Source organism: Pseudophryne corroboree, chromosome 8 (genome assembly GCF_028390025.1).
Source record: "Pseudophryne corroboree isolate aPseCor3 chromosome 8, aPseCor3.hap2, whole genome shotgun sequence".
Taxonomy (NCBI): domain Eukaryota; kingdom Metazoa; phylum Chordata; class Amphibia; order Anura; family Myobatrachidae; genus Pseudophryne; species Pseudophryne corroboree.
Genome location: NC_086451.1, coordinates 166,906,704 through 167,047,790, shown reverse-complemented (window position 1 = coordinate 167,047,790; position 141,087 = coordinate 166,906,704). Strand labels below are relative to the sequence as shown.

At 46.6% G+C, this 141,087-nt stretch overlaps 39 non-coding genes and 6 pseudogenes across 39 annotated transcripts; 29 read left to right on the top strand and 16 right to left on the bottom strand.

Moving 5' to 3' along the window:
• The first annotated feature begins 24,689 nt into the window (after positions 1-24,689).
• On the top strand, positions 24,690-24,852 carry LOC134952372 (U1 spliceosomal RNA). The gene has a single exon (XR_010184912.1). It is a non-coding gene; the product is annotated as a U1 spliceosomal RNA (small nuclear RNA).
• Positions 24,853-54,925: 30,073 nt separating this feature from the next.
• LOC134953771 (U5 spliceosomal RNA) lies at positions 54,926-55,037 on the top strand. The gene has a single exon (XR_010185771.1). It is a non-coding gene; the product is annotated as a U5 spliceosomal RNA (small nuclear RNA).
• Positions 55,038-55,491: 454 nt separating this feature from the next.
• Positions 55,492-55,607, top strand: LOC134953801 (U5 spliceosomal RNA). Its single transcript, XR_010185790.1, has one exon. It is a non-coding gene; the product is annotated as a U5 spliceosomal RNA (small nuclear RNA).
• Positions 55,608-57,284: 1,677 nt separating this feature from the next.
• Positions 57,285-57,399, top strand: LOC134953720 (U5 spliceosomal RNA). Its single transcript, XR_010185730.1, has one exon. It is a non-coding gene; the product is annotated as a U5 spliceosomal RNA (small nuclear RNA).
• A 23,514-nt stretch (positions 57,400-80,913) lies between these two features.
• LOC134950694 (U1 spliceosomal RNA) lies at positions 80,914-81,077 on the top strand. Its single transcript, XR_010183569.1, has one exon. It is a non-coding gene; the product is annotated as a U1 spliceosomal RNA (small nuclear RNA).
• Positions 81,078-81,229: 152 nt separating this feature from the next.
• Positions 81,230-81,392, top strand: LOC134952636 (U1 spliceosomal RNA). The gene has a single exon (XR_010185119.1). It is a non-coding gene; the product is annotated as a U1 spliceosomal RNA (small nuclear RNA).
• Positions 81,393-82,062: 670 nt separating this feature from the next.
• LOC134950512 (U1 spliceosomal RNA) lies at positions 82,063-82,226 on the top strand. Its single transcript, XR_010183418.1, has one exon. It is a non-coding gene; the product is annotated as a U1 spliceosomal RNA (small nuclear RNA).
• Positions 82,227-82,378: 152 nt separating this feature from the next.
• Positions 82,379-82,541, top strand: LOC134952411 (U1 spliceosomal RNA). The gene has a single exon (XR_010184938.1). It is a non-coding gene; the product is annotated as a U1 spliceosomal RNA (small nuclear RNA).
• A 670-nt stretch (positions 82,542-83,211) lies between these two features.
• On the top strand, positions 83,212-83,375 carry LOC134950795 (U1 spliceosomal RNA). Its single transcript, XR_010183652.1, has one exon. It is a non-coding gene; the product is annotated as a U1 spliceosomal RNA (small nuclear RNA).
• Positions 83,376-83,527: 152 nt separating this feature from the next.
• Positions 83,528-83,669, top strand: LOC134953149 (U1 spliceosomal RNA; annotated as a pseudogene).
• Positions 83,670-84,361: 692 nt separating this feature from the next.
• Positions 84,362-84,525, top strand: LOC134951470 (U1 spliceosomal RNA). Its single transcript, XR_010184204.1, has one exon. It is a non-coding gene; the product is annotated as a U1 spliceosomal RNA (small nuclear RNA).
• Positions 84,526-84,677: 152 nt separating this feature from the next.
• Positions 84,678-84,840, top strand: LOC134953204 (U1 spliceosomal RNA). The gene has a single exon (XR_010185484.1). It is a non-coding gene; the product is annotated as a U1 spliceosomal RNA (small nuclear RNA).
• Positions 84,841-85,511: 671 nt separating this feature from the next.
• LOC134951249 (U1 spliceosomal RNA) lies at positions 85,512-85,675 on the top strand. The gene has a single exon (XR_010184025.1). It is a non-coding gene; the product is annotated as a U1 spliceosomal RNA (small nuclear RNA).
• A 152-nt stretch (positions 85,676-85,827) lies between these two features.
• LOC134953616 (U1 spliceosomal RNA) lies at positions 85,828-85,990 on the top strand. The gene has a single exon (XR_010185685.1). It is a non-coding gene; the product is annotated as a U1 spliceosomal RNA (small nuclear RNA).
• A 2,612-nt stretch (positions 85,991-88,602) lies between these two features.
• Positions 88,603-88,766, top strand: LOC134950281 (U1 spliceosomal RNA). The gene has a single exon (XR_010183226.1). It is a non-coding gene; the product is annotated as a U1 spliceosomal RNA (small nuclear RNA).
• Positions 88,767-88,918: 152 nt separating this feature from the next.
• On the top strand, positions 88,919-89,081 carry LOC134952879 (U1 spliceosomal RNA). Its single transcript, XR_010185261.1, has one exon. It is a non-coding gene; the product is annotated as a U1 spliceosomal RNA (small nuclear RNA).
• A 661-nt stretch (positions 89,082-89,742) lies between these two features.
• On the top strand, positions 89,743-89,906 carry LOC134950982 (U1 spliceosomal RNA). The gene has a single exon (XR_010183804.1). It is a non-coding gene; the product is annotated as a U1 spliceosomal RNA (small nuclear RNA).
• A 152-nt stretch (positions 89,907-90,058) lies between these two features.
• Positions 90,059-90,200, top strand: LOC134952799 (U1 spliceosomal RNA; annotated as a pseudogene).
• A 2,332-nt stretch (positions 90,201-92,532) lies between these two features.
• On the top strand, positions 92,533-92,696 carry LOC134951632 (U1 spliceosomal RNA). Its single transcript, XR_010184336.1, has one exon. It is a non-coding gene; the product is annotated as a U1 spliceosomal RNA (small nuclear RNA).
• Positions 92,697-92,848: 152 nt separating this feature from the next.
• On the top strand, positions 92,849-93,011 carry LOC134953361 (U1 spliceosomal RNA). Its single transcript, XR_010185538.1, has one exon. It is a non-coding gene; the product is annotated as a U1 spliceosomal RNA (small nuclear RNA).
• Positions 93,012-93,682: 671 nt separating this feature from the next.
• On the top strand, positions 93,683-93,846 carry LOC134951248 (U1 spliceosomal RNA). Its single transcript, XR_010184024.1, has one exon. It is a non-coding gene; the product is annotated as a U1 spliceosomal RNA (small nuclear RNA).
• A 152-nt stretch (positions 93,847-93,998) lies between these two features.
• LOC134953302 (U1 spliceosomal RNA) lies at positions 93,999-94,140 on the top strand (annotated as a pseudogene).
• A 695-nt stretch (positions 94,141-94,835) lies between these two features.
• On the top strand, positions 94,836-94,999 carry LOC134951371 (U1 spliceosomal RNA). The gene has a single exon (XR_010184124.1). It is a non-coding gene; the product is annotated as a U1 spliceosomal RNA (small nuclear RNA).
• Positions 95,000-95,151: 152 nt separating this feature from the next.
• On the top strand, positions 95,152-95,314 carry LOC134953360 (U1 spliceosomal RNA). The gene has a single exon (XR_010185537.1). It is a non-coding gene; the product is annotated as a U1 spliceosomal RNA (small nuclear RNA).
• A 671-nt stretch (positions 95,315-95,985) lies between these two features.
• Positions 95,986-96,149, top strand: LOC134951247 (U1 spliceosomal RNA). Its single transcript, XR_010184023.1, has one exon. It is a non-coding gene; the product is annotated as a U1 spliceosomal RNA (small nuclear RNA).
• A 152-nt stretch (positions 96,150-96,301) lies between these two features.
• Positions 96,302-96,443, top strand: LOC134953300 (U1 spliceosomal RNA; annotated as a pseudogene).
• Positions 96,444-97,138: 695 nt separating this feature from the next.
• LOC134951370 (U1 spliceosomal RNA) lies at positions 97,139-97,302 on the top strand. The gene has a single exon (XR_010184123.1). It is a non-coding gene; the product is annotated as a U1 spliceosomal RNA (small nuclear RNA).
• Positions 97,303-97,454: 152 nt separating this feature from the next.
• On the top strand, positions 97,455-97,617 carry LOC134952016 (U1 spliceosomal RNA). The gene has a single exon (XR_010184641.1). It is a non-coding gene; the product is annotated as a U1 spliceosomal RNA (small nuclear RNA).
• Positions 97,618-98,287: 670 nt separating this feature from the next.
• Positions 98,288-98,451, top strand: LOC134950733 (U1 spliceosomal RNA). Its single transcript, XR_010183601.1, has one exon. It is a non-coding gene; the product is annotated as a U1 spliceosomal RNA (small nuclear RNA).
• Positions 98,452-100,526: 2,075 nt separating this feature from the next.
• LOC134952015 (U1 spliceosomal RNA) lies at positions 100,527-100,689 on the bottom strand. The gene has a single exon (XR_010184640.1). It is a non-coding gene; the product is annotated as a U1 spliceosomal RNA (small nuclear RNA).
• A 152-nt stretch (positions 100,690-100,841) lies between these two features.
• Positions 100,842-101,005, bottom strand: LOC134951562 (U1 spliceosomal RNA). The gene has a single exon (XR_010184280.1). It is a non-coding gene; the product is annotated as a U1 spliceosomal RNA (small nuclear RNA).
• A 695-nt stretch (positions 101,006-101,700) lies between these two features.
• LOC134953469 (U1 spliceosomal RNA) lies at positions 101,701-101,842 on the bottom strand (annotated as a pseudogene).
• A 152-nt stretch (positions 101,843-101,994) lies between these two features.
• Positions 101,995-102,158, bottom strand: LOC134951593 (U1 spliceosomal RNA). Its single transcript, XR_010184305.1, has one exon. It is a non-coding gene; the product is annotated as a U1 spliceosomal RNA (small nuclear RNA).
• Positions 102,159-102,853: 695 nt separating this feature from the next.
• Positions 102,854-102,995, bottom strand: LOC134952384 (U1 spliceosomal RNA; annotated as a pseudogene).
• Positions 102,996-103,147: 152 nt separating this feature from the next.
• On the bottom strand, positions 103,148-103,311 carry LOC134950631 (U1 spliceosomal RNA). The gene has a single exon (XR_010183517.1). It is a non-coding gene; the product is annotated as a U1 spliceosomal RNA (small nuclear RNA).
• A 661-nt stretch (positions 103,312-103,972) lies between these two features.
• Positions 103,973-104,135, bottom strand: LOC134952878 (U1 spliceosomal RNA). The gene has a single exon (XR_010185260.1). It is a non-coding gene; the product is annotated as a U1 spliceosomal RNA (small nuclear RNA).
• Positions 104,136-104,287: 152 nt separating this feature from the next.
• On the bottom strand, positions 104,288-104,451 carry LOC134950326 (U1 spliceosomal RNA). Its single transcript, XR_010183264.1, has one exon. It is a non-coding gene; the product is annotated as a U1 spliceosomal RNA (small nuclear RNA).
• Positions 104,452-107,071: 2,620 nt separating this feature from the next.
• Positions 107,072-107,234, bottom strand: LOC134953254 (U1 spliceosomal RNA). The gene has a single exon (XR_010185521.1). It is a non-coding gene; the product is annotated as a U1 spliceosomal RNA (small nuclear RNA).
• A 152-nt stretch (positions 107,235-107,386) lies between these two features.
• On the bottom strand, positions 107,387-107,550 carry LOC134951724 (U1 spliceosomal RNA). The gene has a single exon (XR_010184411.1). It is a non-coding gene; the product is annotated as a U1 spliceosomal RNA (small nuclear RNA).
• Positions 107,551-108,221: 671 nt separating this feature from the next.
• On the bottom strand, positions 108,222-108,384 carry LOC134953014 (U1 spliceosomal RNA). Its single transcript, XR_010185362.1, has one exon. It is a non-coding gene; the product is annotated as a U1 spliceosomal RNA (small nuclear RNA).
• A 152-nt stretch (positions 108,385-108,536) lies between these two features.
• Positions 108,537-108,700, bottom strand: LOC134951149 (U1 spliceosomal RNA). The gene has a single exon (XR_010183942.1). It is a non-coding gene; the product is annotated as a U1 spliceosomal RNA (small nuclear RNA).
• Positions 108,701-109,371: 671 nt separating this feature from the next.
• LOC134953443 (U1 spliceosomal RNA) lies at positions 109,372-109,534 on the bottom strand. The gene has a single exon (XR_010185582.1). It is a non-coding gene; the product is annotated as a U1 spliceosomal RNA (small nuclear RNA).
• A 152-nt stretch (positions 109,535-109,686) lies between these two features.
• On the bottom strand, positions 109,687-109,850 carry LOC134951874 (U1 spliceosomal RNA). Its single transcript, XR_010184532.1, has one exon. It is a non-coding gene; the product is annotated as a U1 spliceosomal RNA (small nuclear RNA).
• Positions 109,851-110,524: 674 nt separating this feature from the next.
• Positions 110,525-110,687, bottom strand: LOC134952662 (U1 spliceosomal RNA). The gene has a single exon (XR_010185138.1). It is a non-coding gene; the product is annotated as a U1 spliceosomal RNA (small nuclear RNA).
• Positions 110,688-110,839: 152 nt separating this feature from the next.
• Positions 110,840-111,003, bottom strand: LOC134950510 (U1 spliceosomal RNA). The gene has a single exon (XR_010183417.1). It is a non-coding gene; the product is annotated as a U1 spliceosomal RNA (small nuclear RNA).
• Between the last annotated feature and the right edge of the window lie 30,084 nt (positions 111,004-141,087).

Genomic DNA, 141,087 nt, shown 5'->3' with positions numbered 1-141,087 from the left:
AGTGATTTTATAAAAAACAGCTAGGAAGCACAATTTAGCAATGGGTTGCAGAGAAAAAAAATATGCTGGCAGAAAAATCCAATTGAGTGAATGAACAGCTCTTCATTTTCTGCCTTTATTTTTATGCTAACAAATTTGTTCTCTGAAAAGTGTCCACAAAGCCAAGTCTCTGATTAACACCTTTGTAGGGATGGTTTTTCACCTATAACTAAATTAAACTTGCTTCATTGTAAAGGCAGCAAGATGCATCCTCATTTCAATGTCTACTGAAATAATACAGGTTGACACCAGGAAACATTAACGCCACTGCATCCTTGCTGCTTTCTCATGTGGAAGTCTGTTTAATGTGAAAACAAGGTGATATCTAATTAGCACACAGGTAAGGAATTAAGAAAATCTTTATTTAAGGGTGAAGATGTTTCTCACAAAATCGTTGCCCCAATGCATCATTGAAATTCAAGCTGGAAAGATGATTTTAATATATCACTTGTACATTTTGTATTGCTCTTCTGGTGACAATGTAGTTTGTTTTTGTCAATTACCATTTTAATAATAGTGTAAAGAAAATTAAGTGGATTTTTTAAAGAAAACAATACTGTCAATATACTATTAAAACAAATTAAAATGGTAAAAGTTATTGTACTTTAAGTAAAAATAAAAGAGCAAAAATATCAATCCCAGTTTTGGATTACTTTAATTAACAAAAAAAAAATGCATATAGCAAAGGATAGTTTCAATCTGCCTACCTCTGGGTTATGGGCCCAGCATGCTTCCATTGCAGTACTCTGCTGCACATGTAAGTGCAAGAAATCCTGAAGCACTCACTCATCATGGGAAAGTACCAATGTGTTTCTTCGTTGGTTGATGGAAGAAACATCTTACAAAAACTCTCCAGATTATTGACTTTTTAAAGTTTTTCTAGGAAACGTTTTAGATGAATGCTTATTAGCCTTTGTCAGTATGTACTTTTGCAAAGTGTCTCTGTGGCGCACTCAGTTAGTGTGTACGGCTATTAACCAAAATGTTGGTGGTTCAATCCCACCCAGGGACGTAATTGACCTTGTTATCAGGTTTTGGTGATCTTTAAGTAGACAAGTCAAAATTTCAAACCCCCTGTTATGGTGTAGGGTACCTGGCCTTCTCTGATGTAATCAGAGTTAGATTTGATTCAGTGATTTTATAAAAACAGCTAGGAAGCACAATTTAGCAGTGGGTTGCAGAGAAAAAGAAATATGCTGGCAAAAAAATCCAATTGAGTGATTAAACAGCTCTTCATTTTCTGGCTTTATTTTTATGCTAACAAATTTGTTCTCTGAAAATGTCCACAAAGCCAAGTCTCTGATTAACACCTTTGTAGGGATGGTTTTTCACCTATTACTAAATTAAACTTGCTTCATTGGAAAGGCAGCAAGAAACACTAGACTAATTGGAGGTGCTCCCTAAAGCAAATTACAATGTTAGGATTAGGGGGTTCGGAAAGTCCTCTAGTGTATACTGTCACGATCCGGGTATCTGGACGCCATTACTTACCTTTCAGATTCCTCCTAAGGCTGGCTCAGCGCTCCAGGACCGGATCCCATCTGTTATTCTGATGTCCACATTCCTGCCTCCTCTCCTGTCACTCTGAGACGCTGTCACAGCGGCGCCATGTTACATCTTGAATGGCATCTCCCGCGGCCTCCGCCGCCGTCCCTGAGTTTCTGCATGCAGGATGTCAGAGTGGCGCTTATGTCAGCCGCGGCCTCTGCTGTTGCCCACGTAGTTCAAATGTGCACTCATCAGTCTGGTGTCTCCTGTTTACTGTGGCCGGCGCCGCCATTGCTGTTAAAGTTCCCACATGGATTATCAAACCAATCTTCCCTCCAAGTGTCTGCATGGGCGCAGCCATGTTGGATTCTGTCACCTGTACATTTCCACCAATCCGCTGTTTCCATTGTAATCTGCATAATTGCCTAGCCAATCCCTCCCTGTGCATTGGAGATGATAGGGAGAGGACGTGCAGCGTTTTCTCAGTTTCTGTGTTCAGTGTGCTGCAAATATCTGTGCTCAGTGTGCTTGCAAATATCTGTGCTCAGTGTGCTGAAAATATCTACGTTCTCTGCCTGAAAAATGCTCCATATCTGTGCTGCATTCTAGTATATAGTAGGAGGACAGTGCAGAATTTTGTCGACCAGTGACCACCAGTATTATATAGCAGTACACTGCTCTACCTACCTCTGTGTCGTCAAGTATACTATCCATCCATACCTGTGGTGCATTTTAGTTGTGCGCAGTATATATAGTAGGAGGACAGGGCAGAATTTTGCTGACCACCAGTATATAATATATAGCAGTACGGTACAGTAGGCCCCTGCTCTACCTACCTCTGTTTCGTCAAGTATACTATCCATCCATACCTGTGGTGTATTTTAGTAGTTGTGCGCACTATATATAGTAGGAGGACAGTGCAGAATTTTGCTGACCACCAGACTTCTACTTAAGTCCAATGGTGTAGGATGTGCAAAGCCGTTTGGCTGTGCATTTATTGATCTAAGCATGCATTTTTATCAAAGCGTGATAAAATTGACACATAACAGCAGCGTTCAATCAGCGTTCATTTATCTTCAGCTGATATCGATTGTGAATTGACGTTTCTTCTCTTCTTGTCACCTACAGGTAATTACAATTGACTACAACCACCAATCTATTCTGCTGCACTATATCTATATATGCAAAGCGTATTCTGCTGGGTAATTACAATTGACTACAACCACCAATATATTCTGCTGCACTATATCTATATATGCAAAGCTAATTCTGCTGGGTAATTACAATTGATTACAACCACCAATATATTCTGCTGCACTATATCTATATATGCAAAGCTAATTCTGCTGGGTAATGCAAATTGAAACATTATTGCATAGTATGTGATTTTAAAGTACTTTTTTTTAAAGTTTTGAATGATATAGACCCAGTTTAATTTTTGTGGAATGCCTGGTTGTAGCTTTTAAGGTAATTTATTGCCTGGCATTTGAGGGGGTGGGGTGTGGTTACAGATTTCAATTATTGGTTTCACTTGTAATAGTCTTCTACTTAAGTCCAATGGTGTAGGCTGTGCAAAGCCATTTGGCTGTGCATTTATTGATCTAAGCGTGCATTTTTATAAAAGCGTGATAAAATTGACACATAACAGCAGTGTTCAATTAGCGTTCAATCGAAGTGAAAAAGAAGGAAAACAGAAGCACACCAATCTAACAAAACAAAGAAAACTGAAGAACTAATAACAAATGTGAGTCACTTACTCCTCAGATCACTCACCTCCTGATTGTTGCATCTGATTACATAGCACAGAACTACCTTACTTGGACATTTCATAAACCATCCATTTCACCTACAAATGCCTGTATCTGTATTATTGTAATTTTGTTTTTTAAGCACAGCTGCACCAATGCAATTTTACCTGCAAACACTTAAAACATCTAACATAATTACCATTGCTTCTTAAACCTCTCACAATCCTTTCATTTCTTACACTCCAAATACATTTCTGCACCCACTTTATCTACACTTTTGACTCATTTCATACTAAATCTACACCCCTTGAGCCTACACTGCTTTTCTCACCTGCATTTCTACAATTCTTCTGCTCGGATTCCCTTACAGTCTCCTCTCCTACTTCCACTTTCCCTCAACCTATTTACCTACTTAACACTATGTCAATGCTTTCTTATACTCCCCACATCACTCAGTGTCTACCTAATAATGTATCTTTATCCTTCCCCCCTAGTCTCCTCCACCTCCTCCTCTGTCTCCCCTCCATCCCTCTGTTTCCTTCCCCCACCTTTCCTGTTACCCCACTTTCATTCACCTCTGCCCCATGGTCCTGCTACCCCACAACTCAGCCCTGCTCCCTCTTTCCCTTCCCTGTCACCTCCCCACACCCCCATCCACATCACACTGACCTCCCTCCCTGCCCACCTCCTGCTGTTTCCCCTCCTAGCTCAGGCACTTGTACCATCACTACTCTCTCATCCCTGCCCTCAAAGTTAATCCCACCTCATCGCTACAGCAACCCTGAAAATCTAATTCACATCTCTCCCACAAACTCATACCCCCTATCCTGTGCCCTCTGGAATGCCAGATCTGTTTGTAACAAACTGGTCCCCACTCATGACTTTTTCATTTCCAACTCCCTACACCTACTAGCCATTACTGAAACTTGGATTACGCCCTCTGACACTACTTCTGCTGCTGCTCTCTCTGCTGGGGGCCTTACATTCACACACACCCCCCGACCTGGGGGTCGCCATGGGGGTGGTGTTGGGGTCCTTTTACCTTCTAGTTACTCCTACCAACTCATACCACCAGAACCATCCCTTATATTCTCTACATATGAGGTCCACTCCATATGCCTCTTCCAACCAGTCCATCTTAGAGTAGCTGTCATTTACCGCCCCCCTGGCACTGCTTCCAAATTCATCGACAACTTTGCTTCCTGGCTTCCTCACTTCCTCTCTTCTGACATTCCCACCATTATCCTAGGTGATTTCAACATCCCTATTGACATCCCCACACAATCCCCTGCCTCTAAACTCCTTAACCTCACCTCTTCACTTGGTCTCTCCCAGTGGACCTCCTCACCCTCCCATGTGAATGGGAGCTCACTGGATCTGGTCTTCACTCACCGCTGTGATATTTCTGATTTTTCCAACTCCCCATTTCCCCTCTCTGACCACCACCTGCTCTCCTTCAACCTATCTCTCTCGACTTCCCCATCTCTACCTCCTAAGGCTACCATCACTAAGCGTAACATTGAAGCTATTGACACCACATTCCTTTCCTCCCTGTTTGACTCACTTCTCTCTCCTATTCACTCTCTCTCTCATGCCCTGAACAAGCCACTTCCACATACAATGCTTCCCTTACTTCTGCTCTTGACTCTGTTGCTCCACCAACCACTATTCACCCTCGCAAATTAACACCTCAACCCTGGCACACCAAATGCACCAGATATCTGCAAAAATGCTCACGTACTGCTGAGCGACACTGGAGGAAATCACGCTCTAAGGCAGACTTCCTCCATTTCAAACTTTTGCTCTCATCCTTCAGTGCTGCCCTTTCTCTTGCTAAACAGTCATACTTCAAGAACCTCATCTCCTCCCAGTCTTCCAACCCCCGGCGCCTCTTTGCCACTCTCAACTCACTCCTCTGCCCACCTCCACCTCGTCTCCCTTCCTCACTCTCTGCTCTTGACTTTGCCACTTACTTCACATCCAAAATTAACTCCATACGTCAGGACATCACATCACACCAGACTATCAGTAACCAGCCTTCTCCCATCCCTTACCAACCCTCCCCATCCCTCGCACCAACTCAGTCATCTTTCTCCCATGCATCTGGAGAGGAAGTCATGGCCCTCATTCGTTCCTGTCCCCTCACCACCTCCCCACTTGACCCTATCCCCTCCCGCCTCCTCTGCCACATCTCTTCTTCTGCTTGTTCCCATCTTTCCCACCTTCTCAATCTCTCCCTCTCATCAGGCACTGTCCCCTCTGCCTTCAAGCACGCTCTCATCTCTCCTATTCTTAAAAAACCTACCCTTCATCCAAACACTCTCTCCAACTACCGACCCATCTCTCTTCTCCCTTTTGCCTCCAAACTCCTTGAGCGTATTGTCTACAACCGCCTTACTTCTTTTCTTTCCTCACACTCACTGCTTGACCCATTCCAGTCTAGCTTCCGTCCTCTCCACTCCACTGAAACTGCCCTTACAAAAGTATGCAATGACCTCCATGCTGCTAAATCTAAGGGACACTACTCTCTACTTATTCTACTTGATCTCTCTGCTGCTTTTGACACTGTGGACCATCCTCTCCTACTGCAAATCCTTCACTCCATTGGTCTGCGTAACACTGCCCTCTCTTGGTTGTCGTCCTACCTTTCTGACCGTTCATTCTCTGTCTCCTCTCATGACTCCACCTCCCCCTCACTTCCACTAACTGTAGGGGTACCCCAAGGTTCTGTCCTTGGTCCTCTTCTCTCTCTATACGTCCTCAGTAGGTAAGCTCATTAGTTCTTTTGGTTTCCAATATCATCTCTATGCTGATGACACTCAAATCTATCTTTCCTCTCCAGACCTCTCCCCTACTCTCCTCACTCGTATCTCCAACTGTCTCTCTGCTATCACTTCCTGGATGTCCCAGCGCTTTCTTAAACTTAACATGTCTAAGACCGAGCTGATCATCTTCCCTCCCTCCCGCATAACCTCACCTCCTACAATCTCATTATCTATTGATGGCACTACTATCTCCTCTACCCCACAAGTGCGCTGTCTTGGAGTAATCCTTGACTCCTCCCTCTCCTTCAAACCACACATTCAGCACCTCTCACAAACCTGCCGTTTTCATCTAAAAAATATTTCCAGGATCAGACCCTTTCTGACCCAGGATGCTACTAAGACTCTTATCCACTCACTGGTCATCTCCAGACTGGACTACTGTAATCTCCTCCTGACTGGCATTCCTGACAAATACCTCTCTCCACTCCAATCTATCCTCAATGCTGCTGCCTGGCTCATTTTCCTCACCAAATGCACTATGTCCACCTCTCCTCTCTTACTGGTCCTTCACTGGCTCCCCTTCCCTTTCAGAATCCATTTCAAGCTTCTCACACTTGCTTACAAAGCCCTCACCCACTCCTCTCCCATCTACATCTCTGATCTTATCTCGCTTTACACTCCCACCCGTCCTCTTCGCTCTGCTAATGCACGCCGACTCTCCTGCCTACAGATTACTTCCTCCCACTCCTACCTCCAAGATTTTTCACGTGCTGCACCACTTCTCTGGAATTCCCTACCTCTCCCCCTCAGACTCTCCACCTCTCTACAAAACTTCAAATGGGCTCTCAAGACCCACTTCTTCACCAAACCCAGCCAAATCTCATCCTAAACCTCTGTTCCACGCTCTCTATGTACACCATCTGTCTCACCCCTGTCTGTCTACCCCTCCCCTTTAGAATGTAAGCTCTCACGAGCAGGGTCCTCTTCCCTCATGTGCTTACTCTTTTCTTACTTTAATAATCTTCAGCTGCACCAAATCCAGCAGTCTTCTGCCACCTGATACTTATTCCAGTGTCATCTGCTGATGTAGCTATGTTTATTTACCCTGTACTTGTCCTATATTGTCATCAACTGTAAGTTGCTGTTTTCCTGTTTGATTATTTGTTTATGTACTCTGTAATTGGGTGCTGCGGAACCCTTGTGGCGCCATATAAATAAAGGATAATAATAATAATAATAATAAATAATATAATATATAGCAGTACGGTACAGTAGGCCACTGCTCTACCTACCTCTGTGTCGTCAAGTATACTATCCATCCATACCTGTGGTGCATTTTAGAAAAAAACATATCTCGGCAGAGCAATCTATAAATCCATCATTTTTCAGACAGCAACAGTGGGTATTGTAATAGTCACCCAATCCATCACTTTTATAGGGTTACATGCATTCACATGCTACAGCCTGTCTCAATAATTTTACTGTCACGGTGTGTGTGTTTGTGTTTTAATTTGGGTATTTTTTGTTGTTGTAGAACTACAGGTACCAGCGAGCCCGTTATTTCCCCGCCTGCTGGTACTTGAGGTTCTCCAAGTACCAGCAAGTGCGGGAGGCTTGCTGGGCCTTGTAGTTCCACAACAAAAAAACAATATTCTTTTTTTACACATATGGCTATCAGCCCGGCACCCACCACCCAGGGGTGCTGGGGACAGCTTCGGGCTTCACCCCTGCCCCTTGGGTGCCTCGAGGGGAGGAACCTCTTGATTTAAGGGGTCCCCACTCCTCCAGGGAACCCCAGCCAGGGGTGACTAGTTGGAGGGGTAATGCCAGGGCCGCAGGGACCTACATAAAAGTGTCCCCCGGCTGTGGCATTATCTCTCTGGCTAGTGGAGCCCGGTGCTGGTTTTAAAAATATGGGGGACCCCTACATCTTTTGTCCCACGTATTTTTGGAACCAGGACCCGTCTAAGAGCCCGGTGCTGGTTGTCTAAATACGGGGAACCTCTGTCCAATTTTCCCCCCAGTATTTAAATAACCAGGACCGGCTCAAAGAGGCTGGTTATACTAAGGAGGGGGGACCTCACACATTTTTTTTTAACCCATTCAGACCCTTCTCCTTTAAGTTAATGGAAGCCCTGGACAACAAAATTGCATTCATGTCCTCCTCCCTCACCCTTCCCAGTCCCAAACACTCATTTTTTTTTCTTTAAAAATTTATAATATATCACAAGAACAATGAGCAGGCGGGCATTGGCGGCATCGGACTGAGATAGAAATTAGTGGTGGAGGGCTGGGTCAGTTGATTGTGGGAGAGTTTGTAAGCCATTGGCGGTGGCAGTGGGTATCGGCTCAGAGGCAGTAGCGGGCATTGGCTAAGGGTCATCGGCAGGATTCGGCGGACATTATGGCTGTAGTGCCTCACTAGCCACTGACCTCACCGCACGCCACTGTGGGACAGATGTAACATGCAGAGAGAGGTAGATTTTGGGAGAAGGAATGTCCTAGCATAACTGTTAATTGCAGTGTAATACTGTAATTCAACTGTGCAGCATTTGTGGCTAAATGTCAAAGAAGCCAGTATTTACCCTGCATGCAAAACAATAAATGTATTTGCACATACCTCCCAACTAACCCAATTTTTGCAGGACAGTCACTTTTTTTGGGAATGTCCAGCTAACCCAAACAACCCCCCCCCCCCAGTGTCCCATAGTCATGAGGAAGGGGGGGGGGGGTGGTGGAAGGCTCCCTGTAGCTTGTTGCTCTGCAAATATGCACATTGTGTGTAATTCAGACCTGATTGCTAGGGTGTGTTTTTGCATCCCTGTGATCAGGTAGTTGCCGCCTACAGCGGAAGGGAAAATTTGCTGTGCAGGTGTGTGATCACATGTGCACAAGAGCTGCACAGCTCAGCACTTACTCAGCCATTGAGGTGACGTCACAAATCCTCCCACAAAACGCCGGGTCCCTCCAGTGTTTTTCCGGACACTCCCTAGAAACATTCACCCACACAAACACCCTCTTCTTGTCAATCTTCTTGTGATCTCCGGACCGTCGCACCTACGCATTGTGGCGCATACGCATGTGCAGTGAAGACCTGATTGCCCGCTGGGTGAAAATAAATTGAAGCGATCTGGTCTGAATAAGCCCCAATGTCTATTCACGGGAGACAGAGGGGCTGGGGCATGGTCAGCAGCTCACAGAGCACCTATAATGACAAAAATGGGAGACATGGCTCATGATCGCGATATACCTGCGAAGGTACGCCCTCTACTGATTGACAGGCAGAGGCATTCGCATTTTCTGTGGGGCACCCGGAGAAAATGTAGGCACATGCACAGGATGGACCCTGCGTATATGCCCCCATCCTCTTCATAGTTTTTGCGGTTGGAACGAGCAGTGTGAAAACACCAATCGATGGGGGTAATTCCAAGTTGATCGCAGCAGGAATTTTGTTAGCAGTTGGGCAAAACCATGTGTACTGCAGGGGAGGCAGATATAACATGTGCAGAAAGAGTTAGATTTGGGTGAGTTAATTTGTTTCTGTGCAGGGTAAATACTGACTGCTTTATTTTTACACTGCAAATCAGATTGCAGATTGAACACACCACACCCAAATCTAACTCTGGTGGTCATTCCGAGTTGTTCGCTCGGTAATTTTCTTCGCATCGCAGCGATTTTCCGATTATTGCGCATGCGCAATGTTCGCACTGCGACTGCGCCAAGTAAATTTGCTATACAGTTAGGAATTTTACTCACGGCATTACAAGGTTTTTTCTTCGTTCTGGTGATCGGAGTGTGATTGACAGGAAGTGGGTGTTTCTGGGCGGAAACTGGTCATTTTATGGGCGTGTGGGAAAAACGCTACCGTTTCTGGGAAAAACGCGGGAGTGGCTGGAGAAACGGAGGAGTGTCTGGGCGAACGCTGGGTGTGTTTGTGACGTCAAACCAGGAACGACAAGCACTGAACTGATCGCACTGGCAGAGTAAGTCTCGAGCTACTCAGAAACTGCACAGAGATGTCTTTTCGCAATATTGCGAATCTTTCGTTCGCAATTTTAAGATGCTAAGATTCACTCCCAGTAGGCGGCGGCTTAGCGTGTGCAATGATGCTAAAAGCAGCTTGCGAGCGATCAACTCGGAATGAGGGCCTCTCTCTGCACATGTTAAATCTGCCTTCCCTGCAGTGCACATGGGGGGTAATTCTGAGTTGATCGCAGCAGGATTTTTGTTAGCAGTTGGGCAAAACCATGTGCACTGCATTTACGAACAGATAATTTTTTATATAAATTTTAAAATGTTAGTAAATGTGTGTGTTTTTTTCAACCTGGAAGCCCAACATCGATTAAGATCGATCTTGTTAGGCGCCGAGGGTCCGCCCGTCAGTGCGGCCCGGCGCCTAGCAACTAGGGACGCCGCAGGCAGACAGCCGCCGGCTCCCTAGCAACGCTAGACGCCGGGCGCACGGAGCCGCTCAGACCCTAGCAACGGGGACGCCACGCTCGGACCGCGTTCCCCGTTGCTGGGTCTTAATTAATCAGTTCAAGTGTATCCTGGCCGTACAGCATGCAGCTGCACGGCATGATTATGTGATTACCCTGTCTGGATCTTGATTGGAGGGCTCCCAAATGTAAGCACTCTCAGGACTTCTCACAGACGCCGGTGATAGCTTCCTGTTTGCTGTGTCAGTTACAGAGAGTTTCCAGTCCTGCTCAATCCGGTTGTTCCTGTCCTCAGTGGTCCTGTACTCGGAAGTTGTCATCTATTCCTGGAGTCCGACCGAGCACCTTTAACATCCTGTGGTGTTCGTGAGTCGTGGCGTAGCCGTGTGTTGCGGCTTGACCGCTTACTGTTTATTATTTAGTTTCATTGTGTTCCGGAGCTTTTGCGGAGGATTCCGCTCCCACAAATCCACTCTGGTATCCAGCGGTGCTGGATAGGAGTAACGGATCAGTGGATCTTTGGTTGTCCTTTTCCCTGGCGGTTTGTCCGCACATACTTTTGGTTTAAGTTAGTTAGCTTGTAGCCCCTGGCCTGGTTGCTTAGTCAGAGGGCCCCTTGTTATCACCCTGTCTCGGATTTCCCTTTGTCTCCCATTAAGACCTGAGGGGGCATCGAAGTTGGGCAGACATAATCCGCCCTTCAAACGCGGCTGCCATGGGCTCAAGCAACCATAGTCTCGCAGGGGATTTCTGATAACACGGGCGAGACAACGGAGTTAGGGCGCCAGGGGTTACTAGGCTTTCCTGCTCCCGTAACCAGCATATCTTTCCAGTACTCAGACCTCTGCCATAAGATCTCCTCTGGTCTGGAGTACGGGAATCATAACATTATCACCGGCCAGACTAAAATTTAAAATTAAACAGGATTTAATTTTTTCCCTTATTCAGTTGGAAGATTTGTCGGCCTCATGAATCCCACCGGTGTTGGGCCAAATCCTGGCCAGCTTCTAGTTAGCCAGATTCAAGAACTTACTCAGATGGTTCAGGATCTGTCCCTTCGGGTGAGGTCACAGGAAGATCTGTTACGGACTTCCCCGAGGGTCATTCCTGAACCAAAAATGCATTTGCCTGACCGTTTTTCTGGGGATAGAAAGCAGTTTTTTAATTTTAAAGAGTCTTGTAAACTTTATTTTCGTTTAAGACCAGTCTCTTCAGGTACGGAATCTCAGCGGGTTGGAATTATTATTTCCTTACTTCAGGGGGATCCTCAGACCTGGGCTTTTGGTTTAAGAACAGACGATCCGGCTTTATTGTCTGTAGACGCCTTTCTGGGGTCTTTAGGGCTATTGTATGACGACCCTGATAGAGAGGCATCCGCCGAGAGTCAGTTGCGTGCTCTCAGACAGGGTAGGAATCCCGCAGAGATTTATTGTACGGAGTTTCGCCGTTGGTCAAACGACTGTGGATGGAATGACCCAGCCCTGCGCAGTCAGTTTCGCCTCGGCTTATCCGAGTCTATAAAAGACAGTCTCCTTCAGTATCCCGCTCCTGAGACTCTCGATAAACTCATGGAGCTCTCTATTAAGATTGATCGTCGTCTCAGAGAGCGGAGGGCTGAAAAAGGAGCATCTGTCGGGTCTACTCCTTGTGTTTTTTCCATTCCTGTGGACATAGAGGAGCCCATGCAGATAGGCCTCTCCAAACTGTCTCCTGAAGAAAGAACCAGAAGGCAAAATTCTGGTCTTTGTTTATACTGTGGAGGTAAGGGACATTTTGCCCGTAGTTGTCCGAACAAGTCGGGAAACGCCTCGACCAAGTGATTTGTGAGGGGGTTCACTTTGGTCTGCAGCTTATCTCCTCAAATAATTCACTGTTAGTCCCAGCTAAAGTTTCCTTTGGCAGCCTCTGTTCCTCGGTCTCGGCTTTTGTGGACAGTGGAGCTGCAGGGAACTTTATGGATTTAACATGGGCCAAGGCCTTAGGTATTCCTCAGTTAGCCTTGGGTAGGTGTATCACCATGCATGGTTTAGATGGGAGTCCCTTGTCCAATGGGGTTATTTCTCTCTGTACACCTCCTGTTCTACTTTCGGTAGGAGCTCTGCATTCTGAAAAAATTGAGTTTTTCCTTACCCATTGCCCAGCAGTTCCAGTGGTTCTGGGTCACCCTTGGCTGGCCTTTCATAATCCCATCATTGATTGGCAGTCGGGGGAGATCTCACAATGGGGTACCATCTGTAATAAGGAATGTATTACGTTTCCCATCAGAATAGCTGCTGTCATTCCCGCACCCATTCCTGTGGAATACCAGGATTTTGTTGATGTATTTTCCAAGGGCAATGCGGACATTCTGCCTCCCCATAGGCCTTATGATTGTGCTATTGAGCTAATTCCTGGTGCCACTTTGCCTAAGGGAAGGTTATATGCATTGTCCGGACCTGAAACTGTTGCCATGAATGAGTATGTTAAAGAAAGCCTAGGGAAAGGATTTATCAGGCCATCTAAATCCCCTTTAAGTGCAGGCTTCTTCTTCGTGGAGAAGAAGGATGGATCACTCAGACCTTGCATTGACTTTAGAGCCTTGAATAAGATCTCAGTAAAAAATACTTACCCTTTGCCGCTGATTTCTGTCCTCTTTGATCAGCTACGTTCGGCTGTGATTTTTTCTAAGATTGACCTGAGAGGAGCATATAACCTCATCCGGATCAAGTCAGGGGATGAGTGGAAAACGGCATTCAGTACTCAGTCGGGTCACTATGAGTATCTGGTTATGCCATTCGGCCTGTCTAACGCTCCGGCAGTTTTCCAGGATCTCATTAACGATGTGCTCCGTGAATTTCTTGGAAGATTCGTTGTAGTCTACTTAGACGATATTTTGATATATTCTGACTCTATAGAACAACATGTTACCCAGGTGCGTCAGGTTCTAAAAAAATTACGTGAAAATCACCTATATGCCAAGCTGGAGAAGTGTGAATTTCATGTCACGGAGGTATCCTTTTTAGGGTACATCATTTCCCCTCGGGGATTCTGTATGGAACCAAAGAAGCTCCAAGCCATCCTTAGTTGGGCGCAACCCACCAACTTAAAAGCAATTCAGCGCTTTTTAGGGTTTGCGAATTACTATAGAAGATTTATTCACTCTTTCTCCGACCTAGTTGCTCCCATTGTGGCACTGACTAAGAAGGGAGCAGATCCTACCAACTGGTCACGTGAAGCGGACTTATCTTTTCAGGCCTTGAAACAAGCCTTTGTCTCAGCCCCAGTCATCAGACATCCCAACCCAGAATTGCCTTTCATTGTTGAGGTTGATGCCTCGGAGGTTGGAGTAGGGGCTATCCTATCTCAGAAGGATCCGGATTCTCTAGAATTACATCCTTGTGCCTTTATGTCCAGGAAATTCTCATCTGCTGAATCCAACTACGATGTTGGTAACCGGGAATTACTGGCTATTAAATGGGCTTTCGAGGAGTGGAGGCATTGGCTTGAAGGAGCCACTCATACCATTTCAGTTTTGACTGATCACAAAAATCTTCAATACATTGAATCAGCTAAACGGCTGAATGCCCGGCAAGCTCGTTGGGCTTTATTTTTTACTCGTTTCAAGTTCATTATCACCTTCAGGCCAGGTTCCAAGAATACCAAGGCAGATGCCCTGTCACGCAGTTTTCTTCCAGTTCAAGACAACAGTCCTGTTACTCCCATACTTCCGTCTTCAGTCATTCGGGCAGGCCTCACACAAGATTTATTTACCCAGTTAAAGCAGCTTCAACATCAAGCTCCTGGAAATACTCCTGCTGGTCGTCTTTATGTCCCCGAGTTTTTGAGAGCAACTGTTTTGACGGAGTTTCATGATAGCAAAGTTGCCGGGCATCCGGGGATCGCCAAAACTTTTGAATTAGTTTCCCGCTCGGTATGGTGGCCTGGTCTTTCTAAAGACATTAAGGAGTTTGTTTTTTCTTGTCAGGTCTGTGCACAGCATAAGGTTCCCCGTTCCTTGCCTATCGGTCAACTTATGCCCTTGAATGTTCCTCTTAGGCCATGGTCTCATATTTCCATGGATTTTGTGGTGGACCTCCCTCTGTCAGCCGGATGCCGAGTCATATGGGTGGTAGTGGACCGTTTTAGCAAAATGGCCCATTTCATTGCTCTTCCCCGATTGCCATCTGCCCAGGGATTGGCAGTCTTGTTCCTCCGCCATGTTTTCAGACTCCATGGGTTACCCACTGATATTGTCTCTGATCGGGGTCCACAATTCATTGCACAATTTTGGAAGTCTTTTTGTGCCTCATTAAAGATGAAATTATCTTTAACGTCTGGCTACCATCCCCAATCCAACGGGCAGACTGAGCGAGTTAATCAATCATTAAAACAATATTTGCGTTTGTACTCGGCCAAACTCCAAAATGACTGGTCTGAGTTTCTTCCGTTGGCGGAGTTTGCTTACAACAATGCCTGTCATTCCTCCACCAATGTGTCTCCATTTTTTACAGTTTTTGGTTTTCACCCCAGAGCTAATTCCTTTTTTCAACAATCCTCTGTCTCCTCACTGACCTTGACCTCTCATCTCAAACTCATTTGGAGAAAAGTGCACCTGGCTCTCAGAAAAGCGGCATTTCGGGAGAAAAAATTTTCTGACAGGCTCCGGCGGCCGTGCACTTTTAAAGTAGGAGATAGGGTATGGTTGTCGACTCGCAACATTAAACTTCGACAAACCTCAGCCAGATTGGGTCCTAAATTTATTGGACCATTTCATATTATCAAAATAGTCAATCCAGTTGCTTTCCGGTTACGTTTACCAAAAACTTTACGGATCGGAAATACCTTCCATTGCTCCTTGTTAAAACCATATGTTTCATCCAGTAGATTTCCTCGCAAGATCTCTCAGGGGAAATCACCAATAGATGTACAGGGTCAGCAGGAGTTCTTGGTGGAGAAGGTTCTCGATTCCAAGTTGTCCCGGGGTCGGCTTTATTTTTTGGTACATTGGAGAGGTTATGGTCCAGAAGAAAGGTCTTGGGTCCTGGATGAGGATCTCCATGCCCCGAGGCTCAAAAGGCATTTTTTCGAGAATTTCCGCAGAAACCTGGCCTTGGGGGTTCCTTGACCCCTCCTCAAGGGGGGGGTACTGTTAGGCGCCGAGGGTCCGCCCGTCAGTGCGGCCCGGCGCCTAGCAACTAGGGACGCCGCAGGCAGACAGCCGCCGGCTCCCTAGCAACGCTAGACGCCGGGCGCACGGAGCCGCTCAGACCCTAGCAACGGGGACGCCACGCTCGGACCGCGTTCCCCGTTGCTGGGTCTTAATTAATCAGTTCAAGTGTATCCTGGCCGTACAGCATGCAGCTGCACGGCATGATTATGTGATTACCCTGTCTGGATCTTGATTGGAGGGCTCCCAAATTTAAGCACTCTCAGGACTTCTCACAGACGCCGGTGATAGCTTCCTGTTTGCTGTGTCAGTTACAGAGAGTTTCCAGTCCTGCTCAATCCGGTTGTTCCTGTCCTCAGTGGTCCTGTACTCGGAAGTTGTCATCTATTCCTGGAGTCCGACCGAGCACCTTTAACATCCTGTGGTGTTCGTGAGTCGCGGCGTAGCCGTGTGTTGCGGCTTGACCGCTTACTGTTTATTATTTAGTTTCATTGTGTTCCGGAGCTTTTGCGGAGGATTCCGCTCCCACAAATCCACTCTGGTATCCAGCGGTGCTGGATAGGAGTAACGGATCAGTGGATCTTTGGTTGTCCTTTTCCCTGGCGGTTTGTCCGCACATACTTTTGGTTTAAGTTAGTTAGCTTGTAGCCCCTGGCCTGGTTGCTTAGTCAGAGGGCCCCTTGTTATCACCCTGTCTCGGATTTCCCTTTGTCTCCCATTAAGACCTGAGGGGGCATCGAAGTTGGGCAGACATAATCCGCCCTTCAAACGCGGCTGCCATGGGCTCAAGCAACCATAGTCTCGCAGGGGATTTCTGATAACACGGGCGAGACAACGGAGTTAGGGCGCCAGGGGTTACTAGGCTTTCCTGCTCCCGTAACCAGCATATCTTTCCAGTACTCAAACCTCTGCCATAAGATCTCCTCTGGTCTGGAGTACGGGAATTATAACAGATCTTAAATAGACCCCTGGGTTTTAAGGATAACCATGGTTGAGTCCAATGGTTAATTCACATTGACCGAAGTTCTAATTAAGTAGTGATGTGCACCGGAAATTTTTCGGGTTTTGTGTTTTGGTTTTGGGTTCGGTTCCGCGGCCGTGTTTTGGGTTCGGACGCGTTTTGGCAAAACCTCACCGAAATTTTTTTGTCGGATTCGGGTGTGTTTTGGATTCAGGTTTTTTTTTCAAAAAACCCTAAAAAACAGCTTAAATCATAGAATTTGGGGGTCATTTTGATCCCATAGTATTATTAACCTCAATAACCATAATTTCCACTCATTTTCAGTCTTTTTTGAACACCTCACAATATTATTTCTTTTGGTATTTGGTACCGGGGACACAGTACCTCAATCAAGTCTATAGTTGGCTCTGAAATCAGCATTAAACTGGATCCACACTTAGATTATCTGTCCAATTTTTTTTTCTAGTTGAAACAAAATTATGCTAATATGTGGCAGCAAATGACAATTGACCATTTGCTCCCAAACACTGGAAAACATCCAAAAATGGTCATTTAGATAAATTGGTTAAATCCATTTCATTTAGCTAATTTATCCAAACTACCTTTATTGTATCTTTGTGGGTGAATGATGTGTGGGTCAGTGTTGAGGGTGGTGGAGGAGATGGGTAATAGGCACAGCAGGGTGTGGACAGTCAAATAGTGTGCTTAGAGGTGCAGATAAATAGGGATATCTAATAATTCACCCACTATTCTATAGAATTATTAGATATCCCTATTTATCTGCATTACTCACCTAACACTCAGCATTTATCTACATGCTGATGCTATTCATAGCACTTAGCTTGCAAGTATTTTACCCATAAGGAGACACATTAGATGTTCCCTCTCTTTTCATTAAAGACGTCCCCAGCAACCATACTGTACTATACTATAACAGGAATAATTACTGTGGGGGATTATACCATTTGATCTGGAATAAAGGGAAAATATTGTGGAAAGAGTGCTGTAAGTGTATGATATGTAGAACTATTGTCAGGTTCTGACATTTGTCAAGTGAATTACTAATATACATTCAACTAATATTACATAGTGTCCAGTAATTCAGTATCAGACTAATTGATATAGTCAATTTGGATCAATAATAAAGACACAACACAGGTAGCGAACCTTGATATTAATAAATGTATTTCAATTTATTATATATGGTAATTACATTATACAAACTTATTGTACTTTATTTCGTGTTTAGACAATTTTAACGAATTTATTAAAAGTTAATTTTTAAATCATCATTTGTGCGCCAGCAAAAGAGACATTCTTTTCTCTTCTCCTTTCCTGCATAACATTACTTGTCTCTGGTTGCACCCCCAAACGTCCTACAATTAATATTTAATATAACTGATGGACATTTATTGGGGCGCATTGGAAAATTCAGGGCTATGCCGTGTAGATGATGGCCTAACAGGAGGCTTTAAAATTTTCTTTCTAGTGTCCTTCGTTTGGGAGAAAAATGCAAAGGTACAAGACAGCTTTTCCTTGCCAATATCTCTCTTTTGCAAAGAGCTGCGTATTGGAAAATTCAGGGCTATGCCGGGTAGATGATGGCCTAACAGGAGGCTTTAAAATTTTCTTTCTAGTGTCCTTCGTTTGGGAGAAAAATGCAAAGGTACAAGACAGCTTTTCCTTGCCAATATCTCTCTTTTGCAAAGAGCTGCGCATTGGAAAATTAAGGGCTATACCGTGTAGATGAAGCACTAACAGGAGGCTTTAAAATTTTCATTCTAGTGTCCTTCGTTTGGGAGAAAAATGCAAAGGTACAAGACAGCTTTTCCTTGCCAATATCTCTATTTTGCAAAGAGCTACGCATTGGAAAATTCAGGGCTATACCGTGTAGATGAAGCACTAACAGGAGGCTTTAAAATTTTCATTCTAGTGTCCTTCGTTTGGGAGAAAAATCCAATGGTACAAGACAGCTTTTCCTTGCCAATATCTCTCTTTTGCAAAGAGCTGCGCATTGGAAAATTCAGGGCTATGCCGTGTAGATGATGGCCTAACAGGAGGCTTTAAAATTTTCTTTCTAGTGTCCTTCGTTTGGGAGAAAAATGCAAAGGTACAAGACAGCTTTTCCTTGCCAATATCTCTCTTTTGCAAAGAGCTGCGCATTGGAAAATACAGGGCTATGCCGTGTAGATGATGGCCTAACAGGAGGCTTTAAAATTTTCTTTCTAGTGTCCTTCGTTTGGGAGAAAAATGCAAAGGTACAAGACAGCTTTTCCTTGCCAATATCTCTCTTTTGCAAAGAGCTGCGTATTGGAAAATTCAGGGCTATGCCGGGTAGATGATGGCCTAACAGGAGGCTTTAAAATTTTCTTTCTAGTGTCCTTCGTTTGGGAGAAAAATGCAAAGGTGCAAGACAGCTTTTCCTTGCAAATATCTCTCTTTTGCAAAGAGCTGCGCATTGGAAAATTCAGGGCTATACCGTGTAGATGAAGCCCTAACAGGAGGCTTTAAAATTTTCATTCTAGTGTCCTTCGTTTGGGAGAAAAATGCAAAGGTACAAGACAGCTTTTCCTTGCCAATATCTCTCTTTTGCAAAGAGCTGCGTATTGGAAAATTCAGGGCTATGCCGTGTAGATGATGGCCTAACAGGAGGCTTTAAAATTTTCTTTCTAGTGTCCTTCGTTTGGGAGAAAAATGCAAAGGTACAAGACAGCTTTTCCTTGCCAATATCTCTCTTTTGCAAAGAGCTGCGCATTGGAAAATTCAGGGCTATACCGTGTAGATGAAGCACTAACAGGAGGCTTTAAAATTTTCATTCTAGTGTCCTTCGTTTGGGAGAAAAATGCAAAGGTACAAGACAGCTTTTCCTTGCCAATATCTCTCTTTTGCAAAGAGCTGCGCATTGGAAAATTCAGGGCTATGCCGTGTAGATGATGGCCTAACAGGAGGCTTTAAAATTTTCTTTCTAGTGTCCTTCGTTTGGGAGAAAAATGCAAAAGTACAAGACAGATTTTCCTTGCCAATATCTCTCTTTTGCAAAGAGCTGCGCATTGGAAAATTCAGGGCTATACCGTGTAGATGAAGCCCTAACAGGAGGCTTTAAAATTTTCATTCTAGTGTCCTTCGTTTGGGAGAAAAATGCAAAGGTACAAGACAGCTTTTCCTTGCCAATATCTCTCTTTTGCAAAGAGCTGCGCATTGGAAAATTCAGGGCTATGCCGTGTAGATGATGGCCTAACAGGAGGCTTTAAAATTTTCTTTCTAGTGTCCTTCGTTTGGGAGAAAAATGCAAAGGTACAAGACAGCTTTTCCTTGCCAATATCTCTCTTTTGCAAAGAGCTGCGCATTGGAAAATTCAGGGCTATACCGTGTAGATGAAGCCCTAACAGGAGGCTTTAAAATTTTCATTCTAGTGTCCTTCGTTTGGGAGAAAAATGCAAAGGTACAAGACAGCTTTTCCTTGCCAATATCTCTCTTTTGCAAAGAGCTGCGCATTGGAAAATTCAGGGCTATGCCGTGTAGATGATGGCCTAACAGGAGGCTTTAAAATTTTCTTTCTAGTGTCCTTCGTTTGGGAGAAAAATGCAAAGGTACAAGACAGCTTTTCCTTGCCAATATCTCTCTTTTGCAAAGAGCTGCGCATTGGAAAATTCAGGGCTATGCCGTGTACCTGATGGCCTAACAGGAGGCTTTAAAATTTTCTTTCTAGTGTCCTTCGTTTGGGAGAAAAATGCAAAGGTACAAGACAGCTTTTCCTTGCCAATATCTCTCTTTTGCAAAGAGCTACGCATTGGAAAATTCAGGGCTATACCGTGTAGACGAAGCACTAACAGGAGGCTTTAAAATTTTCATTCTAGTGTCCTTCGTTTGGGAGAAAAATGCAAAGGTACAAGACAGCTTTTCCTTGCCAATATCTCTCTTTTGCAAAGAGCTACGCATTGGAAAATTCAGGGCTATACCGTGTAGATGAAGCACTAACAGGAGGCTTTAAAATTTTCATTCCAGTGTCCTTCGTTTGGGAGAAAAATCCAATGGTACAAGACAGCTTTTCCTTGCCAATATCTCTCTTTTGCAGAGAGCTGCGCATTGGAAAATTCAGGGCTATGCCGTGTAGATGATGGCCTAACAGGAGGCTTTAAAATTTTCTTTCTAGTGTCCTTCGTTTGGGAGAAAAATGCAAAGGTACAATACTGCTTTTCCTTGCCAATATCTCTCTTTTGCAGAGAGCTGCGCATTGGAAAATTCAGGGCTATGCCGTGTAGATGAAGCCCTAACAGGAGGCTTTAAAATTTTCTTTCTAGTGTCCTTCGTTTGGGAGAAAAATGCAAAGGTACAAGACAGCTTTTCCTTGCCAATATCTCTCTTTTGCAAAGAGCTGCGCATTGGAAAATTCAGGGCTATGCCGTGTAGATGATGGCCTAACAGGAGGCTTTAAAATTTTCTTTCTAGTGTCCTTCGTTTGGGAGAAAAATGCAAAGGTGCAAGACAGCTTTTCCTTGCCAATATCTCTCTTTTGCAAAGAGCTACGCATTGGAAAAATCAGGGCTATACCGTGTAGATGAAGCACTAACAGGAGGCTTTAAAATTTTCATTCTAGTGTCCTTAGTTTGGGAGAAAAATCCAATGGTACAAGACAGCTTTTCCTTGCCAATATCTCTCTTTTGCAGAGAGCTGCGCATTGGAAAATTCAGGGCTATGCCGTGTAGATGATGGCCTAACAGGAGACTTTAAAATTTTCTTTCTAGTGTCCTTCGTTTGGGAGAAAAATGCAAAGGTACAAGACAGCTTTTCCTTGCCAATATCTCTCTTTTGCAGAGAGCTGTGCATTGGAAAATTCAGGGCTATGCCGTGTAGATGATGGCCTAACAGGAGGCTTTAAAATTTTCTTTCTAGTGTCCTTCGTTTGGGAGAAAAATGCAAAGGTACAAGACAGCTTTTCCTTGCCAATATCTCTCTTTTGCAAAGAGCTACGCATTGGAAAATTCAGGGCTATGTCGTGTAGATGATGGCCTAACAGGAGGCTTTAAAATTTTCTTTCTAGTGTCCTTCGTTTGGGAGAAAAATGCAAAGGTACAAGACAGCTTTTCCTTGCCAATATCTCTCTTTTGCAAAGAGCTGCGTATTGGAAAATTCAGGGCTATGCCGTGTAGATGATGGCCTAACAGGAGGCTTTAAAATTTTCTTTCTAGTGTCCTTCGTTTGGGAGAAAAATGCAAAGGTACAAGACAGCTTTTCCCTGCCAATATCTCTCTTTTGCAAAGAGCTGCGCATTGGAAAATTCAGGGCTATACCGTGTAGATGAAGCACTAACAGGAGGCTTTAAAATTTTCATTCTAGTGTCCTTCGTTTGGGAGAAAAATGCAAAGGTACAAGACAGCTTTTCCTTGGCAATATCTCTCTTTTGCAAAGAGCTGCGCATTGGAAAATTCAGGGCTATGCCGTGTAGATGATGGCCTAACAGGAGGCTTTAAAATTTTCTTTCTAGTGTCCTTCGTTTGGGAGAAAAATGCAAAAGTACAAGACAGATTTTCCTTGCCAATATCTCTCTTTTGCAAAGAGCTGCGCATTGGAAAATTCAGGGCTATGCCGTGTAGATGATGGCCTAACAGGAGGCTTTAAAATTTTCTTTCTAGTGTCCTTCGTTTGGGAGAAAAATGCAAAGGTACAAGACAGCTTTTCCTTGCCAATATCTCTCTTTTGCAAAGAGCTGCGCATTGGAAAATTCAGGGCTATACCGTGTAGATGAAGCCCTAACAGGAGGCTTTAAAATTTTCATTCTAGTGTCCTTCGTTTGGGAGAAAAATGCAAAGGTACAAGACAGCTTTTCCTTGCCAATATCTCTCTTTTGCAAAGAGCTGCGCATTGGAAAATTCAGGGCTATGCCGTGTAGATGATGGCCTAACAGGAGGCTTTAAAATTTTCTTTCTAGTGTCCTTCGTTTGGGAGAAAAATGCAAAGGTACAAGACAGCTTTTCCTTGCCAATATCTCTCTTTTGCAAAGAGCTGCGCATTGGAAAATTCAGGGCTATGCCGTGTACATGATGGCCTAACAGGAGGCTTTAAAATTTTCTTTCTAGTGTCCTTTGTTTGGGAGAAAAATGCAAAGGTACAAGACAGCTTTTCCTTGCCAATATCTCTCTTTTGCAAAGAGCCACGCATTGGAAAATTCAGGGCTATACCGTGTAGATGAAGCACTAACAGGAGGCTTTAAAATTTTCATTCTAGTGTCCTTCGTTTGGGAGAAAAATGCAAAGGTACAAGACAGCTTTTCCTTGCCAATATCTCTCTTTTGCAAAGAGCTACGCATTGGAAAATTCAGGGCTATAACGTGTAGATGAAGCACTAACAGGAGGCTTTAAAATTTTCATTCCAGTGTCCTTCGTTTGGGAGAAAAATCCAATGGTACAAGACAGCTTTTCCTTGCCAATATCTCTCTTTTGCAGAGAGCTGCGCATTGGAAAATTCAGGGCTATGCCGTGTAGATGATGGCCTAACAGGAGGCTTTAAAATTTTCTTTCTAGTGTCCTTCGTTTGGGAGAAAAATGCAAAGGTACAATACTGCTTTTCCTTGCCAATATCTCTCTTTTGCAGAGAGCTGCGCATTGGAAAATTCAGGGCTATGCCGTGTAGATGAAGCCCTAACAGGAGGCTTTAAAATTTTCTTTCTAGTGTCCTTTGTTTGGGAGAAAAATGCAAAGGTACAAGACAGCTTTTCCTTGCCAATATCTCTCTTTTGCAAAGAGCTGCGCATTGGAAAATTCAGGGCTATGCCGTGTAGATGATGGCCTAACAGGAGGCTTTAAAATTTTCTTTCTAGTGTCCTTCGTTTGGGAGAAAAATGCAAAGGTGCAAGACAGCTTTTCCTTGCCAATATCTCTCTTTTGCAAAGAGCTACGCATTGGAAAAATCAGGGCTATACCGTGTAGATGAAGCACTAACAGGAGGCTTTAAAATTTTCATTCTAGTGTCCTTCGTTTGGGAGAAAAATCCAATGGTACAAGACAGCTTTTCCTTGCCAATATCTCTCTTTTGCAGAGAGCTGCGCATTGGAAAATTCAGGGCTATGCCGTGTAGATGATGGCCTAACAGGAGGCTTTAAAATTTTCTTTCTAGTGTCCTTCGTTTGGGAGAAAAATGCAAAGGTACAAGACAGCTTTTCCTTGCCAATATCTCTCTTTTGCAGAGAGCTGTGCATTGGAAAATTCAGGGCTATGCCGTGTAGATGATGGCCTAACAGGAGGCTTTAAAATTTTCTTTCTAGTGTCCTTCGTTTGGGAGAAAAATGCAAAGGTACAAGACAGCTTTTCCTTGCCAATATCTCTCTTTTGCAAAGAGCTGCGCATTGGAAAATTCAGGGCTATACCGTGTAGATGAAGCACTAACAGGAGGCTTTAAAATTTTCATTCTAGTGTCCTTCGTTTGGGAGAAAAATGCAAAGGTACAAGACAGCTTTTCCTTGCCAATATCTCTCTTTTGCAAAGAGCTGCGCATTGGAAAATTCAGGGCTATGCCGTGTAGATGATGGCCTAACAGGAGGCTTTAAAATTTTCTTTCTAGTGTCCTTCGTTTGGGAGAAAAATGCAAAGGTACAAGACAGCTTTTCCTTGCCAATATCTCTCTTTTGCAAAGAGCTACGCATTGGAAAATTCAGGGCTATGTCGTGTAGATGATGGCCTAACAGGAGGCTTTAAAATTTTCTTTCTAGTGTCCTTCGTTTGGGAGAAAAATGCAAAGGTACAAGACAGCTTTTCCTTGCCAAAATCTCTCTTTTGCAAAGAGCTGCGCAATGGAAAATTCAGGGCTATGCCGTGTAGATGATGGCCTAACAGGAAGCTTTAAAATTTTCTTTCTAGTGTCCTTCGTTTGGGAGAAAAATGCAAAGGTACAAGACAGCTTTTCCTTTGCAATATCTCTCTTTTGCAAAGAGCTGCGCATTGAAATATTCAGGGCTATACCGTGTAGATGAAGCACTAACAGGAGGCTTTAAAATTTTCATTCTAGTGTCCTTCGTTTCGAGAGTTTCCTTGTGCTGCCTCGGTTGGATCTCCTTCACTTGACAGGGGGGTGCCCGAGCAGCGACCCTCCCCAGCTCTATCCCAAATCTTACTTACCTGCCAGGTGAGATACTATGATCATGAAGCTGCTTCTCCCAGGGCAAGGCTCACCCATTGCACTCTGGGTGTGCTGCTCCTGCGATTTCCCCAAATGTGGGAAACTTGACTGCATAATTTGTGTTTCCCCTGGTCGGCTCTCGTATAATTCAGATCTCTTTGTCTCAGGTCTCTCTCCAGCCTAGTTTGCTGTCTGTTTCCACTTCTCTTTTCTTGAGCCGCTCCCTTCTATGCCCTTGCGCACTATCCTGACTTCTCCCGTCTGCTTAATTTGTGCCTTCCAACGCACAATGCGAACTACAGGTAGTGCTGCAGGGCCCACACCCTTTTACTTGCCTTACAGATCAGCTCTGGAGCTGTTACAGTGCCCAGCTGCTGCAAGAAATCAGCTTGAATGCTTCAGGGGCTGGGGCATAGCCAACATGAGCCCCACACCGAAGGAGGGTGGAGGTGTTTAATGCGAACTAGGGGTCATCCAAGCGCCGCAAAAGGCTGCCATGCCCTGCACGCCCCTTTTCTCTTTTCATATGCAGATGTAGGTCCCTGCGGCCCTGGCATTACCGCTCCAACTAGTCACCCCTGGCCGGGGTTCCCTGGAGGAGTGGGGACCCCTTAAATCAAGAGGTTCCTCCCCTCGAGGCACCCAAGGGCCAGAGGTGAAGCCCGAGGCTGTCCCCAGCACCCCTGGGTGGTGGGTGCCGGGCTGATAGCCATGTGTGTAAAAAAAGAATATTGTTTTTTGTTGTTGTAGAACTACAAGGCCCAGCAAGCCTCCCCCGCTTGCTGGTACTTGGAGAACCTCAAGTACCAGCAGGCAGGGAAATAACGGGCTTGCTGGTACCTGTAGTTCTACAACAACAAAAAATACCCAAATAAAAACACAAACACACACAGCGTGACAGTAAAATTATTGAGACAGGCTGTAGCATGTGGGTGCATGTAACCCTATAAAAGTGATGGATTGGGTGACTATTACAATACCCACTGTTGCTGTCTGAAAAATTATGGATTTATAGATTGCTCTGCCGAGACATGTTTTTTTCTAAAATGCACCACAGGTATGGATGGATAGTATACTTGACGACACAGAGGTAGGTAGAGCAGTGGCCTACTGTACCGTACTGCTATATATTATATTATTTATTATTATTATTATCCTTTATTTATATGGCGCCACAAGGGTTCCGCAGTGCCCAATTACAGAGTACATAAACAAATAATCAAACAGGAAAACAGCAACTTACAGTTGACGACAATATAGGACAAGTACAGGGTAAATAAACATAGCTACATCAGCAGATGACACTGGAATAAGTATCAGGTGGCAGAAGACTGCTGGATTTGGTGCAGCTGAAGATTATTAAAGTAAGAAAAGAGTAAGCACATGAGGGAAGAGGGCCCTGCTCGTGAGAGCTTACATTCTAAAAGGGAGGGGTAGACAGACAGGGGTGAGACAGATGGGGTACATAGAGAGCATGGAACAGAGGTTTAGGATGAGATTTGGCTGGGTTTGGTGAAGAAGTGGGTCTTGAGAGCCCGTTTGAAGTTTTGTAGAGAGGTGGAGAGTCTGAGGGGGAGAGGTAGGGAATTCCAGAGAAGTGGTGCAGCACGTGAAAAATCTTGGAGGTAGGAGTGGGAGGAAGTAATCCGTAGGCAGGAGTCGGTGTGCATTAGCAGAGCGAAGAGGACGGGTGGGAGTGTAAAGCGAGATAAGATCAGAGATGTAGATGGGAGAGGAGTGGGTGAGGGCTTTGTAAGCAAGTGTGAGAAGCTTGAAATGGATTCTGAAAGGGAAGGGGAGCCAGTGAAGGACTAGTAAGAGAGGAGAGGTGGACGTAGTGCGTTTGGTGAGGAAAATGAGCCGGGAAGCAGCATTGAGGATAGATTGGAGTGGAGAGAGGTATTTGTCAGGAATGCCAGTCAGGAAGAGATTACAGCAGTCCAGTCTGGAGATGACCAGTGAGTGGATAAGAGTCTTAGTAGCATCCTGGGTCAGAAAGGGTCTGATCCTGGAAATATTTTTTAGATGAAAACGGCAGGTTTGTGAGAGGTGCTGAATGTGTGGTTTGAAGGAGAGGGAGGAGTCAAGGATTACTCCAAGACAGCGCACTTGGGGGGTAGAGGAGATAGTAGTGCCATCAATAGATAATGAGATTGTAGGAGGTGAGGTTATGCGGGAGGGAGGGAAGATGATCAGCTCGGTCTTAGACATGTTAAGTTTAAGAAAGAGCTGGGACATCCAGGAAGAGATAGCAGAGAGACAGTTGGAGATACGAGTGAGGAGAGTAGGGGAGAGGTCTGGAGAGGAAAGATAGATTTGAGTGTCATCAGCATAGAGATGATATTGGAAACCAAAAGAACTAATGAGCTTACCTAGTGAGGACGTATAGAGAGAGAAGAGAAGAGGACCAAGGACAGAACCTTGGGGAACCCCTACAGTTAGTGGAAGTGAGGGGGAGGTGGAGTCATGAGAGGAGACAGAGAATGAACGGTCAGAAAGGTAGGACAACAACCAAGAGAGGGCTGTGTTACGCAGACCAATGGAGTGAAGGATTTGCAGTAGGAGAGGATGGTCCACAGTGTCAAAAGCAGCAGAGAGATCAAATAGAATAAGTAGAGAGTAGTGTCCCTTAGATTTAGCAGCATGGAGGTCATTGCATACTTTTGTAAGGGCAGTTTCAGTGGAGTGGAGAGGACGGAAGCCAGACTGGAATGGGTCAAGCAGTGAGTGTGAGGAAAGAAAGGAAGTAAGGCGGTTGTAGACAATACGCTCAAGGAGTTTGGAGGCAAAAGGGAGGAGAGAGATGGGTCGGTAGTTGGAGAGAGTGTTTGGATCAAGGGTAGGTTTTTTAAGAATAGGAGAGATGAGAGCGTGCTTGAAGGCAGAGGGGACAGTGCCTGATGAGAGGGAGAGATTGAGAAGGTGGGAAAGATGGGAAAAAGCAGAAGAAGAGAGGTGGCAAAGGAGGCGGGAGGGGATTGGGTCAAGTGGGGAGGTGGTGAGGGGACAGGAACGAATGAGGGCCATGACTTCCTCTCCAGATGCATGGGAGAAAGATGACAGAGTTGGTGCGAGGGATGGGGAGGGTTGGTAAGGGTTGGGAGAAGGCTGGTTACTGATAGTCTGGTGTGATGTGATGTCCTGACGTATGGAGTCAATTTTGGATGTGAAGTAAGTGGCAAAGTCAAGAGCAGAGAGTGAGGAAGGGAGACGAGGTGGAGGTGGGCAGAGGAGTGAGTTGAGAGTGGCAAAGAGGCGCCGGGGGTTGGAAGACTGGGAGGAGATGAGGTTCTTGAAGTATGACTGTTTAGCAAGAGAAAGGGCAGCACTGAAGGATGAGAGCCTAAGTTTGAAATGGAGGAAGTCTGCCTTAGAGCGTGATTTCCTCCAGTGTCGCTCAGCCGTACGTGAGCATTTTTGCAGATATCTGGTGCATTTGGTGTGCCAGGGTTGAGGTGTTAATTTGTGAGGGTGAATAGTGGTTGGTGGAGCAACAGAGTCAAGAGCAGAAGTAAGGGAAGCATTGTATGTGGAAGTGGCTTGTTCAGGGCATGAGAGAGAGAGAATAGGAGAGAGAAGTGAGTCAAACAGGGAGGAAAGGAATGTGGTGTCAATAGCTTCAATGTTACGCTTAGTGATGGTAGCCTTAGGAGGTAGAGATGGGGAAGTCGAGAGAGATAGGTTGAAGGAGAGCAGGTGGTGGTCAGAGAGGGGAAATGGGGAGTTGGAAAAATCAGAAATATCACAGCGGTGAGTGAAGACCAGATCCAGTGAGCTCCCATTCACATGGGAGGGTGAGGAGGTCCACTGGGAGAGACCAAGTGAAGAGGTGAGGTTAAGGAGTTTAGAGGCAGGGGATTGTGTGGGGATGTCAATAGGGATGTTGAAATCGCCAAGGATAATGGTGGGAATGTCAGAAGAGAGGAAGTGAGGAAGCCAGGAAGCAAAGTTGTCGATTAATTTGGAAGCAGTGCCAGGGGGGCGGTAAATGACAGCTTCTCTAAGATGGACTGGTTGGAAGAGGCATATGGCGTGGACCTCAAATGTAGAGAATATAAGGGATGGTTCTGGTGGTATGAGTTGGTAGGAGTTACTAGAAGGTAAAAGGACCCCAACACCACCCCCATGGCGACCCCCAGGTCGGGGTGTGTGTGTGAATGTAAGGCCCCCAGCAGAGAGAGCAGCAGCAGAAGTAGTGTCAGAGGGCGTAATCCAAGTTTCAGTAATGGCTAGTAGGTGTAGGGAGTTGGAAATGAAAAGGTCATGAGTGGGGACCAGTTTGTTATAAACAGATCTGGCATTCCAGAGGGCACAGGATAGGGGGTATGAGTTTGTGGGAGAGATGTGAATTAGATTTTCAGGGTTGCTGTAGCGATGAGGTGGGATTAACTTTGAGGGCAGGGATGATGAGAGAGTAGTGATGGTACGGGTGCCTGAGCTAGGAGGGGAAACTGCAGGAGGTGGGCAGGGAGGGAGGTCAGTGTGATGTGAATGGGGGTGTGGGGAGGTGACAGGGAAGGGAGAGAGGGAGCAGGGCTGAGTTGTGGGGTAGCAGGACCATGGGGCAGAGGTGAATGAAAGTGGGGTAACAGGAAAGGTGGGGGAAGGAAACAGAGGGATGGAGGGGAGACAGAGGAGGGGAGAGAGGAGGAGGTGGAGGAGACTAGGGGGGAAGGCTAAAGATACATTATTAGGTAGACACTGAGTGATGTGGGGAGTATAAGAAAACCTTGACATAGTGTTAAGTAGGTAAATAGGTTGAGGGAAAGTGGAAGTAGGAGAGGAGACTGTAAGGCAATCCGAGCAGAAGAATTGCAGAAATGCAGGTGAGAAAAGCAGTGTAGGCTCAAGGGGTGTAGATTTAGTATGAAATGAGTCAAAAGCGTAGATAAAGTGGGTGCAGAAAAGTATTTGGAGTGTAAGAAATGAAAGGATTGTGAGAGGTTTAAGAAGCAATGGTAATTATGTTAGATGTTTTAAGTGTTTGCAGGTAAAATTGCATTGGTGCAGCTGTGCTTAAAAAACAAAATTACAATAATACAGATACAGGCATTTGTAGGTGAAATGGGTGGTTTATGAAATGTCCAAGTAAGGTAGTTCTGTGCTATGTAATCAGATGCAACAATCAGGAGGTGAGTGATCTGAGGAGTAAGTGACTCACATTTGTTATTAGTTCTTCAGTTTTCTTTGTTTTGTTAGATTGGTGTGCTTCTGTTTTCCTTCTTTTTCACTTCGATTGAACGCTGATTGAACACTGCTGTTATGTGTCAATTTTATCACGCTTTGATAAAAATGCACGCTTAGATCAATAAATGCACAGCCAAATGGCTTTGCACAGCCTACACCATTGGACTTAAGTAGAAGACTATTACAAGTGAAACCAATAATTGAAATCTGTAACCACACCCCACCCCCTCAAATGCCAGGCAATAAATTACCTTAAAAACAACAACCAGGCATTCCACAAAGATTAAACTGGGTCTATATCATTCAAAACTTTAAAAAAGTACTTCAAAATCACATACTATGCAATAATGTTTCAATTTGCATTACCCAGCAGAATTAGCTTTGCATATATAGATATAGTGCAGCAGAATATATTGTTGTCTGTAGTCAATTGTAATTACCTGTAGGTGACAAGAAGAGAAGAAACGTCAATTCACAATCAATATCAGCTGAAGATAAATTAACGCTGATTGAACGCTGCTGTTATGTGTCAATTTTATCACGCTTTGATAAAAATGCACGCTTAGATCAATAAATGCACAGCCAAACGGCTTTGCACAGCCTACACCATTGGACTTAAGTAGAAGACTATTACAAGTGAAACCAATAATTGAAATCTGTAACCACACCCCACCCCCTCAAATGCCAGGCAATAAATTACCTTAAAAACAACAACCAGGCATTCCACAAAGATTAAACTGGGTCTATATCATTCAAAACTTTAAAAAAGTACTTCAAAATCACATACTATGCAATAATGTTTCAATTTGCATAACCCAGCAGAATTAGCTTTGCATATATAGATATAGTGCAGCAGAATATATTGGTGGTTGTAGTCAATTGTAATTACCTGTAGGTGACAAGAAGAGAAGAAACGTCAATTCACAATCAATATCAGCTGAAGATAAATTAACGCTGATTGAACGCTGCTGTTATGTGTCAATTTTATCACGCTTTGATAAAAATGCACGCTTAGATCAATAAATGCACAGCCAAACGGCTTTGCACAGCCTACACCATTGGACTTAAGTAGAAGACTATTACAAGTGAAACCAATAATTGAAATCTGTAACCACACCCCACCCCCTCAAATGCCAGGCAATAAATTACCTTAAAAACAACAACCAGGCATTCCACAAAGATTAAACTGGGTCTATATCATTCAAAACTTTAAAAAAGTACTTCAAAATCACATACTATGCAATAATGTTTCAATTTGCATTACCCAGCAGAATTAGCTTTGCATATATAGATATAGTGCAGTAGAATATATTGGTGGTTGTAGTCAATTGTAATTACCTGTAGGTGACAAGAAGAGAAGAAACGTCAATTCACAATCAATATCAGCTGAAGATAAATTAACGCTGATTGAACGCTGCTGTTATGTGTCAATTTTATCACGCTTTGATAAAAATGCACGCTTAGATCAATAAATGCACAGCCAAACGGCTTTGCACAGCCTACACCATTGGACTTAAGTAGAAGACTATTACAAGTGAAACCAATAATTGAAATCTGTAACCACACCCCACCCCCTCAAATGCCAGGCAATAAATTACCTTAAAAACAACAACCAGGCATTCCACAAAGATTAAACTGGGTCTATATCATTCAAAACTTTAAAAAAGTACTTCAAAATCACATACTATGCAATAATGTTTCAATTTGCATAACCCAGCAGAATTAGCTTTGCATATATAGATATATTGCAGCAGAATATATTGGTGGTTGTAGTCAATTGTAATTACCTGTAGGTGACAAGAAGAGAAGAAACGTCAATTCACAATCAATATCAGCTGAAGATAAATTAACGCTGATTGAACGCTGCTGTTATGTGTCAATTTTATCACGCTTTGATAAAAATGCACGCTTAGATCAATAAATGCACAGCCAAACGGCTTTGCACAGCCTACACCATTGGACTTAAGTAGAAGACTATTACAAGTGAAACCAATAATTGAAATCTGTAACCACACCCCACCCCCTCAAATGCCAGGCAATAAATTACCTTAAAAACAACAACCAGGCATTCCACAAAGATTAAACTGGGTCTATATCATTCAAAACTTTAAAAAAGTACTTCAAAATCACATACTATGCAATAATGTTTCAATTTGCATTACCCAGCAGAATTAGCTTTGCATATATAGATATAGGAGCAGCAGAATATATTGGTGGTTGTAGTCAATTGTAATTACTCAGCAGAATTAGCTTTGCATATATAGATATAGTGCAGCAGAATATATTGGTGGTTGTAGTCAATTGTAATTACCCAGCAGAATTAGCTTTGCAAATATAGATTTAGTGCAGCAGAATATATTGGTGGTTGTAGTCAGTTGTAATTACCCAGCAGAATTAGCTTTGCATATATATAGTGCAGCAGAATATATTGGTGGTTGTAGTCAATTGTAATTACCCAGCAGCAGCTCTACTGCACTCAACATCACCAGTGCTCACAATATATATAATGCTATATACTATGCCATAGTGGTGCTTACTATATAACAGCTCCTACTGCGTTCCCCCTGGCAATGAGCATGACACCCAGAGAGTGAAACCCCTGGCAATGAGCATGACACCCAGCACGTGAAACTCTTGGCATTGAGCAGTTTTTGTAAAAGTAATTAGAAGCTTTACTGTAGGGCATAGTGTATCACAGATATTGTGGTGAGTGACATAATATGTTCCAAAGGGCATTAATGTGTGGGGCTTAACATGGTGGAAATTACTGTACTTTTTTCCCTGTGGTGGCCGAGGTCTGTTGGTGCAGGGTCAAGAACTGGGGTGTAAGGTAGTCTTTGCCTGCAAGGCTACGCCCATTTTATGGAGACCATACCCATTTTTGCGAGGTCACGCCCCCCCATCCCGTCCGGAGCGCTCACGCAAATATAGTTTTTTTTATATATATATATATATGGGGGAGGGGCACAATTTTTAATGCCAATGGTGGCGGGGGGCACGCATTTGAAGCCAAATTGTTTAGAAACACCCCTGCAAGAAAATATCTGCAAATCCAATGTTACCATAAGTGTGGCATATACCTGCGCTTGCTCGCGGGGTGAGAACATCTCCCTAATTGAATTCAGCGATATGAATAGAGGTTGTGCAGCAGCCACAGAAAGGGTTAATCTCTGCAGCTTGTCACTAAATTACATTGTTGCAATTTTAGCTGGGAGCTGCAATAATTACTCTAATACATAACACAGCCAACACTTCTATATTCACACAATATACTGCATGGTGAATATAGAAGTGGTGCTTACTAAACAGCACCTCCTACTGCATTCCACATCACCGCTGGTCACACTCATATCAGGCCCATAATGCTGTATACTATGCCATAGTGGTGCTTACTATATAACACCAGGTGATGTGCAGTGGTCAAAACACACTAACTGGTCCCATGCTGTTGTTGAACTAAAGGCCTATACACACGATGAGATTCGGTCTATGCTAATAGGTTTAAAAAGGTTACATAAAAGCTACTTTATGTATTTATTCATTAAAGTTTTTAAGTTGTATTTTACAACCATACAATGATATGATATATAATGTATCGTATAATCATTACATAATGTTGATGGCATTGAATTGTCTCTGCCTTGACTAGTGGCAGCAGCTTCAGCACTAGGTGGAAGTGGATCTTGATCTTTCCCTATTTTACCCTCCACCTTTTTGTTCTCCGTTTTTTAATGTGTGGAATTATATGCCAGTAATATATCTGGAATTAGACGGTGGTAATGTCTGGAATTAGATACCACTAGATAGATACCAGATATCACTGTGACTGGAATGATGACATATGCACAGTGACAGGACACTACCACAGCACCCTACAGCAGCCATATGCGGCACAAGACACTGGAGTATTAGTAATGTACTGTAGTATACTGAGCACCACAAGACAATGAGCAGTGATACGGAGCACTGATGAGATTACTAGAACTGACACTGAGCAGCCAGATGCAGCACTGGACTATTAGTAATGTACTCTAGTATACTGAGCACCACAATGCAGCACAAGACAATGAGCAGTGATACTGAGCACTGATGAGGATACTACTGAGAACTGACACTGAGCAGGAGAGACACACTACAATTTCATCTTGCGCCTCTTTTTTTATTTATCTTTGCATCATATGCTGTTTGGGGCTATTTTTTTAAGTGCCATCCTGTCTGACACTGCAGTGCCACTCCTAGATGGGCCAGGTGTTTGTGCTGCCCACTTGGGTCGCTTAGCTTAGTCATCCAGGGACCTTGGTGCAAATTTTAGGACTAAAAATAATATTGGGAGGTGTGAGGTGTTCAGAATAGACTGGAAAGGAGTAGAAATTATGGTTATTGAGCTTAATACTATAGGATCAAAATTACCCCCAAATTCTATGATTTTAGCTGTTTGAGGTTTTAAAAAAAAATCACCCGAATCCAAAACCCGAAAGGGTGGTTTTGCCAAAACGCGTCCGTATCCAAAACACAACTGCGGATCCGAAACCAAAACCAAAACATGAAACACGAAAAATGCCCGCTGCACATCTCTAGTTAGGGGAGAAGCATGTAGCCTTGTAGACTATGTACAGCTATATCTAGAAAAATATACGATCTAATCTTTAACCAACCAATGCAAGAAAGTATTTAATGTGAAAATACGAAACACTAGACTAATTGGAGGTGCGCCCTAAAGCAAATTACAATGTTAGGATTAGGGGGTTCGGAAAGACCTCTAGTGTATACACTACTATATACATTTTAAGATAGGAAGGTACAAATTACATATTCACATTGCATCTATGGGCTGGATTCAAATGTCCCTTTCCTCCCTCAATCGTGCCCGTCAGCAGCTATTCTAATGTTGCTGCCAACGGGTGCGACATGTTTATTTCAGCTCGCTACCCCCAGGGGAAACAAGCTGAAATGTGAGCAAAGAGACCCATTTGGGCAACCAAACGGTGTCTTTTCACGATCGCGCCCATTACTTTATTCAGGTTTAGGTGCTTTGTGCACCTAAACCAGAGTGTAATGGGCGCAATAATTGAGGGCATTTGAATTTCCCTTATATGTGTGTGTGTGATATACACACAGACACACATACTGTATTTCTTTATATAATGGACACCTCAGTTTCTATTCATTCATGTCCTGCCCCCTACTCTGTCAGACCCCTTCCCCTCTACTTTTCTGACCCCAAACGCCACTCATTCTTGTTGAGTGCTGGTGGGCCCATTCAGAATTTTGCTATGGGGCCCACAAAGGTCTAGTTACGCCACTGGGCAGGGTTATAGAGGAGGCGGTGCAAGGCATCCTGGGAACAGTCAAAGCTTTAGCCTGTTGGTGCCTTGGATCAACATCCAACTCTACACCCCGATGTTAGTGTAGTGCCTTTTGGGGTTAAGGTTTTACAGAAAGTTACAGGTTTTTTTAATTTAGTAAAATATGCCCCATTTTAAAGATAGGGCATTTAAATTTGTTGCACCTGTGCAGTACATAGCAGCCTGCAGGGCATGTACAGTGGCTTCATTTGGGTGCACATACATTGCCGGCTCCTGGTCGCAAACTGAAATTATTGTGTGTAAGTGGAATTAGCGGTGTTTATGTCATACAGGGGGGTGGGGGAGGTTTGTGGTTGGCGGGGGGCACGCTGTGCGATTATTATCCTGCATCTATACATACATGCGCTAACACCTGGACATACACTGATGTACCCACACCTAATATCCATACATACACGCCCTGACACCTGGACATACACCAACATTCCCACACCTGCATCTATACATACACATGCTGACACCTGGACATACACCAACATTCAAGCACCTGCATCTATATATACACGCGCTGACAAATGGACATACACCGACGTACCCACACTTGCATCTATACATACATGCACTGACATCTGGACATACAAGCACCTGCATCTATACATACACGCGCTGACACCTGAACCTACACTGACGTTCCCACACCTGCATCTATACATACACATTCTGACACCTGGACATACACAGACGTACCCACACCTGCATCTATACATACACGCGTTGACACCTGGACGTACACTGACGTACACACACCTACATCTATATATGCATGGATGCAAATGTGGGTACGTCTGTATACGTCCAGTTGTTAGCATGTGTATGTATAGATGTTAGGTGTGGGTACATCAGTGTATGTCCAGGTGTCAGCACATGTATGTATAGATTCACATGTGGGTACGTTGGTGTACGTTTAGGGGTCAGCGTGTTTATGTATAGATGTTGGTGTGTGTATGTCAGTGTACGTACAGATATAGGTGTGTGTATGTATGTATGTATGTATGTATGTATATGTATAGAGGAAGGTGTGATACATACATATAACACATACATGATAGATACATACATATATCACACACACGATAGATAGATAGATAGATAGAACACATACATACAAGATAGATACATACATACATACATGATAGATACATATATACACACACATACGATAGATAGATAGATAGATAGATAGATAGATAGATAGATAGATAGATAGATAGATAGATAGATTATAAGGGCACGGTCGTGCCCTTATATTAAGGCTGAATCGAACAAACGGAATTCTCCCATAGGGAACTTCTGAGATGGGGGCATGGTATTTGAGGGGCTACACCTCAAAACTGATTGGACGTACTGAGCTGAAATTTGGCATGGGAGCGTAGAATCGTCACCCGGTGCTGCATGCCAAATTTCAGGGCAAAATAATAAAAAATGAGGAATTGGGAGTAACCTAAAGTTCCAACTGTCAGTTTTTTTCTGCTACTTCCTTGTTGGCTTATTGACACCGTTTTCCTATAGAGTGAATGAGGAGATTTTTGGGAAGGCATAACTCAGGGTAGAGGACAAAGAAAGACTAGGGGTTTGTTTTATTAGATAGAGTATGTCCCAGTGTAGTGCCTTTTGGGGTTGTGGTTTTTCAGAAAGTTATAGTTTTTTTTTTATTAAGTAAAATATGCCCCATTATAATGATAGGGCTTTTCAATTTGTTGCGGCTGCGCAGTGGCCGCCAGCAGGGGGTGTACAGTGGCAGCTTCACTTGGGTGTACTAACATGGACGACTTTTTCCTCGCCTCTGGTTTTTGTTGGTAAACTGGAGGGGAACGGCCTACACTTGGGTGATACAGTGGGGTAAGGGGGTGTTTTGGGGTTACTGGGGGCATAGTGTGATAATTATAGGCCCTGGCACGGCTCACGTTAGTTTTATTGTTCCGTGGTGTAGGAGCGGTGGCAGGGCCGGCTCCTACACCACGTGATCACAGCACAGTCAGCCAGGGGCGGGAAGTTCAAAAGTGCTTAGCACTGTGCAGTATTTATCCCGTCATTATAGACGCAGCCTAGCACTGCAGCTGCTGCTGCGGAACTTCCACTGGTGCAGGGGGTGCAATGCGCAGGGGCCCATGGTAATGAAGGGGCCCATATGTGTCAAACTTAATTATACTGACTTATCTTTATGAATGTATTGCTGGGCACGCACGGCTGTGGTCTGTAATAAAGGAGGAGGAGGAGGCGGTCTAGCTGGAGGAGGAAGAGGGAGCCCACTCCCCTCTCTTCACATCTCCTCCCATTCTCTTACCGTCCTCATCCCCTCTCACAGACAGGCTGCTATTGCCGGGTTCGACGTCATGATCTAGTGACCGGCCCCGGCGCGAAAATAAAGAGAGCAGAGAAGCTTTCCTGAGTCCATGTCCCCCGGTAAGCCTTATACATAGCACCCCAGATCACCTCCATCAGGCACCGGCCCTGGTCACCTCCATCACCCTCCGGCCCTGGTCACTTCCATCATCATACCTCCCAACTGTCCCGATTTTCGCGGGACAGTCCCGTTTTTTGGGGACTGTCCCGCTGTCCCACCCGCGGGCCGCAGTGTCCCGCGGTGGGGGGGGGGCAGTTGGGAGGCTCTGTCACCCGCTGCCCTGCTTAGCAGAGCAGCGGTGAATAGACGCTGTGCGCATGCGCACAGCGTCTATTAAGTGCAGACAGAGGGAGAGGGGGCATGCCAGCAGCTCACAGAGCGCTGGGCATGCCCCCTCAGTGACGAAAACGGGGGCGTGACTCGCGATCGCGGGTCCTCCCACGAAGCCACGCCCCCTTTTCGTAGGCCGCGCCCCCTTTTCGGAATCGCGCGCGGCCAGAAGGTTGACCAAGAGGAACGATGGTGCCCATGTGCTGTCCGGGAATGATGGTGCTGCGCCTGTCTGGCTAGGCAGGGGAGAGAAGGGTCATGCTGGGGGAAAAGATGGTGCAAAGCTGTCTGTGTTGAGGGGGGGAGGGGGGGGTGATGGTGTTGTCCTGTCTGCCTGTGGAAGGGGGGGTGATTGTGCTGTCTGTCTATGGGAAGAGGAAGTGTCTGTCTATGGGGGGGGGGTATGGGGGGGGGGGGAGGGGGCGTTGCTGGAGGAAAAGATTGTGCTACATTGTCTATCTAGGGGTGTGGAGGGTGATGGTGTTGTCCTCTCTGCCTCTTTTCATGTGTCTTACTCTCTCTTTCATGTGTCTTACTCTCTCTTTCATGTGTCTGGCTCTTTTTCTTCTCTGTATCTCACTTTTCATGTGCCTATCTCTCTTTTGATGTGTATGTGTGTCTCTCTCTTCATGTGTCTCTCCTTTCATGTCTCTTTCTTGATCTCTCACTCTCTTTTCATAGCGCCCTTTTCTTGTCTCTTTTCATGTCACTCTGTCTCTCTCTCCATGTCTTTCTCTCTCTCTTTTTCTCTGTATCTCTCTTTTTTCATGTGCCTATCTCTCTTTTCAAGTCTCTCTTCATGTGTGTCTCTTTTTCTCTGTATCTCTCTTTTCATGTCTCTCACTGTCTCTTCATCTCTCTCTTTTCATATCTCTCTTTTCATGACTCTTTACATGTCAATCTATGTCTCTCTCTCTCCATGTCTGTGTCTCTCTCTTTTCATGTCTCTCTCTCTTTTCATGTGTATCTCTCTCTTCATGTCTCTTTTCATGTGTCTCTCACTGTTTTCATATCTCTTTTCATGTGTCTCTCTTTTTCTCTGTATCTCTCTTTTCATGTGTCTCTCTCTTTTCATGTGTCTCTCTCCCTCTCTCTTTTCATGTCTCTCCATGTTTCTCCCTCTGTGTGTCTCTCTTTTCATATCTCTCTTCATGTCTCTCTCTCATGTCTATCACTTTCTTTCTCTTATGTCCATCTCTCTCTCTTCCTGTCTCTGTCTTTTCATGTGTCTCTCTCTTTTCATGTCTCTTTCTTGATATCTCACTCTCTCTCTCTTTTCATGACTCTTTTCTTGTCTCTTTTCATATCACTCTGTCTCTCCATGTCTGTTTCTCTCTCTCTTTTCATGTCTCTCTTTTTCTCTGTATCTCTTTTTTTTTCATGTCTCTCTCTCTCTCTCTTCATGTCTGTCTCTGTAAATATCCCATTTTCTCTGTCTCTATCCCTATGTCTGTCTCCTCATGTCTCTCTTCATTTTTCTGTCTAACACACACACCTTTCTCTCTCTCTCTCACACACACACACACACACACACACACACACACACACACACTGTACACATCTCTCACACATACGTACAGTATGTTTGTCTTTTCATGTCTCTTTTTCTCTGTCTCTCCATTTCTGTCTCTCTATCTCTCCATGTCTCTCTCTCCTTTTCTCTGTCTCTCTGTGTCTCTCTCCCTTTTTCTGTCTCTGTCTCTCCCTTTTGCTCTGTCTCCCCATGTCTCACTACATGTTTCTGTCTCTCTCAGACACATACATATCTCTCTCACACACATACATGTTTTTCTTTTCATGTCTTTCTCTCTTTGTTTCTATCCATGTCTGTCTGTTTCTCACTCTCTCTATTTCTCTGTCTCTCTTTTTCTCTATCTCTCCATGGGCGGGATGTACTAAGCGGAAAATGCGGTAAACTCCCTGTTTACCGCATTTTCCGGATGTACTAACCCCAGGCCGGCAGGACAGCGCCGCGGTGGGGTACGTCCATAGAAGCCTATGGGGCTTCTCTCCGCGGCGCTGTGTGAGGGATCTAATCGGATCCCTCCTAGCATGCCCTGCGGCAACCCCCGTCACCCTGCGCATGCACAGACTGACTTCTGGGGCCGAATCCCGGAAGTCAGGCTGCCGCTGCGCATCGCGGAGGACAGCTCTTATCGGAAGAGCTGTCCTCCGCAATGCTGAGTACATATGCGATCAGCATCATGGCGCAGGGCGGCGATGTACATTAGTACATCCCGCCCCATGTCTTTCTCATTTTTCTGTCTCACTCGCACACACATATAGATCGCTCTGTCTCTCTCTCTATCCATGTCTTTCTAATTTTTTTTGTCTCGCACACACATATACTGTATATCGCTCTCTCTCACACACACACACATATATATATATATATATCTCTCACACACATATGCATATCTCTCACACACGCATACATATCTCTCACACAGACATACATGTATGTATCTCTATGTCTAATCTCCATGTCTCTCCTTTTTTCTCTCTGTCTTACTCTCTCGCACACACATACCGAATCCCAGTGAACCCTTTAAACCCAATTTACCCCCTTGACTCCCTCCTATAAAGACTTCACCTCTGCCTCTCCCCGTCACCCTCTACCTGTTACCCACTCTCTCCCAGTCACCCACCGTCTCTTCCTTTCACCCACTCTGTCATCCTGAGCCTCACCCTGTCACACTCTAATTCACGTCACCTTCTAACTCTCCCTGTCACACTCTGCCTCTTCCTAGTCACCCACTGTTTTTCCCTGTAACCATTAAACCTCTCCCTGTCACCCTCTCCTTATCACCTGCTGCCTCTCCTGTCCCCCTATCCCCGTCACCAACTACCTCTCCTGTCACCCTCTGTCTCCCCGTCACCCACTGCCTCTACCTTTAACCCTCTCCTCTTCACCCACTACCTCTCCCTGTCATCTTCTACCCTTCACCCACTGCCTCTCCCTGTAGTCCTCTCACTCTCTCTCTCCACTACCAAGCAACATATTTTGAACTTGAGGAGAGGGGCCCAAAGCATATTTCTGCACCTGGGCCCACCACCCACAATTTCCGCCACCAGACTCTGGGTCCCCATCCTCCTCTTCCGCTACAGGTTCACAAGCAGCAAGAGCACTCCGATCCCCCCTCCAACCCGCCTCTCTGATCTCCCAATTCTCTGATTCTCCTCTCTATGTTCCAACCCCCCCCCCCCCGTCTCTCTCCATCTGCAGGAATAGGACCCGCCCCCTTCTTCATTCAGCCCGCCCCCTTCATCCCCTGTATCTTTCTTTCTGCCATTTGTGATCTCTCCCATCTGTAGGAATAGGCCCCACACCTTTTTTACTCAGCCCGCCCCCTTCTTCCCCTGTACCTTGCTCTCTCCCGAGTGTGCTCTCCGTCTCTCCCGTCTGCAGGAATAGGCCCCGACCCCTTCTTCATTACTTTCTTAGGAAAGGGAGGAGGAGCCGAGGAGGAAGGTGTACTCTGGGAGGCCGGGAGCTGCGGCGGTGTAGAGGGGCTGATGAAACACTTTGGCCACTCCCCCTCCAGCGGACCTTGGAAACAGCACCTTATAGGGGGAGAAGACCCGGACACCTGCATTCTACCACCCCTTCCCCCGCTGCTTCAATGAAGACAGCTCTGCCAGGCCAGTCACAGTGGCGTGGAGAAGAGAGGGGGGAGGCGCACTCACAGATCTAGCACACAGCGGCAGAGGTGTCTGGGTAAGAAAACAGTGGCATGTGATCAACGTCTGGATGTGCCCAGCACAAGGCTGACTGGCAATTACTTGCCACTCCCAGCACTGCTCAATTCCCTGCTCCGCACCTCTTCCCAACACCTCCCCCCTGTTATGTGTTGTGTACACTAGTGTGACCTGCTGGCACTCCAACTCCCATGTCGTGTCAGCTGTTTTACTTATCCTCCAGCTCACCAACCCCTCCCCCCCCCCACGTAATGGGCACCTATAGCCAGACTCCAAATTCCCCTCCCTGCTGTGTGTCCGGCCATCCCCCCCTCCCTGCTGTGTGTCCGGCTACACCCCCCCTCTCCTCCGTGCTGTGTGTCCGGCCAACACCCCCCCCCTCCCTCCCTGCTGTGTGTCCGGCCACCCCCCCCCCTCCCTGCTGTGTGTCCGGCCAACCCCCCCCCCTCCTCCCTGCTGTGTGTCTGGCCACCCCCCCCCTCCCTGCTGTGTGTCCGGCCACCCCCCCCCTCCCTGCTGTGTGTCCGGCTACCCTTCCTCCTCCCTGCTGTGTGACCGGCCAACCCCCCTCCCTCCTCCCTGCTGTGTGTCCGGCCAACCCCCCTCCCTCCTCCCTGCTGTGTGTCCGGCCACCCCCCCCCTCCCTGCTGTGTGTCCGTCTACCCTCCCTCCTCCCTGCTGTGTGTCCGGCCACCCTCCCTCCTCCCTGCTGTGTGTCCGGCCACCCTCCCTGCTGTGTGTCCGGCCAACCCCTCCCTCCTCCCTGCTATGTGTCCGGCCAACCCCCCCCCCTCCCTCCTCCCTGCTATGTGTCCGGCCAACCCCCCTCCCTCCTCCCTGCTGTGTGTCCGGCCACCCCCCCCCCTCGCTGCTGTGTGTCCGTCTATCCTCCCTCCTCCCTGCTGTGTCTCCGGCCACCCTCCCTCCTCCCTGCTGTGTCTCCGGGCACCCTTCCTCCTCCCTGCTGTGTGTCCGGCCTACCCCCCCCCCCTGCTGTTTGTCCGGCCACCCTCCCCTCCCCTGCTGTGTGTCCGGCCTACCCCCCCCCCTCCCTGCTGTGTGTCCGGCCTACCCCCCCCTCCCTGCTGTGTGTCCGGACTACCCCCCCTCCTCCCTGCTGTGTGTCCGGCCACCCTCCCCTCCCCTGCTGTGTGTCCGGCCTACTCCCCCCCCCTGCTGTGTGTCCAGCCCCCCCCCTCACCTGCTGTGTGTCCAGCCCCCCCCCCTCCTCACCTGCTGTGTGTCCGGCCTACCCCCCCTCCCCTCCCTGCTGTTTGTCCGGCCTACCCCCCCCCACATCTCATTCACCCACCGCCGCAGACTCCTCCCCCACACGGTTATTATAATAAGGCCACCCCCCCCCCCTCACCTGCTGTGTGTCCAGCTCCCCCCCTCACCTGCTGTGTGTCCAGCCACCCCCCCCCCTCACCTGCTGTGTGTCCGGCCTACCCCCCCCCCTCACCTGCTGTGTGTCCAGCCCCCCTCACCTGCTGTGTGTCCAGCCGCCTACCCCCCCCCCTCACCTGCTGTGTGTCCGGCCTTCCCCCCCCCCTCCCTGCTGTGTGTCCAGCCCCCCCCCCCCCCTCACCTGCTGTGTGTCCAGCCCCCCCCCCCTCACCTGCTGTGTGTCCGGCCTACCCCCCCCCCCCTCCCTGCTGTTTGTCCGGCCTACCCCCCCTCCCCTCCCCTGCTGTGTGTCCTGCCTACCCCCCCTCCCTGTTGTGTGTCCAGCCCCCCCCCCTCACCTGCTGTGTCCGGCCTACCCTCCCCTCCCCTGCTGTGTGTTCGGCAACCCCCCCCCCTCTTCCCGCTGTGTTCGAACACCCCCTACCCCCTCCCCTCCCTGCCGTGTGTCCGGTCACCCTCCCCTCTCTGCTGTGTGTCCAGCCACCCCCCCCTCTCTGCTGTGTGTCCGGCCACCCCCCCCAGACACGCAGCGCCTGACACACACAGACATGCAATGCCTGACACGCATACGCATATGCAGCGCCTGACACACACGCACACACACAGCACCTCACACACACACACACACACACAGCACCTGACACTCACACGGACCTGACACACACGCACTCACACGCAGTACCTGATACACGCACACGCATATGCAGCGCCTGACACACACGCAGCACCTGACACGCACACACACAGATGCAGTACCTAACATTCACACGGATCTGACACACACGCACACACTCACACGCAGCACCTGACACACACAGATACGCAGCGCCTGACACACACGCACAGGCAGCGCCTGACACACACGCACAGGCAGCGCCTGACACACACGCACAGGCAGCGCCTGACACACACGCACAGGCAGCACCTGACACACACGCACAGGCAGCGCCTGACACACAGGCAGCGCCTGACACACAGGCAGCGCCTGACACTGACACACAGGCAGCGCCTGACACACAGGCAGCGCCTGACACACAGGCAGCGCCTGACACACACGCACACACCTGACACACACGCACACACCTGACACTCACACGCACCTGACACACGCACTCACACACAGCACCTGACATACTCACATGCAGCACCTGACACACACACACACGCAGACATGCAGCACATGACACGCAGCGCCTGACACACACACAGACACGCAGCGCCTGACACACACGCAGCGCCTGACACACACGCAGATACGCAGCGCCTGACACACACGCAGATACGCAGCGCCTGACACACACGCAGACACGCAGCGCCTGACACACACGCAGACACGCAGCACCTGGCACACACGCAGCACCTGACACACGCAGCACCTGACACACACACGCAGACATGCAGCACATGACACACAAGCAGCGCCTGACACACACGCAGACACGCAGCGCCTGACAGACACGCAGCGCCTGACACACACGCAGACACGCAGCGCCTGACACACACGCAGACACGCAGCGCCTGACACACACGCAGCACCTGACACACACGCAGACACGCAGCGCCTGACACACACGCAGCACCTGACACACATGCAGACATGCAGCACCTGACACACGCAGCACCTGACACACACGCAGACACGCGGCACCTGACACACACGCAGCACCTGACACACACGCAGACACGCAGCACCTGACACACACGCAGACACGCAGCACCTGGCAGACACGCAGCACCTGACACACGCGCAGACACGCAGCACCTGACACACACGCAGACACGCAGCACCTGACACACACGCAGACACGCACACACACACAGCACCTGACACAGATATGCAGCGCCTGACACACACACGCAGACATACAGCGCCTGACACACACACACGCAGACATGCAGTGCCTGACACACACACGCAGACATGCAGCGCCTGACACACACACACGCAGACATGCAGCACCTGACACACCCACACACAGATATGCAGCACCTGACACACCCACACACACATACAGACAAGCAGCACCTGACACACACACACACACACACACGCAGCACCTGACACACATATATACATGTGGCATTTAACGCACACACGCACAGCACCTGACACACAATCATATACACTCAGAGCACCTAACACACACATACACTCGCAGCACCTCACACACACTCGTATACACACGCAGCACCTGCTACTTACACATATATACACATGCAGCACCTGCCACTCCCACATACATGAACAGCACCTAACACACACATATATACATGCAGCACCTGACACACATACACGCGCAGCACCTGACAGTCGCACACATACAGATGCGACAGCTGACACAAACACATACACGCTCAACACCTGACACCCACGTGGCAGCTGACGCATACAAATGCAGCACCTGAGATACACACATACACGTACAGCACCTGAGACACACACATACATGTACAGCACCTGAAACACACACACACATGTATGTACACGCGCGGCTCCAGGCACACACATACGTACGTACACACGCGGCACTTGACACACACACACACACACGTACACGCGCGGCACCTGACACACACGCACGCACGCACGCACGTACGTACGTACGTACGTACACGTGTGGCATCTGACACACACACACGTATGCACACGCGTGGCTCCTGACACACACGCGTGTTGCTCCTGACACACACACATGTACGTACACGCTCGGCTCCTGACACACACACGTATGTATGTATACGTGCTGCACCTGACACCTACACGTATGTACGTATACGCGTGGCTCCTGACACCCTCACGCATGTACACGTGCTGCTCCTGGCACACACACGCACACACACGTACACGCGTGGCACCTGACACATACACGCGTGTACGTACACACATGCACAGCACCTGACATACACACATGTAGGTACGCGCCACCTGACACACACACACGTACACGCACGACACCTGACACACACGTACATACTAGTGATGAGTGGGTTCGGTTCGTCGGAATCCGGACCCTCCGGACTTGACCCATTTTACATGGGTCCGAGGCAGGTTCGAACCTTCCCGCCTTGCTCGGCTAACCCGAGCGCGCCCGAACGTCATCATCCCGCTGATTCCCGCGAGATTCGGATGTCTGCATTCGTGGAAAGGGGTCCTATGTGTAAACATGGGACCCCTTTCAGTCCGTCTGGTCCGGGTGTTCGGTTTGTTGTTTTGCCAAGTACGTGGATTTAATCTGGAACCTGGATCAGGTGAGTATAATTATCTTTTATTTTCAGGTACCCGTGGATTCTACTTGGAGAAGAGGACCGACTGCTTCGTGTCAACATAGGTAAGTATGTGTGTGTCGGCAGGTGTAAAATAAAGTTATACTTTCACGGTGTCTGTGTCCTGTTTTTATTTGGGTATTTTTTTCCCAGTAGAACTACAGGTACCAGCGGGCCCGTTTTTCTCCCGCATGCTGGTACTTGTGGTTCTCAAAGTACCATCTTGCGGGGGAGGCTTGCTGGGACTTGTAGTGCTACTGGAAAAAACAATATTCTTTCAATTTTCTCAAGGCTATCAGCCTCCCATCCGCAGCCCTTGGATGGGGGGGACAGCTTCGGGCTTCACCCCTGGCCCTTGGGTGGCTGGGGGGGACCCCTTGATTGAAGGGGTCCCCACTCCCCCAGGGTACCCCGGCCAGGGGTGACTAGTTGGATATTTAATGGCACGGCCGCAGGGCACTGTATAAAAGTGACCCCCGGCTGTGGCATTATCTGTCCAGCTAGTGGAGCCCGATGCTGGTGTAAAAAATATGGGGGACCCTACTCTTTTTGTCCCCCGTATTTTTTGCACCAGCACCAGGCGCAGAGCCCGGTGCTGGTTTTAAAAATACGGGGGATCCCCTGTCCGTTTTTTCCCCGGATTTTTAGAACCAGGATCGGCTCGAAGAGCCCGAGGCTGGTTATGCTTTGGAGGGGGTACCCCACGCAAATTTTTTTTCCGGGTTTTTCACATTCCATTTAAAAATAACAAACAAATAATAATCTTTTAAAAAATATATAAATAATACTTGTGCCTCCAAAAAAGACAAACCAAGTACCTAATCCCTTCTAATATAAATAGATATGCTATTACCCCCCAAAAAACAGCAAAAAAAACATGTTTTAATTTTTTTTATTAGATTCCGCCTGCAAAATGTGGTGGATTGAAAATTACGAATTTACTGTTTAAAAGCACTGTTGTCGAATTTACAAACTTCAATTGAATATACTTTTGTCGAACTGCTGCATTTGTACCATTGCAGAAAAGTCGAATTTGTCAAATGTCGAATTTTAAAAAGTCGAATTTTGAGAGCCTGTAAGAATAGGCCCCTCCCCCTTCTTCACATCAGCCGTCCTCTTCTACCCCTGTACCTTGCTCTCTCCTGTCTGTGCTCTCTCCCGTCTGTAGGACTAGGCCCCGCCCCCTTCTTACCCTCCAGTGACTGCTCTCTCCTGACAAGTGGACCAGGCCTGCCCCCTACACGCTGCTGGTGTCTTCATTGTTACTTGGTCTGGAGCTCCGTTGGGGAGAGAACTCACGTGAGCTTATTAAGAATGAGGAACTGGGATGTTTTAATTTTATTGTGAGTAGTGTAGTGTGGTGATGTAGTATGTTGTATGGGGGGTATAGTGTAACTATGAAGTGCAGCATATGGGAGGGCTATAGCATAGTGATGTAGTGTGGCATATGGGGGGTGGTAGCGCATAGGCATGTGTACAGGGGGTGCCTGGTGCGCACAGGCACTCCCTAATGTCCAGCACCGCTGCACGCCACGCTTGCTGTAGCACAGTGATCGCTGAGTGTGTGATCAGTGGAGCCTAGCCTGCAGCTCATTTCTGTACCTCCCACCACCGCTGCTGGGAGGGCAGACGGGGAGCAGGTGTCACAAGGAGTGTGTGGGTAACTAATTCACAATACTTCCGCTCAACGTGGCACTGCTGGTCCTTCATCTCCCATGTCTCTTCACCAGGTGGCGGGCGGCCCAGAAATTAAGTGATGTGTTGTGCAGCAGTCAGTGTGAAGTGACTGTGAGTAACACTGGTGGTGCTGATGATGCTGCTGCAGAATCGGAAAGCAATTAATTCATAAATATAATGTACTCTATCAGTGTATTATACATACATAAACATGTACATACGTGTATTTGTGTATACATGTATATGCATGTATATACATGAGTGTGTGTGCATATATATATATATACAGCCAGTTCCCAGGAACAAGAGTCCTCCCCCGCTTCCGCTAAGTCCACAGCATGACGCTGGGGCTCCACTGGTGGAGCCAGGTGCGGTGGGGGCCCGTCTCAAGTGCTTCAGCGGTCAGTGGGCTTGCTCACAGGTGGATCCCTGGATTCTACAAGTAGTGTCTCAGGGATACAAGCTGGAATTCGAGACGTCTCCCCCTCGCCGTTTCCTAAAATCTGCCTTGCCAACATCTCCCTTGGACAGGGAGGCTGTGATAGAGGCAAATTCACAAGCTGTATTCGCAGCAGGTGATAGTCAAGGTACCCCTCCTTCAACAAGGAAAGGGTTACTATTCCACAATGTTTGTGGTACCGAAACCGGACGGTTCGGTGAGACCCATTTTAAATTTAAAATCTTTGAACACGTATATAAAACGGTTCAGGTTCAAGATGGAATCAGGACGGTTATCTCAAGCATGGAGGAAGGAGATTACATGGTATCACTGGACATCAAGGATGCTTACCTGCATGTCCCCATTTACACTCCTCACCAGGTGTACCTAAGATTTGTGGTACAGGACTGTCATTACCAATTCCAGGCGCTGCCGTTTGGTCTGTCCACGGCACTGAGGGTGTTTACCAAGTTAATGATGATACTCCTGCGAAAAAAGGAAGTTATAATTATCCCGTACTTGGACGATCTCCTGATAAAGGCGAGGTCCAAGAAACAGTTGTTGATCCGAGTAGCACTTGCTCTAGGCTGGTGCTACAACAGCACGGCTGGATCCTGAATATTCCAAAGTCGCAGCTGGTTCCTGCAACACGTCTATTGTTCCTGGGGATGGTTCTGGACACAGAACAGAAAAGGGTGTTTCTCCCGGAGGAGAAGGCCAAGGAGTTGTCATCGCTAGTCAGAGACCTCTTAAGACCAAAACAGGTGTCGGTGCACCACTGCACGCGAGTCCTGGGAAAGATGGTAGCTTCTTACGAAGCAATTCCGTTCGGAAGGTTCCATGCACGGATCTTTCAGTGGGATCTGTTGGACAAGTGGTCCGGATCGCATCTTCAGATGCATCAGAGGATAACCCTGTCTGCAAGGACCAGGGTGTCTCTACTGTGGTGGCTGCAGAGTGCTCATCTTCTAGAGGGCTGCAGATTCGGCATACAGGACTGGGTCCTGGTAACCACGGACGCCAGCCTTCGAAGCTGGGGAGCAGTCACACAGGGAAGAAATTTCAAGGGACTATGGTCAAGCCAGGAAATGTCCCTACACATAAATATTCTGGAACTAAGAGCCATTTACAATGCCCTAAGTCAGGCAAGACCCCTGCTTCAAAGTCAGCTAGTACTGATTCACCCAGACAACATCACGGCGGTCGCCCATGTAAACCGACAGGGCGGCACGAGAAGCAGGATGGCGATGGCAGAAGCCATGAAGATTCTCCGATGGGCGGAAAATCACGTGTTATTCCGGGAGTGGACAACTGGGAAGCAGACTTCCTCAGCAGACACGACCTCCACCCGGGAGAGTGGGGACTTCATCCAGAAGTCTTCCGGCTGATTACAAACCTCAACAAAAAGCTAGAAAACTATTGCGCCAGGTCAAGGGACCCTCAGGCGATATCGGTGGATGCTCTAGTGACACCGTGGGTGTACCGGTCGGTTTATGTGTTTCCTCCTCTTCCCCTCATACCAAGGGTGCTGAGGATAATAAGAAGGAGAAGAGTAAGAACTATACTCATTGTTCCGGATTGGCCAAGAAGAGCTTGGTACCCAGAACTTCAAGAAATGATCTCAGAGGACCCATGGCCTCTACTGCTCAGACAAGACCTGCTGCAGCAGGGGCCTTGTCTGTTCCAAGACTTACCGCGGCTGCGTTTGACGGCATGGCGGTTGAACACCGGATCCTGAAGGAAAAGGGCATTCCGGAGGAAGTCATTCCTACGCTGAACAAAGCCAGGAAGGACGTGACCGCAAAACATTATCACCGCATATGGCGAAAATATGTTGCTTGGTGTGAGGACAGGAAGGCCCCAATGGAGGAATTTCAACTGGGTTGATTCCTGCACTTCCTACAGTCAGGGGTGACTATGGGCCTCAAATTGGGGTCCATTAAGGTCCAGATTTCGGCTCTGTCGATTTTCTTCCAAAAAGAACTGGCTTCCCTGCCGGAAGTTCAGACTTTTTTTTAAAGGAGTGCTGCATATTCAGCCTCCTTTTGTGCCTCCAGTGGCACCTTTGGATCTCAACGTGGTGTTGGATTTCCTTAAATCACATTGGTTTGAGCCACTTTAAACCGTGGAGTTAAAATATCTCACGTGGAAAGTGGTCATGCTATTGGCCCTGGCTTCGGCCAGGCATGTGTCAGAGTTGGCGGCTTTGTCATGTAAAAGCCCTTATGTGATTTTCCATATGGATAGGGCGGAATTGAGGACTCGTCCCCAATTTCTGCCTAAGGTGGTTTCAGCGTTTCATTTGAACCAACTTATTGTGGTGCCTGCGGCTACTCGGAACTTGGAGGATTCCAAGTTGCTGGATGTAGTCAGGGCCCTGAAAATTTGTTTCCAGAATGGCTGGAGTCAGGAAAACTGACTCGCTGTTTATCCTCTACGCACCAAACAAGATGGGTGCTCCTGCTTCAAAGCAGACTATTGCTCGCTGGATATGTAGCACAATTCAGCTTGCACATTCTGCGGCGGGACTTCCGCATTCTAGAATAGTAAAAGCCCATTCCACGCGGAAGGTGGGCTCTTCTTGGGCGGCTGCCCGAGGGGTCTCTGCTTTACAACTTTGCCGAGCTGCTACTCGGTCGGGGTCAAACACATTTGCAAGATTTTACAAGTTTGATACCCTGACTGAGGAGGACCTGGAGTTCGCTCATTCGGTGCTGCAGAGTCATCCGCACTCTCCCGCCTGTTTGGGAGCTTTGATATAATCCCCATGGTCCTTACGGAGTCCCAGCATCCACTTAGGACGTCAGAGAAAATAAGATTTTACTCACCGGTAAATCTATTTCTCGTAGTCCGTAGTGGATGCTGGGCGCCCATCCCAAGTGCGGATTGTCTGCAATACTTGTACATAGTTATTGTTAACAATAGGGTTATTGTTGAGAGCCATCTGTGCAGAGGCTCCGTTGTTGTCATACTGTTAACTGGGTATAATATCACGAGTTGTACGGTGTGGCTGGTATGAGTCTTACCCGGGATTCAAAATCCTTCCTTAGTGTCAGCTCTTCCGGGCACAGTATCCTAACTGAGGTCTGGAGGAGGGTCATAGGGGGAGGAGCCAGTGCACACCAGGTAGTCCTAAAGCTCTCTTTAGTTGTGCCCAATCTCCTGCGGAGCCGCTATTCCCCATGGTCCTTACGGAGTCCCAGCATCCACTACGGACTACGAGAAATAGATTTATATATATATATATAATAAGATTTTACTTATTATATATATATATATATATATATATATATATATATGACTTGGGGTTTGTTTTATTAGATAGAGCATGTCCCTGTAAAGTGCCTTTTGGGGTTGTGGTTTTTCAGAAAGTTACAGGTTTTTTTTATTTAAGAGAAATATGCCCCATTATAGAGATCGGGCATTTCAATTTGTTGCGCCTGCGCAGTGGCCGCCAGCAGGGGGTGTACTAGAGTGCCTTCTCTTGAGAGCCGCAATATGGCCGCCTTCTCCCCGGTTATTCTGTAAATAGGAAAATAACCTCACAGGTTCACATAGGGCAGAGTTGCCACTACTAGTGCAGGGCTGTAACGTACAGTACTAAGGAAAAGCCATATACTAAAGCGGCACGGTGACCTCACCCCTCTCAGAGACACCAGGGCGCAGCACACTGTACGGGGTACACTGGTACACACACCTGTTAGCTCAGGGCAGCACTATAGGACCCTCCTGTAATGCTGTGCTGGTGGCGTGTAGTGATCAGGGCACTGGGAGACAGGCAGGCTGGTCTCCGTCTCTGCTGCCTATAGAACTTCCACCTCTGTTATATATCAGGGCTGCTCTCCTGTTGTTATGATTCCAATACTCTGGTCTGGGGATATCTTATAGCAAGGACCTGAGTACTGGAACGTAATGCTGGGAAAGGGAGTGGGAACGGGAATAGCCCCTGGCGCCCTATCTCCGTTGTCTCGCCCGTGCTGTCAGAAATCTCTTGCGAGACTATGGTTGCTTGGACCCATGGCAGCCGCGTTTGAAGGGCGGATTACGTCTGCCCAACTCCGATGGCCCCTCAGGTCTTAATGGGAGACAAAGAGAAATCCGAGACAGGGTGATAACAAGGGGCCCTCTACTAAACAACAAAGCCAGGGGCTCAAAACTAACTTTAAACTAGAGTATGTGCGGAAAACCGCCAGGGAAAAGGACAACTAAAATACCCACTTGTCCACTCTCCTACCCGACACCGGCGAGTTCCGGAGAGGACTGTGGGAGCGGAAACCTCCGCAAATGCACCAACACAAAATACAAAATAAAGCGGCCTAGGCCGCAGCACGCGGCAGAGCTGCCACTCACGAAAACCACACGAGATCCTCTAGCGACTGTTGCGGGTAAATGAGGACTGGAAGTCTCCTTGGGAAGAGATGACAACACCAAGATTCAGGAACTCTGAGGACAGGAATGACCGGACACAGCAGAACTGGAACAGACGTCAGCAAACCAAAGCAGCATGCAGGAAGCTATAACCGGCGTCTGTGTGAGGCACTGAGAAGGTATTTAGCAGGGAGTCCTCCAATCAGAAGTTCAGAGCCTGATTAGCACAATGCCGTGCAGCTGCCTTGCTGCACGACCAGAAGACAAGTGTGTGTGTAGTTCACTTGATTGACCCTGCAACGGGGAGCGCAGTCCGTCCGTGGCGTCCCCATTGCTAGGGTCCAGGCGGCTCAGCGCGCCCGGCGTCCTAGCGTTGCTAGGGAGCCGGCGGCTAGCACGCTCGGCGTTGCTAGGCGCCGGGCCGCGAGGACATCGCGGACCACGGCGCCTAACACCTGTGTGTTCTCTTCCTCTCCTACCTCACACTGGAACTGGCTGCCCAGAGAACGAGAGGGCAGCGGCTGACATCAGAGAGGGTGCAGCAATCTGTGTGGGCAGAGCCCCTCACAGCAAGGTGTCCTTATGCTGTGCCCCGTGTAATCACTGTGATCCATACAGACTCTCACCCTGGTATGCTCTCTATTTATTATTGATTTTTTTACACTGCGGCATGCTCAAGGGAAGGGAGCAGGCACCCCCCCCACCCCACCACCACTACTCCTCTGCCAGCATCACTGCCGAGCCGGTCAGTGTTCCGGCGGCAATGAGCAGTAGGCAGCCACCAGCAACAACAGTCAGAAAGCTGTTACTCCCGGCAGCAGTAGCGTCAAGCTGCAATTCAGCCAGCGGCACGATGATCCGGGAGACAGTGGCAGCACAGGGAAGCAGTACCCCCTCCAATCGCAGCACCAACCAGGAGACTGAGGCAGCAACCTGCCCCCAACAGCAGCACCACCCTGATGATATGTAAGATGCATTTTGGAGTCACAAGAAGGTGGCCGGAGTAGTGGCTGGCTGTGGTCACACCCCGGGGAAAAGTGATAGTGATTTCTTTATCATCCACTAGGGGTCACTGGAGTACTCTTAGGGATATGGACGGGCGTAGCCGAACAAAGGCACTGAATATTTAAATTTAGGACTCTCCCCCCTCCATATCCCCGAGTACCTCAGTGTACTCTCCCAGTGTTTTTTCGGTGCTCACAGCACGAACATCGGCTTGTGGGAATGCCACATGTCAGAAGATTTTATTAAATTTTTCATTTTACTTTTTATTTTTAATTTTTACACTTCCCTTCCCAGTTTCTGGAAAAACATGGGTCCGGGATGGTGCCGCTGCAAGGCAGCGCATGGCGTGTCGGTCCTCACAAAGAGCACCCTCACAGCCACAGGCGCTACAAGCAGCGCATGGCGTGTCGGTCCTCACAAAGAGCACCCTCACAGCCACAGGCAGCCACTGTCTCCTGCAAGCTGAACGGAGCTTACAGAAACCCCGTCACAGCCAGGATGAGACAAAGAGCTGGAAGGAAAATGGAGCTGGACGGAGCTTACAGGAGAAGCCCCGTCACAGCCAAGATAAGACAAACAGCTGCACCTGGAGATGAGACAGGAGCCAGGATCTGCTGGACGGAGCTTACAGAAAGAAGCCCCGTCACAGCCAGGATGAAAGCTTACATAAGTGGCGAGCAAGGTATGTTTGTCAGGGCGGTCAGCTCATGCTGCCGCCCTGTTGTGTGGGGAAATTCTTTACTGAGGCACCCGTCCACGTGCCGCCGCTAATTAGACCCCTGAGCGAGGCCAGCCGAGCCAGCCACACTACGCGCACAGCTCTGAGCGGCCGCACGTCATTCAGAGACGCCGGCCGCTCTTCCAGCGCTGACCGCCCACCGCAGCCCGCCGCTGATACACGGACACTGCTGAACGATGTAAGGCGCGCTCTTCCGGACGGCTCCCCGGCGCTATACACAGCGCTCCCCGGCTATCCCTGCACCCGCTCCCGTCCGCTGCAGGTAACAGGGGGTAGAAGCTAGCGCACAAGCAGCGCAGCTGCAGGGGGGGTGAGGGGGAGTAATGCCCATAGCAGCAGCACCAAAGGCTGCATGGGTTAAGAAATAGGCTGTTCAGTTTGGTTGTTTGTTTTTTTTAAACAATACTCTGGTTTCTCTTCAGAATGACTAAATCTTTCGCCTTTTACTAAAGATTTCCCTGGAGAGGAACAACCATGAGTTTCATGCAGCCATTTTTAACCATGTTTCCTGGTTTTCTGTTAAGGCTGCAATATAATACAAAAATCAGCAGGCAGTGTTTATATTACTGGAAGGCTAACTAAAAGCATGTATTGGGAATGCATGTATTTTACTGTATACTAAACCTGGGATATCACTGTATAATAGGCTATTAAATAGCACTGCAGCAGGTAAACTGTACTGTGATTTTCAGTGAAAGCATGGCATGAGGGCCATTTTAATCATTGCTGTTGTTCCAGCTTATAATTCCAGAACATTCCGACATACACCTCTACTCCACAAGGAGGCGCAGGGGTGTTAGTAGGAATTTTTGGTTCAGGTTTCACATAAGTTAGCCAGGTAATCTGTATTTCTACATAATTCTAGAACATTCCTACCCTACATCTCTAAGCCACCAGAGGCGCAGGGGAGTTAGTAGGAATTTGGTTCGGGTTTCATATGCCCATGTGAACTGCTTTTCACATAAAGAATACTTTGGTTTCTCTTCATATCGAATAAATCTTTTGTTTTTGGCTAAAGATTTCCGTAGAGAGAAACAAGCATGAGTTTCATATGAATATGCTGTTCAGCAATAACATTTATATATATATATATGACACATAATAACTTCATTAAGTCGTGCAAGTGTCTGTCTGTTGCCTATTATGGTGTCTGTCTACATAGCGAGTAAGGCTCTAGTACAGACTAAAAATAATTTTAAAAAGCCTAGGTTAACATTGGCAATTCAAATTAAAAGAGCGGTAACATCGGAGTCTCGGAATGACTCCGCCAGCTCTAACAAAAGACAGTCTTTCCAAAGGGCCAATTTCCCTTTGGGTACCAGAGTTTTTATTTCACTGGTCTTATAATTTAATGCACGATTCTATGTCAAATCTCACACCGATAACTACGAGTGAGAAGGGTACATTCGTCCAGCACTCAGATAGTGCGGGGTTTTGGACAACCATACATAATCGTTTCCAAAAGAACGCGATCCGCCATTGGTAGATGCGTTTCTGTCAAACATTATAAAAACCCAGGATACATTTGGGTCACTAGAATCTATGTATGAAACAATGACGATCACGGTTAAAAGAAGCTGCAGAGTATATCTGTAAAGCTTCTGCTAACGCCGGTTATTTTCATTGTCGCTAGTTAAGCGCGACAAGGCCAGAGCTTGTTTGCTCCTAAATTTGATATACTTGTAACGGCGTTTTATCCCTTTATGATATTCAGCCATTACCGCATACAGTATACTTGTAACGGCGTTTTACCCCTTTATAAGAAACAGTCACGCCTTGTAACGACAGGACGTTACAGTCAGCAAGCCAGTGGTTTGATCACCTCTTTTACAATTGTGGAAGCGCGTCTTTACATGTTACATTTGCGAGGTTTCATGACTTCAACTCATACATGTCTCAGCTATTTACAGCTTAAAGTACAAAACTGCCTCTGTCGAACGGTTTGGCAGGTGGCCATTTAGTTTTGCTGGTTTATAAACCAGGCAGTAGTACGCCAACAGAGTCAGAGTTACTTATTCCCCTCTGTTTGAGCAAAACCAAACTGCTCCGTCGCAATATCAATCAGCAAGTCATTTACTACACTTGGAAAATGGATTTTCTGCGGTTAGTATTTGCTTATTGGAGCCACAAAATTTGCATAATTGCATTTGATCTTCACAATGCGTATTTACCCAGTCCGGTTTGTTCATCACAGGTTCTAGCGTTTGCAAATCGCCACAACCATTAACCATTTCAGGTCTACCGTTGCTTATCGCTTCGGGTATTTACCAAAGTGATGTTGGGATGATAGCTCATCTCACATAAGAACTCTGTCTCAACAAAGTTCCTCTAACTTGCGCTACTAAGGTATACTGCGGTAGCAGATCAAGTTCGAAAACAATCGCATCTAATTCCGTCTAAACGATGTCAATTCCTAGGTAAGATTATAAATACGGTAAATCAAAGACTTTTACCTACTACACCAGCAAGAATAATGTACATCTAGTAATTAGTGCAAAACACGCACACTAGCGGTACATTGGTGTATTCACCTATTAAGAATAAAGATGTGTTTTCAATTTAGTTTGCCACCCTTCACTCGCGTTTCCCACAGAGGGACAAGGGTGCATATACTCTGGACGACAGTCGCAGAGGGTCAGGATTTGTAGTTAAAATCAGTGACAAAGGTTCTAAAACACGACAGATTGCTGTCGATAAATGTCCTAGAACTCCGTGCATTTTACAATGCAATACATGATTCACTTTCAGTCTGACCAGGGATATACTCTGGTTTCTCTTCAGAACGAATAAATCTTTCGCCTTTTACTAAAGATTTCCGTGGAGAGGAACAACCGTGAGTTTCATGTAATTTTTTGATGCCTGGCTCACGCTGGGCTTAAGCAGTCAAACAAGGCAACAGCAGTTGCATACACAACAACAGTGAGAACCAAGAAGCCGCATGGCAATGCGGCAGGTAACTCAAATCCTCAATGGCTCAGAACACCATTATGTGAAAATGTCAAGAGATCATTCCGTGAGTGGACATCTGTTAGACAGATGATCTCACCCGTCAGGATTTGGATCCTGAAAACTGGACATTAAATCCAGAGGTGTTTCATATGTGAGTCCACAGAAGGGGGTTACCCTCAAGTATACATGATGGCATCTCGCCACAATTACAAAAGCTCAGTATGTGTACAAAACACATCACAAGGGCAGTGGCGGTGGAGTCTCTCACATTCATGTGGTCATTCAGCATCGTGTATCTGGCTCCACCATTTTCCGCTGCTCTCTCCGTTGCCAAAACGGATCATAAGACAGTTCGTCACAGTCATACTGGTGGTATCTCATGGGTTTCGGAGAAGTTTGCTTCTCGATTTTCCAAGGAATACTTGCACACGATCTTGGGCCGCTCATAATACGTCCAACCTGTTACATCAGGGAACGGTCTTTTACCCATAGTTACCTATGTACCTATTACGTATGTACCGCAGCTGCGGTTGACGGGGTGAGGGTTCAGACCGCCATCTTAAGAAATGGAGCATTACAGTATCGGTTACACCAACCATGTTACAAGCTAGTAAGCCGCTTAAGGCAGCCCATTATTACAAAATTTCGTGTGCTTACATAGGTGGTAAACCTCGGAAATATCCGACATCATCCTTCAAGTTACCCGTATTCTGTTAAACGGGGTGGGATGGAAAACTGCGTTTACCTGCACTCTCAGTGCAGATATCTGTATGGTAAACTTATTTTCAAAGACGTTTGCCTCTATTGCGTCTGTACACATCTTTCTACAAGGTGTCATCAAAGTTCAGACTCTATTTATCCCACCTACAGCGCCAGGTGGCTTGAGGTTGGGTTCAGATTTCTTACAGTTTTCATATTTTGAACCCTTACAACAAATGGGGATTAAGTTTCTCACTTTGGAAAATATTTTTCTTCTAGCCTTGGCTTCGGCAAGGGTTTTGTTTTCATATTTGGGTGCCTTGTATTCCAAGCCACCGTATTTGAGTTTTCTCATGACAAAGCAGATTTTCGGACGAATTCCGCTTTCGTATCCTTCACATCAATATACCAATAGTGGTTCCTGTGTGGACAGCACATTCTAGAATTCTGAATGTGGTACACGCATTACGCGTTTATATATGTCCCGAACGTCTACAGTACGTGATATGAATACGTTGTTTGTTCTCTATGATACTGCCAACTGGGGTTAGCCAGTTTCTCAGCAGACATTATCCAGTTGGATAATAATAATGACTACAAGTCAGGCTTACTTTAAGGCTAAGTTACAATCGCCTACGTCAGTAATAGCTCATCCCACAGGTTCTGTGGGAATGTCAGACCCAGCGGGTCGTGGAGCGTCTACGACGCGGCTACATAGCCTTTAGTGCACCACGTTTGTGCACGTTTACACGTTATGAATGGTGGCGCCATCAGCATCTGGCTTTGGCCTGCCTACTGTTACAAGTATCAAACAGCTCTCCCGCCCACGAGGGAAGCTTTGGTACGTCCCAAGAGTACTCCAGTGACCCCTAGTGGATGATAAAGAAAATAGGATTTTGGTACTTACCAGGTAAATCCTTTTCTTTGAATCCATAGGGGGCACTGGACGCCCACCCAGAGCAGTTTTACCTGGGTTGTTTTAAGCTCAAGGGAGCTTAGGGTAAAAAGTTTTACTTGATTGATATTAAGCTCAGAGGAGCTTATGGTAACACATTTTCACCGATTGGTTCAAATTATAAAGTTCTATCGGTTATGGTGTCAACTGTTTAGTTGACAGTAAGGTTATGGGTCAACTTTGTTGTTGTCCGTTATGTTATAGGTATTCTCCATTGTCAACCTCTCTATATAGTTCCTGTTCGCTCAGTAAAAAACACTGAGAGAGTACACTGAGGTACTCGGGGATATGGAGGGGGGAGAGTCCTAAATTTAAATATTCAGTGCCTTTGTTCGGCTACGCCCGTCCATATCCCTAAGAGTACTCCAGTGCCCCCTATGGATTCAAAGAAAAGGATTTACCTGGTAAGTACCAAAATCCTATTTTCAGTGTTCCCTTGCGCGGGGATTTGATGTGTAGATGTATGGAGGCTATGTATGCATAGATGTGAGCGGCAGTGTGCGGATATATGAGAGCGGCAGTGTGCGGATGTATGAGAGCGGCAATGTACGGCTGTATAACTGCATCGGTGTGCGGCTGTATGAGTGTGATGGTGTGCGTCTGTAAGAGTGCGGCAGTGTGCGTCTGTAAGAGTGCGGAGTTGTACGGATGTATAAGAGCGGGGTTGTACGGATGTATGAGAGCGGCAGTGTATGGATATATGAGAGCAACAGTGTACAGTTGTGTATGAGAGTGGCGGTGTACGGATATATGAGAATGGCAGTGTATGGATGGCAGCGTCATAGGGAGGGATGTCGGAATGTTGTTATAGGGTTCCTAATACAAAATGGAATCCGTATAGTGGGTGGGGCTGGCACCATGGCACCACGTTGGGCTTGATGGGCAGGTAGTGCGGCAAGCACACCCAAATTGGCATATGACGTCGCCCGCAGTCCACACTGTTGTGAGGAGTCAGAGTTAATTTTGACTGTGTACTGCACTCACAGAGGACCTACCGCCCGTCCCCTCCTCGCATCTGAGCAGCAGGTCAGGCTCTTATTTTCTTTTTAATCAGGAGAGGCCAAGTGAACTGTGAGCAGGGGGGCAGAGCTACATGGAACCCAGAGGGGCTGCTGTGCTGTCAGAGAGGGAGAGGAAGAGAGAGATGAAGCTACTGCAGATCCCCAGCTGATTGTGAGGTGCCGGGTTGAAGGGTGATGTGATCACCCTTCTCCCTCGCTGCAGCTGGGGACCGCATCTAGGCTTCCTCCATCGAGGGCATGCGGCGCAGCAGTGGGCAGCGTGTAATGAGTTTGTCTGACTCATTATACTGCTGCCTGTTGTGGACACCTCCGTCTGTACGGACTGGTGTACATGCCCAGCACAGAGGTGACAGTGTTGGTGGAAGTGCTGCCCAGCTCTGACCCTGCAGGCCTCCCTGATCTGGCTTCGGCCGCTGCTGCTGCGGCCCCGAAACCCCTGCCGGTCCCCTCCATAGACTTCTGCCTGGCCAGCGATGAGGTACTAGGGGTAGCCCAGCTGCGGGAAGGGTATGTCTCTGGCTTTCTCTCCGGCAGGGGAAGGTGACAGCGGCGGAGGAAGTGCTGCCCACCTCAGACACTGCAGGCCTCCCCGATCCAGCTGCGACCACAGCTAATGCTGCCAGAACCCCCTGCTGGTCTCCTTTGTTGACTGCCGCATGGCCAGTGCTGAAGTACTGGGGGTAGGCCAGCTACGGGAAGAGTGTCTCTGCCTCGGACTCTCTCTCACTGGCAGGGGAAGGAAGGGCTGATTCTCTGGCACAACAGGGAGGGCTGGGCTGCAGGAACACAGCACTGGAAGAAACAGGAGGCCGAACTCATGACCAAAAAGTGAGCAGTGCAGTGATCAGCCCCCTGGTCTTTCCCTCTCTCTGGGTGCAGAGCTGTATTCTATAGAGAGAGCTGGGATGGGAAGAAGGGGAACGGCACTTGACATACACATACACGCGCAACACCTGACACACACACACACATACACGTGCGGCACCTGACACACACACGTAGCATCAGACACAATAAAATATACATGCAGCACCTGACACACACACGCGCAACACCTGACACACACACATATACACATGCGGCACCTGACACACACACGTAGCATCAGACACAATAAAATAAACATGCAGCACCTGACACATGCATGTACACGCAGCACCTGACACATACATATACACGCAGCACCTGACACATACATATACACGCAGCACCTGACACATACATATACACGCAGCACCTGACACATGCATATACACGCAGCACCTGACACATACATATACACGGAGCACCTGACACATACATATACACGCACACCATCAGACACACTAATATACACATGCAGCACCTGACACACACATAGACACGTGCAGCACCTGACGCACACACATGTACACGCGCAGCACCTAATGCACACTCATGTACACACGCAGCACCTGACGCACACTCATGTACATGCACAGCACCTAATACACACTCATGTACACGCGCAGCACCTGACGCACACTAATGTACACGCGCAGCACCTGACACAGACATACGTATTCATGCGCAGCACCAGACATACACTTGTACACACGCGGAGCACATGATACTCGCACACATATACACCCGCAACACCTGACACACACACACGTGCGGCAGCTGACACATACACACGCTTCATCAGACACACTCATATATACACGCAGCACCTGACACACACACACACACAGGACCTGACACACATACACAGGCAGCACCTGACACACACACATATACATGCGCAGCACCTGACACCACGCACTCACACGTACAAGCAATGCATTTCACGCCTACCTCCAGCCTCAGTTACATGCTGCTGCCGCCTACCCCCCTCCCTGCATCAGCTGCAAAATATTTTGACCAAAGTCTAAAGGCCCATACACATTAAACGATGTCGCTCTGTGAGCGACATTGTCTAATGTTTCCCCCTCCCGGGCCGGCGGCCGGCTGTACACACTGAGCGGTATGACCGCTCATATTGCTCAGTGACGTCACGCCCCCGCCAGCCCTGTATGAAGGTCGTGGACGACAGTCCACATCCTTCATGCATGCCCTACCGACAGCGACGATTGTTGCCGACCCGCGGGGCCGCGCATTGTTTCTTCGCTGGCGGCATATACACTTAACGATAAAACGAGCGATGTCGCTCAAGGAGGGGGAAAATGAGCGACGTCGCTCATTAAATCGTTAAGTGTGTACGGACCTTAAACAATTCGGTTTGGTAAATAAAATTATTTTGCACAGAACAGTGATGTTATACGAACATTTTCATTAAACATTTAAAAAATCAAATGTTTATTCTTACAGTGAAATTTTACATTTCTGAATAAAAAAAATAAATTTAAAAAAAGCGATGAAATTCCATAGACAAAAAACCTTACGGTTTCACATGTCCCATTAAGGCTTCTTAGACATGATCGAAATTTCAGAAACCTGTTGTAACTCTTCCACTCAAACTCCAAAAAGCAATGAAATTCCGATCATTAAGGCTGACGCCTTAATGGACGTGTTCCTTGCGCAATACAGATATGGTATGCCATCACAGCCTGTGGGTAAGTGCAGATTCAGCACTCTCACAGAGTGAGATTGCTGTCACTCACACAATGGTGGAGCTGCTAATTCACAGATTTGTGTGCTCATTGGAATACACACATGCAGTCTATGCAACTGAAGGTCTGTGCAGTTTTGTGGTGCTCCCATCCCACACAGTGCCCACAACCATCCCATTCAGTCACCACAACAATGCCACCTTGTTACAACATCCTTCTCACTCCATACATCCATCTCACTTAGTATACACATTTAGCTCCCTCAAACATCTTGGTTATTTGCTAAACTATAATACCCCATCTACGGACTATGCATCTACACTTACTTCCCCTATACACCCCCATGCTGCCCTGTCTTCCCCAATCCCTACTGCTGTGTTCTCCCATCTGTGCTAGTCTGTACCATCTTTCCCCACCTGTGCCTTGTCTGTACCACCGTTTCCTTTTCTCTGTGCTGCTCAGTGTTTCCTTCTTCAACGTCACTCTGCCTCCTCCAATACATAGCACACTGTCTTCTCTCCCATCTGCACCAGTTTTCTACCCATCCATGCCAGTGTTTTCAACCCATCTGCACCATTTCCCCCATCTACACCGCTCTGTCTCCCTTCCCATACTTGCTGCTTAATCTACCCCCTATCCACACCACTCTTACCCCATTCATGTAGCTGACATCCTGAAGGTAAATTTAGTGGATCCTGCGCTCTTGGCAGGGGGATAACCGCCACAGCCCACCCCCCAGTGGTCCGGAAACGCCTCCGTTGTGCAGACCATGCCCTGCCAATGGCATTCTAACGCTGTTTGCTCGCCCCCTTCCTTCCCCGCAACCACCTCTGCCTATCAATCAGGCAGGGTGATAGCATCTCACTGGGCTCCTGGGGTACGCACGCGCAGTGCGGCCATTGCACGTGCGCACCTCACAAACTAATTCAGACTGCAATCGCTGCTGCTGCGGTCTGAATTACCCCGTGTTTCTTTGTCCCCCCCATTAGTGCTGCTTAGTGTTCCCTCTATCCACACACTTCTGTTCCCCCATCCACACCGATTTCCTCCCTCCAATCAACAACACTCTTACCTCATCTGAGCAGCTTTGTCTTCCGCTCAGACCTTCAGTTGCATAGACTGCATGTGTGTATTCCAATGAGCACACAAATCTGTGAATTAGCAGCTCCACCATTGTGTGAGTGACAGCAATCTCACTCTGTGAGAGTGCTGAATCTGCACTTACCCACAGGCTGTGATGGCATACCATATCTGTATTGCGCAAGGAACACGTCCATTAAGGCGTCAGCCTTAATGATCGGAATTTCATTGCTTTTTGGAGTTTGAGTGGAAGAGTTACACAGGTTTCTGAAATTTCGATCATGTCTAAGAAGCCTTAATGGGACATGTGAAACCGTAAGGTTTTTTGTCTATGGAATATATATATATATATATATATATCACAAACATATATGATTCATACATATATCACACTCACATACATGATACATACATGAGAAAGACCTGGGAAGGTGATGAGGCCCGGGCCCCCTGCTGATGTTGCGTTGAGGAAGGCAGTGTTCCAGGGCGGATGCCAGTCGGGGAGAGCGCCGCGCAGCCCGGGAAAAATACTGCTGAGGAGCTACATCTGGAAGAGCCCCAGGGAGGGAGAGTGTCACATGCCCCATCCTGCGCGGCACACTCTGCAGGCCTGCACATGGGAAGGGAGGTCTCTGGCCACACATACTCACCCTGCTGCTGAAGCCCCGTTGCTGTCCCCATCAGCGCTCTCCAGCGGGGAGCGGGGCCAGGATGAACCTCAACCTGTGAGAACTATCTTCATGATCAAGAGATCTCATATGCAAGATAAGTATGTGTTGGGAAAGGGCTGGGGAGGGCGGCTGCTCGGGCACACCCTCGTCAAGTTAAGGAGATTTAACTGAGGAAGCACAAGGGAACTCTCGTCTGGGGACAACAACTGCAGGGAGACCACATCTTTTCTGATGAACATGGGAGGGCGGAAGGCTGCCTAATACTGAAGCACCCTCAGACATTAAACCATATGCAACAACTATTGCAAGCATTCCTGGGGGAAGGTCTGCAGCAGACGGATTTGCATTCAGTGATGTCATCCAAGCAGTGGGCCAAAGTTGGCTGGAACCCTCATCTGTATATGAAAAGAGAAAAGGGGCATGCGGGGCATGGCGGTCTTTTGCGGCGCTTGGATAACCCCAAGTTTGCATTAAACACCCCCACCCTCCTTCGGTGTGGGGCTCATGTTGGCCATGCCCAAGCCCCTGAAGCATTCAAGCTGATTTCTTGCAGCAGCTGGGCTCTACAAGACAAGTAAAAGGGTGTGGGCCCTGCAGCACCACCGGTAGTTTGCATACACACATATATAGGACAGCATCTCTTATATGCCCCAGGGTCAATAAAATAGTATCCTTGTCTAGGCTATCCATCCCCTCAGATAAGGCATTTGTCCATGCCGCTACAGCACTACACACCCAGGTCGACGCAATTGCCGGTCTGAGTAAGGTACCTGAATGTGTATAAATGGACTTCAGGGTAATCTCCTGTTTGCGGTCAGCACACTCTTTGAGGGTAGCCGTATCCTGGGACGGGAGGGCTACCTTCTTGGATAAGCGTGTTAATGCTTTGTCCACCCTAGGGGAGGATTCCCATCGTAACCTATCCGTTGATGGGAAAGGATACGCCATAAGATTCCTTTTGGAAATCTGCAGTCTTTTATCTGGAGATTTCCAAGCTTTTTTACATAACTCGTTTAGCTCGTGTTAGAGATGAGCGGGTTCGGTTTCTTTGAATCCGAACCCGCACGAACTTCACTTTTATTTTCACGGGTCCGAGCGACTCGGATCTTCCCGCCTTGCTCGGTTAACCCGAGCGCGCCCGAACGTCATCATGACGCTGTCGGATTCTCGCGAGACTCGGATTCTATATAAGGAGCCGCGCGTCGCCGCCATTTTCACACGTGCATTGAGATTGATAGGGAGAGGACGTGGCTGGCGTCCTCTCCATTAGAATAGATTAGAAGAGAGAGAGAGAGAGATTGTGCAGACAGAGTTTACCACAGTGACCAGTGCAGTTGTTGTTAAGTTAACTTTTATTTAATATATCCGTTCTCTGCTATATCCGTTCTCTGCCTGAAAAAAACGATACACAGCAGTCACACAGTGTGACTCAGTCTGTGTGCACTCAGCTCAGCCCAGTGTGCTGCACATCAATGTATAAAAGCTTATAATAATTGTGGGGGAGACTGGGGAGCACTGCAGGTTGTTATAGCAGGAGCCAGGAGTACATAATATTATATTAATTTAAAATTAAACAGTGCACACTTTTGCTGCAGGAGTGCCACTGCCAGTGTGACTAGTGGTGACCAGTGCCTGACCACCAGTATAGTAGTATATTGTTGTATACTATCTCTTTATCAACCAGTCTATATTAGCAGCAGACACAGTACAGTGCGGTAGTTCACGGCTGTGGCTACCTCTGTGTCGGCAGTCGGCACTCGGCAGGCAGTCCGTCCATCCATAATTGTATAATTATATACCACCTAACCGTGGTATTTTTTTTTCTTTCTTTATACCGTCGTCATAGTCATACTAGTTGTTACGAGTATACTACTATCTCTTTATCAACCAGTGTACAGTGCGGTAGTTCACGGCTGTGGCTACCTCTGTGTCGGCAGTCGGCAGGCAGTCCGTCCATCCATAATTGTATTATTATAATATATACCACCTAACCGTGGTTTTTTTTTCATTCTTTATACCGTCATAGTGTCATACTAGTTGTTACGAGTATACTACTATCTCTTTATCAACCAGTGTACAGTGCGGTAGTTCACGGCTGTGGCTACCTCTGTGTCGGCAGTCGGCAGGCAGTCCGTCCATCCATAATTGTATTATAATATATACCACCTAACCGTGGTTTTTTTTTCATTCTTTATACCGTCATAGTGTCATACTAGTTGTTACGAGTATACTACTATCTCTTTATCAACCAGTGTACAGTGCGGTAGTTCACGGCTGTGGCTACCTCTGTGTCGGCAGTCGGCAGGCAGTCCGTCCATCCATAATTGTATTATAATATATACCACCTAACCGTGGTTTTTTTTTTCATTCTTTATACCGTCATAGTCAGTCATACTAGTTGTTACGAGTATACTACTATCTCTTTATCAACCAGTGTACAGTGCGGTAGTTCACGGCTGTGGCTACCTCTGTGTCGGCAGTCGGCAGGCAGTCCGTCCATCCATAATTGTATTATAATATATACCACCTAACCGTGGTTTTTTTTTCATTCTTTATACCGTCATAGTGTCATACTAGTTGTTACGAGTATACTACTATCTCTTTATCAACCAGTGTACAGTGCGGTAGTTCACGGCTGTGGCTACCTCTGTGTCGGCAGTCGGCAGGCAGTCCGTCCATCCATAATTGTATTATAATATATACCACCTAACCGTGGTTTTTTTTTCATTCTTTATACCGTCATAGTGTCATACTAGTTGTTACGAGTATACTACTATCTCTTTATCAACCAGTGTACAGTGCGGTAGTTCACGGCTGTGGCTACCTCTGTGTCGGCAGTTGGCAGGCAGTCCGTCCATCCATAATTGTATTATAATATATACCACCTAACCGTGGTTTTTTTTTCATTCTTTATACCGTCATAGTCAGTCATACTAGTTGTTACGAGTATACTACTATCTCTTTATCAACCAGTGTACAGTGCGGTAGTTCACGGCTGTGGCTACCTCTGTGTCGGCACTCGGCAGGCAGTCCGTCCATCCATAATTGTATTATAATATATACCACCTAACCGTGGTTTTTTTTTCATTCTTTATACCGTCATAGTGTCATACTAGTTGTTACGAGTATACTACTATCTCTTTATCAACCAGTGTACAGTGCGGTAGTTCACGGCTGTGGCTACCTCTGTGTCGGCAGTCGGCAGGCAGTCCGTCCATCCATAATTGTATCATAATATATACCACCTAACCGTGGTTTTTTTTTCATTCTTTATACCGTCATAGTGTCATACTAGTTGTTACGAGTATACTACTATCTCTTTATCAACCAGTGTACAGTGCGGTAGTTCACGGCTGTGGCTACCTCTGTGTCGGCAGTCGGCAGGCAGTCCGTCCATCCATAATTGTATTATAATATATACCACCTAACCGTGGTTTTTTTTTCATTCTTTATACCGTCATAGTCAGTCATACTAGTTGTTACGAGTATACTACTATCTCTTTATCAACCAGTGTACAGTGCGGTAGTTCACGGCTGTGGCTACCTCTGTGTCGGAACTCGGCAGGCAGTCCGTCCATCCATAATTGTATTACAATATATACCACCTAACCGTGGTTTTTTTTTCATTCTTTATACCGTCATAGTCAGTCATACTAGTTGTTACGAGTATACTACTATCTCTTTATCAACCAGTGTACAGTGCGGTAGTTCACGGCTGTGGCTACCTCTGTGTCGGCACTCGGCAGGCAGTCCGTCCATCCATAATTGTATTACAATATATACCACCTAACCGTGGTTTTTTTATACCACCTAACCGTGGCAGTCCGTCCATAATTGTATACTAGTATCCAATCCATCCATCTCCATTGTTTACCTGAGGTGCCTTTTAGTTCTGCCTATAAAATATGGAGAACAAAAAAGTTGAGGTTCCAAAATTAGGGAAAGATCAAGATCCACTTCCACCTCGTGCTGAAGCTGCTGCCACTAGTCATGGCCGAGACGATGAAATGCCAGCAACGTCGTCTGCCAAGGCCGATGCCCAATGTCATAGTACAGAGCATGTCAAATCCAAAACACCAAATATCAGTAAAAAGCCTCTTTTTTTCTTTGCGTCATGTGCTGTTTGGGGAGGGTTTTTTGGAAGGGACATCCTGCGTGACACTGCAGTGCCTCTCCTAGATGGGCCCGGTGTTTGTGTCGGCCACTAGGGTCGCTAATCTTACTCACACAGCTACCTCATTGCGCCTCTTTTTTTCTTTGCGTCATGTGCTGTTTGGGGAGGGTTTTTTGGAAGGGACATCCTGCGTGACACTGCAGTGCCACTCCTAGATGGGCCCGGTGTTTGTGTCGGCCACTAGGGTCGCTTATCTTACTCACACAGCGACCTCGGTGCAAATTTTAGGACTAAAAATAATATTGTGAGGTGTGAGGTATTCAGAATAGACTGAAAATGAGTGTAAATTATGGTTTTTGAGGTTAATAATACTTTGGGATCAAAATGACCCCCAAATTCTATGATTTAAGCTGTTTTTTAGTGTTTTTGGAAAAAAACACCCGAATCCAAAACACACCCGAATCCGACAAAAATAATTCGGTGAGGTTTTGCCAAAACGCGTTCGAACCCAAAACACGGCCGCGGAACCGAACCCAAAACCAAAACACAAAACCCGAAAAATTTCAGGCGCTCATCTCTAGCTCGTGTGAGGGGGGAAAGGTTACCTCAGGCTTCTTTCCCTTGTACATATGTACCCTCTTGTCAGCGACAGGGGGTTACTCTGTGATGTGCAAAACATCTTTTATTGCCATAATCATAAATCGAATGGATTTTGCCAATTTTGGCTGTAACTTTGCATCATCGTAATCGACACTGGAGTCAGAATCCGTGTCGGTATCTGTGTCAACAAACTGGGATAGTGGGCGCTTATGAGACCCTGACAGTCCCTGCAACATAGGATCAGGCATGGGTTGAGACCCTGACTGTCCCAAAGCTTCTGCCTTGTCTAATCTTTTGTGCAATGAGTTTACACTAGCATTTAAAACATTCCACATATCCATCCAATCAGCTGTCGGCAGAGAAACCACATTCATTTGCTCCCGCTCCTCTCTAATATAGCCTTCTTCCTCAGACATGTCGACACACGTGTACCGACACACCACACACACAGGGAATGCTTTTTCTGAAGACAGTTTCCCCACAAGGCCCTTTGGAGAGACAGAGAGGGAGTATGCCAGCACACACCCCAGCGCTATATAACCCAGGAATAAAACAGTAACTTAATGTTTGCCCAGTAGTGCTGCTGTATGTAATTTGCGAATTATGTGCCCCCCCCCCCCCTCTTTTCAACCCTCTTGTCTAACGTGGTATAAGCAGGGTAGAGTCCGGGGAGCTTCCTCTCAGCGGTGCTGTGGAGAAAAAATGGCGCTGGTCAGTGCTGAGGGAGAAGCCCCGCCCCCTCGGAGGCGGGCTTCTGTCCCGCTTAAACTGTAAAATTGGTGGGGGCTCATACATTTATACAGTGCCCAGCTGTATATATGTTATATTTTTGCGAAAGAGGTTTATATTGCTGCCCAGGGCGCCCCCCCTGCGCCCTGCACCCTTACAGTGACCGGAGTATGTGAGGTGTATGGGAGCAAAGGCACACAGCTGCAGTGCTGTGCGTTACCTCAGTGAAGATCATGAAGTCTTCTGCGGCCTCTGAAGTCTTCTTTTCTTCTCATACTCACCCGGCTTCTATCTTCCGGCTCTGCGAGGGGGACGGCGGCGTGGCTCTGGGATGGACGGCGAGGGTGAGATCCTGCGTACCAATCCCTCTGGAGCTAATGGTGTCCAGTAGCCTAAGAAGCAGGACCTTGCAACTCAGAGAGTAGGGCTGCTTCTCTCCCCTCAGTCCCTCGATGAGGGAGTCTGTTGCCAGCAGTGCTCCCTGAAAATTAAAAACCTAACAAAATACTTTCTGTCAGAAAGCTCAGGAGAGCTCCTGAAAAGCACCCAGTCTCCACTGGGCACAGTATCAAACTGAGGTCTGGAGGAGGGGCATAGAGGGAGGAGCCAGTGCACACCCAGAACTAAAGTCTTTCTTAAAGTGCCCATGTCTCCTGCGGAGCCCGTCTATCCCCATGGTCCTTACGGAGTCCCCAGCATCCTCTAGGACGTTAGAGAAAATAGGATTTTAATACCTACTGGTAAATCCTTTTCTCTTATTCCGTAGAGGATGCTGGGCACCCGTCCCAGTGCGTACTGTGTCTGCAGTTATTAAATGGCCCTTAACTCCAGAACATTTATGTGGAGACAACTTTCCTGACTTGACCATCTTCCTTGGATGTTTTCCCCCTGTGTGACTGCTCCCCAGCCTCGGAGGGTTGCATCCGTGGTCCCTAGGATCCCGTCCTGGATCCCAAACCATCGCCCCTCTAGGTGGTGAGAACTGTGCAGCCACCAATGGAGTGAGATTCTGGTCTTGGAAGACAGGATTATCCTCCGGTGCATGTGTAGGTGGGATCCGGACCACTTGTCCAACAGGTCCCACTGGAACACTCTGGCATGGAGCCTGCCAAACTGAATGGCATCGTAGGCCGCAACCATCTTCCCCAGCAACAGAATGCATTGATGGATTAACACTCTTGCTGGTTTCAGAATTTGTTTGACCAGACTCTGGATCTCCAGAGCCATTCCACTAGAAGAAAACCTCTTCTGTGTCCAGTATCACTCCCAAAAACAACAACCGCGTCATTAGGACCAACTGCGATTTTGGCAAGTTTAGGAGCCAACCATGTTGTTAAAGAACTGTCAGGGAGAGTAGATGTTTTGCATCAACTGGTACCGGGATCGCGTCCTTTATCAGGAGATCATCCAAGTACGGGATAATTGTGACTCCTTGCTTGCGAAGGAGAACCATCATTTCCGCCATCACCCTGGTGAAAATCCTCGGAGCCGTGGAAAGACCAAACGGCAACGTCTGAAATTGGTAATGACAATCCTGAATTGCAAACCTCAGGTAGCTTGATGCAGTGGCTAAATGGGAACATGTAAGTAGGCATCCTTTATGTCTACCAAAACCATGAAATCTCCTTTATCCCCCGGACTGGAGATCACTACCCTGAGAGATTCCATCTTGAAATTGAATTTCTTTAGGTAGAAATTAAGGGATTTCAGATTTAAGATTGGTCTGACTGAGCCGTCCGGCTTCGGGACCACGAAGAGGCTTGAATAAAAACCTTCTCCCTGCTGACTAAGGCTGATTTGAACAATTGGTGAGGGGGAACTTCTTGAAACCCCAGCTTGTACCCTTGGGACACTATTTGTAAAACCCACGAGTCCAGGTCCGAATGAATCCAGAACTGACTGAAGAGTTTTAGACGTGCCCCCCAGTGGCGGAACTAGCGAGCAGTGGGCCCATGTGCGACAAAATGGCTTGGGCCCCCCCCCCCCCATCCCATCCCATCCAAGTCCACCCCCTCACCCCTGGAGAGGATCTGGTGAGGGGGGCCTGCTCAGGGAAGTGGATACCTAGCAACAGTGCCGTAACTAGACATTTTAGCAGTGTGTGCAAGAAACGGCATTGGAGCCCCACCCCTGCATGCAAAACAGGGGCAGTGCGCGCCGTAGGCGCGCGCAAAAAAACATAGTGGCGTGGCTTCGTGGTTAAGGGGTGTGGCCACAAAATAATACCAATTCATAAAACGGTGCACAGTAGTCTCCATTATTCAAATTACGCCGCACAGTAGCACCACTACACCAGGTAGAGACCCTTTTACACCTTACGGCGGACAGATTCCTCTTTTTACACATTACAGCAGACAGCGTCCTCTTTTTACACATTACAGCAGACAGCGTCCCCTTTTTACACATTACGGCAGACAGCATCCCCCTTTTTTACACAACGGCAGACAGCGTGCCCTTGTTACACATAGCGGCAGACAGCGTACATTTTTTTCACATAACGGCAGACAGCCTGCCCTTGTTAAACATAGCGGCAGACAGCGTACACTTTTTTCACATAACAGCAGTCAGCCTGCCCTTGTTACACATAATGGCAGACATCGTACACTTTTTACACATTACAGCAGACAGCTTGCCCTTGTTACACATTACAGCAGACAGCTTGCCCTTGTTACACATTATGGCAGACAGCGTGCCCTTGTTACACATTACGGCAGACAGCATCTCCCTTGTTACACATTACGGCAGGCAGATTCCCCCTTGTTACACATTGCGGCAAGCAGATTCCCCCTTTTTACACATTGCGGCAAGCAGCTTCCCCCTTTTTACACATTGCGGCAGGCAGATTCCCCCTTTTTACACATTGCGGCAGGCAGTCCCCCTTTTTACACATAGCTGCAGGCAGATTCCCCCTTTTTACACATAGCGGCAGGCAGATTCCCCCTTTTTACACATTGCGGCAGGCAGTCCCCCTTTTTACACATAGCTGCAGGCAGATTCCCCCTTTTAACACATAGCTGCAGGCAGATTCCCCCCTTTTACACATAGCTGCAGGCAGATTCCCCCTTTTTACACAAAAAGCGGCAGGCAGATTCCCCCTTTTTACACATAGCGGCAGGCAGATTCCCCCTTTTTACACATAGCGGCAGGCAGATTCCCCCTTTTTACACATAGCGGCAGGCAGTCCCAACAAAGAAAGAAAGAGAAGAAAGAAAGAAAGAAAGAAAGAAAGAAAGAAAGAAAGAAAGAAAGAAAGAAAGAAGAATTATACTTACCCTCTCCGCTGGCTCAGGCTCCTCGTGCAGCTTGACGATTCCCGGGCAGTAGAGAAGGAGGAGAAGGGAGGTGGAGGAGGGAGCCGCAGCAGCGCTGTGTTATTGGTGGAGGCGCTGCTGCTGCTGCCCCTCTGCTTCACTATAGGCTGTTCTCGGAAGACAGCCTATAGTGAAGCAGAGGGGCAGCAGCAGCAGCGCCTCCACCAGTAACAAAGCGCTGCTGCGGCTCCTTCCTTCACCTCCCTCCTTCTCCTCCTCCCCCCCGTGCCGCTGCTCCTCTCATCTCCAAGCGACCCTCCTCCCTCTTCGTGTGTTACAGAGGCGGCAGCGTGTCTGGTGCTGCGGCTGCTGCCCGTAGTGCCCTGGCCTGATCTGTTCGTTACGACGGGCGGGCGGCGGGAGTCGCAGGACGCAGACCCGACGGGAGCGCTGGTGTGCGGCTGCGGCATGATACAATGAGTCATTGTGACTCATTGTAATGCCGGCGGCTGTGGGCCCTTGAGTGCGGCGGGGCCCCAGTGCAATGCACTGCCTGCCCTGCCAGTAGTTCCGCCCCTGGTGCCCCCCACTGGTGTGGGCTCCTGCAAGAGAGCCCCAGCGTCATGCAGTGGATTTGGCAGAAGCAGAGGACTCTGCTCCTGCGATCTTGAAGAGGCTTCTTGGAGTCAGCATCAGCATTCCCTTGGTGAATCCACAATGCCCTCCTATCCGAGACTGCCATGAAATTGGCCAGTGAGCACTTGTGCCCGGTGTAGGATTTTTAAATATGTGTAGTTTACTGTATGCAAGGGTTTAAAACCTTTTAGGAACTGAGATCTAAGGTGTATTACATGTAGTTTAAAAAAAACAAAAAAGGTTTATTTTATGGCAGTAGTTTCCAAACTGGGGTTCTTGCACTGGTAGCATAGTTTGGTGGTCCAGGACCAATTAAAATTATTTATACTTTATTAAATTGGCAAAACCATTCCCTCACAACATAACTGAACCTGAGGATGACATGCTATAAACACAATTTACTTAATTTTATATTTTTTTCTGAATTTCTCAATAAAGAAAACTTTGGCCTAGGGGTGCCGTGAAACAAATTTTGATACTATTTATTTATATAGTGCTCTTTCTCCAACAGGACTCAAGGCGCTTGAGATATGGCTTCTGGAACTGAACACAGGATTCTAAATGTGGCTGTACCAAGGACCTATACAGTGGCATTACAGGTTGAGTATCCCTTATCCAAAATGCTTGGGACCAGAGGAATTTTGAATATCGGATTTTTCTGTATTTTGGAATAATTGCATATCATAACGAGATATTATGGTGATGGGACCTAAATCTAAGCACAGAATGCATTTATGTTTCATATATACCATATACACACAGCCTGAAGGTCATTTTAGCCAATATTTTTTATAACTTTGTGCATTAAACAAAGTGTGTGTACATTCACAGAATTCATTTATGTGTCATATACACCTTATACACACAGTCTGAAGTTCATTTAATACAATATTTTTAATAACTTTGAGTATTAAACAAAGTTTGTGTACACTGAGCCATCAAAAAACAAAGGTTTCACTATCTCAGTCTCACTCAAAAAAGTCCGTATTTCGGAATATTCCGTATTTCGGAATATTTGGATATGGGATACTCAACCTGTATTACTTTTTTCTGCTACTGGTTCTTTACCTATGCAAACAAGCATCTGACTTGCCTTTCCTATTGCTTTGTTACATTGCTCACCTGAAATAGTAATACTTAGATAGCTTTCCTCTTGCCATTATAATGCCCTTAATATTATAGTTAGCCTTTGTATTTTTGAGACGTGTATGATTTTGCATTTTTTGGCATTAAATGTTGCCATGTTCTTGACCATTCCTCTAGTGCAGGGGCGGAACTGCCAGAGACAACGGAGTCAGTTGCCGCCGGGCTCCAGCCCTAAAGGGGCTTCCTCCATTGCCCTCCGGCTGTTACGTGCCCTTCCTACTAAATAGACAAAGGCGCTACCAGCAGGGTCTCGCAGTTTGTACATTCCATGCCGTAACACCCTTCTTTCCACCTTTTTAAAGACCCAGCCCAGCAGCCTCGCCGCTGCCACCACCGCTAGCTGCAGCACTGCCAGCGGTGGGGTGCCCCTGCTTCTTCTCACACCACAGATAGCTGGGCAGCACTGCAACTGCCTGCCTGATTGCTCCGCCCCCTTCCGGCTCCCAAGCACCTCTGCTGCCCAGTGATCCAGGAGCCTGCTGCTAGGAAGAAGTGGCCGAGCTTCAGCAAGCGAGTCTGGACACTGGCGGAGGAAGCCATGATAACCAGATAATGGGGAGTGGAGAGCCAGTTCCAAGGTAATACTTTATACAGCTGGTTGAGATCCTGGTCGGTGGATATGGATTTCAAGAAAACCCTGGAGGTGCTTCCTTTCAAGGGAGACACTCTCTTTGGAGAAGACCTCAATAAGATTGTAGCTGATCTGGCTACTGCTAAAACAGCTTGCCTACCTTGTATGACTCCTACCACGCAGAAGGCTAAAAGTACTTTCCCTTGGCCCTTTCATCCTCAAGGTAAAGCGTACCCAAGGTCAGGCATACCCAAAGCAAGCTCATGCTTCCAGACCTGCCAAGCCCAGACTGAAGCAAGCCTGGGCTGCCCATCAGCCTGCTTCCAAAACGGACAAGCCTGCCGCATGACGGTGCAGGCCTCCCTCTGGGGGATCCCAGGGTGGGGGGCCCGACTTCTAGGTTTGGCATAATTCTAAGCTAGAGAATTCTGTTTGGAGCTCACCTTGTACTTTGTGAAGAAATAATCAGCATTGTGGCTGAGCAGATACATGTAGTGTGTGGCTGCAAACTGCATGGATCTGCTGCGTTGTAATGCTGATACTTTTTTTTTCAAAGTACCAATAGCTTCATATAATGTTCACAATTTTTATGCAGGATCAAATAGCTCAATAGGTAGGGTGTTTGATTAGAATTCAACAGGTTATAGGTTTGAATCCTGGGTATGGTAGTTATAGGTTTGAATCCTGGGTATGGTATAGTTGTTCTGACTGCCGGCATCCTATCACCTGGGATATCATACTAAATAAATGGAGTTGATCAATTTTTTTTTTTTTTTTTTTAAACTAGGGACAATTTCCAGATACTTTTCTTTATAACTGAGATTGCCCCCTGGAACTTCACATCAGTTGACAACTATGCATGAGTGGGCAGTGCTTGCTCTGGATCTGCCCACCCATTTATGTGCCGTCATAAAAGAAAGCACAACTGGCAGTTATCCTGGGCGTACACTACACAATTATCTGTCAGGCTATCTATCCAGTCTGGATGGATGGAATGAAAATCTGGTAATGTATAGGAGCAAATGTCAATTAACCATTTGCTCCCAAACACTAGAAAAGTGGTCAAAAATGGTCATTACACAAATTGGTTAAACCCAAAATTTAACCAATTTGTTTAGGGGACCATTTTTGTCCATTTTCTAGTGTTTGAGAGTAAATCGTTGATGGTCATTTGCTCACATAGATAACCGGATTTCTATTCCAACCAGCCAGTGTTGGAGATATGGTCTGCCAGATTACATAATGCATACCAGAGCCATAACTAGACTTTTTGGTGCCCTGTGACAGATAATTATATGCGCCCCCCCCCCTCCCCATTTTTGCAATATGGACAAAAGGCGCATGCCTTGTGGGGAAGGGGCATAACAAGATTGGTCTCAGAGAAAGCACATGAGATATGAAGATATATCTAGTATACTTGACACTCAATGGTTTGTGGTATTGCCGGGGTGCCCTCCTTAAATGCATATACAGTCACACATGGCGTGTTTGTGCAAATGGCATATCAGCAGTCAGCACTAACTGGTGACATGCCATTTGTACAAGTAAGCCATGTGTGACTAATATATAAACATACTTTATTAAATAACACCTCAAACTATCATACCCAGGATTCAAACCTATAACCTGTTGAATTCTAATCAAATACCCTACCCATTGAGCTACTTGATCCTGCATCTATTCTAACCTCCAAAAACAGATTCAGTTGCATTTTCCAGCGTGTTTTGTTTGCGCCTTTGCAAATGTCTTACATCGACAAACTTATTTAGTACTATTTTGCAAATAGGGTTACATTGTCGCAACATTGTGTTCCCTAATTGCTTGATTTTTTTAAATGCAACAATTGATAAAGACACCTGATAATTGCTCTGTGGAGTCTTATTTTGTGTCTACTTCTTATCTACATTTAATTCCCTACCTCTAATCAAGGCATTTTTAAATGCTGGGGGCTGCCAGGACGTGAGGCCTACCTAGACTTTAGATCTGAATTTGAAAGTACTTGTGAACTAACTTAATTTCCTACTTCTAAATTCATTCCTAAATTCACTACTTACATGAATCCTGTAGTTGGGCATTTTGGGACTTCAATTGTGGGCATTGTTTTGTGTCCAGACCAGCAGCTGGTGGTGTGCATTTGCTGGAAAGGCATCGAAGACCTCCGATATGCTGCATCTCCTGATGTGTGTCTCCCTCAAGTGGCTGTCAGCAAATGCATGCTAGACACCCCATTCCAAGCTGATTGTGACATCACGGAACATGCATCATAGAACAGGCATGCTAGAATATGGGTCTTCAACCTGCGACCCTCCAGCTGCTGTGGAACTACATATACCAGCATGCCCTGCCTCAGTTTTAGCATACCTTAATAGCAAAACTGTGGCAGGGCATGCTGGGATGTGTAGTTTCACAGCAGCTGGAGGGCCACAGGATGAAGACCCATGTGCTAGAGCCAAGCCGCAGGTACATTGAATGCTAGCAAGCTGAATGTTTAAATCCTTTTTGTTCCGCAGCATTCCAATGCGGAAGATTCCATGGAACCAGAGATTATTCCATTGAGAAGGACATGCTGCCTGGATGACTGCACTGTGCAAATTAAATCACGGAGCCAGTTGGCTTGTGGGTGGCTCTGGTGACTGGGTGGTTGGGTGGGCGGTGTGTCGGAGGTGGAGCACATGCAAATGAATGTGTATCATCCAGCTAGTGAGAGTGAAAACTCATGCAGGAGTGTGCCTGCTTGTCAGTGGGTTATGCACCTTGCCAGGCGTCAAATCTACATGGAGCAGCTGGAGGGGACAAGAGCAGGTTTGCAAAATATAGATAGAAGAGCATATATGCTGGCGCATTCTCCATGATTGTGTCAGCTTATGTTTTGGTGCACTGCACTTTCCTTCACTAAGTTTTAGCCATTTTGGTTAAACGCAAGTGTAGTTGCTTCTCGTACTTTTGGCTGTGATCTTGTATCGTGGTTGAAGAGTCTGCTGGAGGGATTGTTTTCTTCATTGGCGAGAGACTGAAGATATTCCAGGATGGAAGGCTTGGGAACACTATCCGTTTTTCAGTTGTGGAAGAGTTGAAAGACCGGATTGGACTACATTCTATAGTAAAGGATATCTTTGTATTTATTAATCCTCCATTTATATGTGTCTGTCTTTCAATAAAGCTTCGGGCTTGTGATTCCCTCACCCTCTTACACTCCACACACATAGCCTTATTAACTGTTGTATTATTGTATAGTTTAAATGTATAGTGCAGTTCATGATTTATAGTGTAGGCTGGCCTGTGCTGTAGTTCTTGAACTGTACTATACCGACAGCATTTGCATTGTGTTTTATCTGTGCTGCAACACAGTACTTATGTGTGTAATGTTTATGTATGTTTTTTTGCTTCTTTATGTCAATAAAGACTGCTTTTTCAATCCAATATCTGAAAACAATCAATGTTTATCTTTGATGGCAATAGAAGTGGTATGATATTTGCTGCTTTTGAAAGGCAATATCTGATATGTCCCCTATCTGGGAACCATATATTAAATGGCTTTTCAGAAAAGGAAGATGGTAGAAGAGCTTTCAGTTCTTGTTGGACCGATGCACATTTCCTATTCTAGCCTCCAAAAACAGATTCAGTTGCATTTTCCAGCGTGTTTTAAATGCGCCTTTGCAAATGTCTTACATCGACAAACTTATTTAGTACTATTTTGCAAATAGGGTTACATTGTTGCAACATTGTGTTCCCTAATTGCTTGATTTTTTAAATGCAACAATTGATAAAGACACCTGATAACTGCTCTGTGGAGTCTTATTTTGCGTCTACTTCTTATCTCCATTTAATTCCCTACCTCTAATCAAGGCATTTTTAAGTGCTGGGGGCTGCCAGGACGTGAGGCCTACCTAGACTTTATATCTGAATTTGAATGTACTTGTGAACTAACTTAATTTCCTACTTCTAAATTCATTCCTAAATTCACTACTTACATGAATCCTGTAGTTGGGCATTTTGGGACTTCGATTGTGGGCATTGTTTTGTGTCCAGACCAGCAGCAGGTGGTGTGCATTTGCTGGAAAGGCATCGAAGACCTCCGATATGCTGCATCTCCTGATGTGTGTCTCCCTCAAGTGGCTGTCAGCAAATGCCTGCTAGACACCCCATTCCAAGCTGATTGTGACATCACGGTACATGCATCATAGAACAGGCATGCTAGAACATGGGTCTTCAACCTGCGACCCTCCAGCTGCTGTGGAACTACACATCCCAGCATGCCCTGCCTCAGTTTTAGCATACCTTAATAGCAAAACTGTGGCAGGGCATGCTGGGATGTGTAGTTTCACAGCAGCTGGAGGGCCACAGGATGAAGACCCATGTGCTAGAGCCAAGCCGCAGGTACATTGAATGCTAGCAAGCTGAATATTTAAATCATTTTTGTTCCGCAGCATTCCAATGTGGAAGATTCCATGGAACCAGAGATCCTTCCATTGAGAAGGACATGCTGCCTGGATGACTACACTGTGCAAATTAAATCACGGAGCCAGTTGGCTTGTGGGTGGCTCTGGTCACTGGGTGGTTGGGTGGGTGGTGTGTCGGAGGTGGAGCACATGCAAATGATTGTGTATCATCCAGCTAGTGAGAGAGAAAACTCATGCAGGAGTGTGCCTGCTTGTCAGTGGGTTATGCACCTTTCCAGACGTCAAATCTACATGGAGCAGCTGGAGAGGACAAGAGCAGGTTTGCAAAATATAGACAGAAGAGCTCTCCAGCCTAGTTTGCTGTCTGTTTCCACTTTTCTTTTCTTGAGCCGCTCCCTTCTATGCCCTTGCGCACTATCCTGACTTCTCCCGTCTGCTTACTTTGTGCCTTCCAATGCACAATGCAAACTACAGGTAGTGCTGCAGGGCCCACACCCTTTTACTTGCCTTACAGAGCAGCTCTGGAGCTGTTACAGTGCCCAGCTGCTGCAAGAAATCAGCTTGAATGCTTCAGGGGCTGGGGCATAGCCAACATGAGCCCCACACCGAAGGAGGGTGGAGGTGTTTAATGCGAACTAGAGGTCATCCAAGCGCCGCAAAAGGCCGCCATGCCCTGCACGCCCCTTTTCTCTTTTCATATGCAGACGAGGGTTAAAGCCAACTTTGACCCACTGCTTGGATGGCATTACCATATGCAAATCAATCTGCTGCAGGCCTTCCCCCAGGAATGCTTGCACTAGTTGTTGCATTTGGTTTGTTGTTTGGGGGTGCTTCAGTATTAGGCAGCCTTCTGCCCTCCCATGTTCATCTGAAAATATGTGTTCTCCCTGCAGTTGTTGTCCCCAGATGAGAGTTCCCTTGTGCTGCCTCAGTTGAATCTCCTTTACTTGACAGAGATGTGCCTGAGCAGCGGCCCTCTCCAGCCCTATCCCAAATCATACTTATCTTGCATAGGAGATACCATGGTCATGAAGATTGTTTTCCCAGGGTGAGGTTCATTCATTGCATTCTGGGTATGCTGACCCCTGTGATTTCCCCAAATGTGGGAAACTTGACTGCATTATTTGTAGTAGTGGGGGACAGTGTTTGTGCTTTCCTCTGGTCAGCTCTGGTAAAAGTCAGATTTCTTTGTCTCATTTCTTCCTCTAGCCTTGTTCTTCTTTCGAGAGTTCCCTTGTGCTGCCTCAGTTGGATCTCCTTCACTTGACAGGGGGGTGCCCGAGCAGCGACCCTCCCCAGCTCTAGCCCAACTCCTACTTACCTGCCAGGTGAGATACTATGATCATGTAGGTGCTTCTCCCAGGGCAAGGCTCACCCATTGCACTCTGGGTGTGCTGCTCCTGCGATTTCCCCAAATGTGGGACACTTGACTGCATAATTTGTGTTTCCCCTGGTTGGCTCTCGTATAATTCAGATCTCTTTGTCTCAGGTCTCTCTCCAGCCTAGTTTGCTGTCTGTTTCCACTTCTCTTTTCTTGAGCCGCTCCCTTCTATGCCCTTGCGCACTATTCTGACCTCTCCTGTCTGCTTACTTTGTGCCTTCCAACGCACAATGCAAACTACAGGTAGTGCTGCAGGGCCCACACCCTTTTACTTGCCTTACAGAGCAGCTCTGGAGCTGTTACAGTGCCCAGCTGCTGCAAGAAATCAGCTTGAATGCTTCAGGGGCTGGGGCATAGCCAACATGAGCCCCACACCGAAGGAGGGTGGAGATGTTTAATGCGAATTAGGGGTCATCCAAGCGCCGCAAAAGGCCGCCATGCCCTGCACATCCCTTTTTTCTTTTCATATGCAGACGAGGGTTGAAGCCAACTTTGACCCACTGCTTGGATGACATCACCATATGCAAATCCATCTGCTGCAGGCCTTCCCCAGGAATGCTTGCACTAGTTGTTGCATTTGGTTTGTTGTTTGGGGGTGCTTCAGTATTAGGCAGCCTTCTGCCCTCCCATGTTCATCTGAAAATATGTGTTCTCCCTGCAGTTGTTGTCCCCAGATGAGAGTTCCCTTGTGCTGCCTCAGTTGAATCGCCTTTACTTGACAGAGATGTGCCTGAGCAGCGGCCCTCCCCAGCCCTATCCCAAATCATACTTATTTTGCATAGGAGATACCATGGTCATGAAGATTGTTCTCCCAGGGTGAGGTTCATTCATTGCATTCTGGGTATGCTGACCCCTGTGATTTCCCCAAATGTGGGAAACTTGACTGCATTATTTGTGGTAGTGGGGGACTGTGTTTGTGCTTTCCTCTGGTCAGCTCTGGTAAAAGTCAGATTTCTTTGTCTCAGATCTTCCTCTAGCCTTGTTCTTCTTTCGAGAGTTCCCTTGTGCTGCCTCAGTTGGATCTCCTTCACTTGACAGGGGGGTGCCCGAGCAGCGACCCTCCCCAGCTCTAGCCCAACTCCTACTTACCTGTCAGGTGAGATACTATGATCATGTAGGTGCTTCTCCCAGGGCAAGGCTCACCCATTGCACTCTGGGTGTGCTGCCCCTGTGATTTCCCCAAATGTGGGAAACTTGACTGCATAATTTGTGTTTCCCCTGGTCGGCTCTCGTATAATTCAGATCTCTTTGTCTCAGGTCTCTCTCCAGCCTAGTTTGCTGTCTGTTTCCACTTCTCTTTTCTTGAGCCGCTCCCTTCTATGCCCTTGCGCACTATTCTGACCTCTCCTGTCTGCTTACTTTGTGCCTTCCAACGCACAATGCAAACTACAGGTAGTGCTGCAGGGCCCACACCCTTTTACATGCTTTACAGAGCAGCTCTGGAGCTGTTACAGTGCCCAGCTGCTGCAAGAAATCAGCTTGAATGCTTCAGGGGCTGGGGCATAGCCAACATGAGCCCCACACCGAAGGAGGGTGGAGATGTTTAATGCGAATTAGGGGTCATCCAAGCGCCGCAAAAGGCCGCCATGCCCTGCACATCCCTTTTTTCTTTTCATATGCAGACGAGGGTTGAAGCCAACTTTGACCCACTGCTTGGATGAGATCACCATATGCAAATCCATCTGCTGCAGGCCTTCCCCAGGAATGCTTGCACTAGTTGTTGCATTTGGTTTGTTGTTTGGGGGTGCTTCAGTATTAGGCAGCCTTCTGCCCTCCCATGTTCATCTGAAAATATGTGTTCTCCCTGCAGTTGTTGTCCCCAGATGAGAGTTCCCTTGTGCTGCCTCAGTTGAATCGCCTTTACTTGACAGAGATGTGCCTGAGCAGCGGCCCTCCCCAGCCCTATCCCAAATCATACTTATTTTGCATAGGAGATACCATGGTCATGAAGATTGTTCTCCCAGGGTGAGGTTCATTCATTGCATTCTGGGTATGCTGACCCCTGTGATTTCCCCAAATGTTGGAAACTCGACTGCATTATTTGTGGTAGTGGGGGACTGTGTTTGTGCTTTCCTCTGGTCAGCTCTGGTAAAAGACAGATTTCTTTGTCTCAGATCTTCCTCTAGCCTTGTTCTTCTTTCGAGAGTTCCCTTGTGCTGCCTCAGTTGGATCTCCTTCACTTGACAGGGGGGTGCCCGAGCAGCGACCCTCCCCAGCTCTAGCCCAACTCCTACTTACCTGCCAGGTGAGATACTATGATCATGTAGGTGCTTCTCCCAGGGCAAGGCTCACCCATCGCACTCTGGGTGTGCTGCCCCTGTGATTTCCCCAAATGCGGGAAACTTGACTGCATAATTTGTGTTTCCCCTGGTCGGCTCTCGTATAATTCTGATGTCTTTGTCTCAGGTCTCTCTCCAGCCTAGTTTGCTGTCTGTTTCCACTTCTCTTTTCTTGAGCCGCTCCCTTCTATGCCCTTGCGCACTATCCTGACTTCTCCCGTCTGCTTACTTTTTGCCTTCCAACGCACAATGCGAACTACAGGTAGTGCTGCAGGGCCCACACCCTTTTACTTGCCTTACAGAGCAGCTCTGGAGCTGTTACAGTGCCCAGCTGCTGCAAGAAATCAGCTTGAATGCTTCAGGGGCTGGGGCATAGCCAACATGAGCCCCACACCGAAGGAGGGTGGAAGTGTTTAATGCGAACTAGGGGTCATCCAAGCGCCGCAAAAGGCCGCCATGCCCTGCACGCCCCTCTTCTCTATTCATATGCAGATGAGGGTTGAAGCCAACTTTGACTCACTGCTTGGATGACATCACCATATGCAAATCCATCTGCTGCAGGCCTTCCCCCAGGAATGCTTGCACTAGTTGTTGCATTTGGTTTGTTGTTTGGGGGTGCTTCAGTATTAGGCAGCCTTCTGCCCTCCCATGTTCATCTGAAAATATGTGTTCTCCCTGCAGTTGTTGTCCCCAGATGAGAGTTCGCTTGTGCTGCCTCAGTTGAATCTCCTTTACTTGACAGAGATGTGCCTGAGCAGCGGCCCTCCCCAGCTCTATCCCAAATCATACTTATTTTGCATAGGAGATACCATGGTCATGAAGATTGTTTTCCCAGGGTGAGGTTCATTCATTGCATTCTGGGTATGCTGACCCCTGTGATTTCCCCAAATGTGGGAAACTGGACTGCATTATTTGTGGTAGTGAGGGACTGTGTTTGTGCTTTCCTCTGGTCAGCTCTGGTAAAAGTCAGATTTCTTTGTCTCAGATCTTCCTCTAGCCTTGTTCTTCTTTCGAGAGTTCCCTTGTGCTGCCTCAGTTGGATCTCCTTCACTTGACAGGGGGGTGCCCGAGCAGCGACCCTCCCCTGCTCTAGCCCAGCTCCTACTTACCTGCCAGGTGAGATACTATGATCATGAAGGTGCTTCTCCCAGGGCAAGGCTCACCCATTGCACTCTGGGTGTGCAACTCCTGCGGTTTCCCCAAATGTTGGACACTTGACTGCATAATTTGTGTTTCACCTGGTCGGCTCTCGTATAATTCAGATCTCTTTGTCTCAGGTCTCTCTCCAGCCTAATTTGCAGTCTGTTTCCACTTCTCTTTTCTTGAGTTGCTCCCTTCTATGCCCTTGCGCACTATCCTGACTTCTCCCGTCTGCTTACTTTGTGCCTTCCAACGCACAATGCAAACTACAGGTAGTGCTGCAGGGCCCACACCCTTTTACTTGCCTTACAGAGCAGCTCTGGAGCTGTTACAGTGCCCAGCTGCTGCAAGAAATCAGCTTGAATGCTTCAGGGGCTGGGGCATAGCCATCATGAGCCCCACACCGAAGGAGGGTGGAGGTGTTTAATGCGAACTAGGGGTCATCCAAGCACCGCAAAAGGCCGCCATGCCCTGCATGCCAATTTTCTCTTTTCATATGCAGACAAGGGTTGAAGCCAACTTTGACCCACTGCTTGGATGACATCACCATATGCAAATCCATATGCTGCAGGCCTTCCCCCAGGAATGCTTGCACTAGTTGTTGCATTTGGTTTGTTGTTTGGGGGTGCTTCAGTATTAGGCAGCCGTCTGCCCTCCCATGTTCATCTGAAAATATGTGTACCTCCTGCAGTTGTTGTCCCCAGATGAGAGTTCCCTTGTGCTGCCTCAGTTGAATCTCCTTTACTTGACAGAGATGTGCCTGAGCAGCGGCCCTCCCCAGCCCTATCCCAAATCATACTTATTTTGCATAGGAGATACCATGGTCATGAAGATTGTTCTCCCAGGGTGAGGTTCATTCATTGCATTCTGGGTATGCTGACCCCTGTTATTTCCCCAAATGTGGTAAACTTGACAGCATTATTTGTGGTAGTGGGGGACTGTGTTTGTGCTTTCCTCTGGTCAGCTCTGGTAAAAGTCAGATTTCTTTGTCTCAGATCTTCCTCTAGCCTTGTTCTTCTTTCGAGAGTTCCCTTGTGCTGCCTCAGTTGGATCTCCTTCACTTGACAGGGGGGTGCCCGAGCAGCGACCCTCCCCAGCTCTAGCCCAACTCCTTCTTACCTGCTAGGTAAGATACTATGATCATGAAGGTGCTTCTCCCAGGGCAAGGCTCACCAATTGCACTCTGGGTGTGCTGCTCCTGCGATTTCCCCAAATGTGGGAAACTTGACTGCATAATTTGTGTTTCACCTGGTCGGCTCTCGTATAATTCAGATCTCTTTGTCTCATGTCTCTCTCCAGCCTAGTTTGCTGTCTGTTTACACTTCTCTTTTCTTGAGCCACTCCCTTCTATGCCTTGCGCACTATCTTGACTTCTCCCGTCTGCTTACTTTGTGCCTTCCAACGCACAATGCGAACTACAGGTAGTGCTGCAGGGCCCACACCCTTTTACTTTCCTTACAGAGCAGCTCTGGAGTTGTTACAGTGCCCAGCTGCTGCAAGAAATCAGCTTGAATGCTTCAGGGGCTGGGGCATAGCCCCACACCGAAGGAGGGTGGAGGTGTTTAATGCGAACTAGGGGTCATCCAAGTGCCGCAAAAGGCCGCCATGCCCTGCACGCCCCTTTTCTCTTTTCATATGCAGACGAGGGTTGAAGCCAACTTTGACCCACTGCTTGGATGACATCACCATATGCAAATCCATCTGCTGCAGGCCTTCCCCCAGGAATGCTTGCACTAGTTGTTGCATTTGGTTTGTTGTTTGGGGGTGCTTCAGTATTAGGCAGCCTTCTGCCCTCCCATGTTCATCTGAAAATATGTGTTCTCCCTGCAGTTGTTGTCCCCAGATGAGAGTTCCCTTGTGCTGCCTCAGTTGAATCTCCTTTACTTGACAAGGGAGGCATTTTGGATTTTTTCTTTGGGTACCCTTACACCTGATGGTCTGAATGAGAGCATCGAACTGAACAACATTGGCAGTCTCTGAAGATTTTATCTATTGATTTACCTAATATATTATTTATTGAATATCCATTTATTGTATGTTTAATAAATAAACAAAATTATTAGAAGTAGCTATTTTGGAAACAGCTTTCCTCTTAGGATGAAACTGTATAATCCTGTTGTGTGTATTCCTTTAATGTTCCTTAGTAAAATCCACTAGTAATGATGAACATCAGATTTCTTCCTCCATCCTCTTTTTACACTTTCTCTTGGTTCTATATATATATATTTTTTTTCTATTTTTATTTATTTCCCCTCCTTCTCCCAAAAGGCCCCCCTCCCTCTCCCCCCCTCCCTGTTTTAAATTTTAAAATCTTTAAATATTTAAATCTTCGAATCCTTAAATTGTCTGTTTAATATTTATTTTTTCTTCAATTCTTTTTGTTGTTTAAACAGCAATGTAATTATTCCAGGGGTTAAAATAATGAAATATAGAAATAATATTAACAAAAATTAAAGGTAAAAATGAATTGATAGAATGATCCCATTAAAAGTAAATAAATTATATGGATGTTAAGCTGAGCAGGTTGGATTCGAACATGGGATTAGCTGCATAGAGTGCATTTGATGTTTCCCCTGCGCCACAAGAACTGCTTTAGTAGTGGCATGGATTTATGTTACCCTAAAAGGTTTTATATAAGTAAATGGGGATCCTTAGTGCTGAGTCTCTGAATTATGTATATGTGATTATAGATATGAGGTATTGATTGAAAGATTATAGGTTAATCTGTATATAGATTATATATTTTCTGTTATTTTTTAAACCACCTTGTTGCTTATTTTATTATTATTTTTAATCACCATGTTGCTTATTTTTATATTATGAAATGCCTTTATATGTGCAATTGCAATTAGAAAGTTGTTCCATATGTGAGTCATTACATGTATGCATCCAATTAGTACATGTATGTATCCAATCAACTAATTAGTAATACTATTGGTCCGGTGCATTTTAAAAAGAGCCTGCTAGGCTGCTGATGTATCCTCTGACGAAACCGCTCTTGGATAACAGCGGAGAAACGCGTAAGGAAGGTGATTACCGGACACTCTGATTGCTGAGATATAAGCCCGTTCATGAACGAGCTACATCACGGCGGACGTCTGATGTAAAGACAGCGGTGAAGGGGAAAAAGCAATTTGAGACCGAGCAAAAGGAGGTCTCTACCCCACGGCAGGGAGAAATATCCCGACCGCGAGTGCCAATAAGATCCAGCCACGGTTAACGGGGGTCGTAGCATACCGCTGTGTTTCACCAACCATCACAGCGCTCTCCCCCTGTTTTCTTTCATTACTCACGTGAGTTACATATGAACTTTAACTGCAGTAAATAAGAGGCGTTGGTTACAACTGTTGCTGTTCATCCACAAGAAGGAATTTAATGTATCAATTACAATTGGAAAGTAACGATTAAATTACAACAGCTGTATCCAGGAGGATTTTTTGGACACTTTAATAAACATTCCGTTGTCATCAAGGGCAATATGAAATAGATCCTGATTACATTTAGATATGGATAGTGGTGCCTATATATGTTGACTCCATTGTATTTTATTGAATGTGGGTTTCTTCTGTCTATATATATTTTTTTAAAAATAAAGAGCTTGTATATTTTATTTTTTGCGCTCCCTTGATAACAAGTGTGATTATCTTTAAAATTTGGTTTATTATTGGTAGAACAGTACTACCTATGGGAGCACCATTTTATAATATATGGTGAAAATTAATAGATGTATAAAGATTAAATAAGCAACAAATTGGTGAAATAGATAAGTTTTGATAGGAGCACTGGGTTCTATATATATTTATTGACATTTGGTTATATATATGTATAGACTTTATAAATTCTTGACAGAGATGTGCCTGAGCCCTCCCCAGCCCTATCCCAAATCATACTTATTTTGCATAGGAGATACCATGGTCATGAAGATTGTTCTCCCAGGGTGAGGTTCATTCATTGCATTCTGGGTATGCTGACCCCTGTGATTTCCCCAAATGTGGGAAACTCAACTGCATTATTTGTGGTAGTGGGGGACTGTGTTTGTGCTTTCCTCTGGTCAGCTCTGGTAAAAGTCAGATTTATTTGTCTCAGATCTTCCTCTAGCCTTGTTCTTCTTTCGAGAGTTTCCATGTGCTGCCTCAGTTGGATCTCCTTCACTTGACAGGGGGGTGCCCGAGCAGCGACCCTCCCCAGCTCTAGCCCAACTCCTACTTACCTGCCAGGTGAGATACTATGATCATGAAGGTGCTTCTCCCAGGGCAAGGCTCACCCATTGCACTCTGGGTGTGCTGCTCCTGCGGTTTCCCCAAATGTTGGACACTTGACTGCATAATTTGTGTTTCCCCTGGTCGGCTCTCGTATAATTCAGATCTCTTTGTCTCAGGTCTCTCTCCAGCCTAGTTTGCTGTCTGTTTCCACTTCTCTTTTCTTGAGTTGCTCCCTTCTATGCCCTTGCTCACTATCCTGACTTCTCCCGTCTGCTTACTTTGTGCCTTCCAACGCACAATGCAAACTACAGGTAGTGCTGCAGGGCCCACACCCTTTTACTTTCCTTACAGAGCAGCTCTGGAGTTGTTACAGTGCCCAGCTGCTGCAAGAAATCAGCTTGAATGCTTCAGGGGCTGGGGCATAGCCCCACACCGAAGGAGGGTGGAGGTGTTTAATGCGAACTAGGGGTCATCCAAGTGCCGCAAAAGGCCGCCATGCCCTGCACGCCCCTTTTCTCTTTTCATATGCAGACGAGGGTTGAAGCCAACTTTGACCCACTGCTTGGATGACATCACCATATGCAAATCCATCTGCTGCAGGCCTTCCCCCAGGAATGCTTGCACTAGTTGTTGCATTTGGTTTGTTGTTTGGGGGTGCTTCAGTATTAGGCAGCCTTCTGCCCTACCATGTTCATCTGAAAATATGTGTTCTCCCTGCAGTTGTTGTCCCCAGATGAGAGTTCCCTTGTGCTGCCTCAGTTGAATCTCCTTTACATGACAGAGATGTGCCTGAGCAGCGGCCCTCCCCAGCCCTATCCCAAGTCATACTTATTTTGCATAGGAGATACCATGGTCATGAAGATTGTTCTCCCAGGGTGAGGTTCATTCATTGCATTCTGGGTATGCTGACCCCTGTGATTTCCACAAATGTGGGAAACTCGACTGCATTATTTGTGGTAGTGGGGGACTGTGTTTGTTCTTTCCTCTGGTCAGCTCTGGTAAAAGTCAGATTTATTTGTCTCAGATCTTCCTCTAGCCTTGTTCTTCTATCGAGAGTTTCCTTGTGCTGCCTCAGTTGGATCTACTTCACTTGACAGGGGGGTGCCCGAGCAGCGACCCTCCCCAGCTCTAGCCCAACTCCTACTTACCTGCCAGGTGAGATACTATGATCATGAAGTTGCTTCTCCCAGGACAAGGATCACCCATTGCACTCTGGGTGTGCTGCTCCTGCGATTTCCCCAAATGTGGGAAACTTGACTGCATAATTTGTGTTTCCCCTGGTCAGCTCTCATATAATTCAGATCTCTTTGTCTCAGGTCTCTCTCCAGCCTAGTTTGCTGTCTGTTTCCACTTCTTTTTTCTTGAGCCCCTCCCTTCTATACCCTAGTGCACTATCCTGACTTCTCCTCCCGTCTGGAAATACAAACGAAAAAAAGGTTTTTAGGCGCTGAACAGGGTCGTGCAAATATAGCACTGATAATGGCAGCCACTTGGTAAGGAGGTAGCCGGCCTCCTGAAAGTAAAACAACTAAAACAAAATCACCAAGTAGGCGCACAATACCAATGATGTTGATAAAAACACAATTTATTAACATAAAACCAATGACAAACTGATTAAAAAACACAACACTACACAGAGCATATAACTGAGGTATTATACCTTATAATTCACACATAAAGTGTATTATTAAGTGAAAGGGACACTGAAATGCAGGAGAACCCGTCTCTGTAAGATAGGGTTAATCTCTCACATTAATTCCATATCAGACAGTTTAAATGAAAAGGAAGTCCTGTAAACTGATGTAATAAGCGTTTGTGACCATAAAGGTATCCGGATTTAAATAATGTTTCCTTGGAGCAAAATAAACCAACCGATTAATGTTACTCACAGAGACGTAATGATCTCTTGCTGCACGGGATAAATGGTTAAGGAACCGCTTGTTATCACCCTGTGCATGGGTGAGACATCCGTCAGCGGTATATTCAGATGAAAGCCATTTCTTTCTGTGCAGCACCAGTTGCCTGTATCAGACAACCATACAGATCCTCCAGCTTGCTGAGCGACGCCCGGCCGGGCAGGAGGTAACAATGTTCCAAATGCAAGGAGAGTTAGAGTGGAATGATTGAATCACAGGCTGGATCATTCACCGGTGACTTGTAACGGACGGCTGAAAGTGATGGATGTCGTGCTCCGTGGGACACTTAATGGTCAAGTGTGGCCCTTTCTTCTGTACCCTCAACGCGTTTCTCCGCACCTAAGGCGGCTTCTTCAAGAGGCAGAGTGTCTCTGCCTCTTGAAGAAGCCGCCTTAGGTGCGGAGAAACGCGTTGAGGGTACAGAAGAAAGGGCCACACTTGACCATTAAGTGTCCCACGGAGCACGACATCCATCACTTTCAGCCGTCCGTTACAAGTCACCGGTGAATGATCCAGCCTGTGATTCAATCATTCCACTCTAACTCTCCTTGCATTTGGAACATTGTTACCTCCTGCCCGGCCGGGCGTCGCTCAGCAAGCTGGAGGATCTGTATGGTGGTCTGATACAGGCAACTGGTGCTGCACAGAAAGAAATGGCTTTCATCTGAATATACCGCTGACGGATGTCTCACCCATGCACGGGGTGATAACAAGCGGTTCCTTAACCATTTATCCCGTGCAGCAAGAGATCATTACGTCTCTGTGAGTAACATTAATCGGTTGGTTTATTTTGCTCCAAGGAAACATTATGTAAATCCGGATACCTTTATGGTCACAAACGCTTATTACATCAGTTTACAGGACTTCCTTTTCATTTAAACTGTCTGATATGGAATTAATGTGAGAGATTAACCCTATCTTACAGAGACGGGTTCTCCTGCATTTCAGTGTCCCTTTCACTTAATAATACACTTTATGTGTGAATTATAAGGTACAATACCTCAGTTATATGCTCTGTGTAGTGTTGTGTTTTTTAATCAGTTTGTCATTGGTTTTATGTTAATAAATTGTGTTTTTATCAACATCATTGGTATTGTGCGCCTACTTGGTGATTTTGTTTTAGTTCTCCTCCCGTCTGCTTACTTAGTGCCTTACAATGCACAATGCAAACTACAGGTAGTGCTGCAGGGCCCACACCCTTTTACTTGCCTTACAGAGTAGCTCTGGAGCTGTTACAGTGCCCAGCTGCTGCAAGAAATCAGCTTGAGTGCTTCAGGGGCTGGGGCATAGCCAACATGAGCCCCACACCGAAGGAGGGTGGAGGTGTTTAATGCGAACTAGGGGTCATCCAAGCGCCGCAAAAGGCCGCCATGCCCTGCACGCCCCTCTTCTCTATTCATATGCAGATGAGGGTTGAAGCCAACTTTGACCCACTGCTTGGATGACATCACCATATGCAAATCCATCTGCTGCAGGCCTTCCCCCAGGAATGCTTGCACTAGTTGTTGCATTTGGTTTGTTGTTTGGGGGTGCTTCAGTATTAGGCAGCCTCTGCCCTCCCATGTTCATCTGAAAATATGTGTTCTCCCTGCAGTTGTTGCCCCCAGATGAGAGTTCCCTTGTGCTGCCTCAGTTGAATCTCCTTTACTTGACAGAGATGTGCCTGAGCAGCGGCCCTCCCCAGCTCTATCCCAAATCATACTTAGTTTGCATAGGAGATACCATGGTCATGAAGATTGTTTTCCCAGGGTGAGGTTCATTCATTGCATTCTGGGTATGCTGACCCCTGTGATTTCCCCAAATGTGGGAAACTGGACTGCATTATTTGTGGTAGTGAGGGACTGTGTTTGTGCTTTCCTCTGGTCAGCTCTGGTAAAAGTCAGATTTCTTTGTCTCAGATCTTCCTCTAGCCTTGTTCTTCTTTCGAGAGTTCCCTTGTGCTGCCTCAGTTGGATCTCCTTCACTTGACAGGGGGGTGCCCGAGCAGCGACCCTCCCCAGCTCTAGCCCAGCTCCTACTTACCTGCCAGGTGAGATACTATGATCATGAAGGTGCTTCTCCCAGGGCAAGGCTCACCCATTGCACTCTGGGTGTGCTACTCCTGCGGTTACCCCAAATGTTGGACACTTGACTGCATAATTTGTGTTTCACCTGGTCGGCTCTCGTATAATTCAGATCTCTTTGTCTCAGGTCACTCTCCAGCCTAATTTGCAGTCTGTTTCCACTTCTCTTTTCTTGAGTTGCTCCCTTCTATGCCCTTGCGCACTATCCTGACTTCTCCCGTCTGCTTACTTTGTGCCTTCCAACGCACAATGCAAACTACAGGTAGTGCTGCAGGGCCCACACCCTTTTACTTGCCTTACAGAGCAGCTCTGGAGCTGTTACAGTGCCCAGCTGCTGCAAGAAATCAGCTTGAATGCTTCAGGGGCTGGGGCATAGCCATCATGAGCCCCACACCGAAGGAGGGTGGAGGTGTTTAATGCGAACTAGGGGTCATCCAAGCACCGCAAAAGGCCGCCATGCCCTGCATGCCAATTTTCTCTTTTCATATGCAGACGAGGGTTGAAGCCAACTTTGACCCACTGCTTGGATGACATCACCATATGCAAATCCATCTGCTGCAGGCCTTCCCCCAGGAATGCTTGCACTAGTTGTTGCATTTGGTTTGTTGTTTGGGGGTGCTTCAGTATTAGGCAGCCTTCTGCCCTCCCATGTTCATCTGAAAATATGTGTAACTCCTGCAGTTGTTGTCCCCAGATGAGAGTTCCCTTGTGCTGCCTCAGTTGAATCTCCTTTACTTGACAGAGATGTGCCTGAGCAGCGGCCCTCCCCAGCCCTATCCCAAATCATACTTATTTTGCATAGGAGATACCATGGTCATGAAGATTGTTCTCCCAGGGTGAGGTTCATTCATTGCATTCTGGGTATGCTGACCCCTGTTATTTCCCCAAATGTGGTAAACTTGACAGCATTATTTGTGGTAGTGGGGGACTGTGTTTGTGCTTTCCTCTGGTCAGCTCTGGTAAAAGTCAGATTTCTTTGTCTCAGATCTTCCTCTAGCCTTGTTCTTCTTTCGAGAGTTCCCTTGTGCTGCCTCAGTTGGATCTACTTCACTTGACAGGGGGGTGCCCGAGCAGCGACCCTCCCCAGCTCTAGCCCAACTCCTACTTACCTGCCAGGTGAGATACTATGATCATGAAGTTGCTTCTCCCTGGGCAAGGATCACCCATTGCACTCTGGGTGTGCTGCCCCTGTGATTTCCCCAAATGTGGGAAACTTGACTGCGTAATTTGTGTTTCCCCTGGTCGGCTCTCATATAATTCAGATCTCTTTGTCTCAGGTCTCTCTCCAGCCTAGTTTGCTGTCTGTTTCCACTTCTTTTTTCTTGAGCCCCTCCCTTCTATACCCTTGTGCACTATCCTGACTTCTCCTCCCGTCTGCTTACTTTGTGCCTTACAATGCACAATGCAAACTACAGGTAGTGCTGCAGGGCCCACACCCTTTTACTTGCCTTACAGAGCAGCTCTGGAGCTGTTACAGTGCCCAGCTGCTGCAAGAAATCAGCTTGAATGCTTCAGGGGCTGGGGCATGGCCAACATGAGCCCCACAGAGAAGGAGGGTGGGGGTATTTAATGCGAACTAGGGGTCATCCAAGCGCCGCAAAAGGCCGCCATGCCCTGCATACCCCTTTTCTCTTTTCATATGCAGATGAGGGTTCCAGCCAACTTTGGCCCACTGCTTGGATGACATCACCGTATGCAAATCCGTCTTCTGCAGACCTTCCCCCAGGAATGCTTGTACTAGTTGTTGCATTTGGTTTGTTGTTTGGGGGTGCTTCAGTATTAGGCAGCCTTCTGCCCTCCCATGTTCATCTGAAAATATGTGTTCTCCCTGCAGTTGTTGTCCCCAGATGAGAGTTCCCTTGTGCTGCCTCAGTTGAATCTCCTTTACTTGACAGAGATGTGCCTGAGCAGCGGCCCTCCCCAGCCCTATCCCAAATCATACTTATTTTGCATAGGAGATACCATGGTCATGAAGATTGTTCTCCCAGGGTGAGGTTCATTCATTGCATTCTGGGTATGCTGACCCCTGTGATTTCCCCAAATGTGGGAAACTTGACTGCATTATTTGTGGTAGTGAGTGACTGTGTTTGTGCTTTCCTCTGGTCAGCTCTGGTAAAAGTCAGATTTCTTTGTCTCAGATCTTCCTCTAGCCTTGTTCTTCTTTCGAGAGTTCCCTTGTGCTGCCTCAGTTGGATCTCCTTCACTTGACAGGGGGGTGCCCGAGCAGCGACCCTCCCCAGCTCTAGCCCAGCTCCTACTTACCTGCCAGGTGAGATACTATGATCATGAAGGTGCTTCTCCCAGGGCAAGGCTCACCCATTGCACTCTGGGTGTGCTACTCCTGCGGTTACCCCAAATGTTGGACACTTGACTGCATAATTTGTGTTTCACCTGGTCGGCTCTCGTATAATTCAGATCTCTTTGTCTCAGGTCACTCTCCAGCCTAATTTGCAGTCTGTTTCCACTTCTCTTTTCTTGAGTTGCTCCCTTCTATGCCCTTGCGCACTATCCTGACTTCTCCCGTCTGCTTACTTTGTGCCTTCCAACGCACAATGCAAACTACAGGTAGTGCTGCAGGGCCCACACCCTTTTACTTGCCTTACAGAGCAGCTCTGGAGCTGTTACAGTGCCCAGCTGCTGCAAGAAATCAGCTTGAATGCTTCAGGGGCTGGGGCATAGCCATCATGAGCCCCACACCGAAGGAGGGTGGAGGTGTTTAATGCGAACTAGGGGTCATCCAAGCACCGCAAAAGGCCGCCATGCCCTGCATGCCAATTTTCTCTTTTCATATGCAGACGAGGGTTGAAGCCAACTTTGACCCACTGCTTGGATGACATCACCATATGCAAATCCATCTGCTGCAGGCCTTCCCCCAGGAATGCTTGCACTAGTTGTTGCATTTGGTTTGTTGTTTGGGGGTGCTTCAGTATTAGGCAGCCTTCTGCCCTCCCATGTTCATCTGAAAATATGTGTAACTCCTGCAGTTGTTGTCCCCAGATGAGAGTTCCCTTGTGCTGCCTCAGTTGAATCTCCTTTACTTGACAGAGATGTGCCTGAGCAGCGGCCCTCCCCAGCCCTATCCCAAATCATACTTATTTTGCATAGGAGATACCATGGTCATGAAGATTGTTCTCCCAGGGTGAGGTTCATTCATTGCATTCTGGGTATGCTGACCCCTGTTATTTCCCCAAATGTGGTAAACTTGACAGCATTATTTGTGGTAGTGGGGGACTGTGTTTGTGCTTTCCTCTGGTCAGCTCTGGTAAAAGTCAGATTTCTTTGTCTCAGATCTTCCTCTAGCCTTGTTCTTCTTTCGAGAGTTCCCTTGTGCTGCCTCAGTTGGAACTACTTCACTTGACAGGGGGGTGCCCGAGCAGCGACCCTCCCCAGCTCTAGCCCAACTCCTACTTACCTGCCAGGTGAGATACTATGATCATGAAGTTGCTTCTCCCTGGGCAAGGATCACCCATTGCACTCTGGGTGTGCTGCCCCTGTGATTTCCCCAAATGTGGGAAACTTGACTGCGTAATTTGTGTTTCCCCTGGTCGGCTCTCATATAATTCAGATCTCTTTGTCTCAGGTCTCTCTCCAGCCTAGTTTGCTGTCTGTTTCCACTTCTTTTTTCTTGAGCCCCTCCCTTCTATACCCTTGTGCACTATCCTGACTTCTCCTCCCGTCTGCTTACTTTGTGCCTTACAATGCACAATGCAAACTACAGGTAGTGCTGCAGGGCCCACACCCTTTTACTTGCCTTACAGAGCAGCTCTGGAGCTGTTACAGTGCCCAGCTGCTGCAAGAAATCAGCTTGAATGCTTCAGGGGCTGGGGCATGGCCAACATGAGCCCCACAGAGAAGGAGGGTGGGGGTATTTAATGCGAACTAGGGGTCATCCAAGCGCCGCAAAAGGCCGCCATGCCCTGCATACCCCTTTTCTCTTTTCATATGCAGATGAGGGTTCCAGCCAACTTTGGCCCACTGCTTGGATGACATCACCGTATGCAAATCCGTCTTCTGCAGACCTTCCCCCAGGAATGCTTGTACTAGTTGTTGCATTTGGTTTGTTGTTTGGGGGTGCTTCAGTATTAGGCAGCCTTCTGCCCTCCCATGTTCATCTGAAAATATGTGTTCTCCCTGCAGTTGTTGTCCCCAGATGAGAGTTCCCTTGTGCTGCCTCAGTTGAATCTCCTTTACTTGACAGAGATGTGCCTGAGCAGCGGCCCTCCCCAGCCCTATCCCAAATCATACTTATTTTGCATAGGAGATACCATGGTCATGAAGATTGTTCTCCCAGGGTGAGGTTCATTCATTGCATTCTGGGTATGCTGACCCCTGTGATTTCCCCAAATGTGGGAAACTTGACTGCATTATTTGTGGTAGTGAGTGACTGTGTTTGTGCTTTCCTCTGGTCAGCTCTGGTAAAAGTCAGATTTCTTTGTCTCAGATCTTCCTCTAGCCTTGTTCTTCTTTCGAGAGTTTCCTTGTGCTGCCTCAGTTGGATCTCCTTCACTTGACAGGGGGGTGCCCGAGCAGCGACCCTCCCCAGCTCTAGCCCAACTCCTACTTACCTGCCAGGTGAGATACTATGATCATGAAGGTGCTTCTCCCAGGGCAAGGCTCACCCATTGCACTCTGGGTGTGCTGCTCCTGCGATTTCCCCAAATGTGGGAAACTTGACTGCATAATTTGTGTTTCCCCTGGTCGGCTCTCGTATAATTCAGATCTCTTTGTCTCAGGTCTCTCTCCAGCCTAGTTTGCTGTCTGTTTCCACTTCTCTTTTCTTGAGCCGCTCCCTTCTATGCCCTTGCGCACTATCCTGTCTTCTCCCGTCTGCTTACTTTTTGCCTTCCAACGCACAATGCGAACTACAGGTAGTGCTGCAGGTCCCACACCCTTTTATTTGCCTTACAGAGCAGCTCTGGAGCTGTTACAGTGCCAACTGCTGCAAGAAATCAGCTTGAATGCTTCAGGGGCTGGGGCATAGCCAACATGAGCCCCACACCGAAGGAGGGTGGAGGTGTTTAATGCGAGCTAGGGGTCATCCAAGCGCCGCAAAAGGCTGCCATGCCCTGCACGCCCCTTTTCTCTTTTCATATGCAGACGAGGGTTGAAGCCAACTTTGACCCACTGCTTGGATGACATCACCATATGCAAATCCATCTGCTGCAGGCCTTCCCCCAGGAATGCTTGCACTAGTTGTTGCATTTTGTTTGTTGTTTGGGGGTGCTTCAGTATTAGGTAGCCTTCTGCCCTCCCATGTTCATCTGAAAATATGTGTTCTCCCTGCAGTTGTTGTCCCCAGATGAGAGTTCCCTTGTGCTGCCTCAGTTGAATCTCCTTTACTTGACAGAGATGTGCCTGAGCAGCGGCCCTCCCCAGCCCTATCCCAAATCATACTTATTTTGCATAGGAGATACCATGGTCATGAAGATTGTTCTCCCAGGGTGAGGTTCATTCATTGCATTCTGGGTATGCTGACCCCTGTGATTTCCACAAATGTGGGAAACTCGACTGCATTATTTGTGGTAGTGGGGGACTGTGTTTGTGCTTTCCTCTGGTCAGCTCTGGTAAAAGTCAGATTTCTTTGTCTCAGATTTTCCTCTAGCCTTGTTCTTCTTTCGAGAGTTCCCTTGTGCTGCCTCAGTTGGATCTCCTTCACTTGACAGGGGGCTGCCCGAGCAGCGACCCTCCCCAGCTCTAGCACATGTAAGTTTGTTTTTATTTTACTACATTGTGGTTTGTGGCTCTATACCATGTAATGCATGTCTTTTAACAGTAGTCAAGTCTTCCAATGTGCTTGTTAGTGAAACCCAATACATAGCTTTATTTTATTTTGTTTCTTCAAATATTGAATGCATATGTCTTATAACTTTTTTTTTCAATATATAAACATTTTTATTATAAGATTTTCAATGACACAAGTACATCCAAGTTGCAGATTATGGGTTGTGAAGGACAAATCAACCATATAAACAATTTAAGCAATTTAAATTGCATGCAGGTAGTAGAATATCAAACTCCTTGGATGAGAGTTGGTCGTAATAAACTAGGATAGAAAAGAATAAAGTAGAAAATAAGATTTTAAACCTACCGGTAAATCTTTTTCTCGTAGTCCGTAGAGGGTGCTGGGGACTCTGTAAGGACCATGGGGATAGACGGGCTCCGCAGGAGACATGGGCACTTTAAGAAAGACTTTAGTTCTGGGTGTGCACTGGCTCCTCCCTCTATGCGCCTCTATGCCACAGTTAGAGAAACTGTGCCCAGAGGAGACTGACAGTATGAGGAAAGGATTTTGTTAATCCAGGGCAAGATTCATACCAGCCACACCAATCACACTGTATAACTTGTGATAAACTACCCAGTTATGAGTACGAAAAAACAACATACTGTAGCATCAGTGCAGGACCGATGCAACTATAACATAACCCTTATTGAAGCAATAACTATATACAAGTATTGCAGAAGTAGTCCGCACTTGGGACGGGCGCCCAGCATCCTCTACGGACTACGAGAAAAAGATTTACCGGTAGGTTTAAAATCTTATTTTCTCTAACGTCCTAGAGGATGCTGGGGACTCCATAAGGACCATGGGGATTATACCAAAGCTCCAAAACGGGCGGGAGAGTGCGGATGACTCTGCAGCACCGATTGAGCAAACATGAGTTCCTCCTCAGCCAGGGTATCAAACTTATAGTATTTTGAAAAGGTGTTTGAACCTGACCAAGTAGCAGCTCGACACAGCTGTAGTGCCGAGACCCCTCGGGCAGCCGCCCAAGAAGAGCCCACTTTCCTCGTGGAATGGGCCTAGACCGATTTCGGTAACTGCAATCCAGCCATAGAATGCGCTTGCTGAATCGTGTTACAAATCCAGCGAGCAATAGCCTGCTTTGAAGCAGGGGCACCAATCTTGTTGGTTGCATACAGGACAAACAGCGCTTCAGTTTTCCTGACTCTAGCCGTCCTGGCCACGTAAATTTTCAAAGCCCTGACCACATCAAGTAACTCGGAATCCTCCAAGTCACGCGTAGCCAAAGGCACCACAATAGATTGGTTCATATGAAAAGATGAGACCACTTTTGGTAGGAATTGAGGATGGGTCCGCAATTCCGCTCTATCCACATGGAACACCAAATATGGGCTTTTATGTGACAAAGCCGCTAATTCCGACACTCGCCTAGCCGAAGCCAAGGCTAATAACATGACCACCTTCCACGTGAGATATGTTAACTCCACCGTTTTAAGGCTGCTAAAAACTGCTAGCGAGCAATCAACTCAGAATGACCCCCATAGTGTATTGCAAGAAAATATCTGTAAATCCAATGGTACCGTAAGTGCGGTATATACTCGCACTTCTTTGCGGGGCGAGAACATCTCCCCTAAGTGAAGTCAGCCCTATGAATAGAGTTTGTGTGATCCCTGTGCAGCAGTCACAGAAAGGGTTCATCTCTGCAGTTTGTCACTCAAATTACATTGTTGCATTTTTTCTAGAAGTGGATCTGAGAGCTGTTACCCGCAGACCAGCTACAATAATTATCCTGGGATAGTGCGCAAGGGCATAGAAGGGAGCGGCTCAAGAAAAGAGAAGTGGAAACAGACAGCAAACTAGGCTGGAGAGAGACCTGAGACAAAGAGATCTGAATTATACGAGAGCCGACCAGGGGAAACACAAATTATGCAGTCAAGTTTCCCACATTTGGGGAAATCGCAGGAGCAGCACACCCAGAGTGCAATGGGTGAGCCTTGCCCTGGGAGAAGCACCTTCATGATCATAGTATCTCACCTGGCAGGTAAGTAGGAGTTGGGCTAGAGCTGGGGAGGGTCGCTGCTCGGGCACCCCCCTGTCAAGTGAAGGAGATCCAACTGAGGCAGCACAAGGAAACTCTCGAAAGAAGAACAAGGCTAGAGGAAGATCTGAGACAAAGAAATCTGACTTTTACCAGAGCTGACCAGAGGAAAGCACAAACACAGTCACTCACTACCACAAATAATGCAGTCAAGTTTCCCACATTTGGGGAAATCACAGGGGTCAGCATACCCAGAATGCAATGAATGAACCTCACCCTGGGAGAACAATCTTCATGACCATGGTATCTCCTGTGCAAAATAAGTATGATTTGGGATAGGGCTGGGGAGGGCCGCTGCTCAGGCACATCTCTGTCAAGTAAAGGAGATTCAACTGAGGCAGCACAAGGGAACTCTCATCTGGGGACAACAACTGCAGGGAGAACACATATTTTCAGATGAACATGGGAGGGCAGAAGGCTGCCTAATACTGAAGCACCCCCAAACAACAAACCAAATGCAACAACTAGTACAAGCATTCCTGGGGGAAGGTCTGCAGAAGACGGATTTGCATACGGTGATGTCATCCAAGCAGTGGGCCAAAGTTGGCTGGAACCCTCATCTGCATATGAAAAGAGAAAAGGGGTATGCAGGGCATGGCGGCCTTTTGCGGCGCTTGGATGACCCCTAGTTCGCATTAAATACCCCCACCCTCCTTCTGTGTGGGGCTCATGTTGGCCATGCCCCAGTCCCTGAAGCATTCAAGCTGATTTCTTGCAGCAGCTGGGCACTGTAACAGCTCCAGAGCTGCTCTGTAAGGCAAGTAAAAGTGTGTGGGCCCTGCAGCACTACCTGTAGTTTGCATTGTGCATTGTAAGGCACAAAGTAAGCAGACGGGAGGAGAAGTCAGGATAGTGCACAAGGGTATAGAAGGGAGGGGCTCAAGAAAAAAGAAGTGGAAACAGACAGCAAACTAGGCTGGAGAGAGACCTGAGACAAAGAGATCTGAATTATATGAGAGCCGACCAGGGGAAACACAAATTACGCAGTCAAGTTTCCCACATTTGGGGAAATCACAGGGGCAGCACACCCAGAGTGCAATGGGTGATCCTTGCCATGGGAGAAGCAACTTCATGATCATAGTATCTCACCTGGCAGGTAAGTAGGAGTTGGGCTAGAGCTGGGGAGGGTCGCTGCTCGGGCAGCCCCCTGTCAAGTGAAGGAGATCCAACTGAGGCAGCACAAGGGAACTCTCGAAAGAAGAACAAGGCTAGAGGAAAATCTGAGACAAAGAAATCTGACTTTTACCAGAGCTGACCAGAGGAAAGCACAAACACAGTCCCCCACTACCACAAATAATGCAGTCGAGTTTCCCACATTTGTGGAAATCACAGGGGTCAGCATACCCAGAATGCAATGAATGAACCTCACCATGGGAGAACAATCTTCATGACCATGGTATCTCCTATGCAAAATAAGTATGATTTGGGATAGGGCTGGGGAGGGCCGCTGCTCAGGCACATCTCTGTCAAGTAAAGGAGATTCAACTGAGGCAGCACAAGGGAACTCTCATCTGGGGACAACAACTGCAGGGAGAACACATATTTTCAGATGAACATGGGAGGGCAGAAGGCTACCTAATACTGAAGCACCCCAAAACAACAAACAAAATGCAACAACTAGTGCAGGCATTCCTGGGGGAAGGCCTGCAGCAGATGGATTTGCATATGGTGATGTCATCCAAGCAGTGGGTCAAAGTTGGCTTCAACCCTCGTCTGCATATGAAAAGAGAAAAGGGGCGTGCAGGGCATGGCAGCCTTTTGCGGCGCTTGGATGACCCCTAGCTCGCATTAAACACCTTCACCCTCCTTCGGTGTGGGGCTCATGTTGGACATGCCCCAGCCCCTGAAGCATTCAAGCTGATTTCTTGCAGCAGCTGGGCACTGTAACAGCTCCAGAGCTGCTCTGTAAGGCAAGTAAAAGGGTGTGGGCCCTGCAGCACTACCTGTAGTTTGCATTGTGCATTGTAAGGCACAAAGTAAGCAGACGGGAGGAGAAGTCAGGATAGTGCACAAGGGTATAGAAGGGAGGGGCTCAAGAAAAAAGAAGTGGAAACAGACAGCAAACTAGGCTGGAGAGAGACCTGAGACAAAGAGATCTGAATTATATGAGAGCCGACCAGGGGAAACACAAATTACGCAGTCAAGTTTCCCACATTTGGGGAAATCGCAGGAGCAGCACACCCAGAGTGCAATGGGTGAGCCTTGCCCTGGGAGAAGCACCTTCATGATCATAGTATCTCACCTGGCAGGTAAGTAGGATTTGGGATAGAGCTGGGGAGGGTCGCTGCTCGGGCACCCCCCTGTCAAGTGAAGTAGATCCAACTGAGGCAGCACAAGGAAACTCTCGATAGAAGAACAAGGCTAGAGGAAGATCTGAGACAAATAAATCTGACTTTTACCAGAGCTGACCAGAGGAAAGAACAAACACAGTCCCCCACTACCACAAATAATGCAGTCGAGTTTCCCACATTTGGGGAAATCATAGGGGTCAGCATACCCAGAATGCAATGAATGAACCTCACCCTGGGAGAACAATCTTCATGACCATGGTATCTCCTATGCAAAATAAGTATGACTTGGGATAGGGCTGGGGAGGGCCGCTGCTCAGGCACATCTCTGTCAAGTAAAGGAGATTCAACTGAGGCAGCACAAGGGAGCTCTCATCTGGGGACAACAACTGCAGGGAGAACACATATTTTCAGATGAACATGGGAGGGCAGAAGGCTGCCTAATACTGAAGCACCCCCAAACAACAAACCAAATGCAACAACTAGTGCAAGCATTCCTGGGGGAAGGCCTGCAGCAGATGGATTTGCATATGGTGATGTCATCCAAGCAGTGGGTCAAAGTTGGCTTCAACCCTCGTCTGCATATGAAAAGAGAAAAGGGGCGTGCAGGGCATGGCGGCCTTTTGCGGCGCTTGGATGACCCCTAGTTTGTATTAAACACCTCCACCCTCCTTCGGTGTGGGGCTATGCCCCAGCCCCTGAAGCATTCAAGCTGATTTCTTGCAGCAGCTGGGCACTGTAACAGCTCCAGAGCTGCTCTGTAAGGCAAGTAAAAGGGTGTGGGCCCTGCAGCACTACCTGTGGTTTGCATTGTGCGTTGGAAGGCACAAAGTAAGCAGACGGGAGAAGTCAGGATAGTGCGCAAGGGCATAGAAGGGAGCAACTCAAGAAAAGAGAAGTGGAAACAGACAGCAAACTAGGCTGGAGAGAGACCTGAGACAAAGAGATCTGAATTATACGAGAGCCGACCAGGGGAAACACAAATTATGCAGTCAAGTGTCCAACATTTGGGGAAACCGCAGGAGCAGCACACCCAGAGTGCAATGGGTGAGCCTTGCCCTGGGAGAAGCACCTTCATGATCATAGTATCTCACCTGGCAGGTAAGTAGGAGTTGGGCTAGAGCTGGGGAGGGTCGCTGCTTGGGCACCCCCCTGTCAAGTGAAGGAGATCCAACTGAGGCAGCACATGGAAACTCTCGAAAGAAGAACAAGGCTAGAGGAAGATCTGAGACAAATAAATCTGACTTTTACCAGAGCTGACCAGAGGAAAGCACAAACACAGTCCCCCACTACCACAAATAATGCAGTCGAGTTTCCCACATTTGGGGAAATCACAGGGGTCAGCATACCCAGAATGCAATGAATGAACCTCACCCTGGGAGAACAATCTTCATGACCATGGTATCTCCTATGCAAAATAAGTATGATTTGGGATAGGGCTGGGGAGGGCCGCTGCTCAGGCACATCTCTGTCAAGAATTTATAAAGTCTATACATATATATAACCAAATGTCAATATATATATATAGAACCCAGCGATTCTATCAAAACTTATCTATTTCACCAATTTGTTGCTTATTTAATCTTTATACATCTATTAATTTTCACCATATATTATAAAATGCTGCTCCCATAGGTAGTACTGTTCTACCAATAATAAACCAAATTTTAAAGATAATCACACTTGTTATTAAGGGAGCGCAAAAAATAAAATATACAAGCTCTTTATTTTTAAAAAATATATATAGACAGAAGAAACCCACATTCAATAAAATACAATGGAGTCAACATATATAGGCACCACTATCCATATCTAAATGTAATCAGGATCTATTTCATATTGCCCTTGATGACAACGGAATGTTTATTAAAGTGTCCAAAAAATCCTCCTGGATACAGCTGTTGTAATTTAATCATTACTTTCCAATTGTAATTGATACATTAAATTCCTTCTTGTGGATGAACAGCAACAGTTGTAACCAACGCCTCTTATTTACTGCAGTTAAAGTTCATATGTAACTCACGTGAGTAATGAAAGAAAACAGGGGGAGAGCGCTGTGATGGTTGGTGAAACACAGCGGTATGCTACGACCCCCGTTAACCGTGGCTGGATCTTATTGGCACTCGCGGTCGGGATATTTCTCCCTGCCGTGGGGTAGAGACCTCCTTTTGCTCGGTCTCAAATTGCTTTTTCCCCTTCACCGCTGTCTTTACATCAGACGTCCGCCGTGATGTAGCTCGTTCATGAACGGGCTTATATCTCAGCAATCAGAGTGTCCGGTAATCACCTTCCTTACGCGTTTTTCCGCTGTTATCCAAGAGCGGTTTCGTCAGAGGATACATCAGCAGCCTAGCAGGCTCTTTTTAAAATGCACCGGACCAATAGCATTACTAATTAGTTGATTGGATACATACATGTACTAATTGGATGCATACATGTAATGACTCACATATGGAACAACTTTCTAATTGCAATTGCACATATAAAGGCATTTCATAATATAAAAATAAGCAACATGGTGATTAAAAATAATAAAATAAGCAACAAGGTGGTTTAAAAAATAACAGAAAATATATAATCTATATACAGATTAACCTATAATCTTTCAATCAATACCTCATATCTATAATCACATATACATAATTCAGAGACTCAGCACTAAGGATCCCCATTTACTTATATAAAACCTTTTAGGGTAACATAAATCCATGCCATTACTAAAGCAGTTCTTGTGGCGCAGGGGAAACATCAAATGCACTCTATGCAGCTAGTCCCATGTTCGAATCCAACCTGCTCAGCTTAACATCCATATTATTTATTTACTTTTAATGGGATCATTCTATCAATTCATTTTTACCTTTAATTTTTGTTAATATTATTTCTATATTTCATTATTTTAACCCCTGGAATAACTACATTGCTGTTTAAACAACAAAAAGAATTGAAGAAAAAATAAATATTAAACAGACAATTTAAGGATTCGAAGATTTAAATATTTAAAGATTTTAAAATGTAAAACAGGGAGGGGGGGGGGGGAGGGGGGCCTTTTGGGAGAAGGAGGGGAAAAAAATAAAAATAGAAAAAAAAATATATATAGAACAAAGAGAAAGTGTAAAAAGAGGATGGAGGAAGAAATCTGATGTTCATCATTACTAGTGGATTTTACTAAAGAACTTTAAAGGAACACACACAACAGGATTATACAGTTTCATCCTAAGAGGAAAGCTGTTTCCAAAATAGCTACTTCTAATAATTTTTTTATTTATTAAACATACAATAAATGGATATTCAATAAATAATGTATTAGGTAAATCAATAGATAAAATCTTCAGAGACTGCCAATGTTGTTCAGTTCGATGCTCTCATTCAGACCATCAGGTGTATGGGTACCCAAAGAAAAAATCCAAAATGCCTCCCTTGTCAAGTAAAGGAGATTCAACTGAGGCAGCACAAGGGAACTCTCATCTGGGGACAACAACTGCAGGGAGAACACATATTTTCAGATGAACATGGGAGGGCAGAAGGCTGCCTAATACTGAAGCACCCCCAAACAACAAACCAAATGCAACAACTAGTACAAGCATTCCTGGGGGAAGGCCTGCAGCAGATGGATTTGCATATGGTGATGTCATCCAAGCAGTGGGTCAAAGTTGGCTTCAACCCTCGTCTGCATATGAAAAGAGAAAAGGGGCGTGCAGGGCATGGCGGCCTTTTGCGGCGCTTGGATGACCCCTAGTTCGCATTAAACACCTCCACCCTACTTCGGTGTGGGGCTCATGTTGGCTATGCCCCAGCCCCTGAAGCATTCAAGCTGATTACTTGCAGCAGCTGGGCACTGTAATAGCTCCAGAGCTGCTCTGTAAGGCAACTAAAAGGGTGTGGGCCCTGCAGCACTACCTGTAGTTCGCATTGTGCGTTGGACGGCACAAAGTAAGCAGACGGTAGAAGTCAAGATAGTGCGCAAGGGCATAGAAGGGAGTGGCTCAAGAAAAGAGAAGTGTAAACAGACAGCAAACTAGGCTGGAGAGAGACATGAGACAAAGAGATCTGAATTATACGAGAGCCGACCAGGGGAAACACAAATTATGCAGTCAAGTTTCCCACATTTGGGGATATCGCAGGAGCAGCACACCCAGAGTGCAATTGGTGAGCCTTGCCCTGGGAGAAGCACCTTCATGATCATAGTATCTCACCTAGCAGGTAAGTAGGAGTTGGGCTAGAGCTGGGGAGGGTCACTGCTCGGGCACCCCCCTGTCAAGTGAAGGAGATCCAACTAAGGCAGCACAAGGGAACTCTCGAAAGAAGAACAAGGCTAGAGGAAGATCTGAGACAAAGAAATCTGACTTTTACCAGAGCTGACCAGAGGAAAGCACAAACACAGTTCCCCACTACCACAAATAATGCTGTCAAGTTTACCACATTTGGGGAAATAACAGGGGTCAGCATACCCAGAATGCAATGAATGAACCTCACCCTGGGAGAACAATCTTCATGACCATAATATCTCCTATGCAAAATAAGTATGATTTGGGATAGGGCTGGAGAGGGCCGCTGCTCAGGCACATCTCTGTCAAGTAAAGGAGATTCAACTGAGGCAGCACAAGGGAACTCTCATCTGGGGACAACAACTGCAGGAGGTACACATATTTTCAGATGAACATGGGAGGGCAGAAGGCTGCCTAATACTGAAGCACCCCCAAACAACAAACCAAATGCAACAACTAGTGCAAGCATTCCTGGGGGAAGGCCTGCAGCAGATGGATTTGCATATGGTGATGTCATCCAAGCAGTGGGTCAAAGTTGGCTTCAACCCTCGTCTGCATATGAAAAGATAAAATTGGCATGCAGGGCATGGCGGCCTTTTGCGGTGCTTGGATGACCCCTAGTTCGCATTAAACACCTCCACCCTCCTTCGGTGTGGGGCTCATGATGGCTATGCCCCAGCCCCTGAAGCATTCAAGCTGATTTCTTGCAGCAGCTGGGCACTGTAACAGCTCCAGAGCTGCTCTGTAAGGTAAGTAAAAGGGTGTGGGCCCTGCAGCACTACCTGTAGTTTGCATTGTGCGTTGGAAGGCACAAAGTAAGCAGACGGGAGAAGTCAGGACAGTGCGCAAGGGCATAGAAGGGAGCAACTCAAGAAAAGAGAAGTGGAAACAGACTGCAAACTAGGCTGGAGAGAGACCTGAGACAAAGAGATCTGAATTATACGAGAGCCGACCAGGTGAAACACAAATTATGCAGTCAAGTGTCCAACATTTGGGGAAACCGCAGGAGTAGCACACCCAGAGTGCAATGGGTGAGCCTTGCCCTGGGAGAAGCACCTTCATGATCATAGTATCTCACCTGGCAGGTAAGTAGGAGCTGGGCTAGAGCTGGGGAGGGTCGCTGCTCGGGCACCCCCCTGTCAAGTGAAGGAGATCCAACTGAGGCAGCACAAGGGAACTCTCGAAAGAAGAACAAGGCTAGAGGAAGATCTGAGACAAAGAAATCTGACTTTTACCAGAGCTGACCAGAGGAAAGCACAAACACAGTCCCTCACTACCACAAATAATGCAGTCCAGTTTCCCACATTTGGGGAAATCACAGGGGTCAGCATACCCAGAATGCAATGAATGAACCTCACCCTGGGAAAACAATCTTCATGACCATAGTATCTCCTATGCAAAATAAGTATGATTTGGGATAGAGCTGGGGAGGGCCGCTGCTCAGGCACATCTCTGTCAAGTAAAGGAGATTCAACTGAGGCAGCACAAGGGAACTCTCATCGGGGGACAACAACTGCAGGGAGAACACAAATTTTCAGATGAACATGGGAGGGCAGAAGGCTGCCTAATACTGAAGCACCCCCAAACAACAAACCAAATGCAACAACTAGTGCAAGCATTCCTGGGGGAAGGCCTGCAGCAGATGGATTTGCATATGGTGATGTCATCCAAGCAGTGGGTCAAAGTTGGCTTCAACACTCATCTGCATATGAATAGAGAAGAGGGGCATGCAGGGCATGGCGGCCTTTTGCGGCGCTTGGATGACCCCTAGTTCGCATTAAACACCTCCACCCTCCTTCGGTGTGGGGCTCATGTTGGCTATGCCCCAGCCCCTGAAGCATTCAAGCTGATTTCTTGCAGCAGCTGGGCACTGTAACAGCTCCAGAGCTGCTCTGTAAGGCAAGTAAAAGGGTGTGGGCCCTGCAGCACTACCTGTAGTTCGCATTGTGCGTTGGAAGGCACAAAGTAAGCAGACGGGAGAAGTCAGGATAGTGCGCAAGGGCATAGAAGGGAGCGGCTCAAGAAAAGAGAAGTGGAAACAGACAGCAAACTAGGCTGGAGAGAGACCTGAGACAAAGACATCTGAATTATACGAGAGCCGACCAGGGGAAACACAAATTATGCAGTCAAGTTTCCCACATTTGGGGAAATCACAGGGGCAGCACACCAAGAGTGCGATGGGTGAGCCTTGCCCTGGGAGAAGCACCTACATGATCATAGTATCTCACCTGGCAGGTAAGTAGGAGTTGGGCTAGAGCTGGGTAGGGTCGCTGCTCGGGCACTTCCCTGTCAAGTGAAGGAGATCCAACTGAGGCAGCACAAGGGAACTCTCGAAAGAAGAACAAGGCTAGAGGAAGATCTGAAGCAAATAAATCTGACTTTTACCAGAGCTGACCAGAGGAAAGCACAAACACAGTCCCCCACTACCACAAATAATGAAGTCGAGTTTCCCACATTTGGGGAAATCACAGGGGTCAGCATACCCAGAATGCAATGAATGAACCTCACCCTGGGATAACAGTCTTCATTACCATGATATCTCCTATGCAAAATAAGTATGATTTGGGATAGGGCTGGGGAGGGCCGCTGCTCAGGCACATCTCTGTCAAGTAAAGGAGATTCAACTGAGGCAGCACAAGGGAACTCTCATCTGGGGACAACAACTGCAGGGAGAACACATATTTTCAGATGAACATGGGAGGGCAGAAGGCTACCTAATACTGAAGCACCCCCAAACAACAAACCAAATGCAACAACTAGTACAAGCATTCCTGGGGGAAGGTCTGCAGCAGACGGATTTGCATACAGTGATGTCATCCAAGCAGTGGGCACGGTTGGCTGGAACCCTCATCTGCATATGAAAAGAGAAAGGGGGTATGCAGGGAATGGCGGCCTTTTGCGGCGCTTGGATGACCCTTAGTTCGCATTAAACACCCCCACCCTCCTTCGGTGTGGGGCTCATGTTGGCAATGCCCCAGCCCCTGAAGCATTCAAGCTGATTTCTTGCAGCAGCTTGGCACTGTAACAGCTCCAGAGCTGCTCTGTAATGCAAGTAAAAGTTTGTGGGCCCTGCAGCACTACCTGTAGTTTGCATTGTGCATTGGAAGGCACAAAGTAAGCAGACAGGAGGAGAAGTCAGGATAGTGCACAAGGGTATAGAAGGGAGGGGCTCAAAAAAAAAAGAAGTGGAAACAGACTGCAAACTAGGCTGGAGAGAGACCTGAGACAAAGAGATCTGAATTATATGAAAGCCGACCAGTGGAAACACAAATTATGCAGTCAAGTTTCCCACATTTGGGGAAATCACAGGGGCAGCACACCCAGAGTGCAATGGGTGAGCCTTGTCCTGGGAGAAGCACCTTCATGATCATAGTATCTCACCTGGCAGGTAAGTAGGAGTTGGGCTAGAGCTGGGGAGGGTCGCTGCTTGGGCACCCCCCTGTCATGTAAAGGAGATCCAACTGAGGCAGCACAAGGGAACTCTCGAAAGAAGAACAAGGCTAGAGGAAGATCTGAGACAAAGAAATCTGACTTTTACCAGAGCTGACCAGAGGAAAGCACAAACACAGTCCCCCACTACCACAAATAATGCAGTCAAGTTTCCCACATTTGGGGAAATCACAGGGGTCAGCATACCCAGAATGCAATGAATGAACCTCACCCTGGGAGAACAATCTTCATGACCATGGTATCTCCTATGCAAAATAAGTATGATTTGGGATAGGGCTGGGGAGGGCCGCTGCTCAGGCACATCTCTGTCAAGTAAAGAAGATTCAACTGAGGCAGCACAAGGGAACTCTCATCTGGGGACAACAACTGCAGGGAGAACACATATTTTCAGATGAACATGGGAGGGCAGAAGGCTGCCTAATACTGAAGCACCCCCAAACAACAAACCAAATGCAACAACTAGTGCAAGCATTCCTGGAGGAAGGCCTGCAGCAGATGGATTTGCATATGGTGATGTCATCCAAGCAGTGGGTCAAAGTTGGCTTCAACCCTCGTCTGCATATGAATAGAGAAAAGGGGCGTGCAGGGCATGTCGGCCTTTTGCAGCGCTTGGATGACCCCTAGTTCGCATTAAACACCTCCACGCTCCTTCGGTGTGGGGCTCATGTTGGCTATGCCCCAGCCCCTGAAGCATTCAAGCTGATTTCTTGCAGAAGCTGGGCACTGTAACAGCTCCAGAGCTGCTCTGTATGGCAAGTAAAAGGGTGTGGGCCCTGCAGCACTACCTGTAGTTCGCATTGTGCGTTGGAAGGCACAAAGTAAGCAGATGGGAGAAGTCAGGATAGTGCGCAAGGGCATAGAAGGGAGCGGCTCAAGAAAAGAGAAGTGGAAACAGACAGCAAACTAGGCTGGAGAGCTCTTCTGTCTATATTTTGCAAACCTGCTCTTGTCCTCTCCAGCTGCTCCATGTAGATTTGACGTCTGGAAAGGTGCATAACCCACTGACAAGCAGGCACACTCCTGCATGAGTTTTCTCTCTCACTAGCTGGATGATACACAATCATTTGCATGTGCTCCACCTCCGACACACCACCCACCCAACCACCCAGTGACCAGAGCCACCCACAAGCCAACTGGCTCCGTGATTTAATTTGCACAGTGTAGTCATCCAGGCAGCATGTCCTTCTCAATGGAAGGATCTCTGGTTCCATGGAATCTTCCACATTGGAATGCTGCGGAATAAAAAGGATTTAAATATTCAGCTTGCTAGCATTCAATGTACCTGCGGCTTGGCTTTAGCACATGGGTCTTCATCCTGTGGCCCTCCAGCTGCTGTGAAACTACACATCCCAGCATGCCCTGCCACAGTTTTGCTATTAAGGTATGCTAAAACTGAGGCAGGGCATGCTGGGATGTGTAGTTCCACAGCAGCTGGAGGGTCGCAGGTTGAAGACCCATGTTCTAGCATGCCTGTTCTATGATGCATGTACCGTGATGTCACAATCAGCTTGGAATGGGGTGTCTAGCAGGCATTTGCTGACAGCCACTTGAGGGAGACACACATCAGGAGATGCAGCATATCGGAGGTCTTCGATGCCTTTCCAGCAAATGCACACCACCTGCTGCTGGTCTGGACACAAAACAATGCCCACAATCGAAGTCCCAAAATGCCCAACTACAGGATTCATGTAAGTAGTGAATTTAGGAATGAATTTAGAAGTAGGAAATTAAGTTAGTTCACAAGTACATTCAAATTCAGATCTAAAGTCTAGGTAGGCCTCACGTCCTGGCAGTTCCCAGCACTTAAAAATGCCTTGATTAGAGGTAGAGAATTAAATGTAGATAAAAAGTAGACACAAAATAAGACTCCACAGAGCAGTTATCAGGTGTCTTTATCAATTGTTGCATTTAAAAAATCAAGCAATTAGGGAACACAATGTTGCAACAATGTAACCCTATTTGCAAAATAGTACTAAATAAGTTTGTCGATGTAAGACATTTGCAAAGGCGCATCCAAAACACGCTGGAAAATGCAACTGAATCTGTTTTTGGAGGCTAGAATAGGAAATGTGCATCGGTCCTACCAGTACTGAAAGCTCTTCTACCATCTCCCTTTTCTGAAAAGCCATTTAATATATGGTTCCCAGATAGGGGACATATCAGATATTGCCTTTCAAAAGCAGCAAATATCATACCACTTCTATTGCCATCAAAGATAAACATTGATTGTTTTCAGATATTGGATTGAAAAAGCAGTCTTTATTGACATAAAGAAGCAAAAAAACATACATAAACATTACACACATAAGTACTGTGTTGCAGCACAGATAAAACACAATACAAATGCTGTCGGTATAGTACAGTTCAAGAACTACAGCACAGGCCAGCCTACACTATAAATCATGAACTGCACTATACATTTAAACAATACAATAATACAACAGTTAATAAGGCTATGGGTGTGGAGTGTAAGAGGGTGAGGGAATCACAAGACCGAAGCTTTATTGTAACACAGACACATATAAGGGGAGGGGCAATAAATAGAAAGGTATCCTTTACTATAGAATGTAGTCCAATCCGACCTCTGTGCTCTTCCACAACTGAAAAACGGATAGTGTTCCCAAGCCTTCCATCCTGGAATATCTTTGGTCTTTCGCCAATGAAGAAAACAATCCCTCCCTCCAGCAGACCCTTCAACCACGATACAAGATCACAGCCAAAAGGCCGAGAAGCAACTACACTTGAGCTTAACAAAAATGGCTAAAACTTAGTGGAGGAAAGTGCAGTGCACCAAAACATAAGCTGACACAATCATGGAGAATGTGCCTGCATATATGCTCTTCTATCTATATTTTGCAAACCTGCTCTTGTCCCCTCCAGCTGCTCTATGTAGATTTGACGTCTGGCAAGGTGCATAACCCACTGACAAGCAGGCACACTCCTGCATGAGTTTTCTCTCTCACTAGCTGGATGATACACAATCATTTGCATGTGCTCCACCTCCGACACACCACCCACCCATCCACCCAGTCACCAGAGCCACCCACAAACCAACTAGCTCCGTGATTTAATTTGCACAGTGTAGTCATCCAGGCAGCATGTCCTTCTCAATGGAAGGATCTCTGGTTCCATGGAATCTTCCACATTGGAATGCTGCGGAACAAAAAGGATTTAAATATTCAGCTTGCTAGCATTCAATGTACCTGCGGCTTGGCTCTAGCACATGGGTCTTCATCCTGTGGCCCTCCAGCTGCTGTGAAACTACACATCCCAGCATGCCCTGCCACAGTTTTGCTATTAAGGTATGCTAAAACTGAGGCAGGGCATGCTGGGATGTGTAGTTCCACAGCAGCTGGAGGGTCGCAGGTTGAAGACCCATGTTCTAGCATGCCTGTTCTATGATGCATGTACCGTGATGTCACAATCAGCTTGGAATGGGGTGTCTAGCAGGCATTTGCTGACAGCCACTTGAGGGAGACACACATCAGGAGATGCAGCATATCGGAGGTCTTCGATGCCTTTCCAGCAAATGCACACCACCTGCTGCTGGTCTGGACACAAAACAATGCCCACAATCGAAGTCCCAAAATGCCCAACTACAGGATTCATGTAAGTAGTGAATTTAGGAATGAATTTAGAAGTAGGAAATTAAGTTAGTTCACAAGTACATTCAAATTCAGATCTAAAGTCTAGGTAGGCCTCACGTCCTGGCAGTTCCCAGCACTTAAAAATGCCTTGATTAGAGGTAGAGAATTAAATGTAGATAAAAAGTAGACACAAAATAAGACTCCACAGAGCAGTTATCAGGTGTCTTTATCAATTGTTGCATTTAAAAAATCAAGCAATTAGGGAACACAATGTTGCAACAATGTAACCCTATTTGCAAAATAGTACTAAATAAGTTTGTCGATGTAAGACATTTGCAAAGGCGCATCCAAAACACGCTGGAAAATGCAACTGAATCTGTTTTTGGAGGCTAGAATAGGAAATGTGCATCGGTCCTACCAGTACTGAAAGCTCTTCTACCATCTCCCTTTTCTGAAAAGCCATTTAATATATGGTTCCCAGATAGGGGACATATCAGATATTGCCTTTCAAAAGCAGCAAATATCATACCACTTCTATTGCCATCAAATATAAACATTGATTGTTTTCAGATATTGGATTGAAAAAGCAGTCTTTATTGACATAAAGAAGCAAAAAAACATACATAAACATTACACACATAAGTACTGTGTTGCAGCACAGATAAAACACAATACAAATGCTGTCGGTATAGTACAGTTCAAGAACTACAGCACAGGCCAGCCTACACTATAAATCATGAACTGCACTATACATTTAAACAATACAATAATACAACAGTTAATAAGGCTATGGGTGTGGAGTGTAAGAGGGTGAGGGAATCACAAGCCCGAAGCTTTATTGAAAGACAGACACATATAAAGGGAGGATTAATAAATACAAAGATATCCTTTACTATAGAATGTAGTCCAATCCGGTCTTTCAACTCTTCCACAACTTAAAAACGGATAGTGTTCCCAAGCCTTCCATCCTGGAATATCTTCAGTCTCTCGCCAATGAAGAAAACAATCCCTCCAGCAGACTCTTTAACCACGATACAAGATCACAGCCAAAAGGGCGAGAAGCAACTACACTTGCGTTTAACCAAAATAGCTAAAACTTAATGGAGGAAAGTGCAGTGCACCAAAACATAAGCTGACACAATCATGGAGAATGCGCCAGCATATATGCTCTTCTATCTATATTTTGCAAACCTGCTCTTGTCCCCTCCAGCTGCTCCATGTAGATTTGACGTCTGGCAAGGTGCATAACCCACTGACAAGCAGGCACACTCCTGCATGAGTTTTCACTCTCACTAGCTGGATGATACACATTCATTTGCATGTGCTCCACCTCCGACACACCGCCCACCCAACCACCCAGTCACCAGAGCCACCCACAAGCCAACTGGCTCCGTGACTTAATTTGCACAGTGCAGTCATCCAGGCAGCATGTCCTTCTCAATGGAATAATCTCTGGTTCCATGGAATCTTCCGCATTGGAATGCTGCGGAACAAAAAGGATTTAAACATTCAGCTTGCTAGCATTCAATGTACCTGCGGCTTGGCTCTAGCACATGGGTCTTCATCCTGTGGCCCTCCAGCTGCTGTGAAACTACACATCCCAGCATGCCCTGCCACAGTTTTGCTATTAAGGTATGCTAAAACTGAGGCAGGGCATGCTGGTATATGTAGTTCCACAGCAGCTGGAGGGTCGCAGGTTGAAGACCCATATTCTAGCATGCCTGTTCTATGATGCATGTTCCGTGATGTCACAATCAGCTTGGAATGGGGTGTCTAGCATGCATTTGCTGACAGCCACTTGAGGGAGACACACATCAGGATATGCAGCATATCGGATGTCTTCGATGCCTTTCCAGCAAAATGCACACCACCAGCTGCTGGTCTGGACACAAAACAATGCCCACAATTGAAGGCTCAAAATGCCCAACTACAGGATTAATATAAGTAGTGAATTTAGGAATGAATTTAGAAGTAGGAAATTAAGTTAGTTCACAAGTACATTCAAATTCAGATCTAAAGTCTAGGTAGGCCTCACGTCCTGGCAGCCCCCAGCATTTAAAAATGCCTTGATTAGAGGTAGGGAATTAAATGTAGATAAGAAGTAGACACAAAATAAGACTCCACAGAGCAATTATCAGGTGTCTTTATCAATTGTTGCATTTAAAAAAATCAAGCAATTAGGGAACACAATGTTGCGACAATGTAACCCTATTTGCAAAATAGTACTAAATAAGTTTGTCGATGTAAGACATTTGCAAAGGCGCAAACAAAACACGCTGGAAAATGCAACTGAATCTGTTTTTGGAGGTTAGAATAGATGCAGGATCAAGTAGCTCAATGGGTAGGGTATTTGATTAGAATTCAACAGGTTATAGGTTTGAATCCTGGGTATGATAGTTTGAGGTGTTATTTAATAAAGTATGTTTATATACTAGTCACACATGGCTTACTTGTACAAATGGCATGTCACCAGTTAGTGCTGACTGCTAATATGCCATTTGCACAAACACGCCATGTGTGACTGTATATGCATTTAAGGAGGGCACCCCGGCAAAACCACAAACCATTGAGTGTCAAGTATACTAGATATATCTTCATATCTCATGTGCTTTCTCTGAGACCAATCTTGTTATGCCCCTTCCCCACAAGGCATGCGCCTTTTGTCTATATTGCAAAAATGGGGAGGGGGGTGGGGCATATAATTATCTGTCACAGGGCACCAAAAAGTCTAGTTATGGCTCTGGTATGCATTATGTAATCTGGCAGACCATATCTCCAACACTGGTTGGTTGGAATAGAAATCCGGTTATCTATGTGAGCAAATGACCATCAACGATTTACTCTCAAACACTAGAAAATGGACAAAAATGGTCCCCTAAATAAAATTGGTTAAATTTTGGGTTTAACCAATTTGTGTAATGACCATTTTTGACCACTTTTCTAGTGTTTGGGAGCAAATGGTTAATTGACATTTGCTCCTATACATTACCAGATTTTCATTCCATCCATCCAGACTGGATAGATAGCCTGACAGATAATTGTGTAGTGTACGCCCAGGATAACTGTCAGTTGTGCTTTCTTTTATGACGGCACATAAATGGGTGGGCAGATCCAGAGCAAGCACTGCCCACTCATGCATAGTTGTCAACTGATGTGAAGTTCCAGGGGGCAATCTCAGTTATAAAGAAAAGTATCTGGAAATTGTCCCTAGTTTAAAAAAAAAATAAAAAAAAATTGATCAACTCCATTTATTTAGTATGATATCCCAGGTGATAGGATGCCGGCAGTCAGAACAACATACTTTATTAAATAACACATCTCAAACTACCATACCCAGGATTCAAACCTATAACCTGTTGAATTCTAATCAAACACCCTACCTATTGAGCTATTTGATCCTGCATAAAAATTGTGAACATTATATGAAGCTATTGGTACTTTGAAAAAAAAAGTATCAGCATTACAACGCAGCAGATCCATGCAGTTTGCAGCCACACACTACATGTATCTGCTCAGCCACAATGCTGATTATTTCTTCACAAAGTACAAGGTGAGCTCCAAACAGAATTCTCTAGCTTAGAATTATGCCAAACCTAGAAGTCGGGCCCCCCACCCTGGGATCCCCCAGAGGGAGGCCTGCACCGTCATGTGGCAGGCTTGTCCGTTTTGGAAGCAGGCTGATGGGCAGCCCAGGCTTGCTTCAGTCTGGGCTTGGCAGGTCTGGAAGCATGAGCTTGCTTTGGGTATGCCTGACCTTGGGTACGCTTTACCTTGAGGATGAAAGGGCCAAGGGAAAGTACTTTTAGCCTTCTGCGTGGTAGAAGTCATACTAGGTAGGCAAGCTGTTTTAGCGGTAGCCAGATCAGCTACAATCTTATTGAGGTCTTCTCCAAAGAGAGTGTCTCCCTTGAAAGGAAGCACCTCCAGGGTTTTCTTGGAATCCATATCCACCAACCAGGATCTCAACCAGCTGTATAAAGTATTACCTTGGAACTGGCTCTCCACTCCCCATTATCTGGTTATCATGGCTTCCTCCGCCAGTGTCCAGACTCGGGCACTGGGCAGCAGAGGTGCTTGGGAGCCGGAAGGGGGCGGAGCAATCAGGCAGGCAGTTGCAGTGCTGCCCAGCTATCTGTGGTGTGAGAAGAAGCAGGGGCACCCCACCGCTGGCAGTGCTGCAGCTAGCGGTGGTGGCAGCGGCGAGGCTGCTGGGCTGGGTCTTTAAAAAGGTGGAAAGAAGGGTGTTACGGCATGGAATGTACAAACTGCGAGACCCTGCTGGTAGCGCCTTTGTCTATTTAGTAGGAAGGGCACGTAACAGCCGGAGGGCAATGGAGGAAGCCCCTTTAGGGCTGGAGCCCGGCGGCAACTGACTCCGTTGTCTCTGGCAGTTCCGCCCCTGGACTAGAGGAATGGTCAAGAACATGGCAACATTTAATGCCAAAAAATGCAAAATCATACACGTCTCAAAAATACAAAGGCTAACTATAATATTAAGGGCATTATAATGGCAAGAGGAAAGCTATCTAAGTATTACTATTTCAGGTGAGCAATGTAACAAAGCAATAGGAAAGGCAAGTCAGATGCTTGTTTGCATAGGTAAAGAACCAGTAGCAGAAAAAAGTAATACAGGTTGAGTATCCCATATCCAAATATTCCGAAATACGGACTTTTTTGAGTGAGACTGAGATAGTGAAACCTTTGTTTTTTGATGGCTCAGTGTACACAAACTTTGTTTAATACTCAAAGTTATTAAAAATATTGTATTAAATGAACTTCAGACTGTGTGTATAAGGTGTATATGACACATAAATGAATTCTGTGAATGTACACACACTTTGTTTAATGCACAAAGTTATAAAAAATATTGTCTAAAATGACCTTCAGGCTGTGTGTATATGGTATATATGAAACATAAATGCATTCTGTGCTTAGATTTAGGTCCCATCACCATAATATCTCGTTATGGTATGCAATTATTCCAAAATACAGAAAAATCCGATATCCTAATGACGCGGTTGTTGTTTTTGGGAGTGATACTGGACACAGAAGAGGTTTTCTTCTAGTGGAATGGCTCTGGAGATCCAGAGTCTGGTCAAACAAATTCTGAAACCAGCAAGAGTGTTAATCCATCAATGCATTCGGTTGCTGGGGAAGATGGTTGCGGCCTACGAGGCCATTCAGTTTGGCAGGCTCCATGCCAGAGTGTTCCAGTGGGACCTGTTGGACAAGTGGTCCGGATCCCACCTACACATGCACCGGAGGATAATCCTGTCTTCCAAGACCAGAATCTCACTCCATTGGTGGCTGCACAGTTCTCACCACCTAGAGGGGCGATGGTTTGGGATCCAGGACGGGATCCTAGGGACCACGGATGCAACCCTCCGAGGCTGGGGAGCAGTCACACAGGGGGAAAACATCCAAGGAAGATGGTCAAGTCAGGAAAGTTGTCTCCACATAAATGTTCTGGAGTTAAGGGCCATTTAATAACTGCAGACACAGTACGCACTGGGACGGGTGCCCAGCATCCTCTACGGACTAAGAGAAAAGGATTTACCAGTAGGTATTAAAATCCTATTTTCTCTAAAGTCCTAGAGGATGCTGGGGACTCCGTAAGGACCATGGGGATAGACGGGCTCCGCAGGAGACATGGGCACTTTAAGAAAGACTTTAGTTCTGGGTGTGCACTGGCTCCTCCCTCTATGCCCCTCCTCCAGACCTCAGTTTGATACTGTGCCCAGTGGAGACTGGGTGCTTTTCAGGAGCTCTCCTGAGCTTTCTGACAGAAAGTATTTTGTTAGGTTTTTAATTTTCAGGGAGCACTGCTGGCAACAGACTCCCTCATCGAGGGACTGAGGGGAGAGAAGCAGCCCTACTCTCTGAGTTGCAAGGTCCTGCTTCTTAGGCTACTGGACACCATTAGCTCCAGAGGGATTGGTACGCAGGATCTCACCCTCGCCGTCCGTCCCAGAGCCGCGCCTCCGTCCCCCTCGCAGAGCCGGAAGATAGAAGCCGGGTGAGTATGAGAAGAAAAGAAGACTTCAGAGGCGGCAGAAGACTTCATGATCTTCACTGAGGTAACGCACAGCACTGCAGCTGTGTGCCTTTGCTCCCATACACCTCACATACTCCGGTCACTGTAAGGGTGCAGGGCGCAGGGGGGGCGCCCTGGGCAGCAATATAAACCTCTTTCGCAAAAATATAACATATATACAGCTGGGCACTGTATATATGTATGAGCCCCCGCCAATTTTACAGTTTAAGCGGGACAGAAGCCCGCCTCCGAGGGGGCGGGGCTTCTCCCTCAGCACTCACCAGCGCCATTTTTTCTCCACAGCACCGCTGAGAGGAAGCTCCCCGGACTCTACCCTGCTTATACCACGTTAGACAAGAGGGTTGAAAAGAGGGGGGGGGGGCACATAATTCGCAAATTACATACAGCAGCACTACTGGGCAAACATTAAGTTACTGTTTTATTCCTGGGTTATATAGCGCTGGGGTGTGTGCTGGCATACTCCCTCTCTGTCTCTCCAAAGGGCCTTGTGGGGAAACTGTCTTCAGAAAAAGCATTCCCTGTGTGTGTGGTGTGTCGGTACACGTGTGTCGACATGTCTGAGGAAGAAGGCTATATTAGAGAGGAGCGGGAGCAAATGAATGTGGTGTCTCCGCCGACAGCTGATTGGATGGATATGTGGAATGTTTTAAATGCTAGTGTAAACTCATTGCACAAAAGATTAGACAAGGCAGAAGCTTTGGGACAGTCAGGGTCTCAACCCATGCCTGATCCTATGTTGCAGGGACTGTCAGGGTCTCATAAGCGCCCACTATCCCAGTTTGTTAACAGATACCGACACGGATTCTGACTCCAGTGTCGATTACGATGATGCAAAGTTACAGCCAAAATTGGCAAAATCCATTCGATTTATGATTATGGCAATAAAAGATGTTTTGCACATCACAGAGTAACCCCCTGTCGCTGACAAGAGGGTACATATGTACAAGGGAAAGAAGCCTGAGGTAACCTTTCCCCCCTCACACGAGCTGAACGAGTTATGTGAAAAAGCTTGGAAATCTCCAGATAAAAGACTGCAGATTTCCAAAAGGATTCTTATGGCGTATCCTTTCCCATCAACGGATAGGTTACGATGGGAATCCTCCCCTAGGGTGGACAAAGCATTAACACGCTTATCCAAGAAGGTAGCCCTCCCGTCCCAGGATACGGCTACCCTCAAAGAGTGAGCTGACCACAAACAGGAGATTACCCTGAAGTCCATTTATACACATTCAGGTACCTTACTCAGACCGGCAATTGCGTCGACCTGGGTGTGTAGTGCTGTAGCGGCATGGACAAATGCCTTATCTGAGGGGATGGATAGCCTAGACAAGGATACTATTTTATTGACCCTGGGGCATATAAGAGATGCTGTCCTATATATGTGTGTATGCAAACTACCGGTGGTGCTGCAGGGCCCACACCCTTTTACTTGTCTTGTAGAGCAGCTCTGAAGCTGTTACAGTGCCCAGCTGCTGCAAGAAATCAGCTTGAATGCTTCAGGGGCTTGGGCATGGCCAACATGAGCCCCACACCGAAGGAGGGTGGGGGTGTTTAATGCAAACTTGGGGTTATCCAAGCGCCGCAAAAGACCGCCATGCCCCGCATGCCCCTTTTCTCTTTTCATATACAGATGAGGGTTCCAGCCAACTTTGGCCCACTGCTTGGATGACATCACCGAATGCAAATCCGTCTGCTGCAGACCTTCCCCCAGGAATGCTTGCAATAGTTGTTGCATATGGTTTAATGTCTGAGGGTGCTTCAGTATTAGGCAGCCTTCCGCCCTCCCATGTTCATCTGAAAAGATGTGGTCTCCCTGCAGTTGTTGTCCTCAGACGAGAGTTCCCTTGTGCTTCCTCAGTTAAATCTCCTTAACTTGACGAGGGTGTGCCCGAGCAGCCGCCCTCCCCAGCCCTTTCCCAACACATACTTATCTTGCATATGAGATCTCTTGATCATGAAGATAGTTCTCACAGGTTGAGGTTCATCCTGGCCCCGCTCCCCGCTGGAGAGCGCTGATGAGGACAGCAGCGGGGCTTCAGCAGCAGGGTGAGTATGTGTGGCCAGAGACCTCCCTTCCCATGTGCATGCCTGCAGAGTGTGCCGCGCAGGATGGGGCATGTGACACTCTCCCTCCCTGGGGCTCTTCCAGATGTAGCTCCTCAGCAGTATTTTTCCCGGGCTGCGCGGCGCTCTCCCCGACTGGCATCCGCCCTGGAACACTGCCTTCCTCAACGCAACATCAGCAGGGGGCCCGGGCCTCATCACCATCCCAGGTCTTTCTCATGTATGTATCATGTATGTGTGTGTGATATATGTATGAATCATATATGTTTGTGATATCTATCTATCTATCTATCTATCTATCTATCTATCTATCTATCGTATGTGTGTGTATATATGTATCTATCATGTATGTATGTATCTATCTTGTATGTATGTGTTCTATCTATCTATCTATCTATCTATCGTGTGTGTGATATATGTATGTATCTATCATGTATGTGTTATATGTATGTATCACACCTTCCTCTATACATATACATACATACATACATACATGCATACATACACACACCTATATCTGTACGTACACTGACATACACACACCAACATCTATACATAAACACGCTGACCCCTAAACGTACACCAACGTACCCACATGTGAATCTATACATACATGTGCTGACACCTGGACATACACTGATGTACCCACACCTAACATCTATACATACACATGCTAACAACTGGACGTATACAGACGTACCCACATTTGCATCCATGCATATATAGATGTAGGTGTGTGTACGTCAGTGTACGTCCAGGTGTCAACGCGTGTATGAATAGATGCAGGTGTGGGTACGTCTGTGTATGTCCAGGTGTCAGAATGTGTATGTATAGATGCAGGTGTGGGAACGTCAGTGTAGGTTCAGGTGTCAGCGCGTGTATGTATAGATGCAGGTGCTTGTATGTCCAGATGTCAGTGCATGTATGTATAGATGCAAGTGTGGGTACGTCGGTGTATGTCCATTTGTCAGCGCGTGTATATATAGATGCAGGTGCTTGTATGTTGGTGTATGTCCAGGTGTCAGCATGTGTATGTATAGATGCAGGTGTGGGAATGTTGGTGTATGTCCAGGTGTCAGGGCGTGTATGTATGGATATTAGGTGTGGGTACATCAGTGTATGTCCAGGTGTTAGCGCATGTATGTATAGATGCAGGATAATAATCGCACAGCGTGCCCCCCGCCAACCACAAACCTCCCCCACCCCCCTGTATGACATAAACACCGCTAATTCCACTTACACACAATAATTTCAGTTTGCGACCAGGAGCCGGCAATGTATGTGCACCCAAATGAAGCCACTGTACATGCCCTGCAGGCTGCTATGTACTGCACAGGTGCAACAAATTTAAATGCCCTATCTTTAAAATGGGGCATATTTTACTAAATTAAAAAAACCTGTAACTTTCTGTAAAACCTTAACCCCAAAAGGCACTACACTAACATCGGGGTGTAGAGTTGGATGTTGATCCAAGGCACCAACAGGCTAAAGCTTTGACTGTTCCCAGGATGCCTTGCACCGCCTCCTCTATAACCCTGCCCAGTGGCGTAACTAGACCTTTGTGGGCCCCATAGCAAAATTCTGAATGGGCCCACCAGCACTCAACAAGAATGAGTGGCGTTTGGGGTCAGAAAAGTAGAGGGGAAGGGGTCTGACAGAGTAGGGGGCAGGACATGAATGAATAGAAACTGAGATGTCCATTATATAAAGAAATACAGTATGTGTGTCTGTGTGTATATCACACACACACATATAAGGGAAATTCAAATGCCCTCAATTATTGCGCCCATTACACTCTGGTTTAGGTGCACAAAGCACCTAAACCTGAATAAAGTAATGGGCGCGATCGTGAAAAGACACCGTTTGGTTGCCCAAATGGGTCTCTTTGCACACATTTCAGCTTGTTTCCCCTGGGGGTAGCGAGCTGAAATAAACATGTCGCACCCGTTAGCAGCAACATTAGAATAGCTGCTGACGGGCACGATTGAGGGAGGAAAGGGACATTTGAATCCAGCCCATAGATGCAATGTGAATATGTAATTTGTACCTTCCTATCTTAAAATGTATATAGTAGTGTATACACTAGAGGTCTTTCCGAACCCCCTAATCCTAACATTGTAATTTGCTTTAGGGCGCACCTCCAATTAGTCTAGTGTTTCGTATTTTCACATTAAATACTTTCTTGCATTGGTTGGTTAAAGATTAGATCGTATATTTTTCTAGATATAGCTGTGCATAGTCTACAAGGCTACATGCTTCACCCCTAACTAGAGATGTGCAGCGGGCATTTTTCGTGTTTCATGTTTTGGTTTTGGTTTCGGATCCGCAGTTGTGTTTTGGATACGGACGCGTTTTGGCAAAACCACCCTTTCGGGTTTTGGATTCGGGTGATTTTTTTTTAAAACCTCAAACAGCTAAAATCATAGAATTTGGGGGTAATTTTGATCCTATAGTATTAAGCTCAATAACCATAATTTCTACTCCTTTCCAGTCTATTCTGAACACCTCACACCTCCCAATATTATTTTTAGTCCTAAAATTTGCACCAAGGTCCCTGGATGACTAAGCTAAGCGACCCAAGTGGGCAGCACAAACACCTGGCCCATCTAGGAGTGGCACTGCAGTGTCATACAGGATGGCACTTAAAAAAATAGCCCCAAACAGCACATGATGCAAAGATAAATAAAAAAAGAGGCGCAAGATGAAATTGTAGTGTGTCTCTCCTGCTCAGTGTCAGTTCTCAGTAGTATCCTCATCAGTGCTCAGTATCACTGCTCATTGTCTTGTGCTGCATTGTGGTGCTCAGTATACTAGAGTACATTACTAATAGTCCAGTGCTGCATCTTGCTGCTCAGTGTCAGTTCTAGTATCCTCATCAGTGCTCAGTATCACTGTTCATTGTTTTGTGCTGCATTGTGGTGCTCAGTATACTACAGAACATTACTAATAGTCCAGTGCTGCATCTGGCTGCTCAGTGTCAGTTCTAGTAATCTCATCAGTTTTCCGTATCACTGCTCATTGTCTTGTGGTGCTCAGTATACTACAGTACATTACTAATACTCCAGTGTCTTGTGCCGCATATGGCTGCTGTAGGGTGCTGTGGTAGTGTCCTGTCACTGTGCATATGTCATCATTCCAGTCACAGTGACATACCCTCCAACTGTACCTTTTTAATAGGTACAGTACCTTTTTTTCATGGTCTGTACCTATTTTTGGCTCTCCAAACTTCCATTGAAAGTATAGGAAAAGGGGCGTGACCACGCCCCCTTTACCCGTGACCACGCCCCTTTTCCTAATTTGTACCAATTTTTGTGTGTAAAATGTTGGAGGGTATGCAGTGATATCTGGTATCTATCTAGTGGTATCTAATTCCAGACATTACCACCGTCTAAGTCCAGATATATTACTGGCATATAATTCCACACATTAAAAAATGGAGAACAAAAAGGTGGAGGGTAAAATAGGGAAAGATCAAGATCCACTTCCACCTAGTGCTGAAGCTGCTGCCACTAGTCAAGGCAGAGACAATTCAATGCCATCAACATTATGTAATTATTATACGATACATTATATATCATATCATTGTATGGTTGTAAAATACAACTTAAAAACTTTAATGAATAAATACATAAAGTAGCTTTTATGTAACCTTTTTAAACCTATTAGCATAGACCGAATCTCATCGTGTGTATAGGCCTTTAGTTCAACAACAGCATGGGACCAGTTAGTGTGTTTTGACCACTGCACAGCACCTGGTGTTATATAGTAAGCACCACTATGGCATAGTATACAGCATTATGGGCCTGATATGAGTGTGACCAGCGGTGATGTGGAATGCAGTAGGAGGTGCTGTTTAGTAAGCACCACTTCTATATTCACCATGCAGTATATTGTGTGAATATAGAAGTGTTGGCTGTGTTATATATTAGAGTAATTATTGCAGCTCCCAGCTAAAATTGCAACAATGTAATTTAGTGACAAGTTGCAGAGATTAACCCTTTCTGTGGCTGCTGCACAACCTCTATTCATATCGCTGAATTCAATTAGGGAGATGTTCTCACCCCGCGAGCAAGCACAGGTATATGCCACACTTATGGTAACATTGGATTTGCAGATATTTTCTTGCAGGGGTGTTTCTAAACAATTTGGCTTCAAATGCGTGCCCCCCGCCACCATTGGCATTAAAAATTGTGCCCCTCCCCCATATATATATATATAAAAAAAACTATATTTGCGTGAGCGCTCCGGACGGGATGGGGGGGCGTGACCTCGCAAAAATGGGTATGGTCTCCATAAAATGGGCGTAGCCTTGCAGGCAAAGACTACCTTACACCCCAGTTCTTGACCCTGCACCAACAGACCTCGGCCACCACAGGGAAATAAGTACAGTAATTTCCACCATGTTAAGCCCCACACATTAATGCCCTTTGGAACATATTATGTCACTCACCACAATATCTGTGATACACTATGCCCTACAGTAAAGCTTCTAATTACTTTTACAAAAACTGCTCAATGCCAAGAGTTTCATGTGCTGGGTGTCATGCTCATTGCCAGGGGTTTCACTCTCTGGATGTCATGCTCATTGCCAGGGGGAACGCAGTAGGAGGTGTTATATACTATAGTAAGCACCACTATGGCATAGTATATAGCATTATATATATTGTGAGCACTGGTGATGTTGAGTGCAGTAGAGCTGCTGCTGGGTAATTACAATTGACTACAACCACCAATATATTCTGCTGCACTATATATATGCAAAGCTAATTCTGCTGGGTAATTACAACTGACTACAACCACCAATATATTCTGCTGCACTATATCTATATTTGCAAAGCTAATTCTGCTGGGTAATTACAATTGACTACAACCACCAATATATTCTGCTGCACTATATCTATATATGCAAAGCTAATTCTGCTGAGTAATTACAATTGACTACAACCACCAATATATTCTGCTGCACTATATCTATATATGCAAAGCTAATTCTGCTGGGTAATGCAAATTGAAACATTATTGCATAGTATGTGATTTTGAAGTACTTTTTTAAAGTTTTGAATGATATAGACCCAGTTTAATCTTTGTGGAATGCCTGGTTGTTGTTTTTAAGGTAATTTATTGCCTGGCATTTGAGGGGGTGGGGTGTGGTTACAGATTTCAATTATTGATTTCACTTGTAATAGTCTTCTACTTAAGTCCAATGGTGTAGGCTGTGCAAAGCCGTTTGGCTGTGCATTTATTGATCTAAGCGTGCATTTTTATCAAAGCGTGATAAAATTGACACATAACAGCAGTGTTCAATCAGCATTAATTTATCTTCAGCTGATATCGATTGTGAATTGACGTTTCTTCTCTTCTTGTCACCTACAGGTAATTACAATTGACTACAACCACCAATATATTCTGCTGCACTATATCTATATATGCAAAGCTAATTCTGCTGGGTAATGCAAATTGAAACATTATTGCATAGTATGTGATTTTGAAGTACTTTTTTAAAGTTTTGAATGATATAGACCCAGTTTAATCTTTGTGGAATGCCTGGTTGTTGTTTTTAAGGTAATTTATTGCCTGGCATTTGAGGGGATGGGGTGTGGTTACAGATTTCAATTATTGGTTTCACTTGTAATAGTCTTCTACTTAAGTCCAATGGTGTAGGCTGTGCAAAGCCATTTGGCTGTGCATTTATTGATCTAAGCGTGCATTTTTATCAAAGCGTGATAAAATTGACACATAACAGCAGTGTTCAATCAGCGTTCAATCGAAGTGAAAAAGAAGGAAAACAGAAGCACACCAATCTAACAAAACAAAGAAAACTGAAGAACTAATAACAAATGTGAGTCACTTACTCCTCAGATCACTCACCTCCTGATTGTTGCATCTGATTACATAGCACAGAACTACCTTACTTGGACATTTCATAAACCATCCATTTCACCTACAAATGCCTGTATCTGTATTATTGTAATTTTGTTTTTTAAGCACAGCTGCACCAATGCAATTTAACCTGCATACACTTAAAACATCTAACATAATTACCATTGCTTCTTAAACCTCTCACAATCCTTTCATTTCTTACACTCCAAATACTTTTCTGCATCCACTTTATCTACGCTTTTGACTCATTTCATACTAAATCTACATCCCTTGAGCCTACACTGCTTTTCTCACCTGCATTTCTGCAATTCTTCTGCTCGGATTGCCTTACAGTCTCCTCTCCTACTTCCACTTTCCCTCAACCTATTTACCTACTTAACACTATGTCAATGTTTTCTTATACTCCCCACATCACTCAGTGTTTACCTAATAATGTATCTTTAGCCTTCCCCCCTAGTCTCCTCCACCTCCTCCTCTCTCCCCTCCTCTGTCTCCCCTCCATCCCTCTGTTTCCTTCCCCCACCTTTCCTGTTACCCCACTTTCATTCACCTCTGCCCCATGGTCCTGCTACCCCACAACTCAGCCCTGCTCCCTCTCTCCCTTCCCTGTCACCTCCCCACACCCCCATCCACATCACACTGACCTCCCTCCCTGCCCACCTCCTGCAGTTTCCCCTCCTAGCTCAGGCACCCGTACCATCACTACTCTCTCATCATCCCTGCCCTCAAACTTAATCCCACCTCATCGCTACAGCAACCCTGAAAATCTAATTCACATCTCTCCCACAAACTCATACCCCCTATCCTGTGCCCTCTGGAATGCCAGATCTGTTTATAACAAACTGGTCCCCACTCATGACCTTTTCATTTCCAACTCCCTACACCTACTAGCCATTACTGAAACTTGGATTACGCCCTCTGACACTACTTCTGCTGCTGCTGTCTCTGCTGGGGGCCTTACATTCACACACACACCCCGACTTGGGGTTCGCCATGGGGGTGGTGTTGGGGTCCTTTTACCTTCTAGTTACTCCTACCAACTCATACCACCAGAACCATCCCTTATATTCTCTACAGTTGAGGTCCACGCCATATGCCTCTTCCAACCAGTCCATCTTAGAGTAGCTGTCATTTACCGCCCCCCTGGCATTGCTTCCAAATTAATCGACAACTTTGCTTCCTGGCTTCCTCACTTCCTCTCTTCTGACATTCCCACCATTATCCTAGGCGATTTCAACATCCCTATTGACATCCCCACACAATCCCCTGCCTCTAAACTCCTTAACCTCACCTCTTCACTTGGTCTCTCCCAGTGGACCTCCTCACCCTCCCATGCGAATGGGAGCTCACTGGATCTGGTCTTCACTCACCGCTGTGATATTTCTGATTTTTCCAACTCCCCATTTCCCCTCTCTGACCACCACCTGCTCTCCTTCAACCTATCTCTCTCGACTTCCCCATCTCTACCTCCTAAGGCTACCATCACTAAGCGTAACATTGAAGCTATTGACACCACATTCCTTTCCTCCCTGTTTGACTCACTTCTCTCTCCTATTCTCTCTCTCTCATGCCCTGAACAAGCCACTTCCACATACAATGCTTCCCTTACTTCTGCTCTTGACTCTGTTGCTCCACCAACCACTATTCACCCTCACAAATTAACACCTCAACCCTGGCACACCAAATGCACCAGATATCTGCAAAAATGCTCACGTACGGCTGAGCGACACTGGAGGAAATCACGCTCTAAGGCAGACTTCCTCCATTTCAAACTTATGCTCTCATCCTTCAGTGCTGCCCTTTCTCTTGCTAAACAGTCATACTTCAAGAACCTCATCTCCTCCCAGTCTTCCAACCCCCGGCGCCACTTTGCCACTCTCAACTCACTCCTCTGCCCACCTCCACCTCGTCTCCCTTCCTCACTCTCTGCTCTTGACTTTGCCACTTACTTCACATCCAAAATTGACTCCATACGTCAGGACATCACATCACACCAGACTATCAGTAACCAGCCTTCTCCCAACCCTTACCAACCCTCCCCATCCCTCGCACCAACTCTGTCATCTTTCTCCCATGCATCTGGAGAGGAAGTCATGGCCCTCATTCGTTCCTGTCCCCTCACCACCTCCCCACTTGACCCAATCCCCTCCCGCCTCCTTTGCCACCTCTCTTCTTCTGCTTTTTCCCATCTTTCCCACCTTCTCAATCTCTCCCTCTCATCAGGCACTGTCCCCTCTGCCTTCAAGCACGCTCTCATCTCTCCTATTCTTAAAAAACCTACCCTTGATCCAAACACTCTCTCCAACTACCGACCCATCTCTCTCCTCCCTTTTGCCTCCAAACTCCTTGAGCGTATTGTCTACAACCGCCTTACTTCCTTTCTTTCCTCACACTCACTGCTTGACCCATTCCAGTCTGGCTTCCGTCCTCTCCACTCCACTGAAACTGCCCTTACAAAAGTATGCAATGACCTCCATGCTGCTAAATCTAAGGGACACTACTCTCTACTTATTCTACTTGATCTCTCTGCTGCTTTTGACACTGTGGACCATCCTCTCCTACTGCAAATCCTTCACTCCATTGGTCTGCGTAACACAGCCCTCTCTTGGTTGTCGTCCTACCTTTCTGACCGTTCATTCTCTGTCTCCTCTCATGACTCCACCTCCCCCTCACTTCCACTAACTGTAGGGGTACCCCAAGGTTCTGTCCTTGGTCCTCTTCTCTTCTCTCTCTATACGTCCTCACTAAGTAAGCTCATTAGTTCTTTTGGTTTCCAATATCATCTCTATGCTGATGACACTCAAATCTATCTTTCCTCTCCAGACCTCTCCCCTACTCTCCTCACTCGTATCTCCAACTGTCTCTCTGCTATCTCTTCCTGGATGTCCCAGCTCTTTCTTAAACTTAACATGTCTAAGACCGAGCTGATCATCTTCCCTCCCTCCCGCATAACCTCACCTCCTACAATCTCATTATCTATTGATGGCACTACTATCTCCTCTACCCCCCAAGTGCGCTGTCTTGGAGTAATCCTTGACTCCTCCCTCTCCTTCAAACCACACATTCAGCACCTCTCACAAACCTGCCGTTTTCATCTAAAAAATATTTCCAGGATCAGACCCTTTCTGACCCAGGATGCTACTAAGACTCTTATCCACTCACTGGTCATCTCCAGACTGGACTGCTGTAATCTCTTCCTGACTGGCATTCCTGACAAATACCTCTCTCCACTCCAATCTATCCTCAATGCTGCTTCCCGGCTCATTTTCCTCACCAAACGCACTACGTCCACCTCTCCTCTCTTACTAGTCCTTCACTGGCTCCCCTTCCCTTTCAGAATCCATTTCAAGCTTCTCACACTTGCTTACAAAGCCCTCACCCACTCCTCTCCCATCTACATCTCTGATCTTATCTCGCTTTACACTCCCACCCGTCCTCTTCGCTCTGCTAATGCACACCGACTCCTGCCTACGGATTACTTCCTCCCACTCCTACCTCCAAGATTTTTCACGTGCTGCACCACTTCTCTGGAATTCCCTACCTCTCCCCCTCAGACTCTCCACCTCTCTACAAAACTTCAAACGGGCTCTCAAGACCCACTTCTTCACCAAACCCAGCCAAATCTCATCCTAAACCTCTGTTCTACGCTCTCTATGTACCCCATCTGTCTCACCCCTGTCTGTCTACCCCTCCCTTTTAGAATGTAAGCTCTCACGAGCAGGGCCCTCTTCCCTCATGTGCTTACTCTTTTCTTACTTTAATAATCTTCAGCTGCACCAAATCCAGCAGTCTTCTGCCACCTGATACTTATTCCAGTGTCATCTGCTGATGTAGCTATGTTTATTTACCCTGTACTTGTCCTATATTGTCGTCAACTGTAAGTTGCTGTTTTCCTGTTTGATTATTTGTTTATGTACTCTGTAATTGGGCACTGCGGAACCCTTGTGGCGCCATATAAATAAAGGATAATAATAATAATAAATAATATAATATATAGCAGTACGGTACAGTAGGCCACTGCTCTACCTACCTCTGTGTCGTCAAGTATACTATCCATCCATACCTGTGGTGCATTTTAGAAAAAAACATGTCTCGGCAGAGCAATCTATAAATCCATAATTTTTCAGACAGCAACAGTGGGTATTGTAATAGTCACCCAATCCATCACTTTTATAGGGTTACATGCACCCACATGCTACAGCCTGTCTCAATAATTTTACTGTCACGCTGTGTGTGTTTGTGTTTTTATTTGGGTATTTTTTGTTGTTGTAGAACTACAGGTACCAGCAAGCCCATTATTTCCCCGCCTGCTGGTACTTGAGGTTCTCCAAGTACCAGCAAGCGGGGGAGGCTTGCTGGGCCTTGTAGTTCCACAACAAAAAAAACAATATTCTTTTTTTACACACATGGCTATCAGCCCGGCACCCACCACCCAGGGGTGCTGGGGACAGCCTCGGGCTTCACCTCTGGCCCTTGGGTGCCTCGAGGGGAGGAACCTCTTGATTTAAGGGGTCCCCACTCCTCCAGGGAACCCCGGCCAGGGGTGACTAGTTGGAGGGGTAATGCCAGGGCCGCAGGGACCTACATAAAAGTGTCCCCCGGCTGTGGCATTATCTCTCTGGCTAGTGGAGCCCGGTGCTGGTTTTAAAAATATGGGGGACCCCTACATCTTTTGTCCCACGTATTTTTGGAACCTGGACCGTTCTAAGAGCCCGGTGCTGGTTGTCTGAATACGGGGAACCCCTGTCCAATTTTCCCCCCAGTATTTAAATAACCAGGACCGGCTCAAAGAGCCCGAGGCTGGTTATACTAAGGAGGGGGGACCTCACGCATTTTTTTTTAACCCATTCAGACCCTTCTCCTTTAAGTTAATGGAAGCCCTGGACAACAAAATTGCATTCATGTCCTCCTCCCTCACCCTTCCCAGTCCCAAACACTCATTTTTTTTTTCTTTAAAAATGTATAATATATAACAAGAACAATGAGCAGGCAGGCAGCGGGCATTGGCGGCATCGGACTGAGATAGAAATTAGTGGTGGAGGGCTGGGTCAGTTGATTGTGGGAGAGTTTGTAAGCCATTGGCGGTGGCAGCGGGTATCGGCTCAGAGGCAGTAGCGGGCATTGGCTAAGGGTCATCGGCAGGATTCGGCGGAAATTATGGCTGTAGTGCCTCACTAGCCACTGACCTCACCGCACGCCACTGTGGGACAGATGTAACATGCAGAGAGAGGTAGATTTGGGAGGGGGAATGTCCTAGCATAACTGTTAATTGCAGTGTAATACTGTAATTCAGCTGTGCAGCATTTGTGGCTAAATGTCAACGAAGCCAGTATTTACCCTGCATGCAAAACAATAAATGTATTTGAACATACCTCCCAACTATACCAATTTTTGCAGGACAGTCACTTTTTTTGGGAATGTCCAGCTAACCCAAACAACCCCCCCCCCCCCTGTGGGGGCCGCAGTGTCCCATAGTCATGGGGAAGGGGGGGGGGGTGGAAGGCTCCCTGTAGCTTGTTGCTCTGCAAATATGCACATTGTGGGTAATTCAGACCTGATCGCTAGGGTGTGTTTTTTGCATCCCTGTAATCAGGTAGTTGCCGCCTACAGCGGAAGGGAAAATTTGCTGTGCAGGTGTGTGATCACATGTGCACAAGAGCTGCACAGCTCAGCACTTACTCAGCCATTGAGGTGACGTCACAAATCCTCCCACAAAACGCCGGGTCCCTCCAGTGTTTTTCCGGACACTCCCTAGAAACATTCAGTTGCCACCCACACAAACACCCTCTTCTTGTCAATCTTCTTGTGATCTCCGGACCGTCGCACTTACGCATTGTGGCGCATACGCATGTGCAGTGCAGACCTGATTGCCCGCTGGGTGAAAATAAATTGAAGCGATCTGGTCTGAATAAGCCTCAATGTCTATTCACGGGAGACAGAGGGGCTGGGGCATGGCCAGCAGCTCACAGAGCACCTATAATGACAAAAATGGGAGACATGGCTCATGATTGCGATATACCTGCGAAGGTACGCCCTCTACTGATTGACAGGCAGAGGCATTCGCATTTTCTGCGGGGCACCCGGAGAAAATGTAGGCACACGCACAGGATGGACCCTGCGTATATGCCCCCATCCTCTTCATAGTTTTTGCGGTTGTAACGCGTATTACGATCCAAACTATGTCTTATATACACGAGCAGTGTGAAAATGGGGGTAATTCGATGGGGTAATTCCAAGTTGATCACAGCAGGAATTTTGTTTGCAGTTGGGCAAAACCATGTGTACTGCAGGGGAGGCAGATATAACATGTGCAGAAAGAGTTAGATTTGGGTGAGTTATTTTGTTTCTGTGCAGGGTAAATACTGACTGCTTTATTTTTACACTGCAAATTAGATTGCAGATTGAACACACCACACCCAAATCTAACTCTCTCTGCACATGTTAAATCTGCCTTCCCTGCAGTGCACATAGGTGGTCATTCCGAGTTGTTCGCTCGGTAATTTTCTTCGCATCGCAGCGATTTTCCGCTTAATGCGCATGTGCAATGTTCACACTGCGACTGCGCCAAGTAAATTTGCTATGCAGTTAGGAATATTACTCACGGTTTTTTCATCGTTCTGGTAAACGTAATGTGATTGACAGGAAGTGGGTGTTTCTGGGCGGAAACAGACCGTTTTAGGGGCGTGTGGGAAAAAATGCTACCGTTTCTGGGAAAAACGCGGTAATGGCTGGAGAAACGGAGGAGTGTCTGGGCGAACGCTGGGTGTGTTTGTGACGTCAAACCAGGAACGACAAGCACTGAACTGATCGCACTGGCAGAGTAAGTCTCGAGCTACTCAGAAACTGCACAGAGATGTCTTATCGCAATATTGCAAATCTTTCGTTCGCAATTTTAAGATGCTAAGATTCACTCCCAGTAGGCGGCGGCTTAGCGTGTGCAATGCTGCTAAAAGCAGCTTGCGAGCGAACAACTCGGAATGAGGGCCATGGGGGGTAATTCTGAGTTGATCGCAGCAGGATTTTTGTTAGCAGTTGGGCAAAACCATGTGCACTGCATTTACGAACAGATGATTTTTTATATAAATTTTAAAATGTTAGTAAATGTGTGTTTTTTTTTCAACCTGGAAGCCCAACATCGATTAAGATCGATCTTAAATAGACCCCTGGGTTTTAAGGATAACCATGGTTGAGTCCAATGGTTAATTCACATTGACCGAAGTTCTAATTAAGTCACCTGTGCTCAAGCATGATATCCTTAAAATCTGGATTGCAATGACAGCATTTGGGAACTATGCCTAAGGGTTTAATTTTTACATTTATCCACTGACAATAAATCTACCTACAATATCCCTGTAACTGTTATGATTACAGTATTTCACTAAATAATTTAATTTGCTGAACCTTCTGTAAAAAGAAATATTAAGATGCTGTAATTCCCAGATGCAGCAAATTTGTTAGCTAGTGGGCAAAACCATGTGCACTGCATGGATGGGGGGGGGGGGGGGCAGATATAACATTTGCAGAGAGATTTAGGTGGGTTATATTGTTTGTGTGCAGGGTAAATACTGGCTGTTTTGTTTTTACACTGCAATTTAGATTTCAGTTTGAACACACCGCACCAAAATCTAACTCTCTCTGCACATATTATACACCCCCCCCCCCCCTGCAGTGTACATGGTTTTAGCTAATAAATTTGCTGCTGTGATCAGATCTGAGTTAAGCCCTATGTATTTGGCACTGGCAAAGGGTTAGAGGCCTTGCTGTAGAGCTCACACCTTTCTTATCATGCATTGTAATATTTCCTATGTCCTGATGTTGTGCTCTCTGCTCCATCCAAGTAAACAGCAATGTAGCGTGGCTATCAAAGAGCGTGAAGATTGCAGATTTCCTGGGATTAATGCTAAAGAATGCTATTATAGAGGCTGCTGCTTTAATTCAAGTGTCACTGGGGTTAAATGGTGTTTTTACCTTAAAAACACAGGTAGAGTATACAGTACAGTGGTAGAGTGGGAGCATGTAGTGCTATTGATTACAGATTTGATGGAGCTTAAACATGGATAAGGTCCATAGCTATAAGAGTTTATCTTGTGTATCCTTTATTCTTAGTCATGGTCAGATAAGATTAGAAAATACCATTTAAGTGGAAATTTCCTGTTAGCTGTTTTAGCTAAATTGTACCAGTTAAAAAAAAAAAAAAAAAACTAAGCTGCTGTAATTCCTGGATGTTTCCTTACTGCATATCAACAGGAAGTGACAAGAAACAATGTAATGTGGAACCGTACAGCAGAAGGGATTGCGGCTACCCCTCAATAAGTGCAGCGGAATGTAAGAAGAGGAATTGTTGCTTTGACTGCAGCATTCCCGGGGTTAACTGGTGTTTCTTCAAGTCACAAGGTATGGAGCTGCTGTATAGTTACTCGCAAGTCAGTAGTTGTATGATGCTCACACCTGTTAAGCTGGATACACACAGAATGCCCTACACAGGGGGTGAAATGAGCGCCCCCCCACCCCCCGTACGCTCAGTACACATCACGCTGTGCTGAGCGGGGGGAGAGATGTGTGCTGAGCAGTTCGCTCAGCACACATCTCCCCAAAATCGGGCTGTGAATACGGACCTTTAAACTGGATCCACACTTAGATTATCTGTCCAATTTTTTTTTTCTAGTTGAAACAAAATTATGCTAATATGTGGCAGCAAATGACAATTGACCATTTGCTCACAAACACTGGAAAACATCCAAAAATGGTCATTTAGATAAATTGGTTAAATCCATTTCATTTAGCTAATTTATCCAAACTACCTTTATTGTATCTTTGTGGGTGAATGATGTGTGGGTCAGTGTTGAGGGTGGTGGAGGAGATGGGTAATAGGCACAGCAGGGTGTGGACAGTCAAATAGTGTGCTTAGAGGTTCAGAGTCATTGTATGAGACTCTGGCAACAGTGACTTGATGAGTCTGGTGTCCATAGGGTGGGACGCACTAACCTTTTTATGCTATTGAAATAGTTCTCCTCCTGACCGACGCAGTTCCTTGCTCCGAGGTTGGTGTATTGTCCTGTTGCAGCGCCTCTCCACTGTGGTCACAGTGAGCTGTGTGGTGTTGCTGGCGCATGCCAATCTCCCCCCAACCTCCCTCTGGCATTTCAGACCTACGTACGCATGATGGGATCTTGTATGATATGCGCGTGTGCTGTAGAGATGAAAGTGGCGGTGAGGAGGCAGATCGTGAGATGGGGAAACTTTGTGGACTGTTAGCGAAGGGGAGCACTGGGCAATCTGAGTTGCAAAGAGGGCAGCAGAAGAGGTTATTGCATGTGCACTGGTGACAGGTCCATCCTTGGTGGCTAGCCTCAGTGGTAAAGGGGTACATGAGCTAGTGTCCCTTGGTCAGCCATGTACCATGGCCACCTCCCTACCTCCTATATATTCTCCCTAATCTGTCACTTTGTTACGGTCTGCTGCTGGCACTGGTGTATCGTCCTGCAGATGCCGTCTCCGCCCATTGATGTGACTTCCCCCAGAGTTAGCCACACAGAGTGACAGATCTGGGAAAATATATAGGAGATCATTACTTTCACTTGCAGCCTACCTTATTTTTTGCAGCCTAGCATGCTCCTGACCCCTTCTCTCGCTAATACTTTTACAACATTCATGAACTCATCTTAAGGTTTCTTTATTATTCAGTCACACTGTCTTGGATCCAAACCATTTCCTGTGGCATTGCAGTCAAACAATTGAGCTATTTACCCTTGCATAGAAAAGGTATAATCTAAGCTAGAGAATTCTATTTGGAGCTCACCTTGTACTTTGTGAAGAAATAATCAGCATTGTGGCTGAGCAGATATATGGAGTGTATGGCTGCACACTGCATTGATCTGCTGAGTTGCAATGCTAATAATATTTTTTTGCAAAGTACCAATAGCTTCATATAATGTTCACAATTTTTATGCAGGATCAAGTAGCTCAATGGGTAGGGTGTTTGATTAGAATTCAACAGGTTATAGGTTTGAATCCTGGGTATGGTAGTTTGAGGTGTTATTTAATAAAGTGTGTTTATATATTAGTCACACATGGCTTACTTGTACAAATGGCATGTCACCAGTTAGTGCTGACTGCTGATATGCCATTTGCACAAGCAAGCCATGTGTGACTGTATATGCATTTAAGGAGGGCCCCCCGGCAATACCACAAACCATTGAGTGTCAAGTATACTAGATATATCTTCATATCTCATGTGCTTTCTCTGAGACCAATCTTGTTATGCCCCTTCCCCACGAGGCATGCGCCTTTTGTCCATATTGCAAAAATAGTGGGGGGGGGGGGGGGCATATAATTCTCTGTCACAGGGCACTAAAAAGTCTAGTTATGGCTCTGGTATGCATTATGTAATCTGGCAGACCATCTCTCCAACACTGGCTGATAGGAATAGAAATCCGGTTATCTATGTGAGCAAATGACCATCAACGATTTACTCTCAAACACTAGAAAATGGACAAAAATGGTCCCCTAAACAAATTGGTTAAATTTTGGGTTTAACCAATTTGTGTAATGACCATTTCTCTATCGTCCTAGTGGATGCTGGGGTTCCTGAAAGGACCATGGGGAATAGCGGCTCCGCAGGAGACAGGGCACAAAAAGTAAAGCTTTTCCAGATCAGGTGGTGTGCACTGGCTCCTCCCCCTATGACCCTCCTCCAGACTCCAGTTAGATTTTTGTGCCCGGCCGAGAAGGGTGCAATCTAGGTGGCTCTCCTAAAGAGCTGCTTAGAAAAAGTTTAGCTTAGGTTTTTTATTTTACAGTGAGTCCTGCTGGCAACAGGATCACTGCAACGAGGGACTGAGGGGAGAAGAAGTGAACTCACCTGCGTGCAGGATGGATTGGCTTCTTGGCTACTGGACATCAGCTCCAGAGGGACGATCACAGGTACAGCCTGGATGGTCACCGGAGCCGCGCCGCCGGCCCCCTTGCAGATGCTGAAGTCAGAAGAGGTCCAGAATCGGCGGCTGAAGACTCCTGCAGTCTTCTAAAGGTAGCGCACAGCACTGCAGCTGTGCGCCATTTTCCTCTCAGCACACTTCACACGCAGTCACTGAGGGTGCAGGGCGCTGGGGGGGAGCGCCCTGGGAGGCAAATGTAACCTATATAAAGGCTAAAAATACCTCACATATAGCCCCCAGAGGCTATATGGAGATATTTAACCCCTGCCTGGATTCACTAAATAGCGGGAGACGAGCCCGCCGGAAAAGGGGCGGGGCCTATCTCCTCAGCACACGGCGCCATTTCCTCTCACAGCTCCGCTGGTCAGGACGGCTCCCAGGTCTCTCCCCTGCACTGCACTACAGAAACAGGGTAAAACAGAGAGGGGGGGCAAATTTATGGCGATATTTTGATATATATAAAGCAGCTATAAGGGAGCACTTATTATAAGGCTATCCCTGTTATATATAGCGCTTTTGGTGTGTGCTGGCAAACTCTCCCTCTGTCTCCCCAAAGGGCTAGTGGGTCCTGTCTTCGTTAGGAGCATTCCCTGTGTGTCTGCTGTGTGTCGGTACGTGTGTGTCGACATGTATGAGGACGATATTGGTGTGGAGGCGGAGCAATTGCCAAATATGAGGATGTCACCCCCTAGGGAGTCGACACCAGAATGGATGCCTTTATTTATGGAACTACGGGATAGTGTCAACACGCTAAAGCAGTCGTTTGACGACATGAGACGGCCGGACAATCAATTAGTGCCTGTCCAGGCGACTCAAACACCGTCAGGGGCTGTGAAACGCCCTTTGCCTCAGTCGGTCGACACAGACCCAGACACAGGCACTGACTCCAGTGGTGACGGTGACGAATCAACCGTATTTTCCAGTAGGGCCACACGTTATATGATTTTGGCAATGAAGGAGGCGTTACATTTAGCTGATACTACAGGTACCACTAAACAGGGTATTATGTGGGGTGTGAAAAAACTACCTATAGTTTTTCCTGAATCAGAAGAATTAAATGACGTGTGTAATGAAGCGTGGGTTGCCCCTGATAAAAAGCTGATAATTTCAAAGAAATTATTGGCATTATACCCTTTCCCGCCAGAGGTTAGGGAGCGCTGGGAAACACCTCCTAGGGTGGACAAGGCGCTAACACGCTTATCTAAACAAGTGGCGTTACCCTCTCCTGAGACGGCCGCACTTAAAGATCCATCAGATAGGAGGATGGAAAATATCCAAAAAAGTATATACACACATGCAGGTGTTATACTACGACCAGCTATAGCGACTGCCTGGATGTGCAGTGCTGGGGTAGTTTGGTCAGAGTCCCTGATTGAAAATATTGATACCCTGGACAGGGACAATATTTTACTGTCGTTAGAACAAATAAAGGATGCATTTCTTTATATGCGTGATGCACAGAGGGATATCTGCACACTGGCATCACGGGTAAGTGCTATGTCCATTTCGGCCAGAAGAGCTTTATGGACGCGACAGTGGACAGGCGATGCGGATTCAAAACGACATATGGAAGTTTTGCCGTATAAAGGGGAGGAGTTATTTGGAGTCGGTCTATCAGATTTGGTGGCCACGGCTACAGCCGGGAAATCCACCTTTCTACCTCAAGTCACTCCCCAACAGAAAAAGGCACCGACTTTTCAACCGCAGCCCTTTCGTTCCTTTAAAAATAAGAGAGCAAAGGGCTATTCATATCTGCCACGAGGCAGAGGTCGAGGGAAGAGACAGCAACAGGCAGCTCCTTCCCAGGAACAGAAGCCTTCCCC